The sequence below is a fragment of the Schistocerca serialis genome, chromosome 3 (genome assembly GCF_023864345.2).
Source record: "Schistocerca serialis cubense isolate TAMUIC-IGC-003099 chromosome 3, iqSchSeri2.2, whole genome shotgun sequence".
Taxonomy (NCBI): domain Eukaryota; kingdom Metazoa; phylum Arthropoda; class Insecta; order Orthoptera; family Acrididae; genus Schistocerca; species Schistocerca serialis.
In genome coordinates, this window is record NC_064640.1 from 748,893,648 (window position 1) to 749,037,826 (window position 144,179).

The following is a 144,179-nucleotide window of genomic DNA, read 5'->3' on the forward strand; positions in this document are numbered from 1 at the left end:
CTGCTGCGCAACTCTACTGTAGACCTTGACCAAAACGCAGAAACTGTGTCTAATAATACGCAGATATTCAAAAACCTAACTACTGAAGAACTCAGGTGAAACTAAATAATTCCCCCTTGATTAGGAACTTGTAATATGTCACAAAATCGGTTTACTTTCCGACGCAAACGAAAACGCGAGAACAGTGGCTATTAGAGATTAAATTTACATGCATAAACTCAAGAAACTAAACTATTAAAGCACACAGATGGTATAAAATTCGCTCCTGGTTAGGAACTCGCAAATGTCACAAAATTGGTTACTGTCCTGTTGCTGCGTCTGTCTCGGTCAGTTACTACTGCCTGACTCCATTCTCAGCATCCACAGAACAGGCTCTGCTAACGGTATAACTTTGCAGAACAGTAACAGGTGCACACATGTAACGCTTTTGAATCGGTTGTGAATAAATAGTTTCCATTATTTATGTTCCAACCCTTGTATAATAGGTGTTGAATGTAATTAATTCCACAGACAAAACTTTGGTGTGCTTGTATCGTGTTGTGTAGTTTGAAATTGTGTGTGTACACTGAAATTGGTGGTTTTGTCTAGTGCTCACATGTTAATAAATTTATTTGTGTGATTTACATGTACTTTGTTGTTGCAGAGCACAAGGAGGCTACTTTTTTCCATCCATAATTTGAAACCTCCCATGCTTTGATTAATCAGATTTAGAGGTATCAATATGAAATAATCTATAAAGTGTGGTTAAATTTAAATCTAAAAATTAATGAATCAATCATGCTTCTAATACAAAGTCCATATCAGACATCCTACTTCACCCTGTCTCAGAAAGATGTGTAGAAGAATTTGGATTGTATTAGATTAGATTAGATTAGTTTTTCGTTCCATATATCCATGCTGATGAGATTTTCGTGGATGTGGAACATGTAAACTTCTTTTTTTTCTTTTACTGTTATGGAGTAAATATGCCTAACCAAAAAGTTTATCGCAAACGTTTGGAATCCTCGTGACCAACCGAGAATAAAATGTGTAGCAGCAACACAAAGTCTTCATATTACTGTGAGAAACTAGATTTTCGAAGTTGCTGTGTAATTTGTTGGAATCATATCTACAAAAAAAAAAAAATTTATTACAAACTTAGGATAGATGTTATTCCAGCTGCAATTGGTGAGATCTGAAATGTGATCTTGGCCTAGCTGGCTGACTGATATCACAAGCTATGACACTGTCAGCTTTACAACTCTGGCCTCTAAAAGAAGCAGCTGTGGGCGAGGTCGAATCAGAACAATAAAGATCTGAACAGAAAGTCGTTGTCCTTGTCAACACATCGAAAATATGTAGGCCATGCATATATGACTACACAATGAAAGCAGAGAGTGTCAGCAGATACCTACCTACAAAGGGAAGCCCCTGGAAGATCTATATAGGCCATGACAGAGAACTGAGTTAGTGTATGACAGACACCTAATGAAGTATTCTTCTTCTATACAGACCTAGAGAATAAGCAAGAAAGAGTGAAGGGTATCCTATCAGTGACGAACTCGTTAGACATTGAATGTAAGTTCACATTAGATAGAATGGGGAAAGAAATTGGCTAATACTTTTCTTTTAAAAAATCCTGGAATTTGGCTGAATCAAAGTAAGGGAAAAAGGAAGCTCTAAATCATGAAGGTGGAAAGGAGATTAGGACTACCATTTTCCTGAATGTGCCAGTTGTCTTTTTCATGAATGTGCATCTACTATCTTATCACTGTGCACTCTACTAACAACACTGTTTGTATAGGGAGAGGGGGAATAAGGGACGAGTTTCGTCATGAATGTACCATGGGCAATGGCAAGTGATACAGTTTCTGCCTGAGAACCACACTGCTCAAACATTTGGTGCCGTAAGATGAGGTGTGAATGCTTACAGTGCTAAGACATTATGGTACACATGTTGTACATCTTCACAGCATTCTACTCTACGAAAGAGATTCCCCAGCCTATTCGAAGACCATTCTTGCTCTCAATTCCTTAGCCAACCTTTCAACAAGATAATATTCAATGTCATCAACCCATAACTTGTGATCAAGTAAAGTTACACAGTGGTAAGACAATAAACTTGCATTTAGGCAGGTGACACTTTCAATCCCCATCTGGTCATCCAGGTTTAGGTTTTCCATGATTTCATTAAATCATTTGTGGTAAATGCCAGGATGATTCCTATAAAAGTTACATAGTTAATTTCTTTTCCCATAGCTCTCCAATGCAAGGTTCTGCTCCACCTTTAACTACCATGTAATCAGTGGGATATTAAACTCTAATCTTGATTTCTTCCTGTTTTTCAGAACTAGTGTAACAGTAGCAACTTTATGAGATGGGACAAACTGCACTGTACATAGACACTTCTACCACATAATAGTTGAGAGAAGCATGTAGCAATTGAAGCGGTCCCATATTTTTTTAAATTGTGTTTTCCTGGAGGAAAATAATGAACCTGCATTTCAGCTGCATACATTTTTCAATTAAAAGAGTAAACAGTTTTAAAAGGTGGCATGAAGTGATGAGATAGTTGAAAAAACAAGTTATCTTAATGTAATGACGCTGTTTTCTGAGAGGAACATAGTGGCATTCATGCAGGGTTACATATGAAATTGGACCGAGCGAGGTGGCGCAGTGGCTAGCGCATTGGACTCGCGTTCGGGAGGACGGCGGTTCAATCCCGCGTCCAGCCGTCCTGATTTAGCCACTACTATAGCTTTGGAACTACAGGAACAGGCCACACAATGGATGGGGAAAATTGCCACAGTATTGAGTGGGTCAATGGGTATTTGTCTCACATCTAAGGGAAAAACAAACACAAAAATCTTAAATAAGTATGTGTCCTCATCAAGTCATTGAGTTGACTTCTCCCGTGAATGTTAAAGTGAGATTCTGGGTAAAACGTCTATTGTCTGTGTACATTAGGTTGCAGAATAGCTTGGTAGGTGATACTGAGCGAGGTGACGCAGTTGTTAGCACACTTGACTCGCATTCGGGAGGACGACGGTTCAATCCCGTCTCCGGCCATCCTGATTTAGGTTTTCCCTGATTTCCCTAAATCCCTACAGGCAAATGCCAAGATGGTTCCTTTGAAAGGGCATGACTGACTTCCTTCCCCATCCTTCTCTAATCCGATGAGACCGATGACCTTGCTGTCTGGTCTCCTTCCCCAAATAACCCAATCCATCCCATATGAAATTTGTGTAACTATAGTTCAGTTGTTGACAAATTTCTAAATGCTTGATGATCAGCAATGTGTAACATGCATAGGCCGAGTAGGATTATTAGGAAGAAAGAGAGATGACAGTAAGAAGCTGATTTTAGAGGCATAGGTTGCAGGAGAGAACTTTTTGGTGACAATTGAGGGGTTTGAGTATTGGGACATGAACTTATTGTGATTTTGAAAGGAACTAGATCCAGTTGCATGGTACCTGACGTGCGAGATCCAGTATAAGTGAAATGAGAAACGTATTGGCACTCAAATTGGTGAATATATCTATGAAAACTGAGTAGAAAATATCTTCAATTGTGCTATGAGGAGTAATGCATAAATGGGCCAACTGGAGACAGCTAACTTAGGTTTGGTGGGAGGAAGTATTTTTGTTCAAACAAGAGAATGGCACTGAGAGTAGCCCAGATTAATCCCTTCAAGAATTAATGAGGGATTTCAACACTTTGGAGCCGATACGTATAGTTTATTAGACATATACGCAGAGATGACAAAATATCATTTCTCATCTCCTTTTGCCAGGTGTGATGCTGCAAATCGACATGGCGTGGGCACAACAAGTCCTCCAAAGTCCGCTGCAGAAATATTGAGTCATGCTGCCTCTACAGCCGTCCATAACTACGAAAGTGTTGCTGATGCAGTATTTTGTTTGCAAATTGACCTTTCCATTATACCCCATAGATGTTCGATAGGATTCGTGTCAGAAGATTTGGGTGACCAAAACATTGACTCAAATTGTTCAGAATTTTCTTCAAACCAATCATGAACAGTTGTGGCGCGTTGTTATCCATAAAAATTTCATCATTGTTTGGGAACATGAAGTCCGTGAATGGCTGCATATGGTCTACAGATAGCTGAACGTAACCATTTCCAGTCAATGATCAGTTCATTCTGACCCGAGAATTCAGTCCCTTCCATGTAAACACAGCCCACGCTGTCATGGCGCCACCACCAGTTTACACAGTGCCTTGTTAACAACATAGGTCCGTGGCTTCATTGGTCTGCACCACACTCGAACACTACCATTAGTTCTCACCAACTGAAATCGAAACTCGTCTCTCCAGGCCACTGTTTTCCAGTCGTGTGGCGTCTAACGGATATAGCCACGAGTCCAGGGGAGGTGCTGCAGGATATGTCGTGCAGTTAGCAAAGGAACTCACGACCTTCTTTTGCTGTCACAGCCCATTAACGCCAGATTTCGCCGCACTGGCCTAACGGATACGTTCGTCGTATGTCCCACATTGATTTATGCGATTATGTCATGCAGTGTTGCTTGTCTATTAGCACTGATAACTGTATGCAAACGCCACTGCCATCGGCCACTGTGTTGTCTGTGGTGAGAGACAATAACTGAAATTTTGTATTCTTGGCAAACTCTTGATACTGTGGATCTCAGAATACTGAATTTCCTTGCTATTTGCGAAAGTGAATGCCCGAAGCGTGTAGTTCCAACTTCCATCCACTTTCTAAGTATCTTAATTCCCATGGTGCGTCCATAACCACACCAGAAACCTTTTTATGTGAATCACCTGTCTGAAAATGACAGCTCTGTCAATGAACTGCTCTTTTACACCTTCTGTGGGCGATGCTACCATCGTCTGTATATGTATATATAGTCAGTCATCTTATGAATTTTGTCACATCTATGTACATGAGTTTTTACTTGTCTATGAAGCGACGTCTGTTAAGCTGCGCACGATAAAAGGAAGGAAGACTAATTGAATTTTAAGACACAGGTGATGACGAGGTCATTAGAGTTGGAGCAATCTACAAAACACCTTGTAAGACAGTATGCTCAGAACAGATATCCGTTTGAATCCCTGCTGTGACATGAGGCGAGCTGTCTTCTAAATACTGATGTAAGACTAAATACTGAGAACAACAGGTTGCTTCTATATAATGCGTTAAGTGTTGTGGGTTACTCAATGAATTTGTAATGATTTCATATATTTGATACTACACACAAGATGGAAGTTAGCACGACGTCACTCTTCTTAGCCCAATACTGAGTGGTAAAAGTGAGGTATATTACTATATTTAAAGAAATGGTAATGATAGTAATGTTTATTAATTGTGAAAGCTAAATTAATAACTGTTGTTCATGCTAAAGTGTGTATGGCAAATTTTCTACTCTGCTGATAAATTGAAAGAAACTGTTTTTTTCTCTGCTGTAGAGCTGTGTTTTTTACTTGTTAAAACAGGTTAGCAATGAAAAATTTTTAATTTAATTGTCTTATTATTTATGCACAGTGTAAGGTTTTTCATGGTCCAGGTATGTTAAAACCTAAGTAATTTTTTGCTTTCAGGTATTTGACCTCCTTTGTGGAAGAACACTCATAGAAATATGCCCAAGTCTTAAAGTATCCTTCGCAATGTGTCACAAAATCAAGGAAATCAATAAAATAAGGATTAAAATTCCGCAAAATCACAAAATCCGCTACTATAACGGGATTGAGTGAGGCGAGAATAGATTTCCTGACGCCACTTAAGCTTCCACTAAACGTCAACATGAAAATTTTCTTTCCGAGAATCCATGCAGTACCCCTCCCGTTCTCTTCCATCGATGGTCTGTGTGAATGTCGCAATTTGAACAGCTTTGTTAATTGTCTTTTCGTTTCTTTCTATTCAGTGATGAGAACCAACTTTAAAATCTGGTAGATTATCGGCCCTTTACTTCGTGATATCGATATTGAAATTATCTGTATTTGGGATTCCCTTTACAATGAGTTTCATTTGTTTATTTTGTTCTTGCTGAATTTGTTCATTACATTGTTTTTATGTTGTTTTGCTCGTTTGTGTTATGAAATTACATGCCACAGTTTCGTATGCCCTGTTATGTTAAAAGTGTGCTGTGATGTTAATCAGAAAAGTTGCGCTTGCAGTTTCTGGTGGTGTAGATAGTGCCGTTGCCGGTATTTATTTAAAATCGAAAGGTATGTAACAGGTAATTATTTAAGTATCAACTTCTTGATCAGGATATCAGAATTTTGAGCACGATAAGAATAGCGAAATTAATAGGCAGCGTCATTAACTTGAAATCGTTACCCACAATAGCGCAGTATAGTTTTGCAGAAAATCCTATCGCAAGAACACCATATCGTGTTAATGTACCAATGAAAAATAATACACTGCGTAGAAATATATAAGTTTGCTGGCGTATATATTGATGAACACTTAAAGTGGGGAAACCGTACAGTAGATTTCCTACAGACATCAAGAAACAAAGCTCCAGGATCGATTCTCAATCAGTTTATGGGTAGGCGTTCTTGACTAGAGATTATTAGGGCCATATGTGCTACCGCAGGGATTAATAAGTACTCGTTATATCCGCTTTCTGAAGAACGCACCACCTTGCTGGAGAATGTGCCATGTCAGGACAACCTGCAGATGTGGTTCATACATGAACCACCTGCACATTTTCTTTGCATTGTGCGTCAGCACCTGACGAATACATTTGAAAACCCGTGGATTCGCCGGGGAGGCCCCATAACTTGACCTGCTTGTTTCCCAGACCCAAATCCACTAGACTTTGGTTATGGGGTCACATGAAGCAATTGATCTCTGCCACTCCAGTTTATGATGTGCAGACACTACACAATCGTGTCTTCCGTGCGCGTTAGCATATTAAGAACCAGCGAGGGTGATTTCAATGAGTGCGTTAGGCCTGACGGGTCGACGGAAGCGTCCGATTCCAGCCGTTGCTTTGAACCGTGACGTAAGGCTGTTGTGGTGTGTGACGTCACGACGACGCGAAGCTTAGTGCGTGAGTTTCGCGTGTTTGTAGGTGTCACGTTGATGCGGTCGGTGGTGCTCTCTGTTGGTGTGTTTGGGGGTTTCGTGTTGTGTGTAGTATTGGGTTCATTTGAATGGTAGACGTTGACTGGTTTTGTTGTGGTGCTGGCTGTGTGTGTCTAGTGGAATATTCTGCAGTGAGTGAATGGTGTTTTTTTTTTTGTGTGTGACTGAGTTACTGTAGTGTCGTTTTCGGTTCGCCGTGTGTGAATTTTCATATTACTGTTGTATGGATATGACCCAGAAGATTAATAGTTTTCGGTTAAGGGGGCTTATGGGCGACTCTCCCTTGTCGCTTATAAAGTTCCTGCAACGTTTTGGTCTTTTGGCTGAATTCACGCGGTGTTCGTTGTGTGGAGAACCTATGAGGCTTACCAAAGTTCCGGCGTCTTGGGCCAGGGACGGCTACATGTGGAGATGTCGGAGGGATAATGTATGGCGCTCCATACGTCAAGGTTCCTGGTTCGAGAAATCTAGATTGGGCATGCGTGAGATTGTGTTGATGAGTTATTATTTTTGTTATCAGTCCTCTCACAGTTTCTGTGCACATGAGGTGGGTGTGAGTGAGCGAACGGTGCTTGACTGGTATTCTTTTTGTCGTGAGGTTTGTTCTGAATATATTAAATACAGGGGTAAGTTGGGTGGGCCTGGGGTAGTTGTAGAGATTGGCGAGTGACAGTTTGGGAGGAGAAAGTATGGGAGGGGCAAGCCTGTGGTTGATATATGGGTGTGGGGGGCTGTGGTATCAGGGGCTGTGTCTTCAGAATGTGTTTTTAGGGTGGTTGAGCATAACACAAAAAGGGAGTTAGTGGGTTTGATTCAGGAATATGTAGAAGAGGGTAGTACTGTAGTTTCAGATGGGTTTTCTTCTTATAGCGAGTTGGGTCGGGAGGGGTACCAGCATGTAGTATTTAACCACATTGTCGAGTTTAAGACTTATGAGAGTGGGGTCTGTACTAATACTATAGAGGGGTTTTGGGGGGCTGTTAAATCTGTTATTGGGTGGGGGAAGAGGTGCTCTTTTAACCTTCAGGCTCATTTAGATGAGTACTGTTGGCGGAAGAGCGTCCCTGAGGGCTATTGTATTTTTAGGATTTTTTTAAGAGCGGTGAGTAAGATGTATAGGCTGAAGGTTGTAGGTTAGTTAGGTGAGGGGGTGGGGGTGTTGGCTGTGGCTTGGGGGGGGTTGGTAAGTTTTTGGAAGGTAGGTGGGGGGGGGGGTGGTCATGGATTTTTGATTTTGTTGTGGAGGATTTGTTTTGTTGTAATTTGTTTTAGTTGTAGTGTGTGATTCTTATTTTTTTGCTTTTGGTTATTATTTGTTTCAAAGTCTTTGATTTTTTTTTTTTTTTGGGGGGGGGAGGAAGTTGGGAATTTTATTTGGTTGTGGTTTATTCTGTTAGTGTGTATAGTGGTGTTTGTGTGTGTGACTGGGTGTGATTGTGGTGTCTGACCTAGAGGGCAGTGCCAGAGCTTTTTTGTGGTGAGTTGTTTAGTTTTTGTTTATTTTTTTGTCTGTTTAGATGGTTGGGTGGTTATGTGTGTGTGTGTGTGGGGGGGGGGTTGTTGTTGATATTTGTGATTTGGTATTGTGAGTTGCTGTCGATCTTTATAAGTGAAGGGAAGTATTCAGTTTCAATGCTTGGTTGTGGCTGTGGGTGGTTTTGTTTCAGTAGTTTCTGTTGATCTATATAGGTCAAGGGGAAGTGTTAGATTCCAATTTTGTTGGTTTGTTGTGTTATTTGAGGGAGTGATGATTGTGGATGTGGTTGTAGTTTTGGGTTTCATGATTTGGTATAGGTATTTTCTGTTGACCTATTTAGGTCAAGAGAAGTGTTCGATTCCAGTGGATATTGTTTTTAGTTGATTTTGGGAAGGTTGTGGTCATTTTGTTTTATCATTTTTGTCGTTTGGTTTAGTGGCGTGTGTTTATTTTTAGTTTGTCCCCACCCACAAACCTCCATTTTCCCCACTTGTCCCGTTAGTTTCATTATATTTTTGGAGGAATATGTGTTTGATGGTTTTTCGATCTATTTTTGTGTTGTCGTGTTTACGTAATGACATCGTAGTCACGATATGGGAGTTGTTGTGAATGGTTGTTTCCGCCATATTGGTGACGTCATTGGTCAAAGCAGACGGGTGGAATCGGACATTTCCGTTAACCTTCATTCACCATAGTAATTACTCCCTTCCTATACTATCTAGGAAGAAAGATTTCATGACTCCTCTGTATGTGCCTGAATTTCTCAAATTTTACCTCCTTAGTAATTACAGTAGATACATTTTAAGTTTGAGTAAATAATGTTTCCTAACTGCAGTTGGAGTGTGAGTTCTTGGTACTTTGAAAGTACCAGGCATTTTAATGTTGCATTCAGCAGCAGGTCAGTTGTGAAGGTAGATTAGATGTCGTGGAACTTCAGTAACAATTTGAAAAAAAAAGTATTGTCTTATACATTAAAATATGCGATAAAGAACAATACTTTCCCACTTACGACAAAGAGAATCAAAAGGCAAGCAAAACATTGGGTAAGAACAGACATAGTACAGAACAGTCTGTGTGGATATTGATCGATGCAAGGCAGTTCAGAATTTTGGATCTGAGAATGCACTCTACAAAAATTATTTGCTAGTTAGAAAAATCTTCTAAAATATTAGAAAGAAAAATAACCTTCTAAAATATTAGAAAGAAAAATAACATATTAATTTATTGAAAAAATCTAAAATTTTTGTAAGGCTGCATGGGGCATGTCACTAAATATAAAAGGTGGCTTGTCTTTCATAACTCCTTGGTGTAACAGAAAATTCATTTGAGAAAATTATGAAATTAGCAGACAGAAATTCTAGCCAGTGCTTACTGTCTGGAGCAATGTCAGTAATGCACTGCTGATAGACATGTACAAAAGTATATGCACTAGCCTAGATTTCAGAACTAATAGTTTCTTCATTGAGGAAGAGAGAGGGGTAGACTGGTAAAGGTTAAAAAGAAGGAGCAGGTCAATCAGACTCCATGATGAGAGAGAACCTCCTGTTGTGAGGATGTAGGGAGACAAAAATTATTATTTAGATTTTCCTGAGTTGTACTGAGGAAAATATTTTATGAAATTTCCTGAGTCACTGATGGAAGTGATTAATAATTTTCTCTCTTCTTGTGATTTTTCAAGCTTCTGAAATCTGTGTAGGCCTCCTACAGAAAACCTTAACTCTTTAAGTTCGTTTTCCATTCTTAAATTACTGGTACCTCCAATGTAATAAAGCCAATGCCTTGCAACACATCAACAAAATTGAATCAAACATTATGACAACTGTATAAAGTGGGCCAGTATGGGATTTTGTTTTTGTATTTTGGTTTTTTACAAAGGGAAAGTCTACATCAAATGCAATGTGAAAATCAGAAAGAGAGATGACTCAAACTCATGGAAAAAAAGAAGAGTGCCCAAGGTAGTGATCATAGTGGGGCACCTGATTGCATTTTCCGCGAGGTCCTGTTTAGCAAGACAATCTGCTATGGACTTTGTTAGGTTGCCGTGACCACTTAAATCATAGCTTGAAAACAGAAAATGTGTTGTACCAGTGCAGTGTACACTTAAGGGCATTAAAATTACAGTACGATGAAGAAAACATGCAGAAAGTATTAAATTGGCCGGAAATGCTTGGATGTGCAAACGATTAGCATTTCAGGGGACAGGAGTAATGCCGTCTACATTCTGTATATAAGGAAAGACTACTCATTGAGAAATCATATCTCAATGTAGGTTGATTGTGAGAAGATTGTATTATCCCTTGTGTAAGAAGGACTATTAACCAGTGTGTTAGAACCTGTTGGACAGTGACAGTATCGTGACCCTTTCAGGCTATGGTTTATTGCTCTGCAATATTGCTGCTTTGATTTTGAGCATACTAAATGCTATGCTGCAAGTCAAGTATCTACACAGACAGTGAGACGATTTCTGGAGCACTGTAAGCTGTTGGCACAGTGACCATTATTGGGGGGGGGGGGGGCTTCCTTTGATGTAGCAGCAGAGTGTCCCAATGACGACACTGGTCACAGGATGCAACTTGTCATCTTTTCAGACTACTTGTGGTTTTGCGTGCAGCATTACCATAGTTGAAAACAAATAAGTTGCCAGATCTGGGTGGAAACCCAGTTAGGTTTCACAGAGTACTCTGCGGCATTGGACCTTTACTTAGTTTGCATTTGTCAGGAATTTCTTGCCCAGCACAAAGTCACAAGCAACTGGAAGAAAGTGCAGGTGACTCCTGTATATAAGAAGGCTAAAAGAACAGACCTGCAAAATTACAGACCCATCTCTTTAACATTGTTTTACTGTAGAGTTCTTGAACATATTCTCAGTTCAAGTATGATAAATTTCCTTGAGACAGGTGAGTGACTGGAAGACTTGATAGGATCCAGTATGTTGCCCTCAACAGTGACTGTTCAACAGAGAAAAGGGTGCCATCAGGAGTGCCCCAGAGAAGTGTGATAGGACAGTTGTTATTCTCATGGTATACACACATGATTTGACGAACAGGGTGAGTAACAAGCTGCAGCTGTTTGCCAATTATGCTGTGATGTACAGGAAGATGTCATTGTTGCGTGACGGTAAATGGGTATAAGATGACATATACAAGATTTCTTGTTGGTGTGGTGAATGGCAGCAAGCTCTAAATGTAGAAAAATGTAAGATAATGCAGATGAGTAGGAAAAACAATAGAATAATGTTCGAATGCAGCATTAGTAGTGTGCTACTTGACACAGGTGGATTAAATATCTGGGTGTAACATTGCAAAGCTATATGAGACGGAACAAGCGTGTAAGGTTTGTAGTGTGGAAGGCAAATGGTCAACTTCGGTTTATTGGGAGAATTTTAGAAAAGTGTGGTTAATCTGTAAAAGGAGACTATGTAGAAGACCATTGTGATGCATTCTTGAGTACTGCTTGAGTGTGTGGGATCCTCGCCAGGTTGGTTTAAAGGATGACATCGAAGCAATTCAGAGGTGAGCTGCTAGGTTTGATCTATACACAGATATTGTGGAAATGCTTTGGGAACTCAAATGAGAGCCCCTGGAGATAAGATGACATTTTTGATTAACACTATTGAGAAAATTTAGAGAACCAGCATTTGAAACTGACTGCACAATGAGCCTACTGGCATCAACGTACATCTTGTGTAAGGACCACGAACATAAGAGAAATTAGGGCTCATACAGAGGCATATACGCAGTAGTTTTTCCCTTGCTCTATTTGTGAATGGAACAGGAAGGTGAATGACTAGCAGTGGTACAATGTACCCTTTCCCATGCACCGTGTGGTGGCTTTCAGAGTATGTACGTAGATGTAAATGTCATATCGATGTGTGAAGACTCAAAAGAGAATGAACATCACCAGATTGCATTTGTCATGTTTATGGGAGCGAAGGTTTGTGGTGCCATTGGAAGAAGGAAGATTAGGGTTTAATGTCCCGTTGACAGCAAGGTCATTGGAGATGGGGCACTAGCTTGGATTGTTCCAAGGCTGGGGGTGGTATCTGGCTGTACCCATTCATAGGAACCATCCCAACATTTACGTGGAGTGGTTTGAGGTAATCACTAGTGACACTGGGTACACAACACAGCACAATTGTCTGTGATTCACATAGCTGGTAATTTGAACAGCAGCCACAACATTTTTGCTTGTGGCTGTTCCCTATCTTTGAGGTCTCTGTGACATTACGTTTCAACCACATGTTTCCCATACTGTCTTTACCTTTCTCAATACTGAAAGCGCTAGACTGTTGCCCAGGCTAGTGTGTTCTTCAGATCTCACACCCATTGAAAACATCCGGTCATGGATTGCAGAGAGACTGGCATGCCACCACTTGCCAGCCACTAAAGTTGATAAACTCTGGCATAGGTGAAGCACTGTGGAATGACATACCTGTATCTATCATGCAGCTCAGTTTCGCTCAATACCCAGCCAAATGATAGCCATTATTGCTGCTAGATATGACAGATTTGTGTAAAAAAATCATATACTATTACTATGTTGCAGTATGCGCACAGTAAGTAAAATCTCTTTGTTCACTATCCTTCCTAATTTTGCAATATGAATAGCCAGCTGTGTACGTGAACGGGAGAGCATAACGTTTCATATGTAATGGCTCTTCAGTAGTTTCCCTGTTACTGCTAAGTTTTGTTCAACAGTGTGATTTCAAATTTTGCAATTTGCAGATGATCTAATTTTGTTTTGCAAAGTGAACAATGCTGTTGCCACAACACAAGTTCCTGTCCTTTTCTACAAGGACAATAACTTATTTGACTGGAATAAATTGAAAATGCAGTGCATTGCATGACATGGAAGTGGTGGTTAATGCAGAAATTGCTAAACTATTTTATCACATGCAAGAAACGAACTAGTTAAGGATGCTCAATAAACGGGTGTTATTGCTTTTCATGTCAGAAGCTTCAATATAAAGAAAAATAAAAAAATAAGTTAAAGAACACACAAAATGAGTTACTTAAACATTTCTGACTGTTAGTGCATGGAAAACTACACCATAGTTTACCAGAAGTGTGAAACCTCAGTAGACTTAAGAGCTGCCTGAAATAGATCTTACTCGGTGGCGGACTGGCACCAGAGTAAGTGGTTCATGCTTTGAGCATCTCTGCAGTTGCAGTAGGTTGTAACAATTGGAAATCTCCTTTTTTTTTTCATTGCACATGGATCCACTAGCTCCAGTATTCCACTTCTCTTGGTGGTAAGGAGGGATATTTTCCGGTGGTTGGGGCCATCTAGGATTATTTATTGTTTGTTATTTCTGCATTTTCATTCTTGCTTTTGATGAAGTCATTTGCAAGATGCTGATGGTTTTCATTTACTGTTTCCTGAATATTAGTCTCAGGACAGTTGCTACATGATCATATAATGGATGAATGGACTTGATGCCCAGCTTTGTTCTTTCCACACTGTCAGCAATTTAGTGGTGGATGTTTGGGGGAGCACTACCTGTCAGCTGATACATTTTGGCAAGTGGTGTAGACCACAAACATAGTTTGTGGCTTGGAGACCCATGTACTTCTGATCAGCTTCCTAAGGATGTTTTTTCTGGTTTCCACTTTCAGTCTTGTGGTATAGCTATGCTGCTCATATGACAAGGTGCAGTCAAGTGTTTCGGATGTCGTATAGTATCCAATTGCACTCCTCGGCAAGAGCTCCCAAGGCAATGGTGTTCATGTCTGTGTTTAGCACGAGAAACATGAATTTGAGTTTTAACTGGTTATGGATGAAATTGATTCTTACTCATTGTGTTCAAAGCACCTTTCAGGCGCACTTCCACTTCTGCAAAGGACTTAACTTGAGTTTCCAAAGCCATATCACCTGCATAGAGAAACTTCCTGGTGTGCTCTGGAGGTGGTTAATTACAAGTATAGATGTTAAAAGAACTAGGGACCAATACACTTCCATGTAGTAACACAATTTTTTATGCATTGCTGTCAACTTTATTATCCATGAAAGCATACATATACCCTTCTGTTTTTCTGAGTAATTGTTCAATGAGTGTGGTGAAACCATAATCCTTAGTAAATCCATAGGTTTTTTTTTTTTATATCAATATACAATGACTGACTGAGCACTGGCAGCTATTAGATCAATGAAGGCTGCATTTGTATCATTGTTTTGAACCAATCCTATATATACTGGGTGAGATTAAGACTCTGATATGTTCAAGTCTTTCCCGGTCTGAAACCTGCTTGTCGATAAGCGCTGTAAGTGATTCAGCAACAGTCTGTCAAGGATTTTGTATAAATGACATGGTAGTGATGTTGGTATCAAGCTTTTAGAATCTGTTGGTGGTTTATATGGCTTCAGAATGGATGTCACATGTGATTTTTGAGAGAGATGTTTCAAAGTAGTAATTGTAGAATTCCATGATCCATTCTCTTACTTTCTTTGTGAATTGTTTTATGTGCTCCACACTGCTGTCATCTGTGCTTGATGATTCTATACTGAATGGCTGTTTATGTTATTTAGTACAAGTTTTATGTTCTTTAGGCTGCCTTGTTTTATGGCATTGAACTCTTACCTGTTTTTCAGGCTTGATGATGTTTGGTTTGCGGGGCAATCATCAACGCCTGTACAAAGTGCCAATCTTTACACAGTCCAGCCTAGCCACTTTCACGAATAATGATGAAATGAAATGAGGAGGACAAAACAAACACTCAGTCCCCAGGCAGAGAGAATTTCAGGCATGGGCTAACTGATTGTTAGTGACCTTTGGATGCCATATAATAGTTGTTCAAACCTCTACAGAAGCTCTTAAGAACTCTCCATGCATTCTGACTATTCTAGCTCCAATCCTTTGCCTTCATCATTTTTACCCACATGTATTGTTTGTCTTTAGATATTGCTGTTAGGAATCATTCTCCAGCTTTGAGTTTTCTTCCTGAAAGGTTATTTATTGCAATGATTGAAAACCTTCAGTAGCTTTTCAGTGTCGGATGATAAACATTTCATATGCTGTGGTCTCCAACCTCTGAGTATTACAATACCATGAACAGTATTTCTCAGTATCCACAAACTCATCATATGAAACTGGGCCAGGCTACGTATGGGTAAATATTCATCCAAGCATGAAGTAAATTTTTTACCGTCAGCTTTCTTAAAATTATATTTTTTAAGAAAGGGAATAATCTGTCTGAATTTCTGCATTTATTTGGCATACAATTATGCAATGTTAGGTACTGCAGCCCAACTTACTGTTTTGAGTTTTGCCTGATTTGCTCACTTTCAAAGAAAAGATGAGGATTGTAACCTCTTTTCAAGTAAGCAGAGTCAGATTGATACTGCCCAAACCACAATAGTATTTCCATTTGAACCAGTTCCCGTATATATCCATGCCATAAATGGCTGTTGACCATCACAGACATGATGATTTGGTTCTGAAAGTGGTTTTATAAACTGTGGTCACGATGCCATTAATTACCTCCACTGTAAGAGAGTAATTTATTTTTTACTGCTGTTACTCACATAAAGAGAACCTGTGCTATGCACGGAAAAGATGATGCTGCCTTATTGTCTATGTGGATGATTAGCTGCAAGGAGCATACATATATCTTTGGACAAGCAGTGTCATATTTCTGTGAATCTCTTGAACGCAAAGCATGTCACACGTGGTTGAGTATCTCTTTTTGATTTGTAGATGTTGTGTGATCTTTGATGCTAAGAATGGCTGTTGTAAGGTCTTTGTGGCTACGAGGATGTTTCTGGAGTGAAATGACCAGCTGGTAGTTAATACTGTTGCCCAGGATATGCCCAAATGAATTACAAACTCGTTCTTTCGGGAATCTTCTTTTGTGTTCTCCAATAGGTGCCAAGCTCATAATTGCTTCTGGGGAAAACCTAAGACATCATCTTATCACAATATTATCTGGCAAAAATAGACTATATTCTATTCTACAGCTAATGTCAGCTATGGCCTGCTTTTCTGGAGCCTGGTACACTAGAAGAAAAGACTTAAAATCACTGCAGCATACAAAAGGGTGACTTACTGCACACCCTTGGAGTAATGATAGTTTTCAACATTAACATATTCAGTTGAAGCGATGAAGAATATGGAACAACCCGTAAGCTTTGACTGGTGACATTATCAATCAGTATAGCATCTATGATGTAGCATAATAAAAGTATAGTAAAGTCATACAGCATGATTGACTGGGAGATCTCTAAGGAGAGGTTCGGCCATCTGAACTGGAAAGGTGTTTTCCATCCTTCGCGTTTGTAGGCACCTTCCCTTCATGAAGCATGAGCGTTGTGCATTGTTGAAGTATAAGTGTTGAGTTTCTGTGACTGTAATGGATGTGTATGGAGTGTGGTGTCACGTATGTTTTGGATGATGATGATGATGATGATGATGATGATGATGATAGAAGAGAGACGGTGAAACCTGGTGCTGGCATATAGCCTATTCTTCTTGAATAGCACTGAGGGGACTGCTGAACTTAACTTCCCCATCTTACGGATGGATCACCATCAACAGTATTGAATACCCTCATTTCACGAGACGCTGCAGAGAGGTTTGGCATTTGATCTAGAACATTCGCACTCAGACTAGTGATCAAGAACTTTATGCCACCACCCGTCTTGCTTCCTCTGCTGCAAAGGCAAAGGGAAAATTGAATTAACAATTAAATCAGTACAATGAAATGAATACTCTCAGCTGCATACAGGTGTTGATATGCGTCAATGGGGACAGTTGAAAATGTGTACCCGACCGGGACTTGAACCCGGGATCTCCTGCTTACATGGCAGACGATATCCATCTGAGCTACTGAGGACACAGAGGATAGTGTGACTGCAGGGACTTATCACTGGCATGCCCTCTGTGAGACCCACATTTCCAATTTATTGTCCCGCACTATATTCGTAGTGCCCCTACCCACTACAGTCATTACTCGCAGCTTTACTGATTCCCATAAGAGTTCGGTCAATGTGTGTGCATCCGCACAGAAGATAGTCAAATGGCTGGTGAGCCTTAACTATATAGATGAAGACGGTATCTATTCTTTCGTACATGTCTGAATTGTGTGTTTGTATTGGTCATGTCCAGAAGAAGGTGGGCACCAGGTTGAGGAAGTTGAAACAAAGTTTGAGAGGCAAGAAACTTTCTGATGGTAAAACCATAAGAGGCAGGATGACAGACAAAACGATTGATGAACTGTGGCAGTATTATGGGATGGCCATTGGAAATAATACTGAGGATTTGTTGAAAATGAAGCAGGCGGTATGGGCTACCTTCTTCCACAGACTGTCAACTGATGAAAAACCAGTACACCACCTTTGCCCTCCTGGACCCAATTTATGCCTAGTACTCAAACAGTTCATACAGTCATAAACATTCCATCCCAGCAGCAGTCATGGATATCATAAAATTTATGTACAGGGACCTGGCAAATCCTGAATTACTGAAGAAGTGTCTGTATAGTCAGACTGAAAATCCCAATGAGTCGCTCAGTAATCTTATATGGCCGGCCGGAGTGGCCATGCGGTTCTGGGCGCTACAGTCTGGAACCGAGCGACCGCTATGGTCGCAGCTTCGAATCCTGCCTCGGGCATGGATGTGTGTGATGTCCTTAGGTTAGTTAGGTTTAATTAGTTCTAAGTTCTAGGCGACTGATGACCTCAGACGTTAAGTCGCATAGTGCTCAGAGCCATTTGAACCATTTGAACCATTTGAATCTTATATGGACTCGCATACCAAAAAATGTTTTTCTTGGAATGAAGACACTAAAGTGGGGGATCATCATGCTGTAATTTCTTTTAATGATGGCAACATTGGTAGGGTGAAAGTGCTACACCATATGGGAATTAATCCTGGGGCAAACTGCATCAGAGAACTTGAACAGATGGACAAGGTTCGCATTGATAAAGCCGAGTATGCAGCACAGTTGGCCACTAAGGGGTCCAGAAAGAAGAAAAATCTTAGAAAAAGATCAAGAGGATGATATACAGTATGGTGCACGGTGTTTCTGAGTGACTAAAAATAAAAAAAAAATTAAGCATATATTGAGTGAGTTACAGTCTTTTGAAACTTTAGAAGCCATTCCTGAAAATTTACATTTTCTGTTGCATATTTTGCTAAATCTCAGAAATCACTTTGAGTATAGTATTAAAATTTTCAGGGAGTAGTAACATACATATCCTGAGTCTTCTGAACTAAAAGAAGAACATAATGTTATTTATAATTAAAATTATTTAGAATGATGTACAAAAAAGTACACAAAATTTTAACTGGTAATTAAAAAAATTGTATTTCTGAAAGCAGTGGCTGAAATGTAATTATTGTAGTTCAGTAGACTCAGAACATATAGTTTAATGTCCTGTAAAATTTTCTTGTCAGTGGCTACAGTGGTTCCTGAATACAGGGAAGCCAAGTCACTAAATTTAAAATTGTTGGGATAGGGCTTTCCAACTCCCCTTAAGAGAAGCACATACTTAAGACATGTTATTATTTAAGCGGTAAAGTTACAAAGAACAATACAAAGAAAAATTAATATGTGTCACTTTCTAATTTCCGGAAAATGTCCAGACATATTGTAAAATGCTTATATCACATTTCACTAGCCTGGTGGGAACTTATAATTGGTCTTACACAATTCCCAAGACAGTACAAATTGTAACAAAATGAAATTATTAATGGGTTTCTACAAGTGGACACACACATAAATCTGAAATCACAATACTTTGTGTTTTGATGAAAACAATAATTCTAAGATCATCCATACCTGACACCCACTGCTTCAGACTTTCACGAAACTTTTTCTACTTACTACTTTCTGCATGGCAATAGCCAGTGCGAAATTTCTGCACATACTTCTTGTAGCTTGAGGGGAAAAAATTGGAATTTTTTACAAACGTAAATGCTGGTGAAATTTGTAATTTAGTTTGCATTATGTCAGACAAAAATAATAACAGTAATAATAACAGAAAGTATCTTACTTTCAACACATCACCGTCATATTTCCCCAGATGTTACAGAAGGGATGTATCTTTATTGGAAAAAAATTAATAACGATTCTTGACTTACGGAAATGTAGAATATCATCTTAAGGTGGTGTGGTCCAAACAATGATTTTTAAATAAGTAAAACACTTTCTGATAGCTGATACAATATTTATTTTTATCAAAACTATGATATTATTAACAAAAATAGAAAAATCACCCTGAGTTTTGATAGATATTGGATGTTCATTTGACATATATATCACATCATTGTTCAGAAGATCGTTCAGATCAGATTATGTAAACTGACACCTACAGTAAGGCTGCATCATGAAAGTACGGAGCCAAAAGTTATAAATTTAATTGAAACATTTTCATTACATGGGTGAAATTTATTCAGGGTGTCAAATTAGCATCTTTGAACTACAGTTATTCTAGCAACACTTGTGTTAATTTAAAATGTACATATTCAGCAGTGAAACTGTCAATGAAACTTCATAAGAGAATATGTGTTTTTAATCCACTGTGACAAATTATATTCTGGTAACTTCATATCTTTAACCATTAAAGTAATACATTCTGCCTAATGATGTTGATTTAGGTACACCAACAGCACATAAAATGTGACTTTTCATGCTTTCCCGGTGGATCTGTTGCAAATACGCTTCTTGGGTTTGCCACCGGATCATATTGTGTAACTCACAATATTTCATCTATGCAACTGCTCGACATTATAAGCTGCTGCTGCTGCTGTTGCTGCTGTCACTGCTGCAAGGCGCGACTGATGATAATCGCTCGGCGGCATCGGAATTTATCATGCCGGGAGCAGGCAGTGCGTGTGTGCAGGAAGACTCTGGTAGTTGAGGAAAGCGGCACTCCTGGTGCCCCCCGCTGGGAGCCACAGAAAGGCCATCAGCGTGTGTGCTATGGGCAATGGCTGTGCTGCCGGACGCTCCTGCAGTTAAAGTCTGAACTAAATCTCCGTTGTGCATTGTGTCACTTGATGAATCGGAAGTTCTTTTTTTCGCTGTTTTGATTTAGGGGCAGCCAGTGCTGGATTCCGGGCAGCACTTAGTTGAAAACCTGCATCCCTGTTGATAAGATCGTCCACTGTATGGATATGTATGGCCTCCTTAACAACAGTCCCAGAAAGATGATACTGGGGATAAAATTTCCATCTGTTCGTAAAGCGAACTATGTCCCGTGTCTAGGCAATGCTCCGCTACCGCTGATTTATCAGGTTGCCTCAGGCGTTGGCTAGTAGCAAAAAAGGAATGCTCAGCATCAATAGAAAAATTTTTAAAGCTTTTTCTGTTCTTATATTGAGAAGCACATCCACCAGTGAAATAATACATTTTCTTCACTTGTGGGAAGTGCTCTGCCAGCCACATAACCATTTCTTTCTGGACAGAATTCCCACATCATTACTTATAAAGCAGTGGTTCGCTATTACCAATGTACTTTTTTCGTTTACCACATAAACACACACAGGATGGATTGTACAGCTGCTTCTTGTCCAGTGATAACTCTGCATTTCATTCTGAATTACAAAACAGTAGTTTTCAGCAAAGTACATTAACAGAATTGCTTTTTCTGGGGTTAGATTTTCTTTCAATATTTTCAATGACACTTAGATTAAATGAGTGTGGTTTAAGTGCCTGTAATTTTGTTACCAACAATATATATTCACCAACAGTTGCAAACTGCTTTACCAATTCTGCCCGATGATCCATGTTTATCTAGTGGCAGAACTGAATTTCATCATCAGCCACAAGCAAGTGTGTTCCGCATCCAAAAGGACACACACACACACACACACACACACACACACACACACACACACACACAGAATGAGTACTGGCAGCACCAGCTAAAATACACCACTTTGGTCTTAGTGAAGAAAATTTAGAAAGGAGTACAGTTCTCTTTAAGTTGCAAAGGATGAGTCTTTTTTTGCATATACTCATTCTCCTGAATTCTAACTTTGTCTTTTGCTCCTGGTAACATTCAAGTATATTTGTCATTTTGGTAGAAATCGGTGACAATCTTTACCACTTCATCAGAAATAACTTCCCCGTTTTTGGTTTAGAGATTGATAAAATACCTATTTCTGTTTTCACACAACACATAGTTTGAAAGTTTTATGATCTAACATAAAACTTGTTGTTGTTGTCATTGTTGTTGCCATCATCATCATCATCATCTATATATTTATTTACTTGTTGATGTAAATATAGTAGGAACATTGTGGCAGAATGTGAATAATTTAGGACTAAAGGAGACCACTCACAGAATTCTATGAGCATTGAGACATCAACAGGCACACACAAAAAGGGCCGGCGCTAGGATTTTTGGGCCCCAGGTAAGAGTTCTTCGTCCCCTCCCCCAATATTTATTCTCAATTTAATTTCAGTTTTTTTTTTGATAAGGTCAGAAAGTTTTAATACGAAAGGTGAAACAATGACATTTTTTAGAAACATTTTCAATGCTTGCCGTTTACATTCATTTGATGCTGTACAAAATTATATACTCTTTCCAGCTTTTTCAGATGTGAACTCTTTTATAATCCTACTGTAATCTAATGAGGAGGCTTAACTCTGACTATTGTAATCATAGCTAATGTGACAAGGTACTCTTGCCCCATTACAGTTCTCAAACAGTTCTTAACTTTTGCAAGAGCACTGGATGACTGCTCTGCTTGGGCAACAGTAACAGGCAAAGTGCAGAAAATAATAAGGCTACCATTATATATGGAAACATGCTATTAAAATTGTACTTATGAAGTGTGTTGAGAAGGCCAGAGGGGGAAGTGGCTCATACCCAAAATTAGCTGCATGAATCTTCTTTGATTGCAAAATTTCTTGTTTCAAATCCTGCTTATTAACATCTATACTGTACATAGATCCCATGTTTTCTATGCTTGCTGATAGTGTAAAATTGTCTAGGTTTATTTAGTTCCATAAGAAATCAAATGTGTCCATAATGTTGTCTGTGGCAGCATATCTTATAGTTAAGTTTTTCTACAACTATATCTAGAATAACATTGAAAACATTTAGTTTAAAACTGTCCTCTGGGCTCCGGTTGAAATCTTCGCCTGGTGTTTCATCTACAGAGTGGTTTCTATTGCCTTACCATTTCTCTGTACTGTGAGTCTTTATGTTTAAGTCTAGAGATATTCCAAAATTTTCTGCTCCCTTGCAAGATTTTGTGTAAATAGTATCCCAGCTATTTTTCAGTTTACTTCATTCTTCCACTAGACTCGTAATATGGTCATTTTCAGCATCTGTTGTCACTTCCCTGGCTTGAAGCACATTATTATGTGTATTGCAGCTAATACTTTGTACCACATTGAAGACATCAAGACACACTGATATGATTCCAAATATTTCTGAATCTCACGTAGTTCTGCACATGCCCCTGCAGTCAAATTAAAATTAAAAGAAAGTTCAACTGCCCTTTGTAATTCTGGCAAATGCATAGCAGGTGGACACATGGCATCAATCCACTCAGACCATCTTATTTCCAGCAGTTTATGAAGGGTTGATCCAATATTTTCTTTTAAAGGGGCCCTCACATGTTCAATAATATTGTCAAACTGTCAATATACTGACCACCTGAGAATCATGTTGCCAGAGGACAGTTTTTTTGTCAATATTATTGAAGGTGTGTGGTCGCTTCAATATGTTCATAGTTTGACAAACTAGTATTATCAATACATATTGAACGTGTGCAGGTCCCTTAAAACTTTTTGTCCTTGGGGACTAGAATGAAAAAAATAATGTTTTCGAAAGAAGTGACTGGATCTACGCAGATATCTGGAGCATGGACACCACAAAGACTTAATGAATGAGCACAGCAAGGAGAAAAAAAAAAATAACAAATTGATTTTCTTGTGGTATTTGTGCTTGAGCTCCCTGATAGTTGCCACTCATATGAGTGTAGTTCATGTTCTCTTAACTGTGCTGTAAGCCATAACATTTCAGCTAATTGCAAATGATTTTATTGATTTAGACCATCTTTGGGTCACAGTCAACAAAGTAAAGAAAACGCTCTCTAATTCAGAATTGACTTTCTTGTTATTCAGTACTTAGGCCTCTTAACTAAATAGGTTGTTTAACAGTTTCCGTTTTTTTCCTACTATTGTTTATTTTCTCCCTGCAGGTTATGATGTACACGGAGTTTTTATGAAGAATTGGGATGTAATAGATGAGACTGGTGCCTGTACATCCCAGAAAGATGAAGAGGATGCAGAATGGGTTTGTAACAAGCTACAAATTCCATTTCATCGTGTAAATTTTGTCAAAGAGTACTGGATTGATGTGTTCAGGTAATTTTTCTTGGAATCATTACTTTGTATGGATAGTTTGGTTGAAATAAGGCCAATGTAGAAGTAAATCACATAAGAGTGGGGGGGGGGGGGCAGAGTTGAGTCCCATTTGAGCATGCACTTTTAAATTATCACAAATGATCAAAAATAAGTGAACAATGCCCTTTATTCCTTGAGAAGAGAAAGGTGCAGAAGGTAATGTTAGAGGTATCTAGAGGATTAAATGAGATGAATAGCGTATACTAAAGCAAAGACGACCTGCAAGGCCTTGAAAATTCCTGCAGTCAAATGTCAACGCCAGATTTTAAATCACTTGTAGTGTAGGTCGATGCCCCAGTTACAAACTAGAGTTAGGGCTAATTAATTTTGGAAAGAAACCTTTGTCACACAAATGTGTCTAATTACACTTGTGTAATTGAAAAAAGTTGTACCCATGAGGAAATAGGCTGGTTCCTCAAAATGAGTGACAGAAACTTTCAGTTAACTGTCACAAAGATAACATTATTTTTTTGGTACTCTAATAATTATTTAAATAAACATAAATTTTTAATAAGACACATTTCCACGTTGGATCAAAAAGTATAAAATCATTTCTCTTAGCCCCATAGAGGTTCCTAACTGCCTACAGATAGACTTGAAAATTTGTGGTTGTGGATTGTTAATAGCTGTGAAAATACTTCTAAGATAAAAAAATGTGGTGCCCAAGCGATACACAATTGATGTACAAGTAGTTCAACCCTATACTATTATGTACTGCATATGCCCATTGCTTCCTCCTCACTTTCTTTCCATCTCCTCCCCCCTCTCTCTGACCAACACCATCTTCCTCCCTATATCTGCCTATCTCCTTCTCCTCCTGCCTGTCTCTGTGTTCATCTCCTCCTCCACCATCTTTGTGTCCATCTCCTCCTTGTCGGTCCATCTCCTCCTTATCACACTTCCTGTCCATCTCCTCCTTATCACACTTCCTGTCCATCTCCTCCTCCCCGTCTCTCTCTGTCCATCTCTCTGCCTGTCTCTTTCTCTTCCCTCTCTCCTTCTCTTCCCTCTCTCTGTACATTTCCTCCTGCCCCCCTTTCTTTTCATCTCCTCCTCCAACATTCCTCTGCCCATCTCCTCTTCCCTCTCTCTGTCCATCTCTTCCTACTCCCTCTCTCTGCCCATTTCCTCCTCCCCTTTGTACCTGTCTGTCACCTCCTCCCCCTTTTCTCTCTGTCCATCTCCTCTTGCCCCCTCTCTCTGTCCATCTCATGCTCCCCCTCTCACTACCTTTCTCCTTTTCCCCCCTTCTCTCTGTTCATCAGGTATACCTCCTGCATTGCAGCATGCCATGCTTTGCCAATCTTTTTCACCTGCACCCAAACTCCTACTGAAGAGACCGACAAGAAAGTAAGTTAAACATGAGTGAATATTTTGGAGTGGGAAGGAACATAGGAGAGGCTACACTTCGGCTTTAGATAGAGCAGGTGTGCGCACAAGTTTCGAGGCCAGATGCAGCTGTAGCTGCACAAGAGTGGAGTGACACAATCTGACCAAGATGAGAGACACACATTTTGTTAACACTGTTGGAGCTCCAGCCCAAGGGCTGGCTGGGGGATGAATGGTAGTGTGCATCATGATGGAGGCATATCCCATTAGGGCAGTCTGCGTCTCAACATGAGGAGTGACATTGGTGTCAATAGTAGCAGTTTGTGAACACAACACCTCAGTAAGGAGGAAAGGGGAGGCGGGCACATGCTAAAGAGCATAAGGACTTTTACAGAGACAGTGAGCATGTTGCAAACTAGGGGTTACTTAGGCCAGACTGCTGCAGCCATCACCCTATGAAAAACAAAACTGCCTAGAAAACAGTACTGAACAGACAGACACAGACAGACAGACAGACAGACAGACAGATAAGAAAGTGAGTTATTAAAAACATGCTAAAAAAGCTAACTATATGTCTTCCCTTCTATAAGTTGTAGATATCTTCTCTGAAGAAAGGAAAAGGTGCCAATAACATTAAAAGTTAAGCAAATAGAGAAATTGATATGTGTAGATTTCATAGTGGCAGAGTTCTCTGGAAGAAAATACTGTTACTTGGTTTGAAATTTTTGTGAAGGAGCCAACACATCCAAAAGCCATTGCTGTTATCTTTGTGCCCTCTCCACCATACCAGAAAGCAAAGCATAGGAATAAAAAGAAATTTTATTGGTAATTTGGCTCTTTTGTTGTACTGGAATATCATTGGATTTAGGAAAAACATCGACAAAGATTGATTTTTGTGTGTGTGTGTGTGTGTGTGTGTGTGTGTGTGTGTGTGTGTGTGTGTGTGTGTGTGTGTGTGTGTGTGTGTGTGTGTCCAACAAACTCTAAGCCCAGTGACACATGTGTTGAAATCTTTGAACGGATAAAGATAACTCCTTTGTATGTATCACCCCATCATCCAGTGGATGATGAAGCTTGTTGGGGAAATATTCTGATCTTTTTCAAATTGGACGTTGACTCCATGTGTGTACTGACAAGAGCATTCCATTGAAGATTCTTGTCGTGGTCTTCCAAGAGGTCATTAGGATGGTAATTAGTGCATACTGAATTGTCCCTGAATCTGCTGTGTGTGCTGCAGCAGCAGAATCACCTCTTGCAGTATGACACCACCTGCAAAACATGCTACAGTTTGTTGTCAGTCAGTGTTCTTGTCCATCCATGTTTTGTGTGGTTATTTAAAAATTGACTCCATGCTGCATGACAGAGTGCCTCCTAGCTTCGATAACCATCTTGGCACTGGCCAGCAGGTGAATGGTGATGCCTGGTGAATGCTTTGTCACAATGCTGGGTCAGTATATTGCCGCAAGTGATCCATTTGATGACATAGTGTCCGTATGCATAGGCTCATGTCTTTACACTTGTCTCCCCTCAAAGAATTTGGCCCACGGAATTCATTCTGTTGCTTCATCTAGAACAAGTTGATTCCTTAGTTCATTGTAAAAACTTCTGGTTAGTGTTCAGCTCATTACATATGTAATAGGCTACCTGTAACACTTCAACAGCTAAGTGTCATCCTCTCGGATGCAGGGCATTTCTAGCATTGATTGAACTGTAGTTGGGCTGCTGTGGTGTGTGTGTGTGTGTGTGTGTGTGTGTGTGTGTGTGTGTGTGTGTGTGTGTGTGTGTGTGTTGTCCATAGCAGCGGGATAACAAATCACAGATGGTTGAGAATCCTATCTCAGAAGGTTCTTGCTGTAACTACCAGTTTTGTGTGTGCACTGCTACATAGTTTGTGCATGAAGTTTGTGCTTGATTCAGCCACTAGAAGCCACCCAGCGTACTAATACGACAGCAGTTGCGTGTGCAGCCTGCTGGCTACGCGCCATTTGGGAATTAATGTCTATATAGGCCGGAGTGCAAGGCTGTGCCAGCCACTTGTGTATTGCTAATTGTATTGTACTTTGTCTTCCATGTGTGTGTACTGTTTGAGCAATAAATTAGTGTTCCTGAGTTAGAATAGTTCTACTAATGAATGAAGTTTTTTCACAGCTAGTTGCATTGTATGCTTCGACTTGGTGATACTTATTCCAGTCTGTCATAGAACAAAACAAATGAAATACATGGATACCTTTTTTCTGTGCCCTGCTCTGTGTAAACAATTTTTGGGTTCACTTATGTTTTGAGTTTTAAGTGATGTCAGACCTGTTCATTTTTATCAGACTTTTAATTTGTGTTTTTAGTCTGTTACGTGGACATGGTTGCTTGTAATTTTGTCCTAATGAGTAACCAAGCATAAAAAGTATGAACATTAAAACTCATATATTTTACTGTGATTCCATTTTTAAATATACGTGTAGGATGCTAATTTTCAATTATTTTTATTCATGAACCAGTCTCCCACAAGGGTGTGTCAGTTTTTCACTCTGTTTTAATTCTGACATTTTAACGGTGTTTGTGGACAACTGGCTGTGTATGTGGTTTCCATATATGCCTTGTTACTTTATGGTTGCCCATTTTGAAATGTCTTAAAATGCAAACCAGAAAAGTAAGAGGTAATGTTCTACAATCCACAGAATTAGTTATATTTGCAGAAGCTGTTATGGATAACCATGATCGATAATTTGCTTGCTATTTCAAAATACAACAAAAGAAACCAGCTCCTCATCCATGCCCTGAAGACCCAGGAGATGTTGATTGGCCTCTGTGTCATCCTCTGCCATTTGGCATTATGCAGAAGCAGTGTAGAGGGCATTTGGTCAGCCCACTGCTCTCCTGACTGTGTTGCTGACTTCCCAGATCCTGGAGCTGCTACTTCTCATTTAAGTATAGGTCCTCAGTAAGCATCATGAGGTTGAGTTCATCCTGTACCAATCTCCCACGATGGAAAAATCGTTGGCAGTACTGGTACCGAAGCTTCAAAATAAAATGCCTGGAAAAAAAAGTGACGCATCAAAAAGGAGAGGAGAAAACAAAACTTCATGGATTGAGAGAATGTATGATGTTATTCTGATGATTAAGATATCAAGTCCAATTTACGAAAAAATTGGCAATTGGAGCCCACTTTCTGGTATGATGTTGCACCCCCTCTAGCTTGGATATACACACTGATTTGATTGGGAAATGCATTGTATAACAGTTGTATCCTCACTAGAGGCAAGCTGAACCTCACCTGTTGTAACGGGTCCTCGATATCCTGGATGCTGGCAGTGGAACAGAGTATGTTTCCAAGTATGTCCTACATATTTTCTATCAGCGATAGATCTGGATATCTCAACATCATGCTGAGAGATCACAGCGATATGTGTCATATGTGGACCAACACTGACCTATTGAAGAATGGCACTATGATACTGTTGCATGAAAGGTAACACATGAGGATGCAGGATACCCATGACCTAGTGTAGTGCATAAGAGTTTCCTCAAGCACTACCAGCCATGACCTGAAATTATACCATTATATATATGGTGTCTGTTCTTTTGGACGGACCTAACAATCAAATTACACAGCCTTACATTCAAACAAAAGTGAAATTTGCGTGACATAGCTACTTTGGGCATTGAAATAATTTGGCAGCTGCACTTGATAATTTGTGACTGGATGGGGACTTGAACCCAGATTCTCTGCTTCTCACAAATGGTCACTTTGACGGCCTTGGCCATCCAGACATGCTTCTCATCCAGGTTAAATTCCCAAGTGATTGATGTTGTGACCCCGTTCACTTTTGCCATTGCCTGTAGTGTCATCATTTTCCCACAAGGGGACAAATGATGATTTGCATGAAAATGAATGGGTTCACAAGAGCAGTGGTTAGCAGCACTTGGAATTTGATTTGGACGGGAAGCGAGCCTGGATGACTGAGGTGGTCAAGGCGATTGTTCGCTAGAAGTGGATTATCCGTGTTTGAATCCCAACCCAGTCTCAAATTTTCAAGTGGAGCTGTTGAATTATTTCAGTGCCCAAAGCAGCTACATCATACAAATATCACTTTAGTTATGAAATCATACCTGGTGGCTCCTCACACAGTGATGCACAGGAGTAACACTGCTGTACCTCTTCAAAACTGGAATAGTGGACCTCTCCCCAGGTCACCACTACACTTGCCGATGATGGTCATTTGGGTGCAGAACTGCAATTCATCACTGAACGTGATGGAATGCCTTTCATCAGCAGTCCATGCTTCCTGGGCATGGAACCACTCTAAGCGCAGCCGTTTATGTTGTGTTAATAACAGACTATGGATAGGATGGTAATTCCCTTGTCTGGCTGCTGCTAGTGTCCAACCATAGTGTGGGATGACACAGAATTTTGCAAGGAGGCCATTCCTTGTTCTCAGAAGGTAGACACAGATGTGAAAGAGTTGCAATGGGCTTGGTGCACAATATGGTGATCCTCACTTGTTGTGGTCAGATGTGGTTGCCAGAACTGTGATGACAAGTATACCTGCCCTGACATTCCCAAGTAGTTCAACATCGAGACATTGTCACCTACAAATGCTCCAAAAATATGGATATTGCATGATTTGACCAGCCAATCAAATGAGACCCACAGTGAGGCCCCTTTCAAATTCTGTCAGGAGATGATAACACTGTTCCATATGAGTATGCAGTATCTCCTTGTCCTTCACAGTGATCACTCAACTTCTGGCACCTATTGCTTCCCTTGTATCACCTGCCAGGCCTAAACATGAATAAAACTGATACATTCTGGTAGCTCTTCTACTTGCCACAGAAAGTTGCAACTCTAATGATTTAAATACCTGCTGATGGTGTGTACAGATATGAAGTTATATTGACATCTAAGCATGTCTTCTTGGTGCTTCACTCTCTTTGTGAGGCAGTGTATAATGGAGGTTAGTTAACATTATCCAGAAATAAGATTGCAGTGAAAACAGATCTACAGCAAACTGGCTGTGGCAATCCAACAAAACAACTATTATTTAAAACAAATGTTGATGGTGTTGAGACAGCAACCAGCCACAAATTTATTTTAGGTTCCTTTATTCAGAAGGTACCATTATACCAGTTTCGAATCATTACAATTCATCGTCAGACGGATTTCATACTTTCATTAGAACATGTGGTGCATTTTTTGTTGATTAGTTGTCCTAAAATATAAATACATAATTATACGCACGCCACACAGATGGTTGCATTACAGATTTGCATTGGGATGTGACTGACGTGAAATGTCGGTTTGGAGCATTTGTTTTCATAGTTGGATGAAAACAACTACGCTATGAGCGCTTTTCGCTTGTTGTGTTAAGAGATAAGTAATGTAGCTATAATTAATTGTTTTTGCTGTATATTCTATAGTATTTACATGCATTAGTTTCATATAGACTTGATAAATTGAAGGTTTCAGTTTTTATTTGCATCTGAATAGGAAAAGCGAAGTTTCTGTTTAGGACAGTTTCACGTGTACGCAAACGTTTGTTTACATTCTTAACTGACGTTAAATACACTAGATTATCAATTAATTCAGTGTACAATACTCAGTATTTATGTTTATTAGTGTCATTTAGACTCGATACGTTGAAGGTAGCAGATTTTATACGTTTTATTAGGAAAAGTGATACTGACAGTGAATTCTAACCTCACTTGTATACGTTTGACTAGCACAACCTGCGAGTGTAAACAGTTAAGCTAACATAAAATACACGGTAAATTAGTGTTACACTACAATATCTGAGCAAATCTGTGTTATAATACAACTGCTGAGCCCTTCTTACATACGATTTAGTTAGCAGAAAGCTAAAACTCACCTCACCATCTGCTTAAATTCCTTAGCTTGTTGTGGGCTTTAGTGATCATGTACTGTAAGCCCATCGGTTCCTGTAGAGCAGAATTCATATTTATGCTTTACTTTCTGAACTCTTATTGTTAGCTAAAGGTTTTATTTTGTACCTGCATCTGTCAGTGTACAATGCTCAGTATTTACCTTTATTAGTGTCATTTAGACTCAATACATTGAAGGTAGCAGTTTTTATAGTTTTATTAGGTCTTTTTTGCATGTTTGTTTACATTATAAATATGAGGGCTAGTCAGTAGGTGTAGCTTATCGTAGGTTACTCTTTAATTCTTTAATAATATTCACTAGATAGCCCCTAGCAGGAAAATAAGCTCCAGATCTAGCTTCTACCATACTACTTTATTGTTTTTCATTGTTGAGTGTCCTTTCTGCCAACTAGAGTGTAGTTGTTAACCTTGTGTGGTAGTAGGTTTCCTTAAGTTTCTTATAGTAAATCACATATTAGCTAGATGGATAGGGACTGTGTCTGTTGTGTGCAGATGCAGGAGGAGTTGGCCACAGTCCAAACGCAGCTGGAAGCTTTGTTGGTCACAGTCAGCAGGATCAAGAGTGCCACCTTGAGATGCGGTGGGGATGGGGTGCCTGGGGCAGCCTCTGCTGTACTAGATGTGCAGGGGGGGGGGGGGGGGGAGGGGAGGGAGACTGAGCTGGATCAGGATAGTGGCCGCTCCTTCAGCAAGGTCTGAACAGGCACGTGGGGATAGGGGTTTGTTAGTTACTGGGAGCTCCAATGTTAGGCGGGTCATGGAGCCCCTCGGGAACATAGTGGCTAGGGCAGGGAAGAAGTCCAACGTTTACTCAGTGTGCTTGCTGGGGGTCCTTGTACGTGATGTGGAAAAGGCTCTTCCGGCGGCTATCGAGCATGCAGGGTGCAGCCAGCTGCAGATTGTTGCACATGTCGGCACCAATGATGACAGTCATTGGGGTTCCGAGGAAATCCTTGGGTCCTTTCAACATCTGGCTAAATTGATTAAGGTGGCCTCCATCTCTCGAGGAGTGGAAGCCAAGCTGACAATTTGCAGCATTGTACCCAGGGTGGACCGGGGTCCTGTGGTCTGGAGTCGTGTTGAGAATCTAAACCAGAGGCTCCGTCAACTCTGTGATGAAAATGGTTGAAGGTTCCTGGACCTACGCTATGGGGTGGAACGTTGTAGGACACCCCTTGATAGATCAGGAGTGCACTACACACAGGAAGCAGCTTAACTTCATGGGTAACACGGTACTTGTGGCGTGCACATAGTTTTTTTTTTTTTAGATTCCTCCCCAAAGGAAACAAACTGTTGGCCTGAAAAATTACCAGTTCATGACACTGATGTGGGTGCGCCAACTGTAAAAGTTGTTAGTTCATCTAAACAGGTCATTTCAAAGGATTTAAACAGGCTAAATTTCATTTTAGTAAATTATCAAAGTGTCTGTAGCAAAATCCCCGAGTTACTCTCCGAAATAAACAGTAGTAATGCCAATATTGTATTAGGTACCAAAAGCCGGTTGAAACCAGACATAAATAGCAGTGAAATTTTGAACTCGGATTGGACAATGTTTAGGATGGATAGGACTGATTCTATGGAAGGTGGTGTGTTCATTGCAATTAAAAGCTTTTTAAATGCAATTGAGATTGATACTGAGGCGGACTGTGAAATAGTCTGGATAAAGCTGTCAATCAGACAAGGAGTGACCATAGTATTAGGATGTTTTTATAGACCACCAGCATCCGCAAAAAACATCGAAGAACGTTTCAGGGAAACTCTTGAGTACATAGGAAATAAATATCCAAATTATCCATTAGTTATAGGTGGAGACTTTAATCTGGTATACATTGACTGGGAAAATTACATGTTTATCACAGGGGGAAGAAGCAAAGATCCATATGAAGTTACTCTAGGAGTGCTCTCAACATACAACCATGAGCAATTAGTTAGAAAACCAATTCCAGATGGGAACATATTAGATATCTTGGTGACAAACAGATCTGATCTTTTTGAAAAAGTTAATCTAGAACAAGGTATTAGTGACCATAATGTTGTTGTGGCTTCTATGTCAGAAGTTGTTGCAAAAAAAAGAAACAGCGTACAGTTTTCTTGTGTGGGAAAGCAAATAAAAGTGTCATTAATGAATATATTCATAGTCAGCTCCAAGCATTCACCACGGAGCACAAAGATATTGAGCATCTTTGGTCGGAATTTAAAGGTATTGTCCACCACATGCTAGAGAAATATGTGCCTAGCAAAAATATAGGGGCGGGAAAGGATCCACCTTGGTACAACAAACATATTAGGAAGTTGCCGAGAAAGCGGAGAATTTTGCACCGTCATTTTAAACATAGTCACTGCTCCGCTGACAAACAGAACTCATGTGAAATGAAAGCAGCTGTCAAAAGGTCAACAATAGATTCTTTTAATGAATATTAAACCAATATTTTATCTGCAGATTCTAAAAATAACCCCAAAAAATTTTGGTCATACATAAAGTCTATGAACACTTAAAATAATTCGATAGCTTCTCTTGCTGACAGTATGGGTAATGTAACGGATGACGATAAACAGAATAGCGAAATTCTAAACCAAGCTTTCAAAAACTCATTTACGGTAGAGAACTGCAGCACCATTGCCCCTTTCTATTATCGAACAAACGCAAGGATGGCCGACGTAGTGCTTAGTGTATCTGGGATTGTAAAATAGTTAAGATCCTTAGATGCCAGGAAGGCATCTGGCCCAGACGGTATCCCGGTAAGTTTTTATGTTGACTACGCTACAAATATAGCACCATTTTTATCCATCATCTATGAGTTCATTGGAACAGTAGAAAGTTCCATGAGACTGGAAGAAGGCCCAGGTCATAGCAGTCTATAAAAAGGGAAGAAAATCGGATGCACATAATTACTGGCCAATTTCACTGACATCGATTTGTTGTAGAATCATGGAAAATATTTTGTGTTCAGACATAATGAACTTTCTAGACTCTGAGAAGCTCATCTGAAGAAACCAGCATGGTTTTAGGAAACAGCTGTCATGCGAGGGACAGCTGGCCCTCTTTGTGCATGATATACAACAGGCTGTAGATACCGGCTCCCAGGTGGATGCCATATTCCTCGACTTTCGAAAGGTGTTCAGCTCAGTTCTGCACTGTCGCTTGCTCCAAAAAGTGCGCACTTACGGTCTATCTGATGACATACGTGGTTGGATAGGAAGTTTTGTAACAGACAGAGAGCAGTATGTCGTCCTGAATGGGGAGACTTTAACAGAAACAAGCATAACATCAGGTGTGTCCCAGGGCAGCATAATAGGTCCGCTGCTGTTTACGATTTATGTAAATGATCTGCTGTTTGCTGATGATGCTGTAGTCTACAGGAAAGTAGTATCACATGAAAGTTGTGAACAAATCGATGAGGATTTGCAGAAAATAAGTGCTTGGTGTAATGACTAGCAGTTATCTCTCAATACTAGAAGTGTAACCTACTGTGTATAACAAAGCAAAAAATCTCCATTAATGTAAGAGTACAAATTAAATGCCCTGTCTTTGGAAGCGGTAACATCCATCAAGTATCTGGCTGCGACTGTTTGAAATGATCTCAAATGGAACGATCAGATTACACAAGTAACGGGTAAGGCGAACACTAGATTGTGGTTTATTGGTAGAATCTGAAGCAATGCAGTTCTTCAACAAAGGAAATTGCTTACAATACTTTAGTTTGTCCAGTCTTATTGTTCATCTGTATGGGACCCTTATCAGCTGGATCTGATTCAAGAGATCAAAAAGGTCCAAAGAAGAGCGGTAAGATTTGTGACTAGTACTTTTAGCCATCGCGAAAGAATTACAGATCTCATAGAAAATTTGAAGTGGGACACACTTGCAGATGGACGACACACTAAACGGAAGGGGCTGCTCACTAAATTCCAAAAGTCCGATCTTCTCCGATGATGTAGAACATATATTATTACCGCCTACTTTCAAATTGCGCAATGATCACCATTCAAAGATAAGGGAAATTAGAGCTCGTACTGAGGCGTTCAGATAGTTGTTTTTCCCTCGCTCGATGCAGATTTGGAACACTATCAGCAACTGCAAGTCTCCAACCATGTCATCATATGACAAAATTGCACTATTCTTTTAATCAGCGTTCCACATCAACAGGCTCCACAGAAGTGGGTGATGTTGAAGTATAACTGTTACTTGGTCACACTGGTGTGAGTGCCACATAGAGGCCAAAGCCCACATATAGAATTATTGCCCTTCAAGAAAGATATAACACAAGTTAGTAACTTCTAAGTTGTAATTAAATCTCGTACAATAGGGAAAGAAGGGGCTGAAGGGAGTGGGCAAAGGTGGGGGTGAAGGTGGTGGGGGGGGGGGGGGGGGGAGTGGGAAGGAAAGCAGACAAAGAGGCATAAGAAAGAGAGTTATTTTAAAATATGTCGAATATGATACAAACATTCGTTTTGTAAATCCAGCTATAGTTAGTGAATGTCATTATCTGATTTCCAAGCATGGTTTTTTCCTGGACATCCCAATAGAGGAAGTTAACAGAAAGGGGGGAGGGGTGTTGAAGGGGATAGGGGACAGATAATTATCTTACATAAAAAATAAACAAGTGAATGTATGTACGAGGCGGAATCAAAAATTTTCGGTACTGGTGCTGCCATCTGGAAAGTAGGAGTAGTAGATCTTTGCACTGTTAGGTGGCGACAGCTGCATATCTGATGAGTCAGTGTGCGGAGTGGCATTCAGCTGGGAGGATGTGTTGCATGTCCACAGTGATTTCCGTAATAATCTGTTTTTGGTGTTTGGCGATTTTACAACGGATCTGCAAACATAACAGCATGTGTGTATCAAATTCTGTGCGAATCTCGGGAAAAGTACTACGGCGACCCTCGCAATGATTCAACAAGTGTTTGGGGGACAGAGCATGACACAGAGACAAAGCAACAATTGTCCCAGTGGAAGAACCTGGGCTCTCAAAGACCCAAAAAAGCGAGACAGGTGAAGAGCAAAGTGAAGAGCATGATCATCTTTTTCTTTGATAGCAAGGGATTTGTGCTCAAAGAATTCGTCCCACCCAACCAAACAGTGAATTCCACACACTACTGTTATGCTTTGCGACGACTCCATGAAAACATGCAGCGACGCCGGCCCAAACTTTGGTGTCCAAGGAACTGGCTGCTGCATCATGATAACACTCCCTGTCACATGTCCTTGCTCACCTTTTTGCAAAAAACATGGCAGTTGTACCCCACCCACCATACTTGCCAGATTTGGCACCTTGCGACTTCAGGCTGTTCCCAAAACTGAAACTCAAGTTGAAAGGCCGTTGGTTCTACACTCTAGAGAGGATTCAAGGAACATCGCTGGCAGTGATAAACACGCTCAAAGAACATGACTTCCAGAAAACGTTTGACTAGTGGCAGAAGTGCTGGGACCGGTGTGTACGTGTGGATGGGAACTACTTCGAGGGTGATGGTGACCATTAGTCCAAAGGTAAAGTTTTCAACCAGTCCCGAAAATTTTGGATAGCACTTTGTAGAAGTCAATATATAGGATGCCACCCTACCTTTCCTTACTCTGCAGAGTCCACTCACATGAGTAGAAGCAGGCAGCAGGGAGTTTGTCTGCATGAGCAATGACAGTTCGGTGGCTGCATGATTTTGGGTGTGAACTGTAGACCATCAGGGTGGGAAGATAGCAGTGGCTGAGGTAGGCCCTGCAGGTGTCCAGCCAGTTGGAGGAAGCTAAGTCCACAGCGTCAGACTCAGAATGAACAGCAGGGTTGCAGCTGGTGGCGTCAGAGTGTGAAGGTGGTATCTTGTTGCTCTGTGTAGATTTGTAGACCGTCGTGGGACCCCCCTCAGAGCTGATGGCTGACTGATTGCAGTATTTCAGTTCATTGCTTGATTTGTGATGATATGCACAGGTGTGCCATACCAGCTGTAACGCAAAAAGTCAGAACCACTGATTTTGAGATGTTGTATGATAGAACTTTTGCTGCAGTTGAAGTGATGTGAAACAAATTTTGTATTCTCACTTTTAAAATGCTCAGAAAAGCATTAAAATAATTTTTTAATAAATGTAAATTCCAAAAACATCCCCAGGAAGGTCACAGTGTTGGAACCTCTTTCTTTACAAATAATGTACTGTCCCTATTTAGAAATTAAGATTATTTATACAGGCTTGGCCCATCCTTGATTTTCTAAAGCAGCAGTTCCTACACTGTAAGCCAGAATAGAGCCATGGTTCAGACATGAAACAGTCACATGTGGTAACTGCCTCAGTGCCTCGGAGACAGTACTTGCCATATTAACATGTAGCCCTGATGTAACGTCACTTGAACTGGTCTGCTTCCATGACATCTTACATTAGCTGTAGGCATTGTCTAAATTTTCCTCAACCATGGTAAGTAAATTACCTTTTTACTCAGAAGTTTATTTGTAATTACTAAAACTCTAGTTTTGATGGTTGTACCTTCATATTTTGCTATAGAAAAAGGGAGTTTTTGCTGTTGGATTTTGTATACAGTGAACCTATTTTGCTTTTATTACTGCACAACGTTTCTGAATACTGCCCTAATGCAAGATAATGAATATAAACCCGTGACACTTTGTGTGTCATGCTATCTTGGCAATATTAAAAACTGGTTATTGATGCTGCTTAAATTAATATTCTGCTTGTGTGATACAAAACAAATTATTTCTGTTTGTGTTTATAAGTCTATACAATGAGTATTGCCTGTATATATATTGACATAAAGGACTTCATATAAAACATTTTATTTGGTGCTGTTTTAGCATATGTAGGAATGATTTATGAGGAAAACATGGCTCTTACGCTGTTACGAAATGGCACTTGTTTTGTTGCATATCTGTTAGATTAATGAAATGATTTTTGTACTGAGCTGACCCAGACAGGGGAATGATGCCCAGATCTGCGAGAAGGATGTAATATAAAAAAAAAAAAGAAAGGGAAGAGGATGTATTTGAGTGTTGAATTTTCTTCTCTCTGACATTGAACTTACTTTACACATTGGCTTTGTGGTAACAGCTTCTGTGTGTAATTAAATATTTGAGCAGATATGACAAATAAAAGAAAACTAGAGTACTTTCTACATCTTCATATATACTCTGCATGCCATAATACAGTGGGTGGTGGAGAGTATTTTGTACCACTACTAAAACCATTTCCTTTACTTTTCCACTCACAAATTGAATGAGAGAAAAATGACTGTCTATATATTGCCATGTGATCCCTGATTTCTCTTATTTTGTCTTGGTGGTCCTTAAGTGAGTTGTGTGTTGGTGGCAGTAAGATCATTCCGAAATCTGTCATAAATACCAGTTCTCTGAACTTTCTCAATAATGTTTTGTGAAAAGAATCTGTTGTTTCCTCTAGGGATTCTCATTCAAATTCGTGGAGCATTTCTGAAATACTTGTGTTGATCAAAACTTGTCTGAATTAAATCTAGTTGGATGCCTCAAATGTCTTCCTTTAATCTGACCTGATGGAGATCCCAGACATTCAAGCAGTACTCAAGAATGGGTCACACAAATTTTCTGTATGCAGTCTCCTTTATAGATGAATCACACTTTCCTAGAATTCTCCCAATAAACCTAAATCAGCAATTTATCTTCCCTACTACCGACCTTGCATGCCCATTCTATTTCATATTGCTTTTCAGTGTTATGCCCAGATACTTAATCTATGTGTCTGTATCAAGCAGCTCATCACTAATACTGTATTCAAATATTACAGGATTGTTTTTTCTGCTCTTTTACACTAACTTACATTTTCTCACATGTAGAGCACACTGCCATTCATCACACAATGTAGCAATTCTATCTAAGTCTTCAAAGGTGACTTCCCTGTGCACTACAGCATCATCAGCAAACCGTCACAGCTTGCTGCTCACCTTATCCAACAGCTTGTTTGTTTATGTAGAGAACAATTGTGGTCTGTCTTACTTTCCTGAGCTCTCCTGATGATACCTTTGTCTCTGATAAACACTCACTGTCAGCGACAATGTATGGGATTCTGTTATGAAATGGTTTTATGGAAAAGTTAGTGTTGTATCAGTCATATGAAAGTTGCAGTGGCTTTTACATTGAGAAATAAGGTATATACAGATATACGATTTTACACTTTTCAGACTCATCAGAATGAGCGAGTTATTTGCAGCTAGTCAGGCATAATTCAGATTTTAAAAAATAGAATTCAGTTATGTTATTATGGGGCTTAAGGTAATGTGGATGGATTTCTGAGGAGAGTTTTATTGATTTATATTTGTAGTAAAATCTCATTTTTACTTTGTTAGTAACCAGTCAATGGTATCTCATCTTAATATAGGGGATGCTCTGTTACCTTCCAGTTTTATTTATCTGCAGATCTGGTTTCCTGCTGCATCAGTACCGTAGAAAAAAATCTTGAAGAATGTATTTGTAGAAGTCAGTGTTCCCATTTCGGACAATAATTCCATCAGCTGTACTTCGTGGTAAGTGATATTAACAAAAACTGAGTGCTGTTGCTAATATTTAAATCTACTTATTATAGAATTCAAAATTCATTTTATATGTATTTCATCCAGTATGTAATGTTTTATTCTTCAGTTAGTGCTCCATGTTTTATCTTTTGTTAGGAAGATTGTCTTTGGAGTTACTCCATGCTCTTTGCACAGATCCTACACATTTGTAAGGAATTTGTGTTAGGAATGTAATTCTTGTATAGAAGTCAACAGTCTCTTTTGACAGTACAAAAAAATGCCATTCATCAGGTAGTTTGAAAAACCATCTTTCGTAAAGAATTATGAGAGCCTACTTATCAACACAAAGAACTGAAGATAACTGTGATGAAATGAGAAATCATGGCACATACAAAGATCTTCAGAAAATTATTTTCCATCTTCAGCAGCTATTAGCATTATGAAAAGTGAGATAAATAATACTAGCACCAAATGGACCCTAGGATCGTACACTACACAGTGATTTATTACATAAAAATGGAGATGTAGAGGTTTACATCTACATCTGTGCTCTGCAAGCACAGATGTAGTAATGTTGAATTTGCTTCCTATGCCATTATCTTGTATGTGCTGTCCTTTCCTATTTGTGAATGGGTGTGTGGGAAGAGTCACTGTCAGTAAGCCTCCAGGCATGATTAGAATGCTCTGATTGTACTGTCTGTTGCTATCAAAAAGCCAGGGAAGTAAGGGCAGCTGCAGAGAACTTTTGTCCAATATCTCTACTTAGCTGTGCTTAGAAACTGTAGGAAAAAATGATCTTAAGCTGAATACAATACCAAACTAATTCAGTGGTACCATCTCAACAAGGTGGATTACCTTGTAGAACCTGCTGTGATCAAATTCTCTTCTTGACTACTCACATAGAAACTGGCTATCAGAAGAAACTCAAGGCTGGGGTAGTTTCCTGTGTCCCATCGGCAGCTTGTGACATGGTGTGGCAGAAGTCTAATATTGAAATTTCTGAAAACAATACTTTGTAAATCTTGAAAGTCTTGTCGGGTTTGCTGCCGGATCCTAAAATCAACTCCATTCGATATTTCAGTGATCCAACTGGACGCCTTCTTCAGGAGAATGCTGCTTCCACTGATGAGTTCCACTGAGAACTGACACCAAGCTGCCAATCGACGTCCTGTATAGGCCACCATACCATACGTGATGCATGTGCCACCCATCACAGTTGCTGCCGTCCAAGACTGGGCAGGTGGCGCTGCCCTTAGTAGAACACTGGCGGCAACTATATGTCGCACTAAGGGACGATATTTGAATACTCGGACTGGCCGCACTGAAGAATATTCTGTTTTGATGCGGGATAGCACAGGATTCCACATCGTGCTAAGAGGAAACCCATTGTCTCTGTTAATTAAATTATCTGCCAACCTAATTTCAATTGCTTCTTTGTAGACACTGTTCCAAAAACTGGAAGTGTTGGCAACTATTACAGTTTCTTTAAATTTCATATTGTGTCCCTCATTTAAGAAGTGTTCTGCTACTGCCAATTTTTCCAGCTGCCGTAGCCTCGTATGACAGCACTGTTCCACACACCTGTCATGAACTGTGTGAATCAAACGGCCGATGTAAGCCTTCCCACATTGACACGGAATTTTGTTTACCCTGGGTTTCCTAAGCCTATCTTTCACAGAGTCGAGTAGTGCCCTATTCTTAGAAGGTGGACAGAACACACTCTTAATGTTAAAATTCCTTAAAATTCTTCCTGTCTTAAACGATATGCCCCTAGCATAAGGGATAAAAGCCATCAATCTATTTTCCTCTTCGTGCACCTCCCGTGATGGCCCAAACTCCGTAGCCCAATGAATCTGCTTCTCAGTATCCATTTTCCTTAAAAACAGCCTTCAAATGCGCAAGTTCTTGTGTTAAGCTGTTCACATCGGAAATGGCATATGCTCTGCGTACCAAAGTCCTAAGGAAGCCACTGCATTGGTGTGGTGGATGTCAACTCCTAGAATGCAGATCTCGATCCGTTCACTGAACACTATGTCCCAAAGTACCATTTGGTTTTTTAGAAACCATAACATCTCCTAAGGATGGCAACCAGTTGGATCGCCGAAATATCAAATCAAGTTGATTTTAGGGTCTGGCAGCAAACTCGAAGAGATTTTCAAGATTTATTACACCGGGAAAGCCTTCGATGTCACAATACTTTGTAAAACTCTAGGTAACCTCCTAAGCAGCATGTTGAGCAGTCAACAGTTCAAAGTACACCAAAGTGAAAAGGACTGATGGTATGTACTCAGTGATGGCTTGCCCCAAGGCTCTGTTCTTGTTTCAGTGTTCTTCAGTGTCTGCACAGCAGACCTGCCGAAATTGACCTGTTGGAAATTCTGATATGCATATGACTGTGCAATTTTGTATCACGAGTGAAGATCTTTCAAAATGTGAAGAACACAAAAAAAGGCCTCACTAGGCTCTGAGTATTTCAAGACGTGGCAGCTGCTTTCACAGTGGCACCGACAGAGGTCACCAGACATGATCACCAGAGTTTGCCTGGTAATATCGGCCAACAGCTTGGTCACAGTTCATATGCTCTCCTTTGTCAAGTTTTTGGCAGGATGAAGGTGATTACGTTAGAATCTTTTCTATTAAGGCAGTTAGAATCTATTTTAACCTCCTTGGGTTGAATGGGTGCCATGATGCCTCTATGCTTGGAGACAAATGCTGCATTGTTGCGTTTGATATTAAAAAGACTCTGAATGCATGTGAATGAGCTAGATCTGTCTCAGAATGAGTGTGGTGAGCACTGTACACTGTGTCCTCAGTTACTGGAATAGCCAGACAAGTTTACAAATATATGAAATGAACAGAGAAACATTCTGTTACATACTCTATACGATTATGGTGACATTGAAAAGCAAGATTACAAATACTCTGCACACCTTCAAATAAATTCAGAAAAACACACACATGTCAATTAAACTTCAGTGACTGTCATTCGGCATACATGTGATAGACAAACATAGATTTTAGAACAAGATACTCTGACCACCTAAAACAATGAAAAGTTGGAACACACATGCCACATTTGCAGACCACCTAAACTAACAAAATCACTACTGTTTTGGCACAGAAATGGAAGTAAACAATCGTAATAATTCATTGACAGCTGATGCCCACCTACCACACCCAAGAAAAGATTCACTACAGTAACTTTAAGCATAAGATACACCACCTGTCGTGCGTGAACAAATTACTTTTTAAGGTTGTAATGTATGACAAAAATTTCTAATAAAGCTTTTGTCTACTTGTGATTTCCAATAAAGCTGTGATTTTGGTCTATTGATTCTGAGCTATCCTGATTATGATGTTTTTCCTCCTAAGTATGCCACAAACTCCTTCTTCTGTAGACTAAACTTATCTATTTCTCACAGTTCATATTTCATGTGTGAGAATGTCAGCCAATTGTAACAGAATAAAAGAAACTGATTTGAAATTTACCGATTGTCATCTTCCAACAATGTTGGTTGTTAGTGGAATCCATCGATGTCAGTACCACTGTGACCTCAGCCTAGTGTTTCTAAGCCAGAAGTATGTCTTTTCCATCTCTCTAATCACCTAGCATCAGCAAAGATCAGTCTATGGTTTGGTCCACGTGGCATAGTCAAATACAGTGATAAACCAAAATACCTCACCTTAGTGTCATATTAGATGGAACACTGACATATCATAAACATCTTTCCAACACAGTGAAGAAGTAACAAACACAAGGAAATCTTGTGAGGAAACTGGCAGGCAGTACGTGGGAAGCAAATACATCTTTTCTCTGTGGATCATCACTTGTGTTGGTGTACTCTGCAGCAGAATATTGCACATCAGTTTGTCTGTGCTGCACACGTATGAAGAAAGTTGACCCTCATTTGAATGCACCTATGAGAACCATTAGATCTACACCTATGTGCTGGCTGCCAAGACTATTGAACATCTGTCCAGCTCATCTTTGCTGAGAGGCTCACTGCAGCTCTTGCCAGCAACTTTCTAAAAATCAATCAATCCCTTTTTTCCGAGATGTACTCTCACTTCGTAGGAAATGTGTCAAATCCAGAAGGCCAGCATACGAAGAAGGGAGTCTAAATGCACTCCACTGGGTTCAACCATGACACTGAATAGAAACGTGAGTGACAGTCCATGAAAACCCGAAAGCTTAAATTTATTGATAGCCCAACTGTTAAAGTTCCAGGCTTCCATCACCATAGGAAGATGTGTTACAGCTTTCCAGATACCAGACCAGGGAAGACATGTGCAAATACAACATGTACAAGTGGGGCTTTTGCACTGGTGGTAAGTGTGACTGTGGTGAATCCAGACAGTGAGTGACATTGTAAATGAGTGTCCCAACACACATTTCTGTGGTAGTATAAATGGTCTGCATGAAACATCCGATGAGGTGTTCCACTGGATTGAATCTTCTGACATTTGTATGTAGCCTGCGCCTTTCATAATTTATATAAAGTAAGTAGATGCACATGGGCATTTTTGTGCTTAATGTGTGCCAAGTTTGTCATTGTAATTGACATACAGGGTGGAGAAAAATTGTGTCACAACGTTGTAACCCTGGATAGCTGATGTCAGTAGGAACCAAAATTACTAATGTTGTGTAGATCGACAATGCACAATTTTTAAACTACGGAAACTTGTTGCCATGCCCTCCAATTAGCTGTGGGATTGCCCTGTTGCTGGCTGCTCTGGACAACACATGACTGTGAATACTTTGCCTGCTGGAGATGGCAATGTATCCAAGGCAGGCCACACAATCGGTGGTAGCACGCCAGCCTTCCACTCTGGGGCCTGGGGGCAAATCCGCCAGGGTCCTCACACATCCATTGTAGTTTCAGGATAAGACGTACTGGGAACAATCCTGTCAACAGCTGTTAGGTCGTGTACAGAAAGTCTTTTACAAATTGTGTCGGCCCTGCAAAGGGTCTTTTTTGTAGCTAGTACATTGTTTACTTAAAACAGGTGCTCGAACTGGTGACCCTCTGACGTGACACAAGCATGATGACATCGAATGGTGTTTTGCCGAACTCTTTCAAAGATTCATGGCATTGCCCTGATGTGATTGACGGCTTGTTTAATGTGATCCATTAATTCCTCTTCATTTCTAGATGGTTTGCATCTGGGTGGGTGAACTAGAACCTTGAAGAATTCCCACAGAAAAAAGTCCAGTGGCATGAGGTCTGGTGATCGTGGGGGCCATGTCCTATGAGTGCCTCTGCCAATTACCCGGCCATCGAAGAGTTCATTTAAATATTCGTGTGCGGCACAACTGTTACTTGCGGGCGCCCAATCATGCTGCAACCACATGCGTAGCTGTATGTCCAGGGGAATATCTTCCAGCAGACTGGGTAGAGTTTCTTGCAAAAGTGTAGGTAATTTGCCCCAGTAAGTCGAGGAGGTAGACGGACCAGCCCAATCAGATGGTCACCCACAATGCCTGCCCAAAGTCGAGCGAAAATCGTTCGTGCTGTCTGTGGACATACGTGATGTGAGGATTTCCCCTTGCCCAGTAATGAACGTTTCGAGTGTTGTAAAGGCCATCCTGATGGAAGGTGCACTTGTCTGTAAACAACACAATGGCAGGGAAGTTGGGATCTCGTGCAACATGTTACAGAAACCACCGGAAAAACCCTAGCCTGTGATCATAGTCCGCCATAGGATTTAGGTCTTGGACAGAGTGGAAACTAAATGGATGCTGGCCATCATCCCTCAAAACCTCCCAGAGTAACCGATGGGTGACCCCCATGTCGTGTCAAAGAGCTCAAGTACTTGTCATAGGTGCTTCCTCGAAGTGCTTGAGAACAGTTACTTCAAATGCAGCATCCTGTCGTGGTAGAGGTCTTCCAGCATCACCATCATATCCCGCTAACAAACCTGTTTTGCCAAGTCACCGGTGAATTTCTGTAAACATTTTTGCATGTGGGTCGCATCGTGCTGGGTACTATTCCTCATACATACTGTTCCAGCTTCATGTGCATTACCATCAGCTAGTCCATAAACAAAATACTGTGCTGCCATGCTTACTGTATGACTAAATCGCAGGTGATGTGTGTGTGCTCCTAAGCGAAGCTTACATGTGAATACCTTTGACGTGAGATGGAGACAAACAGCAAGACCTATTCGACATGTATGCGTATCACGCTGGGGCAGTGACGGGGCGAGGGATGTTTGTTTGTGGGAACTGACAACCATAGTGCTGTCTGTCAACTGACGAATGGCAACAGGCCAATCCCACGGCCAATCGGAGTGAATGGCACCAAGTTTCCGTAGTTTAAAAATGGTGCATTGTCAACCTACACGACATAAGTAATTTTTGTTTCTACTGGCATTAGCTATCCAGGGTTAAAATTTCGTGACACAATTTTTCTCCACCCTGTATGTGGTGGTGGTGGTGGTGGTGGTGGTGGTGGTGGTGGTGATGATGATAATGATAATAATAAATTTCATGATATGTGCACTGGTGCACAAAACTTAAGGATTAAATAACTTTTGCATGGGGTGCATTCGGCCATGACATCATTTTTATGGATTGTAATGCATGGCCACATCAAACAGTGCAGGTGGAGAAGCTCTTGGAACAAGAGGATGTTCGGCGAATGGACTGCCCAGCCCGTTCTCCTGACTAAAATCTCATCGAACACGGATATGTTGGGGAGACACATAGCAGCATGTTTACATGCACTAATGACCATACAGCAGTTGTCAATTGTGCTAATGAAGGAATGGAACATACTACCACACTAATTCCTCCTTGGAATGTGGGTTCTTGAAAATTAAACAGCAAACTTCTCAATGATGCAAAATTAAATTAAACAGCAAACTTCTCAATGATGCAAAATTCTTCTCTTGAAGTGCCTGTTACAGGATATGGATAAATATTTTCATGGAAAAATGTACTGATCTTCTCTGGATTTCTCTCTCTTCTATTAATCATACCTGGCAGCGATTCTGAGTCTAGCATCTGCCTTTCCTATAATTAATTTTACATGATTATTTCACTTTGAATCACATTAAACACACACCTAGTTATTTTACGGTTGTGACTGGTCCCAGTGAATAAGCACCTTTCATGCAATTGAGCAGTACTGTGTCTTCCTCCTATTTCAGCACAATACATTAGCTCTGTTTAAGCTGACAAGTGATCTTAAAATATCTGGTTTCTATGTGGTTCACATTTGTATACAAATCACAAATAACTTCAGTGGTTCCAATTATTACATTCTTGACATCAGACGTGTGGCATCCTCTTTTCTATCTTTTTACATGGTACTGTGCTTGATAATTGCCTGTTGTAGACGTGGTTTGATGCCAACCACTTGAAAAATAATATTGTTTAAGTTATCAATTTTAGGGATTTCACCACATAGTGGGTGTAACATGGTATGCTCATTGACAAATACCAGTTGTCATCTGCAGCTACAGCAAAATGACTACTCTGCAACTTGCACTTAAGTGCTTGGCAGAAGGTTCATAGAGCTACTTTCAGACTATTTCTTGCCGTTGCACTGTAGAACAGCATGTGGAAAAAATGAACATCTAAATTTTTCCATGTGATCTCTGATTTCTCTTTTTTCCTCACAATGGTCATTTCTCTGTGTGTAGGTTGGGGTCAACAGAATATTTTTTCATTTGGAGGGTAAAGTTGGTGATTGAAATTTCATGAAAAGATTTCGCTGCAATGAAGAATGCTCGTTTTAATGATTATCACCCCAAATTACTTATCATATGTGTGACATGCTCTCCCTTATTTTGCCATAATACAAAACAAACTGCCCTCCTTATGATACCCTTCTCTCTGTTGAATGCTTGCCATCCAGGACAACATCTATTTTATTAATTAAGAAGTCTTTGGGCAACTCACATATCTGAGAACCTGTTCTGTATACTAGACCTTTTATCAGTCTGCAGTAGAGCACTGTGTCAAGCACTTTCCAGAAGTGTAGGAATATGGAATCTCTGTGTTGTTCTTCATGTCTATTTTGTAGGATATCGTAAGAGAAAAGGGTAAGCAGTATTTTGCATGAGCGATGCTTTATAAATCTGTGCTGATTTATGGAGAGAAGATTTTTTTGTCTCTTATTTGTGAACATGAGAGATGCTCAAGAATTCTGCAGCAAACCGACATGAAGGATATTGGCCTGTAATTTCCCAGGTCCATTCTTCTACCGTTCTTGCATACAAGAGGCACTTGCACTTTTTACTGGTCACTTGGGACTTCGCATGGCAAAAGATTTACTATAAATGCAGGATAAGTAAGAGGCAAATGCCAGAGAGTACTCTCTGTAAAAATAAACTGGGATTATTCCACCCAGACCTGAGGACTTATTTATTTTTATTTTCAGCTCTTTAAGTTGCTTTTTGTATGCTAGTGATGCCTGTCTATGTCCTCCATATAGGAGTCTGTACAGAGGGAAGAAAACACAGTCTTTGATTTGCCTTCCCACATCTTTTTCATGTGTTGGCTCCAATTTTAATTGTTGGTAATTGTAATCCCCATACATTTAGGTGAATTGAGAATCTTTATATTTGTGTGATACATCATGTAACTGAAATGTAACAGAATTGTTTTAGTACTCATGCGGAGAACCTCATACTTTTTGTTGTTCAGGGTAAATTCCCACTTTTTGCACCATATAGATACAATATGTAAATCATTTTGGAATTTATATTAATTTTCTGACAAGTTTCCTGACAGTAAACGACAGCATCATCTGTAAACAATCTAATAGGGCTGTGCAGATTATTTCCTAAATGGTTTATATAGATTGAGGATGGTATAGGTCATATAACACTTGCTTGAGGAACTCCAGATATCACTTCTGTTTCACTCAGTGACTTCCCATCACGTATCACAAACTGTGATCATTCTAACAAGAAATCACAAACCTAAGTGCTTGTGAGGAACAGTGTCAGTAGCCTTCTCCATATCTAGAAAGATGGAATCAACTTGAGATCCCCTGTTGACAGCATGGATTACTTTGTATGAATGAAGAGTCAGTTGTGTTTCACAAGAACAATACTTTCTGAATCTGTACTGTTTGTCAATATATGGTTTTCTCTGAGGTATTCAGTATCACTTCCATCTAAGAAATCCTCCTGGCTTTCAACAGAGCAGATATCTAGGCATTTTACACCCATGCAAGCTTGTTTGTGGTTTAGTTATTAGTTATGTATTTGATACACAATTTTTATCATTGTAATATGGAATGTGTCAGTTTGCTGGCTGTATATACATGGTTTTCGTTGGTAAGCACTTGAGCCACCCATTTTGCACATGGAAGACTATCTGCATGTGGCTAAGAGATAGATAGATAGATAGATAGATAGAGATAGAGAGAGAGAGAGAGAGAGAGAGAGAGAACAAATCCATAGGTCTGGGGTTCAGTCCTGTGTAGTCTTAACACTGCTACTTATCATTTCTTTCTTTTCTAACAATAGTGTGTATGTGTTGAAAATGACAAGTTGTAGCATGGTTAGAAATCCATGTTAAACTATAGATCCCCCTGTAGCTGGTTGGAAAAGTCAATTCAAATTTGAGAAGCAGCCCAGGATATGCCACCTGGTGTAGAGTTATGCCTGGTCAAGTACTGCGGTATTCATACCAGCCATCAGGTTGAAGACAATTTTACCTTAGCTTACAGCTACCTGATTGAGGATGTTGGCTTGATGGATGGCCTCTGCTGATGAGTGTGGGCTCATTGAAACTCGTAATTATGTGTCAGCATTTGCATATTGTACTGTTGGTTTGCAGTGAAGTTCGTAGTTATAAATACTTGCATGCTGGACTCGTGTGAAATTTTTAGTCTTTTTGGAAGTTGAAAATGTCGGAGCAAAAAAAAAAAAAAAAAAAAAGTATATAACCATTTGGAATTAATTTCTGTATAGAAATAAAGAGAATTTATGTATAGCATAGACTACAGCAAAGGCCGCCTTTTTCTCTTTAGAAACAGAAAATTCATGATGGTGTTAAAGCTCTGGAGACAAAGACAATTAGATTCTTGGACCAGATCGATTTTCTGTGCACTTGGACAATTCTTACTCATTATCGTAATGTGTCTGTTGTTAGAAAATGCATATTCCGGGAATGAAAGTTGTGAGATATCAGATTAGCTCGAATTGCTTGTTTAGATTTAGAAATAGGTGTCCATTCAAAATAAATGCCCTTCTTCCACAAGTTACCTATTACTTGTGCTGCTAGAGAAATATATTTAGCATAGTAATTGACTTTTCCCAAAATACATTGTAGTATTTTTTAATTCCACAGATTTTGTTGGTTCTCAGTGTAAGCTGGATGTTTCTTCATAGGTTTGGCACCATTTTGAGGAAGATCATCACGTAGTTGAAAAAAAATTGTTTTTTTGTAAGTTACATTTTAGGCCTGCTTCCTTCAACTTAGTGGACCAGACTTATAGATTAGAACAGGATTTTTCTGATTATCACTGCAAAATTAAGGGTGCACTCACTATGGTGGAAGGTAGAATCTAGTAGCAGTGTAGGCTGAATGGTATGTTTTATTGCTGATATAGTCTGTGTAACTGTAAATATGCATTGAGCAACTCATTTTAGTGATAACCCTGGTAGTTTAGCTATTAATTCAGTAAAGTGAGAAATTGGTGTAGAATTGGTAATTGACTGGGCATTCAGTGTGGGCTTTTGAGCTCTATCTACATGTAGAGCTCCCATTGGTTCTCAGTTGGTGAGCTGATGCATTGGTCACTGGTGCCTTATGCCTGCAATCTGTGTAACTCTTTCTTGGCCACTAGTTTTTGTGAGAATGGCACTGAGTGAATGTGACTAAATTCAGGAAGGGCAGCCTTATTTCACTGTGTGTGGGCTTTGTAATTTGCTGCACAACCTGATATTGTAGAGAATACATCTCTAAATTTGTGGCAGAGACTGTGCACTTATTGGAATAGAATTGTATTGTAAACAATGTTAACAGCCGCCTAAACTACGAGACCAAAGCCCTCAGGGGGCTCAGCATTCGTTTGCTGGGTACGGGCTTGTCGAACCCGGGGTCCTCGAGCTGTGGACTGGTGAGCGCCGCCAGTCTGCAGATACCGTTAGCTCTGGGCATGCTTCAGCGACCGCCGTGTGGCGCAACGGTGGAACGTTGTGTGTCGTAGGGACCGGGGATCTTGGCTTGATTGCCTGGATCGCGAGGACGGTACATACCTCTATAAAAAACCCTTCAATCTTGAGGTGTGCTGCGCGCCGACAAGATGCATGGTTGTTGAGGTGGAACAGTCGCTAGTGGGCAACCTCTGGGGAACCTGCCGCACCTCAGTTGTACAAGGCTTATCCAGGCATGCGGGGCTCTGTCTGGATGGACGTAGTTTCCCTAGCTGCTCGTGGGACGATCATGGATACCACAAATTCTTCCTCTTTTCCTCCTCCTAATTTTTCGCTGGCCAGTGGGATGGGTGGACCGCTGGTAGGCACTACCGCCCAATCCAACAAGAGGGCTCGGTTAGCCAGTCCTCCTGACTCAGGCGTCAGCAAACGTCCAGCAGTTCAGAGTAACAGAGCACATACTGACAACCAGAATGTGTTTTTAATAATAAAAAGGAAAGAGGGTTCCTTTGAAAAGGTTTCGCCATTCTATATCCAAAAGGGTCTAGAAGGAATAGCTGGAACTTTAAAATCAGTGAAGCGTTTACGGAATCGGACACTGCTTGTTGAAACATCAACTGCTCAGCAAGCAGTTAACCTTCAAACAGCTAAAAGCTTGGGGGAATACACAATCGATACAGAGCTTCACAGCACCCTGAACTTCAGTAAGGGTGTTGTTACCTGTAGGGATCTGGTTGACATTCCTGTTGAAGAATTAAAGAGTGAGTGGGCTCAGGAGGGAATTGTTGACGTTCAGAGCATCATGAGAAGGGTGGATGGGAACCTGGTGAAATCTGACTCCTTCATTCTTACTTTCAATACCCCCAAACTCCCAGAACACGTCAAGGCAGGATTTCTTCGACTAAACGTCCGGTCGTATGTCCCAAACCCAATGCGTTGTTTTAAGTGCCAGCGTTTTGGGCATACAACCCTAGGGTGTAAAGGCGAAGCGATGTGTGGCAACTGCAGTAAGGCTGCCCATGTCGGAATTGACTGTTCGTCGCCTGTCAGATGTATAAACTGTTCTGAAAGCCACCCTGTTTGGAGTAGGGACTGTCGAATCTTCCTAGAGGAACGTAAAATACAAGAAATAAAAACAACCAAGCGTATCCCCTACAGTGAAGCCAAAAAGATCTTTAAGGCCATGCAGCCACCCACATTCGTTACGTCTTTTGCTTCCATTGTTCAGAAGCCGCCTACCAAAGTCGATGCATCTACACAGACGGAGGTTGTTAGTGTTGGCACGAACACCTGCACGTGTCCGTGCACTTGCAAGGCAGGAAGTGTATCAGAGCCTGTAGCCCCTCCTCGAACAGCAGAGAAAGGTACAGTAGCTAACATTGAAGAGCCCCAGGCATCTCCGATTGCTGAGGCTGTTCCAAAGCCCAGCATGGTCATAAACACCCCTGCTCCAGTTATAGCAAAGCCGCCTAAACAAAGGAAAGCACACATCAAGCAGCACCAACAGATTAAATCGGCTGGTAAACCCTCGGATCATGTTAATGTGGTCCCACTAGACGCTTCATCAGACTCTTCCCCAGAGCTGATGGAGTCTGAGAATATGGGGCAATCATCTCGCCCCAAGACTGAGCCTCCACCCGCTGCAGTCTCCCCACCTCGGCGGAAAGAGAGGCAGAAAATACAACCACCGTGATGGCTCCCATATTGCAATGGAACCTGCAAGGGTTCAGGACACATGTGGAGGAACTACGTCTATTGATTCAGGATAGACCTATGTGTGTATGTCTGCAAGAGACCAATTTCAGTGAAACATACACCCCTGAGCTACGTGGTTATCTCCTCCACAAAAAGGACGACCTGAGTGGACAGAGAGCTCGAGGAGGAGTAGGTATCTTCGTCAACACCGACTACCACTCCTCGCCTCTCTCCCTCACGACGAATTTACAGGCAGTTGCAATATTGGTACATGTGCGTCATGTGCTAACAGTATGTTCACTTTACCTGCCCCCACATGATGTGCTCGACGAAGAGGCTCTCAGTGATCTTCTTACACAGCTCCCCCACCCGTTCATCCTCTGTGGTGATTTTAATGCACACAATATGCTTTGGGGCTCTGTGAGTACTTGCCCCAGGGGTAGAGCAATCGAGCGGCTTCTTCTGTCTTCCAGTGCCTATTTGCTAAATACGGGTCAAAGCACGCATTTTTGCATTGCAACTGGGTCGTTCTCTGCCATTGATCTATCGCTTTGCTCTCCAGCCATTGCCCACACTGCTGCATGGGAAGTGGTTGATGACTTGCACGGTAGTGATCACTTCCCCATCTGGATTCACCTGCCACATGCAGTGGAACCGGAGAGGAAACCGCCTCGATGGGTGCTCCGTAGAGCCAACTGGGCACTGTATAGTCAACTAGCCCAGTTTGAACATCGGGTCAGTGTCCAGGAATGGGTGGATCATATTACTGAAGTGATCCACCGCGCCAGTGAAGCATCTATTCCACAGTCCATGGGACAACCGAAGCGGCAGCCTGTCCCTTGGTGGAGCGACAAATGCCGCTCTGCAGTCAAGGCTAGGCGGGCAGCTCTGCGTAGGTTCAAATGCCGGCCAACTGTAGAGAACCTTGCAGCCTTTCGGGTGGCGAGGGCAAAGTGTCGTCGGATTATACGAGAGAGCAAGAAGAGGTTATGGCAGCAGTTCCTGAACACCATTAATCGTTCTACACGAAGTTCCATTGTATGGGAGACCATAAGGAGGATTTCTGGGAGAGGTGGGAGGTGCCCTATGGCTGCTATAATGTGGAATGGTACTCTCCAAACGACCCCAAAAGATATTGCCCAGTCTATGGAGGCTCATTTTGCAGCTATTACTGCATCTGCCAGTCAGAATCCAGCTTTCCAGCCCCACAGAGTGGCTGCTGAGAGGAGCAGTTTTGACTTCCGCTCACCCAATGCAGAAGAGTACAACTGCCCATTTTCCATGTGGGAACTGGATTCTGCATTGTGTGGGGCTCGTGATACATCCCCTGGTCAGGATAGAATCCACTATAGCATGCTGCGGCACCTCACAGGGAGAAATAAAGAAATCCTCCTCCGACTTTTTAATCTAGTTTGGATGTCTGGTCACTTCCCCGACTTGTGGCGTGAAGCAATTTTAATTCCTCTTTTAAAACCTGGGAAAGACCGCATGTGCCCAGGTAGTTACCGCGGTGTTGCCCTCACTAGCTGCGTGGGAAAGACCTTGGAGCGGATGGTCAACCGCCGCCTTGTCTGGATGTTAGAATCCAGACAACTCCTTAGTCGCTTTCAGTGTGGGTTCAGGAGGTATCGCTCCACCTTTGATAACCTGGCCCTCCTGGAGGCGGCTATACAACAGGCTTTCCTGCGCCAGCATCATCTGTTGGGAATATTTTTTGACATTGAGAAGGCATACGACACTACTTGGAGGCATCTCATCATCAGGCAGCTCCACGAATGGGGTTTTCGTGGATGTCTTCCCAATTTTATTCGGTCCTTCCTGTCGCCACGTTATTTTCGGTACCGAGTCGGAGATGTACTGTCTAGTCGCTTTGAACAAGAGAACGGTGTCCCTCAAGGTAGCGTTTTAAGTGTGACGGTCTTTGCTATTGCTATTAATAGTATTGTGTCTGTTGTGAAAAGTCCTGTGCAGTGTTCCTTGTTTGTGGATGATTTCTCTGTATTTTGCTCTTCTTCAAGCCTTGCAACGACGACTCGTCAGTTGCAACTCACTCTGCGACGTTTGGATGAATGGGCACGGAGGAGTGGTTTTAAGTTTTCAACTGATAAGTCGGTGTGTGTTCTTTTTAACCGTTCTCGTTCCATTTTTGACTTGCCTGAGTTGAGGATGAGGGACACCGTTCTGAATTTTAAAGACACGGTGAAGTTTCTGGGCCTCACTTTTGATTTTAAGCTAACGTGGCTGCCACACATTAAGGAACTGAAAAAACGGTCTATTAAGGCGCTGTCTATTTTAAAATGTCTTAGTCACCACACATGGGGAGCAGACAGGACTTGTCTGCTCCGGTTTTACAGAGCCTTCGTGCGGTCCCGTCTTGATTATGGATGCATGGTGTATGGGTCTGCAAGACCCACTTACTTGAAGCTGTTGGATGTGGTGCACCATGAGGGGATTCGGTTGGCCACTGGGGCCTTCAGAACGAGCCCCATACCGAGCCTCTGTGCAGAGGCTGGTGAACCGCCACTTCAGCTCCGGCGGCGTCTACTAATGGTGCGCCAGGCCTATCAAACATTATCCACACCATACACACCTGCATACCACACTGTTGCTCGGCCTCCACTGGAAAGGCTTTTTCGCAACCGGCAACGAGCAACAAGGCCCTATGGGATTTGTGCAAAGGATTGCATTTTAGAGATGGGTGTGGCCGGTTTTAATGTTTCCCGTCGAGGTTGGAGCAGATATCCACCTTGGCTCCTCCAGAGGCCCACACTGATTTTAGATTTGGCAAATTTTAAGAAAGACAGTACATCAGATTTTACTTTCAAATCTTTGTTTTTTAACGTTTTAGACAGGTGTCATGATTTTAAAGTAGTCTACACTGATGGATCCCAACAGGGGGATTTTCTTGGCTGCTCAGTCGTGTTCTCCGACCGTGTCATCAGGATTCGCCTTCCCCAGGCATACACTGTTTTTTCCGCAGAACTTCACGCGATCCTGAAGGCATTGGAGCAGATACGGTGTATTCAGGGCAAACACTTCTTAATTTGCTGTGACTCACTGAGCGCATTACAGTCACTGCAGAACCTGTACCCAGCGGAGGAGTTGGAACAGCTGATTTACGACCAACTGTACATCCTCCAACGACAGGGCAAGCAAGTGTCCTTTTGCTGGGTGCCAGGGCATGTGGGCATACGGGGAAATGAACAAGCTGACAGAGCTGCCAAGGACGCCTGCAGGTTACCGGAGGTGACACAATGTTCTATTCCTTTGCAAGGTGTCGTTTCTGTGCTGCGGCGGAAGTTTATGCAATTGTGGGAGGAGGAATGGCTGGCGGTGAGGGAAAATAAGCTGCGGTTGGTGAAACCCACTATCCAGCCATGGCGTTCCTCCTGCCGATCACCTAGACGTGATGAAGTGACCCTTACACGTCTTCGCATAGGGCACTGTCCTCTTACGCATGCTTTCTTACTACGGCGAGAGGAACCCCCGCTGTGTGATGCCTGTGGCGTACGAATCACTGTACGCCACATTTTAGTTGAGTGTGCTTTGTATCGTTCTGTCAGGGCGGAAGTTAATATTAGTGGGGATCTGCCCTCGATTTTAGCCGATGACGAGGCGAGTGTCAAAAAAGTTTTAAAGTACTGTGATGTTTCTGGGCTTCAGCCTAAAATTTTAGGTTGGACTTTTTAGTGTGTTGCCGAGTGGCTGACCACTCCTTTTTTATTCTTGTAATAGGCCAGTTCCAAACATGTGCTATGTGTTTAATTTTAACCCCTTCCCCTACATTCTCTTGCAGTTCTCCTCTTTAAGTGCTGCTTTCCACTTTGCAACTGTTGACGTGCACACTGCCTATGTAGACTGCAACCTTTAATTTTCGTCATATTTTTGCACTTCCTGCATTTTAGTGACACTCGTCAGTTGTTGTTTCCGTTCGGGCGCTAAAGACTACACTGTTGAGCGCCCATAACACCATATCCATCCACATACGAGACCAAAAGCACCAAAGTTTTTAAATGTGTAAACAATATTGGTGGATTTTGTAAAGACAAGTTACGCTGGGGCTAGGGAGGCCTCGCCTTGGTTTATTTACAAGAGAGAGTGATACCTGATGCCTGTTGTAAGCAGTAAAAGTTAACAAGTCTTTATTTCAAAGCATAAAATCCAATTCTCACTGTATCAAGACAGAGTCCACAGATAGTAGCACTGAGCCAACCTGAATATACCCTTGCCTCTTGCTTCAGAGATTGCATCACAACTGACTCAGGCTAGCTCTGGGCTGACTTAATATACCATTTTCGTTTGTGATCTTGGCAGAGAGCACTCTTCATGACAAGCACCATCTCATTACAGGTGCAGCTATAGTACCGACACTACTTTTGTGCCAGCTACTCTGTTTCTATAGTAACTTTGGATGGTGCCACTACATCCACCCCCTATCCCTGCCCCGCCTGTAGTGACTACTGGAGCAGAAGAACATAATTGGTGTGTTGTCCAGTGGTAGATCAATGTCCGTGGATGTCACTGTGATAGCCCAGGTAGATTGAATCTTGATGAAAGTTGTATGAATTGCCACAGGACAGGAGGGTCCTCTGGGGGTGCAGTAAAAGGTGACTGACCGAGATGAAAGAGGCGATATTGTTTTCGGTGTGGCCACTAAAGTCTGTGGGTGGAGGCCACAGGATGTAGGGGGTGAAGATCATCCCATGGATTGAGGCTGGGTGGTGTCGGAGATTGTAGGCCCATGCCAGGGTGCCCATCCAGAAGGGAGAAGTCACAGTGATGACTTGTGCCTGTGGCGGATGCAACATATCTGAGGGGGTCCAGTGGTGAGTGGCCACAAAGCTGCTCCAATAAGCTGCGTCCTTCATTCAGGATGGCCCTGCAATTTGCTAGAAAACCACAGAAGGGGTTAGGTGCGGTGTTAGACATTTTCTTACAGGTGGCATGAACTTAAACATCAGTTGTGTTCCCTAATCTGTGTGTGAAGATTTGAGCATATCTATCACAGAGAGTGTTTAAGCAAGCTGGGTTGCATGGCATTGCACTCTTTCATGAACTATATACCAGAAGGTGTGAAAGGAGCCTGTCTCCAAAAACATTGTCCACTGTGGGGTCAGCTACCACAAGAAAATTTACAAAAATGTTCAAGGTTTCATTGGCACACTTCACAGGTCCTGATTCGTTGCCACTTTTGTAAATGTGAGTTACTCACGAGCTGTCTATTGCTACCAGCGTGTGTTTCACATAAGGAGCGTGGAAACAAATAAGAGAAATTAGCACATGCTCCCTTTGTGAGTGGAACATGAAAGGAAATGACTAGTAGTGGTACAAGATACCCTCCACCATGCACCATATGGTGTCTTGTGGAGTAAAATGGGAGAGTGAAGCTTATCACACTTTATTAACCATGGTAAAAAAACTCACATATATAAATTAAAATACTACATAGTAATGAAGGTACATACAGTATCATGGCAAAGATACAAAAGTTCCCGTATATTGCAGGTTAGCGGATAGTGTATAAAATGTCATGTATTGCGTAACTGGAGGGAGGGAATGTATAGCATATGGCTCATGAAGACGACATGCCCCATCATCATCTTGTGTATTGAATATAAAAATACAATCATATTTTAACTATGGTGGAAACACCATCCTTATATTTGTGTAATAAGTAAAACACTTCACTCTTGCACGAAGATGTAGTGGCATGGTATATCTCCATAAGTTCTCATGTCATAAGTAATAGAAAAACATAGAAATAAATGAAGTGTTCCACTAAAGGAATGGGATACAAGATGAGGTGGTGATTCTGATAAGTTACATGTACTGTTCAACTACCATTCAGTTTTTTTGAAGCACTGAGTTGAAGTTGTTCAGATATCTTCTATAAATCAATTCTGATACTTTGTTTAATGTATCTTCTGGGAGAGTTTCTAGATGGCTATAAATTTCCATCTTTCAAAATATTCATGGTTCTGTCCTTCTGTATGGTGTGAAAGATTTGCATTATGTTTATTCTCTTGTAGGTGCATGTTGAATGTGTTGTAAGAAGTTGAAAAGCCTGATCAATAAATTTTACATTTACTAGGACAAACATACAATCCACAATTCTTATGAAGCCTCACAGAAAATTAAGGATTTTTAGTACTGCTGCAACCGGGAAAGTTTGTATCTTTTGGGATCTCCTATATGTAATGTGAAATCTGTATGTTTTGTCAGTAAAATGTCTAACTTTAATGTGTATGCATTGATAACAACTTACACTTGACAATTATGTAAGGTCAGAATTGCAGTCTTGTATCTTGATTGCAGCCAATGGTGAAACAATGTCCTTTAAAAAATTCTACAAAACTGTGATCACAAACCAAATACAGTTATTTGAAATGTCGTCATCATAAGTCGATTTACTCATTGCCGAGTGTTGTGACATTGTTTCTTCATTCATTTTTTAGACAACAGAATCTTCAACTAGCTGTCTCTATCCACAGCGATCTTCAACTCTTCTTAGTAGAATGTGAAGAGATAGGCCGGTAATGTTCTTTGTTTGATCCAGTTATTTACTTGGTGGTCTTCCTCGTAGTCTTCTGCCCTGGATTTTTCCTTGCAATATGATCTTTTTTAAGTTCATCCCTTCTCTTCTCAAAATGTGCTCAAGTATCTGAAATTAACGTTGACTGACATTGGAAGATTAACTTCTTGTGATACTAAGTTCTACAGTAATGAAAACATTGGTTCTTCTTTCTGTCCGTGATGCACATAACATTTTCCTCAAACACTACATATTGAAGGTATCAGTTAGGCTTTTGTCACTAGCTTTCGTGGTCCAGGTCTTGCAGCCATACAAGAACACAGAAAATACTAATGATTCCCTCAGGCACAACTTTGTTGTTTTGGATTCATATGTAAGTGTAAATAGTACTGTGTTATTTTGTATTTTTGTCATGTTTAAAATTGAATTACCTCTTTCAGTAACCTGGTGAAGGACTATGAATCTGGATACACACCAAATCCTGACATACTGTGTAACAAGCATATAAAATTTGACAAATTTTTTAAATATGCAGTGGAAACACTTGGTTGTGATGCAGTTGCTACTGGTCATTATGCTCGAACATCATTTGGAGAGTATTTAGAGGATTATAAACCATCTAAAGGTAGTAACAACAACACCAATAATAATAATAATGGTTATTACTAACAATGATAAATTACTGTTGTAACATCTAACATCTGTAGCCTGTTAGTTTGTTTCTAGGAAAGTTCCTCACATCTGGTTTTAGTAAATTTTATTTCAAATGTACATGTTATTGAATGCTTCATAATACTCATATTGCATTTTCCAGGTGTCCACTTACTGATTCCAGTTGATAGATTCAAAGATCAAACATTTTTCCTTAGCCAAGTCAAGCAAGAATCTCTCCAGAGAACACTGTTTCCACTTAGCAATTTAACAAAGGACAGAACAAAACTGATAGCCTGTGAGGCAGGTTTTGACATCATTGCCAATAAGAGAGAAAGCACTGGTATTTGTTTCATCGGAACAAGAAATTTTCAGAGATTTATTTCAGAGGTACGAATGTAAATTGAAAATATGTTACTTTTCTTACTTATACCCTGTTTTAATCCTGGATCTCTATATTTCATGTGCCCTTCTCTACCTACTGATCTACTTGTCTGTACTACATAGACTCACTTAAAGCTTCAGTATACTCCTAAATTTTTCCTTCGGTTCCATACTCCTCAGAAGAGTATGCTCAACAGCATGAGAAATGGCAGGGTGGAAATTGACTTAGCTATGGTGTAAGTTTGTTTGTTGAATGATATTTTGAACTGTCACCGAAGTAACTGTGTGCTGGACCGGGATTCAAATCTTGATATTTACATTGCACACACAGTTCCATAACAATCGAGCCATTTGAGTATGCCTACAGTCTGATAGTCTGCAACTAAATCACAACTGTTGTGTGGAACATAGATCTACATCTACATCACTGCTCTGCAATACACAATTAAGTGCTTGGCATAGTGTTCATGGAACCACTTTCAGCATATTTCTTGACTGTTGAATAGTATGGGACTTTAAGAACACCTAAATATTTCTGTATGAGCTCTGGTTTCTCATATTTTATTGCAACGTCATTCCTGTCTATGTAGGTGAGTCAGCAAAATATTTTCGCATTTGGAGGAGAAAATTGGTGACTGAAATTTTGTGATAAGCTCTCACGCCAATGGAAAATGCCTTTGTTTTAATGATTGCTGCACCAATGTGCGTATTGTATTCCTGACACTCTCTCCTCGTTTTTGTAAAAATACCAAACAACCTGTCCTCTTTTTTTAAATTTTTCCATGTCTTCCATTGGTCCTATCTGATAAGGATCCACCACCAAGCAGGAGCACTTCCAAAGAGGATTGGTAAACATAGTGTAAGCAGTCTCTTATAAACTTGATGCATCTGCTAAGTGTTCAGCCAATAAAATGTAATCTTTGCTTTGCCTTCCCCAATATATTTTCTGTGTGATGGTTCCAATTTAAGTTTTGTTTTAGGGCAGAAAGAAAATCGGGGTCAGGCACTCCAATTTAAGTTGTACGTAATTGTAATTCGTAGGCATTTAGTTGCATTGATAACGTTTAAATTTGTGTAATTTATTGTGTAACCAAAACTTTTTAGTACTCATGTGGAGGACTTCTCACGTTTCAGTGTTCAGGATCAGTTGATACTCCGTATGCATGCAATTTGATTAGAAGCCAATTGTGAGGAATGGGGTCAAAAATCTCCTGCATATCTGAAAACATGGAGTCATCTTAAGACACTGTGTTGATAGCACTCAGGGGCCAGTTGTGTTTCACGAGAATATTATTTTCCGAATTCGTGTTGACTGTGTGTCAATATATCATTTTCTTCAAGGTATTTCATAGTGTTCAAATGTGATATACGAGGTGGAATCCAAAATTTTCAGGACTGGCGCTGCCATCTGGAAAGTACAAGTAGTAGATCTTTGAACTGCTAGGTGGCGAGAATTGCATATCTGATGAGTAAGTGTGCGGAGTGGCATTCAGCTGGGAGGACGTGTTGCGTGTCCACAGTGATTTCCGTAATACTCTGTGTTTGGTGTGTGGCGATTTTATGATGGATCCGCGAACAGAACAGTGCGTGTGCATGGACCTTCGTCAGACCGCATCTGATGATCCAACCTTCTTGTCATGGGTTGTCACTGGTGACAAGAGCTGGATTTACAGTTATGACCGAGAGACAATGCAACAATCGTCCCAGTGGAAGAGCCCAGGCTCTCAAAGACCCAAAAAAACCGAGACAGGTGAAGAGCATGATCATTGTTTTCTTTGATACCAAGGGAATTGTGCACAAAGAATTCGTCCCACCCAACCAAACAGTGAATTCCGCGTACTACTGTGATGTTTTGCGACGGCTCCATGAAAACGTGCGGTGACATTGGCCCGAACTGTGGCATCAAGGGAACTGGCTGCTGCATCACGACAAGCCCTGTCACATGGCCTTGCTCATCAGGGCCTCTTTGGCAAAAAACAACATGGCAGTTGTACCCCACGCAAAGTACTTGCCAAATTTGAGACCTTGCGACTTCAGGCTATTCCCAAAACTGAAACTCAAGTTGAAAGGCTGTCAGTTCGACACTCCAGAGAGAATTTAAGAAGCATTGCTGGCGGTGATAAACACTCTCAAAGAACAGGACTTCCAGAAAACGTTTGACCAGTGGCAGAAGCGCTGGGACTGGTGTGTATGTGCGGGTGGGAACTACTTCGAGGGTGATGGTGACCATTAGTCCAAAGGTAAGGTTTTCAACAGATGGCAACACCAGTCTCGAAAATTTTGGATAGCACCTCATGTGTTCCAAAATCTTACTGCAAATTGATTTCAGTGATATGGGTTTATAATTTGGTGGATTACCTCTATTTCCATTCTTGTACATTGGTGTGATCTTTGCAACTTTCCAGTCCTAAGGTTGGGATCTTTTGTCAAGTGAGCAGTTTTGTATGATTGTTAAAATGGAGCTATTTCATCAGCATGCTCTGAAATGAACCTAAGAGGTTTACCTTCTGGACCAGAAGACTTGCTTTTATTTAGTGACTTCAGTTGCTTCACTACAGGAAGAGTATATAATTCTAAGTTACTTGTGTTGGCAGCAGTTATTGATTTGCATTCTGGAATTTCAGAAATCCATGTTTAGTAACTCTGCTTTAATGGTGTTGTCATAGATAACATTACCATTGAATATTTTGTTCATATGTGGGTCCATGGCTTCCAAGAATTTTGTGAAAAAAACATTATCCGTAGTGAGATGTAAAGTTACCCTTTATTTGTTATACGATTGACCAATTTTGACACTTAAGTCATTTTCAAACACTTATATATAAACATTATGCAATATGTTGTGGCATACAGTCAAAAACACATTCCATATGTGAAATATATCATCTACACTAGTCTAAGAACTAAAACATCATCCTAGAAGCATATAACCACTTCATCTCCTGTGTGAACCACATGAACCACAAGAATTCCATGTACAGATTAAGCAAGTCTTGTATGGACATCTGCCTGTGCTGACAGGTACAGCTGTAGTGCCAGAAACTGGTGAATCTTCCTGTAATACGGAGAAATAGTTAATGTGGTGACGGGGGTTTTCTAACTACATCATAGAAATCTGTAAGTTACTGCTTATAAATAATCATATTGTCTTCAGAAAATTTTTGGCATGAAGTTAAGACAAGCTGTTACAGAAGTTCCTTAGCAGTTTTCTATTAAATTTTGAACAGTTCAGCATCTAATGTCCTTTCAAATTAGAAAAACTAGAAAGCTTCTAAGGCAAACCATGAGCAATCACAGTTATTGCAGCTTAAACTTCAGTGAATACACTATCTGATCAAAAGTATCCAGACATCTATTAATGGACATTAATATGGGATGTGTCCACTCTTTTTCTTTGTAATGGATTGAACTCTGCTGGAGTACTTTCAAGTAAGGTATCTGAATGTCTGTGGAGGAATGGCAACCCATTCTCCCTCGAGAACTAAAACCAGAGAAGGTAGAGATGTTGTGTTGAACACTGGGTCAAGAATAAAGTTGACTTTATAATTCATCCCAAAGATGTTCCTTTGGGTTCAGGTCAGAACTCAGGACAAGCCAGTCAGTTTCAGGAATATTATTGTCTATAAACCATTGCCTCACAAATGCTGCTTTATGGAGAGTGCATTGTCATGCTGATACAATCAACATCTCCGAAATGTTCCTCTCCTGTACACAGCACGCAGTGGTATAAAATGTTTTCATATCCTTCCATATTTAGCATTTTCTTAAGTGCAATAACCATTGGAAGCATCCTTATATCATAACACCATCTCCCCTATACTTTCCCATTCTGCTGTTATAGCTTCCCTATTGATAACAAAATACTCCCTGCCTTCTTTTGTACTGGAGGGTCTACCTCTTGGTCAATTCCGCATTACATGCGGGTGTCTACTTACCTTTGGTGTCTGGATACTTGTGATCAGAGCCTTTTGAAATGTACACAGATCACACACGTGTTTCTCATCCTTGGAAATTTCAGCATGTGAACTGGCACAATGGTTAGCACATTGCTAACTCTATTGTTGTGCTGTCTTCGTGATTTGTGTCCTTATGAACATGATGTTCTTATTTATTTTCAGATTTTGGATTTATTTGGTTCATTATCGATTGGTGTTTTGCTATTCTCATTTTTCATCAAATTACTGCATGCATTTCAGGCGCAGGTCATTTAAGGTTTCTTGTATAAAAGGCAGTTAATGAAAACAAGATAGACTGGAAAAAAAGTAAGCAAACTGTTCATTATTTCAAAAGTAATCGCCATAATTGTTAATGCATCTATCCCACTGTAAGACAAGATGGTCAATGACTTCATGAGGCAGCCCACATGTTGCCAAGGTGGGTTCGACTATGCTGCAGAACAAACAATCCTGCTGGAGGAACGTCCCCAACTGAGCATTATGGCAGAGGTTGAAAATACCGCTTCAGTTGTAAGGTTCTTACAACTAAAGTGATATTTTCAACCTTTGCTATGCTGCATAAGATTTTCTGGGAAGCCCTTACGTATCCTCCATACAGACCCAATCTCTGCCCATGTGATTTTTTATGTTTTTGGAGCCCTGAGGAAAGACATCTGTTACTGTCAATTTGCTTTGGACAAAGAAATGCATGCCTGGGTACAATCATAGTTCCTTAGATAATTGTAAACATCTTCCTATGAAGACATTGACCTTGTCTCACAGTGGGGTAGGTGTATTACTGATCACTTGTTAAATAATAAACAGTTTGTTTACTTTTTCTATGTGTGTCATTTTCATTTGACTGTGCCATATATTGACATCTGTTATGGACTTAAGGCAAACAATTGTAATTAATTTATTTTGATTTCTATTTCAGTATGTCAGAGATAAACAAGGTGCATTCGTGGATATAGACACTGGGCATATTGTTGGTGAACATAAAGGAATACACCACTGGACACTTGGACAAAGGTGTCGTTTTGGTGGTTTGAAGAAACCGTATTTTATAGCCCAAAAAGATGTTGAAAGAAACATCATCTATGTGGTAAGTGTAATAATTGTAAAAATGTGTAACATTCTCTACAGGAATAATACTTTTGGATTAGAGATTTAATACTACAGCATGCTAAAGTAATATACCAAGTGATGAAGTGCAGTGTTTTCATAGACAGTGACAACAAAATCTGAAGGACGATGATTTATATCCCTGTCTGGTCACCCATGTTAAGGTTTTCCATAGTTTTCCTAAATTGCTTGAAGCAAATGCTGGGTTGGTCCCTTTGTAAAGGACATGGCTGAATTGTTGCCATGTCCTTCCTCAATTCAAACTTGTGCTCCATTTAATGGTCTTGTCTTTGATGGGACTTTAAACCATTATCTTTCTTCCTTGCTTCCAGGGAAAACACCACACTGTAGGATGGACACACACACACACACACACACACACACACACACACACACACACACACAATGAAAGGAAAAGAAAAGGAAAAAAACACCTATGATGTGTTTGGCAATAAAAATGCATCTTAATATGGACAATTAAAAGAGAATATTAAAATTATTTGTCAGCTATCTGTGGCTGATCGATCACTCTGAAAAGGGGTTGAGGGGGGTGGGGGGACAATCAAGCAGCCAATCTGATGTTATTAAAACAGCACCGAAATAATTTGAAGAGGATATCTGACACCACACAAAATTTCAAAATGTACAAAGCCATTATGAGGTTGACACCTCTTCACAAGATAGTTGTGGCACATCTTCCAAAACCAAAAACTGTCCTATTGTCAGTAATAAAATCTAGTCAGTTATGATGATGCGCTTTGAAATCAGTGTGACCCAACAATCTGTCTCCAATCCCTGGAGGCAAGAGCTGTTGGTCCTGGGGCTATGACCTGGGAATGAAGTCATGGAGGCAAAATGTTTTATTTCCTGGGAAGATACTGTAGTGCTCAAAAGTATTCTGTAGTTCTGATGTTATGGTATCAGTACAGTTTGCATGCAATCACAGCAGACTATCGTATGTAGCTGTGTCACTCCATCAAGAGCTTCACATTGCTGCAGTTACATATCTAGTAAAAAAGCAAAGTCATAGAATAACACTGTAAGTATATATTTCTGTAGTTGAAAAGTATTTTGTAATTTGATTTGGTGGTAGAGTATTCATTAACTATCATTACTAAGGTATTCAAAAAGTATTTATTCATTTGTACAGGCAATTAGATGCATGCCAAAACACAAAGAATACTCAGCTGATGTGAGAAAACCTGTTTTGTGTGCTTTGAAGAAGGAAAGAGACTATGGCATATCACATCAACTAATAAGTATCTGGAATCAACGACAGAAAGAGGAAGGAACAACAGCCAATTAGCCAAAGTCAGGTCATCCTCGAAAAACAAGGAGGAAGGACAGAATGATTTGTAAGCCGTCGGCTCCTGATCCAAGAAAATCGGCTTGACAAATATGACCATTGCATAAACAACTCATAAATGCAAAAAATGGAAAGAAATATCAATTTTTGAGTGCTACAGATTGGTCTATTGTTTTATGGAGTGATGAAATTAAATTTAATGTACGTTATTCTGATGGTGTGCAGTATATAGGTCACCCAGCAATCCAAAAGGGATGACAAAAAGTACCAGATGCCGATCATTAAGCATGTTGATAGCTGTGTCAAACTGGAGGATGTTTTTCTGGATTCCGTTTGATCCTCTAGTCCAAATAGAAGGCAGAATGGATTGTTTCCTGCACAGTGACATTTTAGAAAACAGTATGGTTTTGCATGGGAGAAAGAAGATGCCACATAATTGGATATTTCAGCAAGACAAAGATTCAAAACACCACTGGCCATTTTTCACATGAAAAATTCAGACTTTTGGAGTGACCAAGCCAGAGTCTGGATCTAAATCCAACTGAACACCTCTGGGATGCATTGGATCAATATTTTAATCATAGAAGTTACTCAAACAAGGATCATTTTGCTGCTGCCTTATTGGACGACTAGTCAGAACTCTCACTTGACCTGTTACAAGAACTTGTGAATTCAATGCCTAACAGATGTGCAGCTGTGATCAAAGCCCCTGGGTATGCAACAAAATACTGACTTGGTCTTCAGATTCGAAAATATTTTTTTTATCCTTTCGTACTTAGACCTACAAATAACTTTTGATCCAGAAGAGTTATTTCTGTTTTGATGTAAGGTAAATTTGTTTGACTAAATGTAGTTTTGTACTAAATGGATTATAATTACATACTTTTCAAGCATCCATTGGCAGTTTTTTCCTATTACATACTTACTTTATGAAATTGTAATTAAGGTTTTCAACAAAATACTTTTGAGCACCACTGCATTTTTTGTGTTAAAAGTCTTTTGGAAGTCAATTCAAGGAGACATAACATTTAGTGAACTGGGAGGAGATATGCCTCAGCTTTATTGTGTCTTTTATGGACTGAAGGTTTTGTCTCTCACAGACACCTGTCTCTACACTCAGTCAGCAATATTACCCCATGTGGTCGAGAGCACTTTGTGTTCCATTATCAGTTTCCCCTCTCTTGTTTCATTGGCGAATGGGGTACAGGAATTAAACTGTCAGTAAGTATCTAAATGAGCTTGCATTTATCTGAATTTACCATTATGGCCATTTTGCAAGATATTTGTAGAAAGTAGTAATATGTTGCTTGGCTCTTAATGATATGTATGAGCCAGAATTTGAATAGTAAATCTCTCAGTAATGCCAACAACTTCTTTTAGTGCCTGCCATTCAAATTATATGAAATTCTCTGTGATGCTATCTACATACTTCTCCAGCCACTCACTCTTTCACTCTGTTACAACATACTGAAGGACAAATGGTATGTTATATAGTCCATGAGGGCAAGCTGAAAAATGATGCCTCTGCATTTTTTATTCTGTTATCAATATTGTTTGAGGTATTATGTGTCATGCTTATTACGTGGTCGACTATCCTGCTTTACTGACCCACATTGCAACCCTCTGCCGCTAGAGGGCTCCAAATTGTATTGTATAACATAGTGCTGTGTAATGTAACTATGTTGCTGCATGAGAAACAATGTTCTGTCATTTAATTTATAACCATAGAAGAGTTCATGAACACATGGAGCATGCTCTCCTTCAGCATGACAATGCCAGACCTTACACGAGCACTGCGACATTATCAACAATCCATTGCCATGTGTTCACTGTCATGTGCTCATCCTCCATACAGTCCCAACATGGCCCCATCCAATTTTCGTCTGTTTCCAAAACTGAAGGAACTCCTTTGAGGACTGCACTTTGATCGTGATGAAGTGGTGCAAGCAGAGGTAAGACTGTGGCTCTGTCAACAAAATCAAACATTCTACAGTGACACTGTCAGCAAACTGGTCTCTTGTTAGGAGAAATGTGATTGTTGCCAGGGTGACTGTTGAGAAATAAATGTGTAGACATGAAGAATAAAGATTTAGGGTGTTAATACAGTTTTATTGAAAAATATTTCCCATAAAGAATTTGGAGGCATTACTTTTCAGCACACTCTCGTACATGCCTCTCTGTGGTGTAAGATGCTAATTGTTTCCTCAGACTTGTCATGGACCTTACTACCTGGCAGAATGATTTCTTCTTTGCTATACACATAGTTTGAAATGTAGGAATTTTGGTAATATAAACACAACCTGCACATGATTAATAATCATTGTAGAGGCTTATCCAACATTGTTGTAAACATTTTTACCTGCCAGCCTAAGATTTATCAGCTGCTGCTGTCCAAAAATTTTAAACAGTCACACTGCTTATACCCCGTTATTATACAGATGCATTATGCACACACGAGAAATGGTAGGAAATGTTGATGACAGAGGAACTAACTGTAATCTATAAAAAGTCGATACTGTGTATTGGGTGTTATGAATAAAGTGCAGCTGCTCACCGTGATGCAGCATGGGCTGTAATTAGCATATGACAGTGAAACTTTAGATATTCTGATACATTAATGTGAAACTGATTTATGCAGGGAAAAATATAGTTCCAAGTTTGGCCAGCAGTTGCAGATACGGTGCTTTGAATGCAAGAAATATGTATAGAAATGTTTCCATCTGTAATAGATTAGTAACAGGACATGGGCAGAAATAGTAAAACAAGTGAGAAAGATATAATGTTGATTTCATTATTTATCACTGCGCTTACACAATTTGTGCAATATGAGCACTAGAGATGTTAACAAGTGCATCCATAAAACCCATGTTATCAACAGTTTCTGGCAGCAGTTCTAGTGGAATCTGAGCAGCGTGCTCCTGTATACTGGTCATCAGATAAGATAGAGACTGAATGTGTCCCTGCTAAATGTGTTCTTTTAGATATCCCCAGAGCCAAAAGTCACATGGATTCAGTTCCGCCGGCCGCGGTGGCCGAGCAGTTGTGGGCACTCAGTCCGGAACTGCGCGACTGCTACGGTCGCAGGTACGAATCCTGCCTCGGGCATGGATGTGTGTGATGTCCTTAGGTTGGTTAGGTTTAAGTAGTTCTAAGTTCTACGGGACTGATGACCACAGATGTTAAGTCCCGTAGTGCTCAGAGCCATTTGAACCATTTTGATTCAGTTCCGGTGATGTTGCAGGCCAAATATCCGGGAAACCTCCAAAGTGAACATATTCGTAGAATGTTGCATTAAGCAGATCTTTCATGGGGTGAGTGACATGAGGTGCTGCCCCATCTTGCGTGAAAGCTGCGGTTTCCACACACCTGTGCACTTGCAAAGCAGGAATCACATGCTGTACAAGGTGATCTCGATAAAGTGCAGATGTCATGGTACACCTCACATGCCCTCTGAGTGTACTCTCTTCAAGAAGAATGGACTAAGAATAAAGGAGTTTGTGAATGCACACCAAAGTCACATACGGTGAGTGAAATGGCCTTTCGTGTACACCACGCTGCTTAACAGTACCCAAAATTTGGCAGTTTTGTGTATTCACTGCATGCTGTATTGTAAAATGTGCCTAGTGACTCCATAGAATATTGCCCGGCCACGTCATCAACTTTGTTCTGTGCCAGAAGCTGAAGAACAAATTCAGAATGTTGCTGCGGATCATTAGATTTCAATTGCTGCTCCACATGGATCTTGTACATGTACTAGTGTAAAATAAACTGCAAAACTTTCCATACTGTTGATGATGGGATGGACTATTGTCAACACTGCACTAGCAGTAGTACTACCCAGGCACATGCTGCATGGTCATTACAGCAACAGCAACCTTGTGAAAAACTTTCACCGGGATAGAACGCCTTGCTCTTCCAGGTACCACACTAAGCTCACCACTTGTTTTCGAATTTCATTATCTTGTTTAGACTATTTAATGACATGGATCTTTCAGGTGATGATACTCTCTCAATGCGCTGTAATTACTGCCATTCACATAAAACAGTTCCACTAACAGTGTACGGTCTATCTTCTCGATAGCCATACTGTTCACTCTGCTTGTGGCTTGTCAAATTAAAGTGTGGATGTCATACTGTCATACAAACAGTGTACAGTGACAGATTTGCTCACGATGGCTAATGGCTACAATTGGCAATAATTTTGTTTCCCAGCATAAATAAGCTCTGCATTAACACATTAGCTGCCATATGATAATTACAGCCCACACTGGACCTTTGGGAGTAGTCGTACTTTACTCATAAACACCCAGTGGAAATGCTGGCTGGTGGAAGCCCTCCAACCTCTGCACTGAGTAATTAGTTCTATATGCTGTGATAGCTTGATGTCAATGAATTTTTGATATTTGTAATGAGATGTTGCTGTTTAGTTGTAAACATCTGTTCAAAGTTGCATGTCTGGACAGTGATGTCATAGTATAACTGAGATTACTTTCATTTGTCAGACAGATTTGGCTGTATTGCTAATTCTGTAAAAGCAACCTGGTTATAAGCCAGGGTATATCTATCTATCTTGAGTAACCAAAATGTTCTGAGTTTGAACTTTGCCACTAATTAAATTTTGTATAAAGATTGTCAGCAATCGTGGTCGAAGACTCTTGGTACAAGAGTCATTCTCATTCTGCCAACAACCTTTTCATAGAGGGCAGAGGAGCAGACGGAGTTTCAGGGCAACATTTTGCCTTTGAGATGGGATACTGCTCTTAAAAGACAGAAGAATCAGCAATAATCAATGGCATGAGGGTGCAGAAGGCAATAGAAACCACTACATTAAAGACACTCAGAGTGTGTACACAGGACACATGACCTGTAATTGAAAATTGTTGTCATCATCTCTCTATTGGAAAAAAATAAATAAAATAAAATAAATTCAGATTAGTTTCATATTCGGATCTTCAAGAAGGGACTGTTAATGGGGAAGTAACCATGAGAAAAAGATTGAACAGCCAATGAAAAGGTAAAATACTATGATCAGGAGCATGGAATATAAGAGGTTTGAACATGGTAGAGAAGTTAGAAATTTGGAAAGGCGAATACAGAGGCTGAGTGTAGATACAGTGCAGAACGGGGGTGGGGTGTCAGTGAAATGGAATGGAAAGAACATAAGGATTTCTGGTTAGACAAATAAAGGATGATAGCAGCAGCAGCAGCAGCAGCAGAAAATGGTATAATGGAAGTAGGATTCATTGTCAGTAGAGTAGGAATGTAGGTTAGAGACAATATTATGAAAAGGATTATTGCGGTTAATCATATAGAGAAGACATTGAGTTGCAGACAGGCACAACAAAAAGACGGGAGTTACTGCGAACAGTTCAGTGATAGGGTTGTTCTCATCAGAATTGACAGCAAACCAAAGATGACAACTATGCTTCAGGTGTATATGTCGATACAAGCAGAATGTGAATAGACACAGAAAGTACACTGGTGTCGAAAATTAAAGCACAAATGGAAATTTTGCAAGATTGAGTTTATTTTGCCACAAATCAGTATAAACAGTTGATAGCAAAGTAGAAACAATGTAAAGAATACAGAATGTAAATAGCTGCGACATGCATAATAGTAGATGAAAATGTTTTTAGATTTTTTCAACTCAACAGATTTGTACACACATTCTGACAACTGGTTGATGTGCTTACTATGGGGTGTGACCATCCCTGGCAACAATGCAGGCCTGACAGTGATGAAGCACACTGTGAATAATGTCATCAGTGTCATGTTGAGGCAATAACGCCCATTCTTCCAGTGGAGCAGCTTGAGTCGTGGAGAGTGATTAGTGGATGCTGACATATTGCAACTCGTCTCCCTGGTGCATCCCTGACATGCTCTATGGGATTCAAATCAGGAGAACAAGCAGGCCACACAATGCATGTAGCACCTTCTGTTTTGAGAAAACATCAACTACTCGTGCTATATGAGGTCAAGCATTAGCATCCATCAGTACAAAGTCTGGGAACACAGCACCTTGTAACAACCATACATAAGGCCCCAAGTCCTCATCATGATGCCTTTCAGCAGTTAAACCTTTCCGAGTCACCTGTACAATTTCATGAAGAGATGTTTGGGTGATCAACATCATCCCTGCCCACACCATTCACAATCCTCCTCAATATCAGTCTTTCCACAATGTTTGGATCTCGAAATCATTCTCCACATTCCCCTCAGATCCGAGTCCATTGAGAACAACTCTCCAGACCAAATTGGGACTCATGTGTGAAAGGAACTTTCGTCCACTGTTTGACTGTCCAGGTGGCATGTTGAACAACTCCGTTCTAGACGTTCCCTTTTGCGAAAACACATCAGAGGCACACATACAGCAGCTCTCCGACAATAAAGTTGTTGAAGCATTCTCTACATCATTTGCTTTGATACAACACAACCAGTGGATGCTGTGAGTACAGATGCCAGTTGCTGTGCAGTACTAAGGCAGTACCATCATGCCCGCCACATAACGGCCCTCTCTTTCTGATGTCACATGTGGTCGGTGTTGTCCTGGTCTTCGTGATACAGTTTCAGTCTCTGTAAACTGTCACCACATCTGAGAAACAACAGAACAATTCCTGTTAAGCCATTGGGCCACATGAGTTTGCTACTGTCCTGCTTCTGATATTCCTATGGCCTTCCACTGCAGAGACTCTGGTAGGCATCTTCTCTGTGCAGTGTTCACAGCAACTGTGGATGTAGGACTACCCACCAAACACTCTGCATTTGATGGGTGCCCTGACATCATCATTGGTGTGGTTTTCCATTGACTGAAATGCCATCTTCCATGCAGAACATGATCATACTGACATCTGTTGACAGTTTGTATAATTATATCATGAATTAGACACAGCATGGGAAAATAGCTGTTTGTTGATTTAATTTTGGACATCAGTGTATATGAGGGCACTGAATTAGTAATTCAGTAAGTAAAAGGAGATGACAATCTAATAATCATGACAAATTGGACAGCGATAGTAGGGGAAGGAATAGAAGAAAGAGATACTGGAGAATATGGTCTTGGTAGTAGGATAGAGAAGAGAAAGACTAATTGAGTTCTGCAATAAATTTCAGCTAGTAATAGTGAATACACTGTTCAAAAATCATAAGAGGAGGAGTTATACTTGGAAAAGACCTTTTTGTTAGGTTGGCTGTGACCATGTGTATGTCTCAGCCCAGGTAACTAGAAAAACTTTACAGGGTATATACATGCGATGTATCTCGAAGTTGGACATGTGCATTTTGATCGTCTCAACTTGCATCATATTTGCTTATCACCAACAGCAATGGCAAAGAAGGAACAATGTTTGAAACACTGTGTGTGTCTTCTTTTTGGAATTTAAAAAAATCTCAAAAAGTACCCTGTTTAACCTTTACCAGAAAAAAATAACGTATTAGTATTTATACTGTTCCGATTTTTAACATAGCTGGTGCCCGTTCCTCACGCTGGGGTAAATTAGAATATGCAGGTATTTTTTGCAACATTCCTTTTTAATTTTCAATAAAATTAAAAAGGAAAATCTCTACCAGAAAGTATACAGGTCAGTATTCTAAATGCTATGACTTCTAGCGTGGTCGTTGTTCCCAGTTGATATTCACAGGTCTTTGAGATACATCACATACAGAGGGGCACACACTGACACTCAAGAACTCCACAATTACACATTTTTATTTACATTTCCTTAGTTGTCTTTCAGTTTAAGGCGCCGGCCGCGGTGGTCTCGCGGTTCTAGGCGCGCAGTCCGGAACCGCGCGACTGCTACGGTCGCAGGTTCGAATCCTGCCTCGGGCATGGATGTGTGTGATGTCCTTAGGTTAGTTAGGTTTAAGTAGTTCTTAGTTCTAGGGGACTGATGACCACAGCTGTTAAGTCCCATAGTGCTCAGAGCCATTTTCTTTCAGTTTAAGGTCAACAATATTTATATCGTAGTATTGGCCCTGACACTAAAGAAACAACAATTTATGCTGCATTTTGGAACCATAATTTTTGATTTATTGCAACATATGTTTGGCACTGTTCTGCAGGCATCAGTAGGCACTATATTCTAATTAATTTCTGAAAATAAATGCATTTTTATGCATGGGCTGCTCAAAATATTCTTCTTGTCTCCCTTTACATTTATGTATTGTAAGGTTAGGATCTTATGTCCTTGTTCACGTAGGAATGAAGAGTTTTAAGTTGTAATATGACAATTCATCTGTAAACTGACAAAAAAAGATTGTTAATTTTAAACCAAAGAGCATTTATTTGGTTAGAAGAGGGCTTTTGTCTGACAGATATGTGTCGTATTGCGTATTCTACTGTTCTATATACTCGAAGCACCAAAATATGAAGTTCCGATTTTCTGTTTCTTTATCTTTATATACTTATATATTAATGACAGTAGATACTCAGATGTTACACTGTTTTATTTGTTCAGATCGTTTTAGCAGTATGTGAAAAAAAAATACTAATAATAAATTAACTTTTCAATTCCCAAGAAATTTGTAATTTTAGAGAAGTTGAAACAGCACACAAAATTTTCTGTTTTTTGTTCTAGTAGGAATAAATTCACCATTGCGAATTGCCTTGCCTTTATTAATCTGTATTTTAGTGTAAAACTTGCTAAAAAAAGTTGGAATATACATTTCGTAGACCACACTCACTGATTCAAAGCAAACATGGAAACCCATGTAATCGACCAATACAGTTGGAAGCTCTGTGACAACACAATCAGCCAATGATATCAGTTGACGTCTGTCGAAAATAATCTGATGACCGACATCAGTTGCACTGTGACCGAACCCTTATTAGTGCATGGATTATATTTTTAATTAATCAAAAATTCATATTCGCAGTGTCCTGGGTCTAGTGGTTTGTGCTCCGAACTATCAAGCCAAGGGGTTGCTGGTTCGAATATCATGGATAAATATGGGTGTGATAAGTATGAGCATTTAGATCAGTAGCATGGATTTTTCTGTGTATTTAAGTATGTGTATTATGCTGTCTAGTTGGCATAGTACAAGCTTCGGCTTAGTTTGGGGCTAGAGGTGGTTGGTGTGATTGTTGAAAGATTTATTTGTTTATTATCTTTTCTGAAATGTACATAATGGCTCCTGTGTGACTAAACCCCATCTGGGAATATTTTTGGAGAAACAGTGAGAAAGCAACTGGTAAAGTATGTAGTAAATCACTGTCTCTTGGTAGTGCCTTAACAAAAACACAGACCATTACAAATATTAAAAATAATTTGTCAAAAAGTCATAAAAGTGAATGGGCAGATTATTGTAAGACAAATGAAAAACACCAGAGTTTGATCAAAAAAGATCTAGAGACAATTAACTCTTCGTAAGCAAAAAGGTAGTCAAACAGTCTACTTTACAAGACACAATTAAGAAAAGAAGAAAAGAAGTAGCTCTGCCATGGCCTGATAATCATCTGATATTGTTGTGAATCGATAAAAGTGTTACGGATCTCATTATTGTCGACATGCTACCATACAATGTTGTTGAAGGGGATGTATTTCATAGGCTCAATTTGACTGACCCTGGCACACCATCCAGGTACAGGAAAAAAGTCTGAGAAATACTTTAGAATGACTTTAATGCCAGCAAAATATGAAAAAGTAAAAGGGAAAGTTGTACTTTTTTTAGAAAAGGCTGGATGGGCAGTTTTACCACTGACATATGGAGTAATCCAACAAAGACATGCTCATTGCTGAGTTGCACAGCACACTTCATTAAAGGCCGCAAAAGGGAAAAAGTTATGCTGACAACAAGTGTCTTGAAACAGGATCACACAGGGCAGCATATTTCACAGAAACTTAACCAAATTATTCCCGAATTTAACTTAACAAATAAAATCCACATGGGTATCTGTGACAATGCTTTTAATATGCAAGCAGCCATGTGTTGTGGAAAATTTGCTTATATTGGATGCATAGCTCATATGCTGCAGCTAGTTATTCATGATGTTGTATTCAAAGACACTGCTGTAATGGATATAATAAAAAAATATTCAAACAAGTTTCAAGAAACATGCGAGTTACCCAAACAGGTTTTGATTCTTGATGAAGAAACCCACTGGAATAGTACTTTTTTAATGTTGGAAAGACTCATTGAGCAAAAAACTGCTGTCAATTTATGCATGTCAGAACACAGTGGGATAATAATCCCAACTGCAGAAAAAGGATACAAATGAGCTACTGTATGATAGATAGTACTTAAGTGCTTTCATCAAGCAACACTTGGTATTTCAAGTAACTCTTCATCAGTATCTTTAATAATACCATCGATCGTCATGCTTAATTCAAAATTGACTACAAAAGATGAAGATACTTAAAACATAAAACTGTTCGACACAGTTGTGTGAGACTAACAGCAGTGTTTCGTATGCAAGAAATACTCCACATTTATTGATTGCAACACTAATAGATATGTTTTAAAATGAAGTATTGGACTAGCAATGAAACGGAGAACATGAAGACTGAAATATTATCATTTCTACAACAGAATGGGTCTAGGTCAAGTCAAATAGCTCGTATGGACTTAGATATTGATGAGCTAACCCCTTCCTGTTCAGCGTCAGGTGCAGATATCGAATATGCATCCTCATAAAATGATGATGATTTATGGAATTCAGGTGATAAACTTGCATTACCAGTCACAAATGGTGAAGAACATCTTAACATGTTATTTAAAAGAACCGTTGCTTCTCAGGAATGTCGACATCTATGAATATTGGGGTTCTAGTCCATGTACTTATCTAGGCCCAATTACACTTATATATTTATCTTCTCTGCCCACTAGTGTTCCTAGTGAACAATTGTTCAGTGCAGTGGGACAGATATATGCAGACAGACAATTGAACATGATGGGTGTAAATGTGGGCAAATTCATATTTTTAGCTTACTACATAAGATTGTTCAACTTCATTTATTAATTTTGTTTTTCATTGATAGATATTAAAATGCTAATGGAAAGTTAATATTCATTTGGCTTTTATTATGTATTTTTCCAATTTTAATTGTTAAAGTACTTTTTTTAAGTAAATAAATAATATAATGGACCTTATTCCAAAGTGTTGTTATTTCTGACAGTTTGCAAGATAATTTTAATCATCTCATTAAATTGTTTATATTATATTTAAAAAAATCATTATTTTATTCACATTTTGCCAATCTTGAATGGAATTTCTTGGGGCATAACCTTTGGCTTTGTCTTCAGCTGAAGGTTAGGGTGATAGCTGATTAATCAGCTTTGGCTTCGGCCAGAAATCGACCTTCAGACAGACACTGTTTATCAGGTTGAACTACAGAAACCAGTTGTTGAATGACCAGCTTTCACAATTGTTAAAGTGATGATACATCTGGTTTCTGTATGTTGAAGGGATTTTGTGTTATGCTGATTTATGTTAGTATTATTTCACATCAAATTAATTGCTCACTTACTCAGTCATCCATGGAAATACTTAGTAGACGCCCAGGCAACATCAGTGCAACTCCACCATCTTTGTGATAATCCGATAATGGACCATGGAACAATTCAGATCTGCCATACTATTGGTCATAGTGTTAATGATTTGGGACCTTGCATTGACATATTGCATCAACAAGCCTTGTGACCCTATTTATTTTTGGCATGTTTGATGATAATGTTGTAGTTGTATATCAAAATGCCATGATTCCCTGTTGTTGATGGTAGCTGCCTGTGGAAGCCACTATAGTATTTTAATGACCACATGGCTACTTGTATCTGATGCAGCATGGGATTTCTAGGTCCAAGGATTATCTGGATGTGTACCTACTTTGGGATACATTCTCAAGTATGTGATAATGGTGTCATGATTCATTACCATTCACCAGATTCAAGTCTACAGCATTTTTTCTAATTTACGTAGTTGTTCTGCAGGACAGACACCGCTGACGATAGACAACTGCTCTTCCTGGCCTTGGTAATTATACTTCTTTTTTCTGTGGCCAGGTGTCCTTCCTTTGTGAGGAAAGTCCTGTGCATAGCGTTTCCCATGGATACTGTGAGCTTTGTTCTATTTGTATTTGTTGTATAACTTTTTGAGGTAGAGATTGGAGATTAGCTCTGCACTTGGGTCAGCAAGAAAATAGTTAAAAATCATACGCAAGCTGACCTGTGTGCCAGTCCAACAGTTATTAGTGTGGTACACAAATCTATCTGAGTTTAGCGCACCTCCCTCTTTCACAGGCTGCCATACTGAACATTAATCTATACAATGATGTCAGGATCTGCAACATTTGTTGGTAGTAAATACCAATCACCTCTGATGCATTATTCATGCTTTGCCACAGAGAAATCACCTCACCCAACATTCATACAACTATTTCAGGTTGAGATTGTTCTGATAATTTTTGTAGAGGTTTGTGCACCTGAGCACACTTAAGTCATCAAATTTTAAGTGTTTTCTGTTATTAACAATGTTTGTAGTCAATCATTATTGACATTTTTTTGTATGCAGTTTCCATGAAGTCCCCTTAGATCCAACTCTAAGCTTCTTCTGTGACGGAGCTTGTTTAACAGACAGGAACTTAATTTATGTGGATTATGGATCTCAACAAGTTTCATTTCCTCCCTTTTTAGACTTTTGATGGAACCATATGTAAAAGGAACTTCCCATCAGAATACAAAATATGTAAAGATCATGTGATAACATACCAATGTTTAATGTTTTCCAAAGTGCTTATTGTACCAATGATTTTTTCAGGCTGCAGGTACAGACCATCCCTGTCTCTATTCCAAATTCATGCTGGCATCTGGAATGAACTGGATTCATTCAGTCCCAAAATCTCTAAGGAAAAATGGAGTGTTGAAGTGTATGTTCCGTTTCCAACATACAAAACCACTGACTCCATGCAAGGTCTCATTTATCAACAAAAATGATATTCTGATAGAACTTGCGGAAAGTCTGAGAGCACTTACACCAGGACAGGTAAGGCACTTACCTATTTCTCAGGGCATTGGGTAGTGTTTTGCAGTAGAAATGCTATCTTATGTGTAATAACTTACTCTATATACGATGTGTCCCAAGTCTGTATGATTAAAATTGCACTGATGATAAGATTATCCTATCCTAATCTGGAAACTTTGAGGTAAGGACTCAAATGTCCGGAAAGAATATCTGTTTCTTGGCCAGCTCTCTATGGCCTGAGCAAACAAGTTCCTTGTACATTTGTAGCCATGATCATAAATTTCTTCCAATGATGATAATACTGCGGAACATTCCTTTTTTTTATTCATTCAACTTTCTGGGCACTACATCCTGTTGCACCATGCATTAAATGTGTGTCTAAAAGTTCTTGTAATGAGTAATACTCCTTTGACAATCGATTGTGAACTGTAAACTACGTGGACATATCACGGACAGTTCTGTGTTGTTTTACATGGTAAGACAGCTAATGTTGATGTGGCAGATAGTTGTTTGTTATGAAAGATAAACAGTTTACAAAAACATACCTCACACACATTGCTCATGCAACACCTTATAGCTGGTAACACCATTAAGAATAGATGAAGGTAAAACATGTAAGCAGATGAAGATAATTTAGTCTGTGAAACAGACCAAGTTGTAAAACAATATAATCAAAAGTTGTAAAACAATATGATCAAGAAATTGCCAGGCAGAGTACAAAAACTTCTTATTTCTGGAACTGGTATATAGAGAAGAACCTTCCTTTAATGAAGAATCTAATTGGAGTCTTTGATGAGAAGAATAGTGCAGTCATGACTGAGGCAGACTTCCTCAAGATAAACTGAAGTTGATGAAAATTACTTACTGTAACAAATCATTTCAGTGTGTGTATGATACACCGCTTCCCCACAATTTATTAACCATGCTGAAAATACGATGGGGCCTTGCTGATTTACTGTAACTTATTTGGAAATGTCTCACAAGGGAATGTTATGATATGTCTTGTTGAAAACTGTCTTAATTTTTTTGCCACTGTTAGCTATCAATACCTATCATAATTGTTTTCCCTGCAGCTACTTATCACCTCCTGAAATACACATGAATTTCACCTGCCAATATGCACTGGAAGTTACTGAAAAAAAATGAGAAAACTGCTATTTTCTGACTTGGCACCTGCAACTAAGAGATGGAGACACATGGCTATAATGAACAACTGTTATTGTGTACGCGCTGCTCATGCTCGGTGAATTGCAGCCAGCCAGCATGATGCTCTTTGAAGAGTGAACTTGATCCAAGGCATGTGTAAAATAGATGCTAGTATTCATTTTTTGCTCTACTTTCTTTTAATTTTTGGTAAATGTTTGAAGCTTCATTCTAACCATACCGATGACTCCAAAAAATATTATGCAATGCAGGTGATGTGATCACTGTGAATGTTTTGCTATTTGCTGTGGATATATGTAACAGACACCAACTGAAGCTATCAACAGAAAATGGGTGAAAATTATGTCGTGTGTGAAATGGTAGTTAAACTTTTAGATGAATCTTTATATACTGTAGATATACAATTAGGAATGACTGAAGCACCCAGTGTTACATATTGCAAACTCACTAATGGTGAAGAAACTAAAGATAGTTGTACTCCTGAAGAACTTGTGAGTGGTATTGCCACATTTGATTAATTCATCTCCAAAAGAAGAATCTGAAATTAAAATTACCATGTCAAACAAAGATAGAGCATTGGGTGAACTAATTTTAAAGTCAAGTCATATGGCATGATTGGTTGGGGGACCCTGAAGGGCAGGTTCAGCCGCCTAATTTGAAGAGTTTTTCCTATCCCTTGTGCACATTGGCACCTTTCCTTTGTGAAAGTCAAGAGTTGTGTGTTTCACTGTATCTGGTGAGTGTAGGTGACTGTAACAGGTGTGTATGGAGTATGGTGTCATGTTTGTGCTAGATTTGTGGGGACTGATGACATTGCTGTTTGGTCCTCTCCTCCAAACCAACCAACAAACCCAATGCCGGCACATAGCCTACTACTCTCAAATAGCACTGGTGGTGCCTCTGAGCTTAATGTCCCCATGAGACAGACAGATCAACAACAACATTTTTACATGCCCTCACGGTATGAGAAATCTGGAATTTCGTCCAGGACAGTGGCGCAAAGACTTCTGATCAGGGACTTTACGCCACCACCCCTCTTCTCCTTTGCTATAAAGGTAAAGGGGAAGCAGCCAATAGCACATGATGTATCCAGGTAGTTATCCATCCAAGTACTGGCCACAACAGACGTTGCGTAACTGCAATGATCTCACGAGAACCATTGTGTTAGCTGAGGTGAGGCTGCTGGCTCAATTGTAAGGTGACTGTTACAGATGCAAAGAATAATATCATTGGTTTTAGTGAATCTTTTGTGTACATTGCAGAATAGTCTAATTTTAAAAATGAAATGCAGGGTAAAAGAAGGCTTTAATTCAAAGATGAAAAACATATAAAGATAACTGTGTTCATGTCTGCACCCACACATTCATACACAATAATACCCGTGATTGGTCTGGATGGTTCATTGTTAACTATGTTATTTGTTTCCCTTTAAGAATTGACCAGAAACGTTCCACTATGTGTGAAAAGAGCATTGTTCTGCACAGAAAGTTTTGCGGCAGACAGAAAAATGCAAAATAACTATGTTATATTTTTTCATGTACCATGCTTTTTCCCATTTTCTGAAAACAAACACCTTATTCTAGATTCTTGGTTAGGTAATAAAAATTCTGCATCATTATCAGTTGCATTTTGAACTCACAGTGACAAATATGTACAGATACTGCAGGTTTCATCTAGTACGACGAAAGTACTTCTAGCAGCAGACTGATAATTTTTGTGTCTGTGAAATGTATTTTACGGAACATTAGAATGGAAAATTGCTATTGACAGATTTATGCAGTGTTCAGACTATCACTGTGATATTCTGAAGTTGAAAGCATTATCACACTATTTTTTTCCTCTCTCCAAGTTCAAAATATGATTAAATATGAAGAACACTCTTCAAAATATGCTGATATTATACAAGACTCAGTCCTAACTATGGCCCAGTTTTCTGTAAAAACATGGAAATATGTCTGCTACCTGCAGAGCTGTCAATTGTCATCCTTTATGTTCGTGCTGTAAATGTGCCACGAATTTCATTTTTGTGTGCATGTAGTTTATACCAATTTGGAAAGAAAGTTATAGATGAAAATTTGTATTTCGCTCCAGATATTTTGTTATCTTTTGACTGCATTCAATTGATGCATCAGTGCTTGCATGACTGACTTCCATTTCGTGTTAACAGCACCTATTTTGTGTATGCATTTTTTTCTAAGTTGACTAACAGTGGGTATATAAAAAAAATCCACAATGCAGGTTTCAACATGGCAAGTTTGTCAGCTTCCTAGACCAACATGCAGAGACAAAACATTACTTGACAGAAATAAAGAACCAAGGACAAAGAAAGATAATAAGGGGTAAAAGAAGCTACATTGACTCCTATAGCCTAGTAACATTAGCCATTGCATAACATTCAGATATTAGAAACATTTTCTACTGATCTATAGTGACAGGTGGAGCAGTGTGGAGGTGGCGTTAGGAGTGGCATATGAATCAAAGCATCAAACTAGGCCCTCCTGCAGGTCTGAGGGTTTGAATAGGCCTGAGGTATTCCTGCCTGTTGTAAGAGGTGACTAAAAGGAGTCTCTCACTTTTTGGCCCTATGAGTTCAGGTCCCATTCTATGGTTTGACCTGCCACTTCCAAATCTCTTGTCACAGCATTGCATCTCCACCTCCGATTCAACTTTTTGGGTGAGGACACTTTCCGGGGTATGTCATCTTCTTCCGTTGTCTCCTGTCCTCTTTTGCCCCCATGACAATATTGTATTTCTCTGTGACCAATATCCAGCACGGTAGCCAGTCCGTTATGTGGGGCTGTCATGTACCCATTTGGTGGTAGCCACCTGACAACACAGGAATCGCACTGCTGATGCCTGAGCTGTCAAGTCCCCACGTATGCCAAGGAGTAGATTCCTGTCTTTCTGGGGCATCAGGACTCCCGGCAACGGCCATCATGCCAGTTGGCCTTTGCTTTGGTGGGATGACCCGCAATGAAGCGCACTAAGTCATCTCTTGCTGGTGATCGTACAGCGCCAGCAGTCTCTAAGAAGGGCAAGATTGAATACAATGCCAACTGGTATGACCCTAAATCGTTTCCCTCCCTTGCTACACCATGGTGGGAGGAACGTAGGGATACAGAAGGGAGAGAGCCATATTCACCTCGGTTTTTAGTCTGTAGCAGAACTGATGGGGACTCTCTTCTACCTACTAAGCTTCAATTTTTCATTGAACACCTTAGAGGATAAGTTTGGAGAAGTGGCAGCCCTGTCCAAGATGCAAAACAGCGCAGTCTTGATTCAGACAGCATCCCAAGCCCAATCCTGAGTGTTACTCGTCTGTGACAAGCTGGGTGATATCCGTGTTTCAGTCACTCCCCATAAAAGCCTCAACATGGTCCAGGGGATCATTTTCCATCATGATCTCCTCTTGCAGTCTGACGACGAGCTCCGCGCCAATTTAGAATGACGGGGTGTTCATGTCATCCAGTGCGCAATCACAGGTGACCCAAAGACAACAGGGTTGCTACCAGTGCCTTCATCTTGGCCTTTGAGGGTGCTTCATTGCCTGAAAACGTCAAGGTGATAGTTTACCATTGTGACATTAAACCATACGTCCCTCCCCCTACGTGGTACTTCAAGTGCTGGAAGTTCGGGCACATGTCTGCCCACTGCACTTCCAGCGCCACATGTCGAGACTGCGGCATCCACTGCACCCAGATACTCCATGTGTGCCTCCTCTCACTTGCGTCAACTGTGGAGAGCACCACTCCCCCTGCTTGCCAGACTGCCAACTGCTCCAAAAGGAACGGAAAATCATGGAGTACAAGACCCTGGACCAGTTGACTTACACAGAGGCTAAATGTAAATTGGAAAGACTAAACCTCATTCTATTGACATCGACCTGCTGCAGCTACATCACCATTGCCGTCCCAAGTGCCAGTGGTTCCTCACTCTGTGCCACAAACAGTTGACCCTCTGGGCCACCAGAATACATCCGCTCCCTTGGTGGTAGGGGGCAAATCTTCCTCCATTGCTCCCAAAGCACCTACTTCAGGAGCAAGGCCCCTCCAAATGCAGGGGACATCCGTCCCCACCCCCCTGCCAGAGAAACAACAGCCTCCTCCAGCTCCTCTCATGTTGAAGGGGTCTATTGGGGCCCTCTCTCCCAAGGTCTCCACTAATGCCATGGCAGACATTTGCCAGTGGCTCAAGGAGCCAACAGCTGCTGGACGAAAAGCTTCATGGTCTTCCTCCATGCCTGAAGCTGCTTCAGAGGAATCTTCCCAGCAAGCCCCTAAAGAGAAGTGAGAGAGCAAGCAAACTAGGAAGAATGACCCCAACACCACTACTCCCTACCAATTCAGCATCTGAAGATGAGGTGGAGATCTTAGTGTCCCTTGTGGACCTGCATGTCACTGATGCCTCATCCACCATAGAAATGGTTAAAAATACTCAATCAGTGGCAGCAGGTGACCTTGAAGCATAACCTGCCTCCTTGTGTGCGTCATGCCTTCCCAGCCTCACGGTAACGCCATCCTCCAGTGGAAGTGAGGCGGTTTTTTCCACCACCTGGCTGAGGTGCAGCAGCTATTAAGTTTTACACCTGCTTTCTGCATTGCCCTCCAGGAAACCTGGTTCCAGGCAACGCGGACCTCTGCCCCCTGCGGCTATAGGGGATATTACAAGAACCGTAGTGACTATAACAGAGTGTCAGGTGGAGTTTGTCTATGTCCTGAACTCGATATGCAGTGAACCTGTGCCCCTTCAAACCCCTCTTGAAGCTGTGGCTGTCAGGATAAGGATGGCACAGGAAATAACTGTCTGCAACATGTATCTTCCTCCAGATGGTGCAGTACCCCTTAATGCATTGGCTGCACTGATTGATCAACTCCCTAAACCTTTCCTACTTTTGGGAGATTTTAATACTCATAACCCCTTGTGGGATGGCACCATGCTTACTGGCCAAGGCAGATTTGTCGAAAATTTACTGTCACATCTTGAACTCTGCCTCTTAAATACAGGTGCCCCCACACATTTCAATGTGGCACATGGCACATATTCGGCCCTTGATCTCTCGGTTTGCAGTCCTGGCCTTCTCCCATCTATCCACTGGAGAGCACATGACGACCTCTGTGGTAGTGACCACTTCCCCATCTTCCTGTCACTCCTCTGGTCTCATGCCCACGGATGCCTGCCCAGATGGGCTTTAAACAAGGCTTTCACCTTTGCTGTCACTGTTGAATCTCCCCCACATGGTAACATTGATGTGGTGGTTGAGCAGGTAACTACAATGATCATTTCTGCAACAGAAAATGCGATCCCTCATTCTTTAGGGTGCCCCCGGTGAAAGACAGTCCCATGGTGGTCGCCGGAGGTCGCTGAGGCAATTAAGGAGCGTCGGCGAGCTCTGTAGCGGCATAATTGGCACCCTTCCCTGCAGCGCCTCTAGCCTTTAAACGGCTCAATGCCCGCATTCACCAGCTTACCAAAGGACGGGAACAGGAGTGCTGGGAGAGATACATCTCGACCATTGGGTGCCGTATGTCACCTTCCCAAGTCTGGGCAAAGATCAAATGAGTTTTTGGATACCATACCCCAACAGGTGTTCCCGGTGTTAACATAAATGGCGTGTTATCTACTGGCACAAACGTGATTGCTGAGCACTATGCTTGTGCCTCTGCATTGGAGAATTACCCTCCAGCCTTTCGCACTCTCAAATGGCGGATGGAAGGGAAAGTCCTCTCGTTCACTACATGCCGCAGTGAACCCTTTAATACCCCATTTACAGAGTGGGAGCTCTTCAGTGCCCTTGCACATTGCCCCGACACAGCTCCTGGACCAGACTGGATCCACAGTCAGATGATTAAACATCTCTTGTTTGACTAAAAGCGACACCTCCTCATGATATTCAACCGGATCTGGTGCGATGGCGTCTTTTGATCACAACGGTGAGAGAGCACCATCATTCCACTGCTCAAACCTGGCAAATACCCCCTTGATGTGGATAGCTATTGGCCCATCAGCCTCACCAACATTCTTTGTAAGCTGCTGGAATGTATGGTGTGTTGGTGATTGGGTTGGGTCCTGGAGTCATGTGGCCTACTGGCTCCGTGCCAGGGTGGTTTTCGCCTGGTTAGCTCTATCACTGATGATCTTGTGTCCCTTGAGTCTGCCATCCGAACAGACTTTTCCAGATGCCAACACCTTGTTGCCGTCTTTTTTGATTTACGAAAAGTGTATGACACCACCTGGCGACATCGTACCCTTGCCGTATTATACGAGTGGGGTCTCCAAGGCTCGCTCCTGATTTTGATCCAGAATTTCCTGTTGGTTCGTAATTTCCATGTTAAAGTTGGTGCCTCCCATAGCCCCCCCCCCCCCCTCCCCCCCAATAATCCGGGAGAATGGGTCCCGCAGGGCTCTGTATTGAGTGTATTTCTATTTTTAGTGGCCATTAATGGTCTAGCAGCAGCTCTAGGGCCGTCTGTCTCACCATCTCTGTATGCAGATGACTTCTGCATTTCGTACTTCTCCACCGGTACTGGTGTTGCTGAGTGGCACCTACAGTGAGCCATCCACAAGGCGCTGTCATGGGCTCTAGCCCACGGCTTCCAGTTTTTGGCCCAAAGACGTGTGCCGTCCTGGCAGAGGCTGGAGTCCCTCCATTGCAAGTCAGGTGTGCGCAACTTCTCGCCAGTTACATTGCACACGTTGGTAGTTTTCCTGTGCATCCAAATTACCGTGTCCTTTTCCCACCCACGGTGTTTCATCTCCCGCATCGGTAGCCCAGGTCAGGGCTTACAATTGCAGTTCATGCCCGATCCCTTCTATCTGAACTGGAGTCTTTACCTTTCCCATCTATACTCAAGGTCCATTCGCGTACACCTCCATGGCGTACACCTAGGCCGCTGCTTTGCCTGGACCTTTCACATGGCCCAAAGGGCTCAGCTTACCTCGCTGCTCTCTGCTGCCACTTCCTCTCGATTCTTGATATGTTAAGAGACCATGAAGTGGTTTACACCAATGGCTCGATGGTTGATGGTCATGTCGGCTTCGTGTATGTCCATGGAGGACATATTGAACAGCATTCCTTGCCCAGTGGCTGCAGTGTTTTCACTTCATAGCTGGAGGCTATATCTCGTGCTCTTGAGTACATCCGTTCATGCCCTAGGGAGTCGTTTCTTCTGTGTACTGACTCCTTGAGCGGCCTACAAGCTATTGGCCACTGCTACCCTCGTCATCCTTTGGTATCGACCATCCAGGAGCCCATCTATGCCCTGGAACGGTCCAGTTGTTCAGTGGTGGTTGTGTTGACTCCAGGACACGTTGGAATCCCAGGCAACAAACTTGCTGACAGGCTGGCCAAACAAGCTACACGGAAACTGCTTATGGAGATCAGCATTCCAATAACTGACCTGCGTTCGTTTTTACACCACCAGTTTTTTCGCCTTTGGGAGATGGAATGGCATAGTCTCAGTACGCAAAACAAACTGTGTGCCATTAAGGAGACTGCAAATACGTGCCAGTCCTTCATGCGGGCCTCTTGTAGGGACTCTGTGGTTCTCTGCTGGCTCCACATTGGCCACGTTTGAGCGACCCACGGCTACCTCCTGCACTGTGAAGACAACCCCCCCCTCCCCCCCCCCCCCTCTCTCCTCAGTGCACTGTTCCGCTTTGACTGCCCTGCAACAAAATCTTGGGTTACCAGACTCGTTGCCGCTAATTTTATCTGGCAACGCCTCATAGGCTGATTTAGTTTTATGTTTTATTCGTGAGGGTGGGTTTTATCATTTGATCTAAGTTTTATCGCATGTCCTTTGTCTCTCTGTGTCCTGCCCCCACAGTGCTTTTAGGGTGGAGGTTTTAATGTGTTGCAAAGTGGCTGGCTTCACCTTTTTATTCTGATGATCAGCCAGCCATGGTAATCTGTTTTGTCGTTTTAATCTCTTCTACCTGTTTCTTGTGTTTCTGTGGTTTTCTTGTCCCCTTTTGTCCATTTAAGTGTTTGTTGGACTTCCGTCGTTCTTGTGGTTTTTCCTTTCTCCAATGACCTTGCAGTTTGGTCCCTTCCCCCCTCTTTTAAACAAACCAAGCATCAAACTAGGATGAATCCAGTATTGAAAGGTGAGGTGGCAATGTCAGCTGGCAGTGTGCCCAAGAATGGAAAACATTAGAAAGAAAGCATACTGAGGAGGCATGACAGAAAAGAAACAAGTAAGAGTGTCAGGAGGAAAGACAGGAGATCTGAGAAAGAAAATGTTGAAAAAAATATTGTTGAGGAACAAGAAAAGTAAACAGAGGAAATAAGAGATAAAAGGAGAGAAGTTTAGTCAGGTGGCATTGCTGGCTGCAAGACACCATCGACAGTGTTCACTTGCTCTCATTGAAAAATGAACAATGACCTGATAGCGTGAAAATAAATAAGTGGAAAAGTGTGTTGGTGCAAAAAAAAAATTGTCAAGACCATCACATTGCAGAAACAGTACTGCCAATGCCTGTAAAATCATCATGACATATGTTTAAGACAATGTATTGCAAGTGAATCCTAGTTTCAGCCAGTTTATTATAAATTATAGTATTTTTTCTGTTCTTTGTGTTTGATTGTAACTTAGCTGGTTGATTTTAGGGAAAACCTGCTCCAGAACTTGGCTGTTAATTTTAATCATAGTATTTAAACCTATAACACATTTAATCAGAGCAAAATTTTTTTATCCAGTATTACATACTTCTGACTTTTGTGTTATTCATGAGGACTCTACCATTAAATTAAATAAGTTTCAGTTAAATCACTGAATTATCTTTCTCTGTAATTTCCTAGTATCTACTTTTGTGTAGTGGTACCATAAATTCAGATACCAAATGATCAGAAATGACACTTCCAATTGAAAACATTACTGTAATGCAGATATTCAAAATATTTTATCATGACATCCTTTTAAATAACACACTCAGATATCTTGCCACATCAAGTTTTACATGCCAAGAGAATCAAGTGTGTTTTATTACTGTAATTCCCCTACTGCAATTGTCTTCATTGTAATTTCTGATTTCTAACAGAGTTGTAGTTTTACTGTAGTTGCATTTGTAATTCCTAATCACAAACAGATTGTGATTCAATCACATGAAAAGTGCTGCTGTATTACTACATTGAAGTTAGCTTATTGCCAATGTGTGTAGCGATAAGAAATGTGCATAGCAGGAAACCATTGACTGCAGCACTAAAGAGCCTCCAACTGAAATGCAACAGTAATTTTGGTAAATTAGTCAAACAACAGTATACTTAATGAAAGAATTTGTTGTTTCACACGGAACGGCTGTAAGATCATACAGCAAAACAAAAATCCATCTCTAATGACATCATTGTCAGAAATACTTCAAACCCTAATCTTCCCATTTGAAACAACACCAAAAATGCAGATACTGAAAACACAGAAACTGGTACTGACTTGCTTTTGAGCACAGGACACTGACATTTACTTAGCTTCCATTCCCCCCTCCCCCCCCCTCTGCCCCCTCCCCTCTCCTTTAGTGCTGCAGTCAACTTGGAAGACTACTGTCTGACTCATTTGCGGCTCATATGTTGCCTGAACATAATATGAACTTTTTTTACTGGCTGAGTTGCTGTCATTCATAACACTGATATCTCAGTCCTCGAGAACTGCTTCAACAATATCAATGGGCAGTTTGTAACATCAATCATACGGTCTCAATCTAAAGTCAAGTATCTGTTAAATCTTCCCCAAATGGAAAAATTCTATGTGTGGTGCTTAATTTGAAAGTTATTAAATCAAGAGTGTGTCACCAACTGACTATAGTTTGAGAGCAGGCAAGTTCCAGACTGTACAAAAACTTGTGCAGTATTATGATTATTAATTTTTATGGAAATTTTTTAGGACTGTAATTTCAGTTATGCTATGAGCATCATGTACATTTTCTACATCTACATCTACATCCATACTCCGCAAGCCACCTGACGGTTCAATTTTATTGAAATTACTCAATTTTTGTGTATGTATAACAAAATGTTCTTTCTGGTCAGGTTAGCATTGTGCTGCAACAGTGACAAAGGACACAATATAGTCTATAGTTATCATTTAATGGGATACAATGACACAAAATAGTGCAAGTAGAAAACCTATTAGTAGTAAAGGGGGACCCCTCATACAATACTAATTGTTTCATTCTCTTCTTAATTTATATCATGAAAATACTGTGTCTATAACTTCAGTAGGACCATAGTTCATTCAGTTTATCTATCTTTGCCAAAAATTTTACTGTATTGTGCCTCTAGTTGCATTACTGCTGATTATTGTTGCTTACCATTATTAAAAAAAGAAACAATTATGAGAGATGTGAAACCAAGAAATTCATTAAGTATTGCATTGCAAAGAATCCAGTTTACAAAAACATTCTTGTATTTTTTGAAATACACCAATCTTATTGTGTTAAACTTCAGTGATGCATATGTACATTAGAAGCAGCTACAATTGCAATATTATTGTTTAAATAAACCTCTTAATAACTCAGTATATTGTACTTAAGTACAGGGTTATTACAAATGATTGAAGCGATTTCACAGCTCTACAATAACTTTATTATTTGAGATATTTTCACAATGCTTTGCACACACATACAAAAACTCAAAAAGTTTTTTTAGGCATTCACAAATGTTCGATATGTGCCCCTTTAGTGATTCGGCAGACATCAAGCCGATAATCAAGTTCCTCCCACAATCGGCGCAGCATGTCCCCATCAATGAGTTCGAAAGCATCGTTGATGTGAGCTCGCAGTTCTGGCACGTTTCTTGGTAGAGGAGGTTTAAACACTGAATCTTTCACATAACCCCACAGAAAGAAATCACATGGGGTTAAGTCGGGAGAGTGTGGAGGCCATGACATGAATTGCTGATCATGATCTCCACCATGACGGATCCATCGGTTTTCCAATATCCTGTTTAAGAAATGCCGAACATCATGATGGAAGTGCGGTGGAGCACCATCCTGTTGAAAGATGAAGTCGGCGCTGTCGGTCTCCAGTTGTAGCATGAGCCAATTTTCCAGCATGTCCAGATACACGTGTCCTGTAACGTTTTTTTCGCAGAAGAAAAAGGGGCTGTAAACTTTAAACCGTGAGATTGCACAAAACACGTTAACTTTTGGTGAATTGCGAATTTGCTGCACGAATGTGTGAGGATTCTCTACCGCCCAGATTCGCACATTGTGTCTGTTCACTTCACCATTAAGAAAAAATGTTGCTTCATCACTGAAAACAAGTTTCGCACTGAACGCATCCTCTTCCATGAGCTGTTGCAACCGCGCCGAAAATTCAAAGTGTTTGACTTTGTCATCGGGTGTCAGGGCTTGTAGCAATTGTAAACGGTAAGGCTTCTGCTTTAGCCTTTTCCGTAAGATTTTCCAAACCGTCGGCTGTGGTACGTTTAGCTCCCTGCTTGCTTTATTCGTTGACTTCCGCGGGCTACACGTGAAACTTGCCCGCACGCTTTCAACTGTTTCTTCGCTCACTGCAGGCCGACCCGTTGATTTCCCCTTACAGAGGCATCCAGAAGCTTTAAACTGCGCATACCATCACCGAATGGAGTTAGCAGTTGGTGGATCTTTGTTGAACTTCGTCATGAAGTGTCGTTGCACTGTTATGACTGACTGATGTGAGTGCATTTCAAGCACGACATATGCTTTCTCGGCTCCTGTCGCCATTTTGTCTCACTGCGCTCTCGAGCGCTCTGGCGGCAGAAACCTGAAGTGCGGCTTCAGCCGAACAAAACTTTATGAGTTTTTCTACGTATCTGTAGTGTGTCGTGACCATATGTCAATGAATGGAGCTACAGTGAATTTATGAAATCGCTTCAATCATTTGTAATAGCCCTGTACATTTTGATTTTGTATCATTTTTACAAAGTTGAAGGTTCTCCAGACATGTATGATGTACACTAGACAGCACAAAAAGTGGGCCAACCCTGACTTCCAAAGTGTTGGCCGCATCTGACGGTAAGCAACCAACACAGCATAGCTGTGTTGCGGGTCCTCTATACCGTGTGCACTACAGATGTTTCACTGTACACAATGGGTAGCACACAAGACTATTAGAGACCACTGCTCTTTATGGCAGTCAGTCCAGATGTAAACCAATACCATCACGCAACAAATAACAGAAAATGCATTATAACAGCTGAGAAAGTACTGAATGCTTGTAAATTAAACTTCTATACAATAAGTGACACTGTTGTTGTTGTTGTGGTCTTCAGTCCTGAGACTGGTTTGATGCAGCTCTCCATGCTACTCTATCCTGTGCAAGCTTTTTCATCTCCCAGTGACACTACAGATATCTTATCCCACTCATTAAATAACATGATGAGATTTTGTTTGTGATACAAATTTGAACCCAATGTTTACCAAACAAAGCTTACGTGTCTGATTGAGACTCGACTAGGCATAAAGAGACACAAAATATTAAGTGTTCACTAGTATCAGTTTGCAAGGCCGAGTGTCCAAACCTGGAAACAAATGATGACATGTTTAGCACTGTAACGGAAACCTCATGAAGCTTATATTGCTCCTGAGATGTAACCATGAAACATATGTAATAAAGTGCAACACACGAGTGTGAAACACAATGAAGTAAAGTTTTGGTGATGGGCAGGGAGTAGAACCCAGTATCCATACAAATTTACGAAGCACAGTCAGATGTCAGATATTAAATATCTTCACTAATATCATGATATTGGAACGTGAAATGACAATACAAATGATTTTTGCCTAGCAGGGATTTGAACCTGGCACCTTTCGCTAGTGCTTATAGGCGCAAATAGACATGAAATATTTGTTTCTTCACCAGTAGCAAAATGTACAAATGTTTGCTAAAGGTAACATGACGAATAATTCTGCGCTGCCTGGGTCTCAAACGCCATGCACATCATCATCATTGACCTCACACAAAGAGGTGTCAACTATGAAATTCCCTTTCACTAATAATTAGGATCACGCTGTTCGTAAAGACCTGGAGGAGTTTGGCATCATGATAAAACAACAAAATGATGGACAGTATAATTTCTAAAGGTTTAAATCCAGAGAAAAATTGGAATTGGTCCTCAAACCCCAGTCCAGTGCCAATATTTTCAAAATCTCAAGGTCACTTAAAATTAAAAATGAGGGTCATATGACCTTACATTATTATTTGTTTGTGAACTAAAATAATATCACTAGTGTAAGAAAGCTTACTAGTGACCAAGTTTCTGCAAGCAGCGACTTTCGCCTCTGTCAGAACGGTCATACTGGAAACAATACAACTTGCCTTTCCGACTAGCAATCACTCCATACCGGGCACATGTGTTTCAACCTGCCTCCACTGCTTTCACCCATTTATTAAACACAAACAGAACACAATATCTCAAATGTTAGACTTAATTCAATTTTACACTCCATTTTCTAGTGCATAAGTGATGCTCCTTATAACATCAAAATGAGAAATATTCAAGTTGTCATGGCATGAGATATACTACAAACTTGAACAAAATAAGACCACAGTTAAATATGCTTATAGCTACATGCCATACAAAGCCGTCACAGAGCATGCTGAAGCTTAGTATTATATCATATGCAACATTATATGTTGTTATACTTCCTAATTTGAGTGCAGAAAAGTCCGCTGGAGTCATAGGCTATGTGCCCAATGCGTCACAATTACATGGGCGGACATCGATCTGTATAAGCAGCTGCTGGCTAAGGTGCTGAAATTGGTCTTATCATGAAAGACACCTATGATCCCTATCACAAACATGTTTCTGCAATATTTTTCTATTACTGGATGGTTAGGAAATGAACAAAATTGTGTCTAATCTTTTGTAAGACTGATGCTCTTAGCAGACAGATGGAATACGGCCTAAAAAAGAAAGGAAAATGATGGGTTTGATATCGCAGCTTTGTGGTCGCACTGCATGACGTTGACTTTTAGACCATGAATAGGTTATTCACAATAGCTCAAGTGGAAGTCAACACCTCTCGAACCATGTACTGCATACCCCATTATGACAAAAAATATGATGCTAACACACACGAAATTTGGTGGTTGGTTGAACTGAGAATTCCTTGTAATAGCTAAGGTGTGGGTTCAGTTCCCGCTGGAGGTAACAGTTTTTAACAGCCACAAACATACCCTCTTCACCTCCAGTAATGCCAAATAAGAAACACAGGACTGTGTCGTGGTTCCAATTTAACATTAAACATGTCCATTTGATACGGTCTGGAACAGAGTTGGATTAGTTTTGGCTATCAGAGGCGGAAGTCGCTGCTTGCAAAAACTCTGTCTCTAGTAAGCTTTCATACACTAGTGGTATTATTTTAGTTCACAAACCAATCATCATGCCAGGTCATAGGACCTTCATTTTTTAAATTTTAAGTGACCTTGAGATTTTGAAAATATTATCACTGGACAGGGATTAGAGGTCCAATTCCAATTTTTTCTCTGGATTTAAACCTTTAGAGATGATACTGTCTTATCGTTTAGTTGTTTTGTCATGATGCCAAACTCCTCCAGGTCTCTATGAACAACGTGATCCTAATTATTAGTGAAAGAGAATTTCATAGTTGACACCTTTTTGTGTGGGGTCACCGATGATGATATGAGTGGCATGGGAGTCCCAGACAGCACAGTATTATTCATAGTATTACCTCGAGCCAAACATTTGCACGTTTTGCTACTGGTGAAGAAACAATAAATATTTCATATCTATTTGCACCTACAAGCACTCGCGGAATGTGCCAGGTTCAAATGCCTGCTAGTCAGAAATAATTTGTATTGTCATTTCAGGTTCCAATTTCATGCTGTTGGTGAAGATATTTAATATCTGACATCTGATTTTGCTTCGTTAACAATTTGTATGGGTACTGGGTTCTACTCCCTGCCCATCACCAAAGCTTTTCTTCATTATGTTTCACACTCATGTGTTGCACTTTATTACATACTTTTCATGGTTACTTCTCAGGAGCAATATAAACTTCATAGGGTTTCTGGTACAATGCTAAATATGTCATCATTTATTTCCAGGTTTCGACACTCGGCCTTGCAAACTGATGCTGGTGAACCTTCAATATTTTGTGTCTCTTTATGCCTAGTCAAGTCTCAATCAGACACGTAAGCGTTGTTTGGTAAACATTGGGTTCAAATTTGTATCACAAACAAAAACTCATCATGTTATTTAATGAGTGGGATAAGATTTCTGTAGTGTCACTTATTGTATAGAAGTTTAATTTACAAGCATTCAGGACTGTCTCTTCTCTAATAACATGTTTTCTAGCATTTGTTTACATCTGGACTGACTGCCATAATGAGCAGTATTCTCTGGTAGTCTTGTGTGTATAGTCTCGTGTGTATAGTCTAGTGTGTATAGTCAGACTGCACCCCACAGGGTTTCGGCATTTGGAGAACCTGTGACACAGCTATGTTACATTGGTTGCATTCAGCAGTGGCCCACTTTTTTTGCTGTTAAGTGTAGCAAGTGTTATTGCTGCTCCCTTTTACCTTTGATAGTTTTTAAATATGTTTTGCCACCCACATACAGGGTTATTACAAATGATTGAAGCGATTCGACAGCTCTACAATAACTTTATTATTTGAGATATTTTCACAATGCTTTGCACACACATACAAAAACTCAAAAAGTTTTTTTAGGCATTCACAAATGTTCGATATGTGCCCCTTTAGTGATTCGGCAGACATCAAGCCGTTAATCAAGTTCCTCCCACACTCGGCACAGCATGTCCCCATCAATGAGTTCGAAAGCATTGTTGATGCGAGCTCGTAGTTCTGGCACGTTTCTTGGTAGAGGAGGTTTAAACACTGAATCTTTCACATCACTATGCGTGAAACTTGCTGCACGCGTTCAACCGTTTCTTCACTCACTGCAGGCCGACCCGTTGATTACCCCTTACAGAGGCATCCAGAAGCTTTAAACTGCGCATACCATCGCCGAATGGAGTTAGCAGTTGGTGGATCTTTGTTGAACTTCGTCCTGAAGCGTTGTTGCACTGTTATGACTGATTGATGTGAGTGCATTTCAAGCACGACATACGCTTTCTCGGCTCCTGTCGCCAATTTGTCTCACTGCGCTCTCGAGCGCTCTGGCGGCAGAAACCTGAAGTGTGGCTTCAGCCGAACAAAACTTTACGAGTTTTTCTACTTATCTGTAGTGTGTCGTGACCATATGTCAATGAATGGAGCTACAGTGAATTTATGAAATCGCTTCAATCATTTGTAATAGCCCTGTACTTTTGTTTTGTTTTAACTGTTACAGCATTTGCAATTTCTGTGTTATGTAGCACCTAATATCAAATCTTAATTTTGTTTCAGTATGCTGTGTTTTACACCAATCAGGAATGCTTGGGCAGTGCAAGAATCCATAATGTAGCCTGTTCGCTGCAGGCTTTGAAGAAACTGAAATGTTAATACTTGGGTGTTTGTGTGTTAATAATGTTGAAACTTGGAGACAATTAAATTTTTGTTGCAAATAAATATTTTTATTATATTAATGACCTAAAATATGTTACTTCCACATGCAGGCCAATTTAAAATTGTGGGGTGAAGGACAATCTGGTTTATTGTTAGGTAATTAGGAGTTGGGGAAGATGTGCAGAGCATTCCCATAGGCACAAGCAGCATAAACCAAATAAATTGTATGAAGCATTTTATTTTGAAGTAAGTTACGAATAAGTGTAGAAGTTTTGCGTGTCAACTTTCCAGATCTTGCACTCAGTCAGTGACTGTCAGCATTTTACAGACAATTATTTAATCTCCATCACACCATCAGTGAAGACTACTCTGCTGATTTTTCATGCTGTCATCAGACTTATGTACCAAATTCATCTATTTGGGTGCCAGTCAAAGCCAGTACTTGACACTGAAAGCAGGTTTTTTTACACACGCTCAATAAAAGTACAAAAGATACTGAATTGCATCCTGAATGTAAAGCACATCTATTTGTAGAGTACAGCAAAGTTACCACAATAATACAGTATTGATTGACAATAAAAGTCATAGAATTTTTCAGAACTCTTAAGTACACAATAACAAATATTGGCAGGAGATGGAGATCAAAATTCATATCTCCAAGTCACCAGCCACCAACTAAATGCAACAACATGTTGTATAGGACAGACAAGCAGTGACAGTGTTGAGGAAGTGGGCATATTATGCAATTAACAGTGAGTTACATGTGTTTGAAAGTGGTTAACAGGAAATATATGAGTATTATGAAAGCTACTGCTTACATGTACTAGAAATGAATTCAGGTGAAGCAGTCAATATACCAATCTTTATACCTTGTCTAATGATTTTTTTCAGACAGATTACAGTGAATGGTCTGCAAAAATGAGGAACAGTATTAAAGTCATATTTATAAGGAGTTTCCAGACTTGCTGCTGTGTAATATTAATGTTTATTTCTCTCCCTTTCAGTACAGATCTATTTCAGCTATTATTGAATGACCTGTGGTACAATGTGGGTTACATTATTTTCATTATGCATTTTTATTTTACAGTAGAACATTGAGTATGGATTGCTACTTCTGTGTATATTGTCTAAGATTGACTGAGGTACATATAACATCGTTGGTAAGTGTATTTTGACTCTCATTCTACATGGTCCGAATTGGTAGAGCAGTTTCCCGCAAAAGGCAAGTCTTGGTCCGGCACACAGTTTTAATCTGTCAGGAAGTTTGAGATTGATAATGGCAGGAGACCTGCAAGTTGTGGTTTACTAAGTTGTGGAAGACTTGGGTTCAGTAACTGAGATTTTCTTTTGCACAGTGCGAAGTTTACCATGAACAGGCACTGCATCAGAGTAGCTCAAGTGAGAGACAACACTTCCTGATAAACTTACACATCATACAGTGTTGGCAGCTTGTATAGATGGCTGTTATGTGATTTTATTCCAGTGATTACAAAAGAATGTTGAACGTATGCAGTGGGTAGCTGTGGCAGTTGGTTAATGATGATTCGAATGAGTAAGAAATGAATCTGTTGAACAGACTAATCCATTTCAGGGAACCAGGAAGTCAGTATTCTCATCATGTGGCACAACTCTGCTACTACAAAATCATGTTGCAGCCATATGTGAAGTTTAGTGGTCTGGGTGCTTGATGCTGGGGTGTTATACATAGGTCCAGGGTTTGATTCCCATTTTGGACCAAAGTTCTTAATAGGCACTAGTAGAGCCTGTTTACCCCTGGTTATGCCAAATGAACAACATACAATTCCACCATGGCTCCAGACACACATTATACATTATGTCCCTTCACTAGCAACTAGGGGTTAGGTTGGGTCATGATAGAGGAATAAGTGGCAAAGCCTGAGGTGTTGAATACATTTGTTCTGATTCAGGACTTGAAGCTGGATCTTCTCTCTAATGGATTTGATCCCTTCCTTACAACACAGTGCCATCGATTAGTTATTTGCTCAAGATTCCAAACTCGTCAATTTCTCCATGTAATGTGCATGTCACTATTAAAATCCTGGCTTGACACAAAAATTTTCATAATGTTCTTTCAGGCTTTAGAATGAGCACAGCTAAGTGTTGCTGGAAATTTATTTCGATTGTTAATATCTCTTCATAACTGTCAGTAACAATATATATTACAGTTTCGACTCCCAGAAATACACAGAGCTTTTCGTCATTTCATTTCAAGTTCAAACTTATCACTCCTAGCTAATGGTGACAAAAAATTTGATACTTAAAATATCTTCATGCATAGTCAGTGACAATATGTGTGGCATTTGATTTCCAGTCATCATTGTGCTCTTTGTCATGTCACATCTAGTTCAGACTTGGCCACCTCTTGCTATTGGTGAAAGAAACCTATATTTAATGTTTGTTTGTGCTAGAAAACAATGACGCTAAGTGGTGGGTTCGAATCCTGAGAAGGCAGAAATTATTTGTTTTTCTCGTAATTGCAGTTTCAGACATCTTGTTATTGTTCAGAAAATTCTATATCTGGCACTTAATAGCCCTTACATAACAATGGGATGAGGTGCTGGGTTCATATCCCTGTCCAACACACAAATTAAGTAATTTCAGGTTTTTTACTTTGGAATGAAACCATATTTAACATATTTCATAGTTAGTTAACAGGAACAACAGTTTCTGGATAGGAGTCCCAGTCCAGTTAAAAATTTTTTTTGTCATGTAATTTCAAGTTCAGATTTGCTAGTGGATACTGGCTAAAATGTGTTAAATCACATCTCTTTATTATAGTCAGCAATAACAATCAGTGCTGTGGTCAAGTCTCAATCAGGCACTAACATTTTGATTAGTCAGTATTGGATTGCAAACCATGTCCAGATTAAAGCAATGTATCACGTCACTTAAAATTCAAACACATGCACAGCTAGCAGCTCATCAATTCATTTTTAATCTCACTGTGTGTTAGGCAACATGTGTAATAGGTGGTCTTTGAGCAGCTTTTAGATCAACATGCTATCATAAATATAATGAAATTACTAGTGATACGTTGTTGATGGTAATGTTTCGACAGACCACTTGATGCTGTTAGTCACGATTTTTGTAACCAGTTAGTTACTTAACAGTTTATGCAAAAGCACTTGCTTAGTGAATGAAGGTTAATAGGTGATTGGAACACCTTTTGAGAGCAAGAATACTTTGGATTGTCATAGAGATTTGGAAGTCCAGATAAAATTTAGTTTTACGTAAGGATTATGAACTATTTATGTAGGAATATCAGCAATGTAGTGAAAAACAGATTGCTACTTACCTTAAAGAAGACACATCAAGTTGCAGACAGGCACAACACACAAAGCTTTCAGCCACAGCCTTCATCAGTATAAAACACACACACACACACACACACACACACACACACACACACACAACGCGCGCTCGCTCGCTCGCGGCTACTGAAGGCAGTTTTTGGATAATGTGCTCAAAAGTACATTGCAAGACTGTCTCTCTACACCCCCTGCAATGAAGCCATAGATGTCTCAGTCTACAATGAGTAGGCTAAAGTCGCCTCTGACTAGTATTGCATGATCTGGGCATTTACACGCTACTGACCAGACTTTTTTTGAATGGCTCTAGAATCATCACAGCGAAGTCGAGTGGCTGGTAAAAACATCCAGTAATTATCTTGGTTTTACCTAGAACTTTTATACGTGACCAGATAACCTCATTGTCACACTCAATTTCGACCTCAATCTACATCTACATCTACATCTATACTCCGCGAGCCACCTTACGGTGTGTGGCGGAGGGTACTTATTGTACCACTATCTGATCCCCCCTTCCCTGTTCCATTCACGAATTGTGCGTGGAAAGAACGACTGCTTGTAAGTCTCCGTATTTGCTCTAATTTCTCGGATCTTTTCGTTGTGATCATTACGCGAGATATATGTGGGCGGTAGTAATATGTTGCCCATCTCTTCCCGGAATGTGCTCTCTCGTAATTTCGATAATAAACCTCTCCGTATTGCGTAACGCCTTTCTTGAAGTGTCCGCCACTGGAGCTTGTTCAGCATCTCCGTAACGCTCTCGCGCTGACTAAATGTCCCCGTGACGAATCGCGCTGCTTTTCGCTGGATCATGTCTATCTCTTCTATTAATCCAACCTGGTAAGGGTCCCATACTGATGAGCAATACTCAAGAATCGGACGAACAAGCGTTTTGTAAGCTACTTCTTTCGTCGATGAGTCACATTTTCTTAGAATTCTTCCTATGAATCTCAACCTGGCGCCTGCTTTTCCCACTATTTGTTTTATGTGATCATTCCACTTCAGATCGCTCCGGATAGTAACTCCTAAGTATTTTACGGTCGTTACCGCTTCCAATGATTTACCACCTATGGCATAATCGTACTGGAATGGATTTCTGCCCCTATGTATGCGCATTATATTACATTTATCTACGTTTAGGGAAAGCTGCCAGCTGTCGCACCATGCATTAATCCTCTGCAGGTCCTCCTGGAGTACGTACGAGTCTTCTGATGTTGCTACTTTCTTGTAGACAACCGTGTCATCTGCAAATAGCCTCACGGAGCTACCGATGTTGTCAACTAAGTCATTTATGTATATTGTAAACAATAAAGGTCCTATCACGCTTCCCTGCGGTACTCCCGAAATTACCTCTACATCTGCAGATTTTGAACCGTTAAGAATGACATGTTGTGTTCTTTCTTCTAGGAAATCCTGAATCCAATCACAAACCTGGTCCGATATTCCGTAAGCTCGTATTTTTTTCACTAAACGTAAGTGCGGAACCGTATCAAATGCCTTCCTGAAGTCCAGGAATACGGCATCAATCTGCTCGCCAGTGTCTACGGCACTGTGAATTTCTTGGGCAAATAGGGCGAGCTGAGTTTCACATGATCTCTGTTTGCGAAATCCATGTTGGTTATGATGAAGGAGATTTGTATTATCTAAGAACGTCATAATACGAGAACACAAAACATGTTCCATTATTCTACAACAGATTGACGTAAGCGAAATAGGCCTATAATTATTCGCATCTGATTTATGACCCTTCTTGAAAATGGGAACGACCTGCGCTTTCTTCCAGTCGCTAGGTACTTTACGTTCTTCCAGCGATCTACGATAAATTGCTGATAGAAAGGGGGCAAGTTCTTTAGCATAATCACTGTAGAATCTTAAGGGTATCTCGTCTGGTCCGGATGCTTTTCCGCTACTAAGTGATAGCAGTTGTTTTTCAATTCCGATATCGTTTATTTCAATATTTTCCATTTTGGCGTCCGTGCGACGGCTGAAGTCAGGGACCGTGTTACGATTTTCCGCAGTGAAACAGTTTCGGAACACTGAATTCAGTATTTCTGCCTTTCTTCGGTCGTCCTCTGTTTCGGTGCCATCGTGGTCAACGAGTGACTGAATAGGGGATTTAGATCCGCTTACCGATTTTACATATGACCAAAACTTTTTAGGGTTCTTGTTTAGATTGTTTGCCAATGTTTTATGTTCGAATTCGTTGAATGCTTCTCTCATTGCTCTCTTTACGCTCTTTTTCGCTTCGTTCAGCTTTTCCTTATCAGCTATGATTCGACTACTCTTAAACCTATGATGAAGCTTTCTTTGTTTCCGTAGTACCTTTCGTACATGATTGTTATACCACGGTGGATCTTTCCCCTCGCTTTGGACCTTAGTCGGTACGAACTTATCTAAGGCGTACTGGACGATGTTTCTGAATTTTTTCCATTTTTGTTCCACATCCTCTTCCTCAGAAATGAACGTTTGATGGTGGTCACTCAGATATTCTGCGATTTGTGCCCTATCACTCTTGTTAAGCAAATATATTTTCCTTCCTTTCTTGGCATTTCTTATTACACTTGTAGTCATTGATGCAACCATTGACTTATGATCACTGATACCCTCTTCTACATTCACGGAGTCGAAAAGTTCCGGTCTATTTGTTGCTATGAGGTCTAAAACGTTAGCTTCACGAGTTGGTTCTCTAACTATCTGCTCGAAGTAATTCTCGGACAAAGCAGTCAGGATAATGTCACAAGAGTCTCTGTCCCTGGCTCCAGTTCTGATTGTGTGACTATCCCATTCTATACCTGGTAGATTGAAGTCTCCCCCTATTACAATAGTATGATCACGAAACTTCTTCACGACGTTCTGCAGGTTCTCTCTGAGGCGCTCAACTACTACGGTTGCTGATGCAGGTGGTCTATAGAAGCATCCGACTATCATATCTGACCCACCTTTGATACTTAACTTAACCCAGATTATTTCACATTCGCATTCGCTAATAACTTCACTGGATATTATTGAATTCTTTACTGCTATAAATACTCCTCCACCATTGGCGTTTATCCTATCCTTGCGGTATATATTCCATTCTGTGTCTAGGATTTCGTTACTGTTCACTTCCGGTTTTAACCAACTTTCCGTTCCTGATACTATATGCGCACTATTTCCTTCAATAAGAGATACTAATTCAGGAACCTTGCCCTGGATACTCCTGCAGTTTACCAATATTACGTTAACTTTTCCTGTTTTTGGTCTCTGAGGACGGACATTCTTTATCAACGATGATAATGTCCTCTCTGGTAAGCCGTCAGGTATTTTATCATTTTGCCCAAGGGGGGGGTCCCTCTAACCTAAAAAACCCCCGTGTGCACGCCACACGTACTCTGCTACCCTAGTAGCTGCTTCCGGTGTGTAGTGCACGCCTGACCTGTCTAGGGGGGCCCTACAGTTCTCCACCCAATAACGGAGGTCGATGAATTTGCAACCATTATAGTCGCAGAGTCGTCTGAGCCTCTGGTTTAGACTCTCCACACGGCTCCAAACCAGAGGACCGCGATCGACTCTGGGCACTATGCTGCAGATATTAAGCTCAGCTTGCACTCCACGTGCGATGCTGGTTGTCTTCACCAAATCAGCCAGCCGCCGGAAGGAACCAAGGATGGCCTCAGAACCCAAGCGGCAGGCGTCATTCGTTCCGACATGTGCTACTATCTGCAGCCGGTCACACCCAGTGCGTTCAATAGCTGCCGGAAGGGCCTCCTCCACATTACGGACGAGACCCCCCGGCAAGCACACCGAGTGCACACTGGCATTCTTCCCCGACCTACCCGCTATTTTCCTGAGGGGCTCCATAACCCGCCTAACGTTGGAGCTCCCTATAACTAATAGGCCCGCCCTCTGTGACTGTCGGGACCTTGCCGGAGAATCGGCCACTGGCCCAACAGGCGAGGCACCCTGTGGTGGCTCGGAAACGATGTCATCACCACTAGGAAGCACCCCGTACCTGTTGGAAAGGGGTAAGGCAGCTGCCACGCGGCCAGATCCCACCTTCGCCTTTCGGCCAGGCACGCGCGAGCCCACCACTGTCCGCCATTCACCCTGGAGTGATGGCTGACCGGTAAGATGCTCACTGCCGGAAGACGCAGCGACATCAGGGGTTCCATGTGATTCCAAGGCCACCGAAGTAGGCATAGGTCTCACCACAGTTGCCCCAACGCCACTACGAGCCGACGCCTGCGCCTCGAGCTCGATGAGCCTAACAGACAAAGCCTCCACCTGCCCCCGAAGAGTGGCCAATTCTCCTTGCGTCCGCTCACAACAACCACAGCCCCTACACATGACTATGTTTACCCTACTCTATACGGTGACAAATTCCCAAGATAATCTTCTGATGAGCTACTCTGATAATCAAGAAACACTCACTGAAATACGAGACGCGAAAACTACGCTAGGTTTTCCCAGAAAAACTATTTAAAAGCTAAGCGCAGCAAATAAGTACAAAAACGCTTTATACAAACAGTACTCGCTGCTGCTGGTGCTGTCGCTCTGGCTGTCACAAGACAACTGCTGATTCAGGTGACTAGTGGCTAACGGCCGCGAAACAAACAAAAGACGGTTTTAGGGCGCTTTCTGTTCTAAACGATCAAGAAAACACTAAGAAATCTAACACGAAAACTACATAAAGTTTTATCAAGAACTGTTAGTTACTATGCAGAGCAGATAAACACAAATAGAACCCCTTCCTTAGTGGAAGGTCGTAAACAAAATGCAAAATAAACGCTTTATACAAACAGTACTCGCTGCTGCTGGTGCTGTCGCTCTGGCTGTCACAATATTTTTGTCAGCTCAGTGAACACTCCCTTTCCTATGATGTCTAATCTGTCTTTCCGACATACGTTGCATGATTTGCTAAATATCTCAGAGCTTTCCACTTCGGGTTTCAGCCTGCTCTTACTCCCAAGAATAATTTGAGCACCAGAACTCTCCTGGAGGGCAGTATATTTGGGCACTTTGTTATGAATACTTCGATAATTTACTGATAAATTTTGACAGTCGAAGCATTTTTACGCTGAACACGGTCTGATTTCGCTATCTGCTTATCAGAGTACCTCAAATTACCGACTAGCCTAAAAAAAAAAACCATATGCTTTCCACAGGTACTCTGCTACCAAAGTAGTTGCTTCCTTTGTGTAGTGCACCCCAGACCTATCAAGGAGAGCCGTACAATTCCTCACCTGATAACAAGGGTCCATAAATCTGCAGCCAAGACTGTCACAGAATTGACAAAGCCTCCAATTGGTTCCAAGCCAAAGGACCCCAATCAACTCTGAGAACGTGGTTGCAAATTCTCTTCTTGCACTCCGCATGCGAGGTCAGCTGCCTTCACCATCTATACCAGCTGCCTGAATGAACTGAGGATGGTCTCAGAACCCATGTGACAGGCATTGTTGGTGCTGATGCTAGCCACAACTTGCAGACGACTGCATCCTGCATGCTTGATAGCGGCAGGTGAGGTCTCCTCCACATCTCGGATAAGGCCCTCTGGCAGCCTTCAGTGCTATCTTCCTAAGGGGCTCCATAACACTCCATAACGTTTGAGTTCCCAATATCTAGCAAACCCCTGCCCGTGTGTGCCTGCTTAGACCCTGCTGAAGGAACAGCCACCTGTTCACTCACAGGGCGAACAGATGAGGCCAGATGGCCAGCCTCCACATTGGCTCTCTGCCTCAGGTGATGCGAATGCATTACTATCTGCCATTCACCCTACTGTGAGAGCGAATCCACCATGTGAGGTACACTAGGAGGTTCCTCGGCAGCAGAGCATGTGGGCGAAACAAGTGACACCTGAAGTGTCCCATACGACATGTCAGACTCTCCGTCACTGTCAAGCCCTTAGGCAGCAGCCTGAAGGTGGCTGATCGCAACCATAAGTGCATTCAGTTGTTCGTAAACTTTGGTCAGCTTCTCCTGCCTCTGCACATATCCTACCTGTGATAGCAAGATTAACTGAAGAACTAAACTACACTCCTGGAAATTGAAATAAGAACACCGTGAATTCATTGTCCCAGGAAGGGGAAACTTTATTGACACATTCCTGGGGTCAGATACATCACATGATCACACTGACAGAACCACAGGCACATAGACACAGGCAACAGAGCATGCGCAATGTCGGCACTAGTACAGTGTATATCCACCTTTCGCAGCAATGCAGGCTGCTATTCTCCCATGGAGACGATCGTAGAGATGCTGGATGTAGTCCTGTGGAACGGCTTGCCATGCCATTTCCACCTGGCGCCTCAGTTGGACCAGCGTTCGTGCTGGACGTGCAGACCGCGTGAGACGACGCTTCATCCAGTCCCAAACATGCTCAATGGGGGACAGATCCGGAGATCTTGCTGGCCAGGGTAGTTGACTTACACCTTCTAGAGCACGTTGGGTGGCACGGGATACATGCGGACGTGCATTGTCCTGTTGGAACAGCAAGTTCCCTTGCCGGTCTAGGAATGGTAGAACGATGGGTTCGATGACGGTTTGGATGTACCGTGCACTATTCAGTGTCCCCTCGACGATCACCAGTGGTGTACGGCCAGTGTAGGAGATCGCTCCCCACACCATGATGCCGGGTGTTGGCCCTGGGTGCCTCGGTCGTATGCAGTCCTGATTGTGGCGCTCACCTGCACGGCGCCAAACACGCATACGACCATCATTGGCACCAAGGCAGAAGCGACTCTCATCGCTGAAGACGACACGTCTCCACTCGTCCCTCCATTCACGCCTGTCGCGACACCACTGGAGGCGGGCTGCACGATGTTGGGGCGTGAGCGGAAGACGGCCTAACGGTGTGCGGGACCGTAGCCCAGCTTCATGGAGACGGTTGCGAATGGTCCTCGCCGATACCCCAGGAGCAACAGTGTCCCTAATTTGCTGCGAAGTGGCGGTGCGGTCCCCTACGGCACTGCGTAGGATCCTACGGTCTTGGCGTGCATCCGTGCGTCACTGCGGTCCGGTCCCAGGTCGACGGGCACGTGCACCTTCCGCCGACCACTGGCGACAACATCGATGTACTGTGGAGACCTCACGCCCCACGTGTTGAGCAATTCGGCGGTACGTCCACCCGGCCTCCCGCATGCCCACTATATGCCCTCGCTCAAAGTCCGTCAACTGCACATACGGTTCACGTCCACGCTGTCGCGGCATGCTACCAGTGTTAAAGACTGCGATGGAGCTCCGTATGCCACGGCAAACTGGCTGACACTGACGGCGGCGGTGCGCAAATGCTGCGCAGCTAGCGACATTTGACGGCCAACACCGCGGTTCCTGGTGTGTCCGCTGTGCCGTGCGTGTGATCATTGCTTGTACAGCCCTCTCGCAGTGTCCGGAGCAAGTATGGTGGGTCTGACACACTGGTGTCAATGTGTTCTTTTTTCCATTTCCAGGAGTGTATAAAAGCAGACAGGTACCTAGATATGTAACTTTCTACCCGCCTGACGTGTCACCAATAGACGCTGATGCCTTAATGAGCTGTGTAGCTGGCTGTACAGAAGAAATGAAAACTTTGCTATGGACTGCTTGAATTTCCACTCACAGTTTAAAACGCAAGATTAGACCTCTTAAACAGAAAAACGCAAGAAATTTGAGAAATATACCACAAGGAAAACACAGCAAAAGGTAAATTTGTAACTTGCCATTGCGGGGATGTGAACAGGTGACAGCTGATGGCCTGAATGGCTCACTATTCGAACGGACGCTTGTCTTCAAAACAAAGCAAATGAGCAGCTGCTGCGCTAAAGACTGAATGAATTTACACTTGCAAAACAAGGGCACATTCCACGTGCCTGCGGACATTTTCGGACGTTCCTACAAAATCACTGAATGTGGCCCAATGAACCATGTCTGTAACATATAACCTCCATATTAAAAAATACTCGCTTCTCCGTTGGTCTAGTCACCAGGTCAGTTCCAGACAAAGCTGCTGCAGTTACTACTGCTTCATCCAAGGTTTTTTGGAATTGTATGTACACTTTTCATGATATCTCAGCCGACAGACTCCATAGAAACACATCAAGAGCCCATTGTTCTGCTTCTTGCAGAACGGCCCTGTTGGCACGATCATCAGCCATCAATTTGTATGTATTAATACTTATTTTCCTTGTTTTTACACTATACCATTAAATTGTTCCTGACAATACATAGATGTATTATTTAGTCTGTAACGACCTACTAACCCTTCCTGAAGGTCTGTGAAGGACTGCGCATCCTGCAACTTTTCCTCCCCCCTCCCCGCCCCACCCCCCCCAAGTGTTCAAAAAAACTCAAGTAAAATAGAATGGAAAGGAAAAACACAACCTACAGGCCCAAAAACAACTTTAAGTCTGCACTTACTTGAAAACTTGTGCTGATTGTCACTTCTGCTGCAACCTCGTCATTTCTGGCGTTTATTGGTCCACTATTACAGCCAGCCTCCAACACTTGTCCTGACATGAAGAGTAATGGGGTCTTACTTTGCGAAGGTGTGCGCGAGTGCTTCTCTGCTGGAGGGGGTGGAGCTGCAGACGATGTAAGCAATCATTCTGTAACAAAAACTCTTTAACTGTCATAAATGAATGTAGGATAGTGCATCTGCAGCACGCAGACAAAGGTGGCTGGCAGTGATGTTTCAGGCAGTAGCCAGCACAAGGTAGGAGGACCTAACGGGACTAACTGGATGATGAACACGGAACTGCAACTCGCAGAGCGGTGGCGGGAGGTGGCTGGCGTGGAGGTGACTAGAACTTGTTTGCGGCCACCCATGGAGGAGGCGTTAGGTGGCTGATGGCCCATGCTCAGGCAGACTGCAGTTGGTAGTACATGGACCTGGAGATGGAACATGAAGCTGCATCATAGTATGGTGATGACTGGCATGGGCTGTACACCATAGCAGGGCCCAGCTGTGCCCAATGATAATGACTGGGACCTGTGGACTTAAATAAAACCACTAACAATGGCTAAGTCTGACAAAGAGCCATGTTTCTGTGTCGATTGGAAGCCTATGGAACAGAGACCAATGGCTTGGTTCTGGCTGTTGTCATTGGATAGTTGTTAAGGAAGGAAGAAGGAAGATTGGGTTTAATGTCCCTTCAGCATCGAGGTCATTAGGGATGGAGCACAAGCTCAGATTGTGTCAAGGATGGGGAAGGAAATTGACCATGCCCTTTCAAAGCAACCATCCTGGTATATCCCTCGAGCGATTTAGGGAAATCATGGAAAACCTAAATCTGTATGGCCGGACATGTGTTTGAACTGTCGTCGTCTTGAATGCGAGCCCAGTGTGGTAACCAATGCGCCACCTTGTTCTGTAGGCAGTTGGTCCTCTCCCAGCTTATCGGCACACAAGTGCAGCAGTATGGAAGTGGCAGCGTCTGCTGAATTGTGGTATCAGCGGGGGCGATGTCCAGTTAGCAGACTGGGCTTCTCTCTGTGCCACTACAGTTCTACACCACTACATAGCAGTATGTCCATAGACCCAGTAATCAAAAAGAAGGGATCACAGTAGTGGTTAAGTAGAAGTAACACAGAAAAAGTAACAGGGATACTAGGCTATAGAGTAAACACCAAACAAGATATCAGCCTATGGGCAATGCGAGAATATCCAGAGGACTAGGATGCAGGAACAACAGGACGACATATCAATTAGTTCTTTCCTAATGTGCAGGAGAAACTTCAAATGAAGTACGTTCTACCACTGAAATGTATGATCCAGTTTCTTAACATGACACAAGTATTACCCCAAGTATCTAAACAGAATAGGATGTCGACTTATTGGTGGCTGTGACTACAGATATTTGGAAAGTCAGATCATGTTATTGAGCACTGTGTTAATCTTAGCGATGTCACCCAATATGAAAGAGTTGAAACAGGTCTTGGAATAGTACACATCATGTGAGACTAAACAAAATGGTGTAAGATAAACAAAATAGTCGAGAAGGTATGCAGAAGAGAGTTGGAGATTTATCTTCAATGACAGGAGAGGAATAACACATTTTTGCCATTGACAAAAAATTATTGGTGAAGATCACGACCTAGACATGTAAGATGAATATGGTGGGGTGTTGAGCTCTGGTGTATGGCAGGAGTTATTTCTGTGTACCCAGGACGACCTGCCTGTCTGCTTGACCAGAGAAAACGAGAAGATTCGACAGTATTCCATAATGTCATATGGGATTATTTTCTGGGGTAATTCATCAAGCCAAGCTAAAGTTTTCCGGGCACAAAAACGTGCAGTAAGAATTATATGTGGTGTGAACTCAAGAACATCCTGCAGAAGCCTGTTTAGGGAACTAGGGATTCTAACTACAGCTTCCCAATATATTTATTCCTTAATGAAATTTGTCATTAAAAATATATCACTTTTTCAAACCAACAGCTCAATTCATGGAATCAATACTAGAAATAAGAATAATCTTCACAAGGATTTAAAGTCACTTAGTCTTGTACAAAAAGGTGTGCATTATTCAGGAACACACATTTTCAATAACTTGCCAGCAGCCATAAAAAGCTTAACAACCAATGAAATTCAGTTTAAGAGAAGCCTAAAGGATTTATTGGTGGCCAACTCCTTCTACTCCATTGATGAATTTCTGAGGAAAACCAACTGATTTGTATATAAGTACAACATAACTTCTGCACAATTTCAGTGCAGTAATGTGTTCACTGAAAATTTGTGTGTGTGTGTGTGTGTGTGTGTGTGTGTGTGTAAGTATAATCTAACTTCTGCACCATTTCAGTGCAGTAATGTGTTCATTGTAAATAAGTATTACAGTAGTTGTATTACATGTTTCTTACCTTATAAATAAATATAAAACTTTTTTATTTTAAATTCAGTGCAATAGTATTTGTAAAATGACTCTTAGTGTTCATTAAAAAATGACGATCATTCCACTTGGGACCTGTGGAATGGTACATTAGCTTATTTGTTTTAGTTTAAATATTTGTCATGTATTGTTGTTTTTCTGACATGTTCCACATCCTGGAGGACCTCCTCACTACGGATCAATTGGAATGAAAGTAAATCTAATCTAATCTAATCTATGGCCATACTGGAGTCATGGAGGCAACCTTAGAGCTTGGGGACACACACTGATGAGCCAAAACATTATGACCACTGCCAACTATGGGGATGAATGCCTCCTGGTTGTGGTACATGAGGCAGTAAAGAAAGAATGTAAGAGGAACAGCGACGAAAAGGCAGTCATTATAGTGAAGGTATGGGCTGCAAATGCGGAAATCCATTGATATAAGGGGTTTTGACAAAGGGCACGTTGTTGTGGCGCTGCGGTTGGAAACGAGAACCTCTGAAACGACGAAGCTGGTCGCCTGTTGGTATACTACTGTCGTGAGCACCTATGGAAAGTGGTTGAAGGATGGTAAAATAACGAGTTGGTCGTATAGTATTGGACGACCACGTCTCATTATAAAATTTGTAGGTTACTGGATCCCCTGCTGCGTAATCCAGGATAGGCAGCAATCTGTGGCAGTTCTCGTAATCTGTGGCAGTTCTCACGACAGAGTACAATGCTGGTGCAGGCACAAGTGTTTTGGAGCACACTGTTCAAAGGCCATTGTTGAACATGGAGCTACATCATATGACTCTTACGTTTTCCTGTGTTGTCCCAACGACATTGTCAGTTTTGATTGCAGTGGGCACAGCATCACAGAGTTGTCGCCGTGGATCAATAGAAACGTGTCGCTTGACGAATGAATCGTATTTCTTGTTACATCAGATCGATGGTTGGGTCCTTACACGCCATCATCCAGGCGAATGGCTGCACAAAACGTGCACTGCACCACAAATGCAGGCCGGTGAGGACAGTGATAAGCTGTAGGGTACATTGAGTTGAGTTTCCATGAGATCTGTGGTGGTAACCAAAGGCATCATGAGAGCAGTGAACTATGTGAAAATTATTGTGGACCATGTGCATCGCTTCATGCTTGAAGTCTCCCCCTATGGCGATGACATCTTCCAGCAGGATAACTGTCCATGTTGCAAGGTCATAATCATGGTACAGTGGTTTGAGGGAATTTATAGTGAACTCACATTGATGTCTTGGCCAGTAAATGTGCTTGATCTATGCCTATTGGAATGTATATCGAATGCCAGTTGCGTGCCTGTAAACCACCATCCTGTAATTTGTGGAAGTTGCTTGACCTGTGTGTAGACCAAATGGTGCCACATACTTTTGGAATCCTGTCAAGGGCTTGTAGAATCTATGTCAAGCAGAATCTCTGTTGTACTATGTTTGAAAAGTGGAACAACACGCTATTAAATGGGTGGTCACAGTGTTTTGGCCCATTTGCTTATGGTGCTGATAGCAGTACAAAGTGGTACACAAATCAGTGGTAACTTTTATAGAACTTCAGACGTTACCAGACTTTAAATAGTCAGGCTGGTCGTGACCTTCCCGATGCCAATATAAAACAGATTAATGTCAAAATTTCTATCTCTTTTCACTTTGTATTAAAATCAGATGTTTTATGTCGAAAAGCAGTACAGTATTATGTGTCTCAAGTTTGCAAAATTGTGTGATATTGATTCTGCACAAATCGTAGTTCTCTTGAATCCTCTATACAAGAGGGCAGTACCAATCTGAGCACAGCCTGCACTGTTGCCAGATTTCCCCCCTGTGCATGATGTTATCAATGATGCCACCATCCGGTGTTGACAGATTTCCCCTACCCCACTGCTATGAAGTCACAGGCTTATTTCCTTATGTATAAAACGGAAAGAAATTCGAAACGAGGCAGGAGATTCAAAATAGCCCGATTGTGCTAAGCCCAAATTTATGGGACATTCAGGAATCCAAGATGGTGGACCTATCTCAATTGTCCGAAGCATAAAATCCAAGATGACTGATCTTAAAGGAGCCTCTGTGATGTCAGAATCCAAGACTGGCCATTGTTCTGTTGGTGTGAAATTAAAAAGATCCAAGCTGGTGGACCAAGGAATCAGGAAATAGTTCTGTGATGTCAAAATTCAAGATGGTGATCCAAGATGATGGACCTAAGGATATGGGTGCAGCCTGCATCATTGTCAGATTTTTTGGGGTTTTCCCCAGCCCAGTGACATGAGAATCCAATATAACTGGTCTGAGAGATATGGGTGCAAGCTGTATGGTTGTCACATTTCACGTATTATGAAATTGGAATCCTATTCTAAGTTTAAATTGTAGGAAATTGAAAAACTCATTTGTCTTAAGTTTTAAGTCCACATTCGCTATGCTCATATTTAATGTTTCTACATGTGCATTGCTATTGTAGGTGACCATTTCATGCCAAATTTGAACACTGTTAATGAAATGTAAACACATCCATTCTTGTAGAAAAAACATGTGCAATGCAAATACAAATGCACGTTCTATGATCTAGCAGTCTTATATCATAATAAATTATTAAGATAGAAAGAAAACGAGTGAACAGAGTTTCAAAAAGTAGATTTATCTTGTGAATGCTGCAGTTCTTGTTATTTGTAATTTATTTTTTCAAAATAAAACAACACATTCATCCACTGTATCCCTCAGGTGAATAGTCTGAGTATGATAGGGTTCCGATCCCATCTTCACAAATGACCTACTTATCACCATGATGTAACAGGCTAATTTTCACCTGTGATTCAATATGTACCTCATGCCTTGCGATTTAATATTGACTTGGTACACCATACATGAAGGTGGAAGTGGAGCACTGCCAACACCACTGCCCAGGAACTTCAAGTAATTGTCAACCCTGAGGATTATTAAGGCTGCAACCTCACACCCTTAGCCTGTTCATCTACATCTACATCTACATACATACTCCGCAATCCCCCTTAGGAAACCTGGTGTGTATAAAATTCCGTGTCAATGTGGGAATGCTAACATTGGCCGTTCGATTCGCACAGTGCATGACAGGTATGTGGAACATCGCCGTCATACGAGGCTACATACAACAGCCGGAAAAATCGGCGGTAGCAGAACACTGCCTAAATGAGGGACACAGTATGAAATTTGATAAAACTGTGGTAGTTGCCAACATTTCCGGTTTTTGGAACAGTGTCTATAAACAAGCGATTGAAATTAGGTTGGCTGATAATTTAATCAACAGAGACAATGGGTTTCCTCTCAGGAAGACGTGGAATCCTGTATTATCTTGCATCAAAACTGAACGTTCTTCGGTGCGCCCTTGATCGCAATATATCGTTGCCAGCAGTGTTTCACTAAGGGCGGCGCCACCTCCCTGTCTTGGAAGGCAGAAACCGTGATGGGCGGCGCATGCGCCGTGTACTGAACGGTGGCCTATATAGGACGTCGATTTGCAACCCGGCGTCAGTTCTCAGTGAGACTCATCAGCAGAAGCAGCATTTTCCTGAAGATGGCGACATGTTGGATCGCCGAAATATCGAGTCAAGTTGATTTTAGGATCCGGTAGCAAACCCGAAGAGACTTTCAAGACTTATTACGCCGGGAAAGCCTCCAGTGCGACGAATTCTTTATTGAAGATTGTAGTCCATTTAAAATTTTATCTGCCGATATATTCTCTCACAGCATAAGATCCATCCCATTTAGTGGCTAACTAAATTTCATGGTGATTTCTAACGTTTTCCGTAGTTTCACTAGACATTGCATTATTTGGAAGTTAGTAAAAATCTTTCTCAAAATGATGTATGGTACAAATCCGTTTATCAGCATTTGCATCAATGTATTCCTTTAACCAAGGGTACTACTTCGAGGAAGTAGCGTGAGTGACTATACCCAGTTGTAGCCCCAACTTAAGACGTTACTGGAGGTTCTTATAACGTAGTATGTAACTTGTTCTTCCCTCCAGCATTGTCAGTAGCCTGATGTTGGGACCATTTTCCAGAACTTGGTGCTGTGGAAAAATGACAAACTTCTGTGCACATCATATAAACTATTAGGATATGTTAAGTCTATCTCCAAAGCATTTCCTACATGAGAACCTGCCGCCATAGATGAGAAATTACCCAATCCGAAAATTTCTCCTCCATACAGACATCAAAACTTTCCAATAGGTAGAGTGTGTTGCATGGCATATCCATACAAGTCGTTTACATCGAAGTAAATGATGTAATTTAAATCAGTAGATGCTTTATCGAGACTTTCACTCATTTGCAGGTTATTTTTCTTGCTATGAATATGGGCACATCTACAAAGTTTCCCACACATCCTCCGCTCACAAAACAGCATGTCGACACTGATTGAGTTCAATAATGACACATGTGAGTTTGACCACGGTGTACCACGAAAATCCTGGTATGGTGTAGTAGGTTGCACGACCCAGAGAGTAAGTTTCCTTGCATACACTCTGGAATCATTCGAAAATATCTGCAAGTAAGCATAGATCTGTGTCCATACAGTGACTTGCGTACTCCCCTAAATTAGAGATGCTTAACTCCTGTCAAACACTCACTGTGTTCTATGGCATTATCAGTAAGTTTGTAGGAGAATGCGGTTGTCGGGCAATGTTGTTTCATAGAGTTTCTCCATCGAATCCAGATATTGGTATTCCCATACCCCTTTCCTTGTTACAAGCTGAAACTAAGAATCATCAGGATGTGCATCTTGAGTGAGGTACATATCCTCCTGACACATGATTTCAGCAAGTTTCTGAAGTGGTGCTGGTGTACATCTTAGTGAACCCATGAAGTATGTGTAGTATGCTTGATGATATTCTTTTCTCTGCTTGGAGACTGGGTGTTGTGTTGTCCTCATCATTATTTCATCATCATCGACATACAAGTCCCCAATATGGCGTCAAGAGAAAAGACTTGCAACTCAGTGGCTAGACTTCCTCCAGTGGGGAACCCCAGTCATCACTGCCATACCATCATCTCATTTCATTTTTTCATTATACAGTCTGAAATCAGATAAGGTTTCATAAAGGAAATGAGCATTACAATGGCTTTACTTGTGGAAGAAACTGGGTCTGTGTCATGGTACTCTATATTCCAGGTTACAGCACCACAGATTGGCTGGTTGGGTGGTAATGATCCTTGCATGGTGTTTCAGCTTTGGTAGCTAATCTCTCTTGATCCATCGTGGATACGGGAAAGCGGCTGGTCGGATATTTACCAAAGAAAATCACCAAACAGCTGTATGTTTTCAAAAACTGTTATTTTATTTACACGACCAGTTCCAGCATCTCATTAATACCACCTCCAGGCCCCTTTGATTTTCACGTATAGAGAATCAGATACATCGATGCTTGGATAACCAGAGCCATCAATACCTGGATTCCATGAATTTTTTGTGGAGTGTGTACTTCGAAGATTCAACAATAAAGAAATCACAAAATGCAGGGTTTGATGGCTCACATTATGCATACATCGATGTATCTGATTCTCTATCCATTGAGTGCATAGGGGCCTGAAGATGGCATTAATTAGATGCTGAAACTGGTTGTTTACATAAAATAATAACTTTTTAAAACGTATGGCTGTATGGTGAATTTCTTTGGCAATTATTAGCTAATGGCTGCCCAGAAATACTGCAGTCAGCTGAATTCTCATGCAGTTATTGCTGTTATTTGACCTCAGAGAGGAACCATCTTGCAGGGTCTTCCCAAATGTATGAACAATATAATTACAACTTCAGTCATATGCATATACAACCTTGTAGCTACTGCGAATGGTATGTGTCATTCTGTGAGAGTAGTATGTGAGGCAGTAGGGGTCACCCTCACAGTGTGCCATGGGAGCAAGAAGGTGCTCAGAGTCTGTGTATGCAATAAAGAGTATATAGAAAATTCTTAAAACATTAAGAATATATCTGCCGCAGTAGGCATCTCTACACATACTACTTCCTGTATAGAGTAATCCACAGTTTATGTGTTATTTGCTCACTTGTAAATGGGTACAGCCACCTAGGACAAAAATGCCATTTGTCATCAGTTTTACTTAACTGAGAAAAATAAGACTGGCATTTTTTTGAGCCAGCAGTAGTGTTGTTTCCCACCCTGAGAGATTAACCACAATGCTAGGTGTTGCTGCCGGCCGGGGTGGCCGAGCGGTTCTAGGCGCTACAGTCTGGGACCGCGCGACCGCTACGGTCGCAGTTTCGAATCCTGCCTCGGGCATGGATATGTGTGATGTCCTTAGGTTAGTTAGGTTTAAGTAGTTCTAAGTTCTAGGGGACTGATGACCTTAGAAGTTAACTCCCATAGTGCTCAGAGCCATTTTTTCTAGGTGTTGCTGATGCTGACCAATGACTTTGAAGAAGTGAAGGGATCTGTCAGCTTTATGGTTAATATTATTCTGCACATTGTGCTCATCTGACTTGCATTCAGCCAGTCCATATACACAAATAGATATATGAGGATTCTGCCTCTTAAATTTATTGATGTCCTGGAGTCTCATGAGGAATTCAATACTGTAATGTTTATAATACCCACAAATAGCCCTCTGGTACTTATTTGTGCACTTTACATGTTTCTTATAATTTCTCCCTTGTATTCCACTATCATTTTTTCTGACATCATGGCTGTGCCCATATTCCCAGGTTCATCATTTTAGAGCTTCTTAATTTCACACAACTAGGATAACTGCTGTCTTGGACGCAGCCCCCTTACTCTCCTGTAGTTGGCAGACCTTTCATTCAACCTATCTGACAACCACCCAATCAGATTAGTTGTGTAGAGTTGTTCAGGTTAAAAATGATGTGAATTTTTAAAATTTTGCATTTTTAATGTAGAACTATGCTGGCAGTGAAGTAAAAGCACTACTGGGATAAAAATCTTAGCATTATTTAGCGATTGAACCCCAAATTTTTGATCAATAAATTGCCAATGAACCACATCACCAACAAATTTGAAAGAAGGCAAAATGTAGTGAATTGTTGGTGCTGTGGAATATTTAAAGGAAGTCGTGAATAGAGCTGCACATTTTAATCACATTAACTTCACGACCTCCTGTTGCAGTTGGACAAATAACAATCTGACATCATGTATAATGCTAATTCAAAATTCTGCATGAGATACAACCATCACCTACACTGATTAAAGGCATTACAGCCTGGACTGTTGAACTGAATTAAGTGATTTAAACTGGTCAGGTAGTGCAGCGGTAAAGCACTGGACCCATATTTGGGAGAATAATAATTCTACTCTCCTTGTGAACATCTTGATTTAGGTTTTCAAAGATTTCCCTGAATTTCTTAAGGCAAATTCTGAGATAATAATTTATATTTTTCTGATACTAGTCACATTTATTTATTTTATGTTTAATTTAATACACTGAAATGCATTTCAAGCATTTTTTTGCTCATCATTAGGTATTTATTCATATATATGTTCTTAAAGATGAAAGTCTTAATCGAAATTAACCTAGAACTGTTTTATTCATTTGTTCTGCTGCCGGAGTGGCTATTTGGATATTTGAGGGCAGGGGGTGGCTAGAAATCAATTTCATGTGTTGTCTCATGATGGTGTGGAGCTGCGCTTTTGTTTTGACTGATTCCACAAACTACATAGGGTGCAGATAGTTTTGCATCACTTGTTACGGCATGATAGTCTTGTGATATATTTTTTATAAGTCGATTGTTCACTTACGACTTTGATGACCCATGGCTACATCTGCATCGTTGGTGCAGTGAAGGAGTTGTTCAACATTACACTATTGTACTACTTATTTTTGACAGAGTTTCACTGTACAAACATTACTCACAGATGAGAATAATATATCTTAAATACAATATGGCGGCTTTTCTGTGTGCGTATGAGTATAGATTATCGCTTCTTTCAGCGAGATTCACGATACTCACCACAGTCTAACATAATAGTCACGACACTCACTGCTGTAAAAGTTGTTACTGTTTGACAGATGGAGCGACACTAGCGCCCCAAGCGGCGAGTAAGTTGAACGTCAGATGCATCGTAAGCATAATGTTTGTTTTGCATCCATTTCCTACTTAATTCACAAAATATTTGAGTTATTTTCTTACCTCAGAGGGTTTGTGTAGTATCAGAAGGCATGCATGTTTCTAAAATTATTCTAAAATAAGCGCAAGTATGGACAAAAACCACTATCGAGTGGCAAGCTACAGCACATTCGTGAAGAAACACTTGTGACATTGGATAGAATTGCAGCTTACCACGTTGATATCAAAAGAATATGAAAACACAGATTCACACGTAAGAACCACAGGCATGTTCCTCCACATTCAAAAGCGATCGACAGCTCATTTATCGTTCTGTAGGCCTACTGTGTTTGTCATTGTTGCCTGTTGCCACAAGTACATCCTTCATCTTTATATTATTATAAGTGGGATAAGCAACTACCAAATAGTGGGAGAAATATGTTGAAAACCTTATAATGAGCTGATTACATTACATTTCACGCAAAACCAAATATTTGAATAATTTTCAAACAATCTGTCAGTGAACAAAGTGCTAACAAAATAATGTCATCACACGAAGGAAGCAAGGAAAATTAAGTGACTAACAACAGAAGTGAATGAAATACATACCTAACATTACACTTTTGTAAGACACGAATAACCGCACTTAATCTAACCCCTTTAACGTCAAAGCAGATCTGTGTTGACGATTCACACGAATCAGGCACTGATACATGGAGAGTTGAACTGTCTGCTTGTGCGTCATAGGACTGTTTTACAGCTTTAGATGGATTGCCGAATCTTTGTGGCAGTTTCCTCTTCATCGTCAGTTGAGGTGGCTTCTTTGGGATGTCAAATAGTGTGGGCACTGCAATCCACACGAGTTTATTATTGTCTGCGCTCATGAACTGGTTTTGTTCGAAATGTAGCGAACAAAAGCTAATATTATTATACACGTAAACTGCACCTTTTTTCAAAAGGTCTTCTCGTCTGCTATTAACTAGCCATTTTCTGCTCCTAAAACGTTAACATTAATCATTACACACATGTGGTTTGCAAGGGAATCCCGACGATACAGTTTAGTAACATGATGGTATATAGCTCTCAGGATCCTTAGGAAACGTAAAAAAAGACAGCTGTGGTGTCTTCTAACTGTTGTTGCTGCAATTTATTGCGTTACAAACGCTCCCGCTTGTAAAAACCATTGTAGAAATCAAAATAAACAACCACTATTCGCTTTCATGATCACGCCGAACTCACAGTTTAAGTTACTGGCCGCTTGGGGCGCTGCTGGCGCGGTAGGCAACAAAGTCGAGGCGAAGTGTCGCGACTGTTATGTTAGACTCAAGACTGTGATACTCACAGTCTGGTAGTAGTTTGTTTCACACTGGCACATTTTAAATCTTTGCATTAATACTGGTTAAGGCTACTGAAGAATTTTGAGCTTTTGAATTCAGTTATCTAGTTAAGAAAATTCTCACTATTTTTTATATTACGAATGATAATTATCATTTCTTGCCTTTTGCCCATTCTTCTATTTTCTTTCGATTCTGTACAAAGTTTCCAACTTGCCTTCAATTTTCAAAGAGTGGCCTATGTCATCAATGTTTATTTTTACTGCTGAATTGTTACAATTATCTCGTCTATAGCAGTGTATATGTTCTTTAAAGAGACTTCTTAAGGTTCTCTCTGTCTGGCCCATACAATATTCGTTGCATTGGCTATAGGTTATTTTGTAAATGCCAGATGTGTCAAGATCTGTATCTGGCGGTTCTATATTGTGAATAAGCCTCCTATTTGTTGTTGGTTGCTAAAACTGATTTTTATATCCGTGTTTTTGAATAACCTAGCTGATTTATCAGACATTATACCAAGGTATGGTATTTTTACATATTTCACCGCTGGGGTGCTGTTAATTGTGAGTGTAGTTTTTTTAATTATTGTGGCACTGTATCAATGAGTGATGGATCACATCCATTGTTTATTGCAAGACATTTTATGATGCATATTTCTTACTAGAGTTCTGTATACTGAAGCGGAAATTTGTGGGATGAGTGTAGCATTGGTCTACATGAAGCCTTTTTTGTAGTAGGTGGGGTATATAGAGGAGCTTGTTATAGTGGTGTCTTTACCAGTAGAAAGTATAGCACACAATTATCACGCCATAGCAACTGAAGAAAAACTGTATGAATTCTGCACAAGCTGTAGTATCGATAATAACAACGAGGCAGAGCTTCACATCAGCAGAAGCCAACATTAGACGTCGATTTCTGGTCACCCACTGCCCTCCCCTTGTCACCAAACACCCAAACAGCCACTCCAGCAGCAGAACAAGTGGACAAAACAGTTCTAGGTTAATTGAGACTAATACACTTTATTTTTGGAAATTTGTGGTAAGGACTATGGGACCAACCTGCTGAGGCCATCGGTCCCTAGGCTTACACACTAATTAAACTAACTTAAACTAACTCAGTCTAAGGACAATACACACAGCGATGCCCGAGGGAGGGCTCTAACCTCCGACGGGGGGAGCCGCACGAACCGTGACAAGACGCCCAAGACCGCACGGCTACCCCACGCGGCAATACATTTTATCTTTAAGTAACATCAGTATACATAAACGCCTGATGGAGAGCGAAACGTGCTCGAAACGGGTTGCAGTGTGTTTTATTAAACATAAAATAAATAAATGTGACTGGTAACAGAAAAATACAAATAATTATTCCACACAGTCACTGTTCCTGAACTTAGCCAACGTGGCTACAGTTAATACTAATAATAAAAATGCCAGGATTGTCGCCTTGAAATGTGCACTTGATCTATAGATAAATTTGTTAAAAGGATTTTTTAAGTGACCCATTCAATAGCAAGCACTGAAAACAAATCTTGCTGAGGTTTGTTGCCATCTCTTCATTGCTGATTGCTTTTTTAGATTTTGGGACAGGCTTTGACGGTGTTCCACGCCAACCCTTTGCTACTTCTTTCTGACCACAGTGTGCTTGACTGGGTTAAAATGCTGGCTGGGACGCGATGAACTGCCAGCGGGCCTATCCAATAGCTGCACTGTGACACTGTTTCTCATTTTGATTATGTACACTACTGCACGTGACCTGTAGCAAATCGCATTTTGGGCTTTTATCGAACATATGTCCCTGTATGGCTGCTTCAGTCAGTTAGGATCTACACTGAATAGTGTAAAAACTGAGTACTGGGATACAGTTCCTAGTCTAGGAGTGCTCCAAATTAACGAACAAAATCTAAAGAAGGTGAATACATTCCAGTACCTCAGTCCTGTGTGAATAGTGACGATAATATAGTGATGAAAGAGACCTGATTGTGACAGAAGGATCTCACGGAGGTCCTGTGTAACAAAGAAATGCCAATATATATGAAGGCCAAGGTATAAAACACGTTTGTCCATCTAACAGAACTGTATGGCACCGACTGCTAAGAAGAACAAGTGACCACTAAAAAACATCTCCACTTTATGAAATATGTATGGGGTGTTGAAAACGAGCCTTTTTTCCACTTCATCGTCCCTGCCGTAATACAATCCATCAAGTTCTGATATATTTCCCATGCAAAGAAAATGAGGGAAGGCAAGCATTGCTGCTTAGGTTACGTACTAAAATCAACATCTCTTTCTGTTGCCAACAGTTCAGACAGCCTGGAAAACGATTATAGATGATCATGTGGACGACCTAAGCAGAGATGGTAGGACGTCCTTAACAAAGATATTAGGATCGTTTGTATCCCCCACGAAGCGCAGGAGATCAAGAACACTGCCGTTCCGAGGTCCAAAGAAGTGGACTCCCTGACGTTGTAAAACGGTAGGATGAAGAAAATTAATTAAGGGTTCACATGCAAGATTCCTTGCGAAACTGGTAATTTAATTTTAAATCGGAACATAAGCAGATGAAAGAGCTGCATGCAAAATACCTGCAGGAGATTTTTTTTTGGTAATGTTCTAAGTAAAAATAGTAGCATAGGTAAGAGACCCACTATGCTATTGAAAGAAATACATTTCTTAAAGCATGTGCTGTGGTTGTTCCGTCCATATTGCTCAACGCGCAGCGATAAAGTGAAGCACACCTGGATCGAATCCGGCATATTAACGGCCGGTTTGGTGATCAGGTCAGCTCCAGAGTGGTTTTAGGTTGCTACGCACGCCCATTTAGGTAAATACCTGACTATACCCAAAATTCCGCATCAGAAAATGCAATGCACAAATAGCTAAAATCGCTGAAGAGCATACGGCCACAAAGTTCAAACCAAATAAGTTGACAAATCATGAAATAACGGACTCCATTACAACTGAACTCCATGTCTCTGGGATAATCGCTAGGAAGAAGAAGAAGAATATTTTATATGATCATTCGTGCATAATTAAGTATTTTGTAGTTTCAAAATTTGAACTGTAAATCTTCACTTTTCAGGATCACCAGTGAAATATAACTTAATTTCATATCTTTGTGTAAGTTTTTTAGATAAACAATTCTTTACTCGGAGGCAAATAATATAGGCGTTTGTATGACAATAAGAAAGCTGTCGTGTGATGTTTTGTAAATCGTAAAATATTTTTGTCTCGTTGGCAAATTGACGTTCCCCAGCATTCGAATAAGAGGACATTTGCAAATCCGGATCTCAAAATTACTTCAGAGGACTAAATATTACCCCAATAAACGTAACAACGAATTAGCGGAGTGGGGCAACTGCCACATTCCGGTTGCCGTGACATTTATTCGCTCCTAAAAGGGGGAAAGTTACTGCGAAACCAATATAAAAATAAGTTGACGGAATAAACAAAGTTACGAGATGTGTCGAGCAGCGTCATGCGTGAAAAAGTTCCAGTGATTTCGCCTCGTAATACGAAAAGCTGAGCCTCGGATGACCTTGTATTTAATTTGATCACCGAGGAAATACTTTCCACTTTTATCGCCTGTCCCTTGCAGCCTCGCATGATTTTCTCGTGTATGGCTGTAGAACCACCAGAACGCTATAAATTATTTCGTCGTCGTAGCTGCATTTCGGTGAAAGTGTTCGATTCGTGATTAATTAGCTCTGAGCGCTATGGGACTTAACATCCAAGGTCATCAGCCCCCTAGAACTTAGAACTACTTAACCCTAACTAACCTAAGGACGTCGCAGACATCCATGCCCGAGGCAGGATTCGAACCTGCGACCGTAGCGGTCACGCGGTTCCTGACTGAAGCGCCTAGAACCGCTGGACCACAACGGCCGGTTTCCTGATTAATTAAGGTCATTTCAGCTCATAGTTAACACGAGATGTATGTCACAGGGGATGAGACAGCGAGGGTACTATCAAATCTGTTAGGCCCCAAAAGGCAAAGATCGGTCTCTTCCTAAAGTCTTTATTGGGTTTACTACACATCCTTTCCCTCTGTGTCTGATAATCTCAGATTCGCGTCCATGTAGACTCCGATATCTCTTGACTTTTGCGTCTGACATTTTCGTGTATTTCTTTTTCGTAAAGTGCCTTCTTTATTCACATTAATAGCTCGGCATAGAGGTGCGCACTGAAGTGGAGCACTGAAGCAGATAAAACTCCGTCCAGGACTAGCAGCTAGTCTGTTACCATTGAGTTTTCAGCTGTACTACGTGAGTTTAAGAAAACGCTTCTCGCACAATTTTTCTTTACCTCATAGCTCTCTAGCTCTAGATCAGAGGAAATCTGAAATCAAACAGGGTGTTTAACTGCCACCGCGATCAACAATGTAGGGCGATAGTAACCATTGCAATATTTTTGAAATTGTCTTCTATATACTGTGTTGCATTTGGAGCATTTCAGGCGAAATTGCGAAAATTAATGAACAATCATTGTGGGCCCCATCACGGGCATCACCAATGGCTTAGATTTGGATACGCAGTCGAGTTTCAGCTACGCAGTTATCTAGTAACAAATAAGAGTATGTTGCCTGATCAGGCTATGTGAAGGATTGCAGAATAGTGTAAAGCTTGAAAAAAAAAATCATTTGGTGTACAACAGTGTCCAAATAAGCAATTCGGTGCGTCCTGATACCGAAGTGCACATATTTAATGATATAACCGGAAAATCACTTCCACATGGCTGGGAATGGTTCTTTTGGTAGCACCGAGCAAGTTGGGACAATGTTAAGATGCTGACCTCGCATTTGGGAGGGCAGTGGTTCAAATCCCCGTCTGGTCATCCTGCGCAACAAAATTAAACGATCACTTTTTCGAAACACCTTAATTATCTACCATTAAAATTTGGCTCAACGGTGCCTACAACCTTCCTCTGTAAAGGTGCTAGAGCGTGGCGTCCTCCGATGTCAGCCTTGGGCTCGGCGATGTTTAAAAAAAAAAAAAAAGTTCAAATGTGTGTGAAATCTTATGGGATTTAACTGCTGAGGTCATCAATCCCTAAGCTTTCACACTACTTAACCTAAATTACCTTAAGGACAAACACACACACGCATGCCCGAGGGAGGACTCGGACCTCCGCCGGGACCAGCCGTACAGTCTATGACTGCAGCCCCCTATATTTTTTTTCATTTTGTTCGTTATTGATCGTTGTGTTTGGTCGTTGCGGACGCCGCAAACATCCTGTTCAAGTTCGATGGTTGATCCTTCCACTCAGTTTTTTATTACAGAGGCCAACCGGCTCTCTGACCGAACACGCTGAGTTACCATGCCGGCTATCCCTAGACCGCTCGGCTAATCCCTCGCGGCGATGCTTTAAACCGTAAAGGCGGGTCCACACTGAACGCGCCGTGCCGCGCCGTGTTGCGCAAAACGGCTCTGCGCGCTCAGTGTGGACGGCGAACCGCGCTGCGCCGCGCCGTGCCGCGCAGTTTTCCGGCTGTTGTCGGTACATCAAAGGAAGTGGCGCTCAGTTTAGACGGGGCTTCGGCTCGCTCCATCTTCAGACCACGCGCGCGCTCCAACTGGAACACAGTGCTCGCCTCGGAGCGGCGCGGCGGGGCGCGGACGGCGCACTCCTCTCTGTTGCAGCTGTGCGCGGGGTGCAGCAGCGCGGCGCAGTACGGCGCGCTCATTGTGGACCCGCCTTAAGGTGTCGACATGTGCGAAAAATGCCCAGAGCTACGCAGTTCATGTGAACTGTAAGGTGGGTTAATGATCTTACATGGCACCAGATTTCACCAAAATTCTGCCCAACGGCACCGTGGACATGTCACACGATGAGATGGTCGTCACAGTCTCATGTGCGTGAAGAAAATGGCAAAGGTTCCCTCTAAGATCCACAGTTCGGGAACACCCTCGGTGACACTTAAGACACCTTTGCTGAGCATGTTAGAAGTGTACCTTCAGAAATTTCAACACCAAATCAGCCTTGCGGCTGCTATAGTCTGAGGGTTAAGCAACACCTTCGACAGCATTCAGATGGAGTTTTCTACCTTCAGATGCTACAGCAGCTGCCAGGCTGAACTGATGTTCGAGTTTCTGATAAGAACATTCGTGCTGTGCTCAGCAAAGCTGCATGGGTGGCACCGTGCGTGTTGCCGAACTGTGAGAGAGTGGAAGGGGGGCGGGGCATCGACATGGAGGGACCCTTTGCTGTTTTATTCACGTTAATCTTGCACTCCTACGTGATCACGGCATAGGAGGGAGGAAAATACGATGGCTGAAGAAGCTTTAGTACCCATTGCTGCTTCGGATCTTGATCAAATTTCGTCAAATAGTTTTGAGCGATTCCTAGTGATTTTCCAACTTGTACACGAGAGGAAAAATTGCGGTCGCGCCGCACTCCATAGTGGTACGATCACGTTCAGTGGGGATATAGCCCCACAATGTCCTTAGAGACCACTACCACCGTCATACCTTAGCAAAAGATCTTGCTTAAAACCAAAAGAAATTCTGGTCTTACGTAAAATCGATAAGCGGGTTGAAGGCTTCCATCCAGTCACTCACTGATCAGTCTGGCCTGGCAACGGAAGACAGCAAAACGAAAGCTGAACTTTTAAATTTAGCATTTGAGAAATCTTTCACGCAGGAGGATCGTACAAACATACCGCCGTCTGAGTCTCGTACAGATTCCCGTATGGAGTACATAATGATAGGCATCCCTGGGGTTTTGAAGCAGCTGAATGGGTTGAAAATAAGTAAATCGCCAGGTCCTGATGGCATTCCAATTCGGTTTTACAGAGAGTACTCTACTGCATTGGTTCCTTACTTATCTTGCATTTATCGCGAATCTCTTGGCCAACGTAAAGCCCCGAGCGACTGGAAAAAAGCGCAGGTGATGCCTGTGTATAAGAAGGGTAGAAGGACGGATCCTCAAAACTACAGACCAGTATCCTTAACATCGGTTTGTTGCAGGATTCTCGAACATATTCTCAGTTCGAATATAAAGAATTTCCCTGAGACAGAGAAGTTGCTGTCCATGCATCAGCACGGCTTTAGAAAGCATCGCTCCTGCGAAACGCAACTCGCCCTTTTTTCACATATCTTGAGAACCATGGATGAAGGGTATCAGACGGATGCTATATTCCTTGACTTCCGGAAAGCGTTTGAATCGGTACCCCACTGCAGACTCCTAACTAAGGTACGAACATATAGGATTGGTTCCCAAGTATGTGAGTGGCTCGAAGACTTCTTAAGTAATAGAACCCAGTACGTTGTCCTCGATGGTGAGTGTTCATCGGAGGTGAGAGTATCATTTGGAGTGCCCCAGGGAAGTGTGGTAGGTCCGCTGTTGTTTTCTATCTACATAAATGATCTTTTGGATAGGGTGGATAGCAATGTGCGGCTGTTTGCTGATGATGCTGTGGTGTACGGGAAGGTGTCGTCGTTGAGTGACTGTAGGAGGATACAAGATGACTTGGACAAGATTTGTGATTGGTGTAAAGAATGGCAGCTAACTCTAAATATAGATGACTGTAAATTAATGTAGACGAATAGGAAAAAGAATCCTGTAATGTTTGAATACTCCATTAGTAGTGTAGCGACACAGTCACGTCGATTAAATATTTGAGCGTAACATTGTAGAGCGATATGAAGTGGGACAAGCATGTAATGGCAGTTGTGGCGAAGGCGGATAGTCGTCTTCGGTTCATTGGTAGAATTTTGGGAAGATGTGGTTCATCTGTAAAGGAGACCGCTTATAAAACACTAATACGACCTATTCTTGAGTACTGCTCGAGCGTTTGGGATCCCTATCAGGTCGGATTGAGGGAGGATATAGAAGCAATTCGGAGGCGGGCTGCTAGATTTGTTACTGGTAGGTTTGATCATCACGCGAGTGTTACGGAAATGCTTCAGGAACTCGGGTGGGGGTCTCTAGAGGAAAGGAGGCGTTCTTTTCGTGAATCGCTACTGAGGATATTTAGAGAACCAGCATTTGAGGCTGACTGCAGTACAATTTTACTGCCGCCAAGCCGAGCGGTTCTAGGCGCTACAGTCTGGAGCCGCGCGACCGCTACGGTCGCAGGTTCGAATCCTGCCTCGGGCATGGATGTGTGTGATGTCCTTAGGTTAGTTAGGTTTAAGTAGTTCTAAGTTCTAGGGGACTGATGACCTCAGAAGTTAAGTCCCATAGTGCTCAGAGCCATTTGAACCATTTTGAACTGCCGCCAACATACATTTCGCGGAAAGACCACAAAGATAAGAGAGATTAGGGCTCGTACAGAGGCATATAGGCAGTCATTTTTCCCTCGTTCTGTTTGGGAGTGGATCAGGGAGAGAAGGTGCTAGTTGTGGCACGAGGTACCCTCCGCCACGCACTGTATGGTGGATTGCAGAGTATGTATGTAGATGTAGATGTAGATGAAACGTCCGAGGGTGTCAGCAGTTTCAAAGGTCGTCAAGAACATCTTCCTGTTGATCTTCGCACTGCGAACTGTCGTTTTGAACCGCGAAATGTGTGGGATTCAACGCCCCAGGGAAAGGGTTGATTTCATTGACGCTCTTCATGCTATCCCCTGAGGCCTTTTCGTGTCGATTCTGAGCGGCAGAGTGTCTGAAATGTTTTCCTTGTCCACCCATGGGAAAACCGCGTGATTTCAATGCTGGACGCCGTGGTTCTGGCCTCCATCGCAGAGACGTCAAACTAATCGGTGATACAAGGGTAAGAAAGGATGTGATGACATCCTCATCGTGTGACACGTCCACGGTGGCGTTGGGCAGAGTTGTGTTGAAATCTGGTGCCAATGTAAGATCGCTAACCCACGTTACAATCCACATGAACTTCTGAGGTGCGGGCTTGTTTTCGCATCTACATCTACATCTACATGGATACTCTGCAAATCACATTTAAGTGCCTGGCAGAGGGTTCATCGAACCACCTTCACAATTCTCTATTATTCCAATCTCGTATAGCGCGCGGAAAGAATGAACACCTATATCTTTTCGTACGAGCTCTGATTTCCCTTATTTTATCATGGTGATCGTTCCTCCCTATGTAGGTCGGTGTCAACAAAATATTTTCGCATTCGGAGGAGAAAGTTGGTGACTGGAATTTCGTGAGCAGATTCCGTCGCAACGAAAAACGCCTTTCTTTTAATGATTTCCAGCCCAAATCCTGTATCATTTCTGTGACACTCTCTCCCATATTTCGCGATAATACAAAACGTGCTGCCTTTCTTTGAGCTTTTTCGATGTACTCCGTCAGTACTATCTGGTAAGGATCCCACACCGCGCAGCAGTATTCTAAAAGAGGGCGGACAAGCGTAGTGTAAGGAGTCTCCTTAGTAGGTCTGTTACATTTTCTAAGTGTCCTGCCAATAAAACGCAGTCTTTAGTTAACCTTCCCCACATTTTCTATGTGTTCCTTCCAATTTAAGTTGTTCGTAATTGTAATACGTAGGTATTTAGTTGAATTTACGGCTTTTAGATGAGACTGATTTATCGTGTTCCTTTTAGCAGTCATGTGGATGACCTCACACTTTTCGTTATTTAGGTCCAACTGCCACTTTTCTCACCACTCAGATATTTTTTCTAAATTGTTTTGCAGTTTGTTTTGATCATTTGATGACTTTATTAGTCGATAAACGACAGCGTCATCTGCAAACAGCCTAAGACGGCTGCTCAGGTTGTCTCCCAAATCGTTTATATAGATAAGGAACAGCAAAGGGTCTCTAACACTACCTTGGGGAACGTCAGAAATCACTTCTGTTTTACTCAATGACTTTCCGTCAATTGCTTCGAACTGTGACCTCTCTGACAGGAAATCACAAATCCAGTCACATAACTGAGACGATATTCCATAAGCACGCAATTTCACTACGAGCCGTTTGTGTGACACAGTGTCAAAAGCCTTCCGGAAATCCAGAAATACGGAATCGATCTGAAATCCCTTGTCAATAGCACTCAACACTTCATGTGAATAAAGAGCTAATTGTGTTTCACAGGAACGATGTTTTTCTAAACCCATGTTGACTGTGTGTCAATAGACTGTTTTCTTCGAGGTAATTCATAATGTTCGAACACAATATATGTTCTAAAATCCTGCTGCATATCGACGTTAACGATATGGGCCTGTAATTTAGTGGTTTATTCCTACTACCTTTCTTGAATATTGGGGTATCGATACCTTACTGTTTGAAGCATCGCCGAGCCCAAGGGTGATGTCGGAGGGCGCCACGCCCTTGCACGATTACAAATGAAGGTTATAGGGGCACCTTTGAGCCAAATTTCAAACTTATGCTTTGGAATACGAGGCAATTACAGTGTACAGAAAAGCGAAACGCTTGTTCATCATATATTTCTTGGTTGTCTGTGGAGGTTTGCGTGTGAAATCAAACGAGTTTGACCAGCAGACATATATTAAACGTTGTCTGCAGACAGTACCATTAACTTGCAGACAAATATTTCTTGTCTGGCCAACGATTTAGTCGATAATAGATTTCAAAGTTATTTTTTTTATGGGAATGTCCTTCGGAAAATGGCCTTTAGCTGGAACAGGCAACCGTACGAATGTCATAACAAGTAACTGCTTTGGAGACTTCCTGAGTTGTGTAGACAATACGTGGCGAATACATATAAGGAAAAGTGTGCCACATTCGTCCAGCGGCAGCCACCATGCAGCTCTGCCAACCAAACCCGGAAGTAGTAAATTGTTTCATAAGCTACGACTCTCCTTCAGACCGTTTGCTACTGAAACTTTGCGTACATTTTGTGACCAATTTGCTTCGTTTAGACGAAACAGTTCCATGAAATAGTTGTAAGGTAAATAGTAACCCCCCCCCCCCCCCTGCTTCGCATGGACAGCACCAGGTACAGTGGTGTGAGTTCAAATAATTGCAGCGGCCTTTGAAATAGACCATTTCGTGAAGTTTATCTATCCGGAAACGTTTGATCCAGAAATTGAAGGACCTTCAGGGATCCGTGAGGTGGTGCTGTGTCCTGCTACGTATAATATGGCGTCAGGTAGTGGGTGTTCCAGCTGTGCAATAGCAAACGATTGTGACATGTCCAGGCAGACACCGCTGTTGACGCTAGACTCGCTGAAAAAGGATGGAAGATAATGCAATCGTATGTAAGTCCGCACCACACATAGACTTTGGCACTGTCTGTTTCCATTTCGCGTGTAATATGAGAACTCTTTAACCCCCATATATGAACGTTATGACGGTTCAGTATGCAGGATACCCGAAAAGTTGACTCATCGTAGAAAAATCGTAGAAAAAATCGTAGAAAAAAATGATGTCAGTCATCGACATCAGTATGAGGTGTGAGAACCACAGGCATGAATACACTCTTGTATTCTTTACAACATGGAAGCAAACAGCCTCCGAATGTCACCTTGAGCAGTTTATTGCCATTCCTGGAACTCGTGCTGTGTCAGTCAGTTCATGAAGATTGCTGGCTGGAGACTAGAATGAAAGTATACGTCTTCACATCATATACTGTGGTGTCACCGCCAGACACCACAATTACTAGGTGGTAGCCTTTAAATCGGCCGCGTTCCGTTAGTATACGTCGGACCCGCGTGTCGCCACTATCAGTGATTGCAGTCCGAGCGCCGCCACACGGCAACTCTAGAGAGACTCCCTAGCAAAATGGTTCAAATGGCTCTGAGCACTATGGGACTTAACAGCTGTGGTCATCAGTCCCCTAGAACTTAGAACTACTTAAACCTAACTAACCTAAGGACATCACACACATCCATGCCCGAGGCAGGATTCGAACCTGCGACCGTAGCGGTCGCGCGGTTCCGGACTGCGCGCCTAGAACCGCGAGACCACCGCGGCCGGCACTCCCTATCACTCGCCCCAGTTGTACAGCCTACTTTGCTAGCGATGGCTCACTGACTACATACGTTCTCAATTGCAGAGACGACAGTTTAGCATAGCCTTCAGCTGCGTCATTTGCTACGACCTAGCAAGGCGCCATGTTCTTCAAGAATGTATTCTGAACTGATAATATTGAGAATCATGTACCGTCAAGAGCGACGTTCATCATTAATGGATTAAAGTTAAGTATCAAACTAATTACGTCCGCTTTCTGAATTCTAATTCCTTGTCATGTTCCAGACCTCACGTCAATATAGTCCTTCCCTCCTCACGCCAGCCTGCGTGAGCTAAAACGCGTGCATTTCGGCCTCCTCTAGTAACACGGTGTTGGCTCTTCTGCCAACACAACATATACCAGACATGCTTTATGGGAGACAATTTTGGGGCAAGATAAGCCAATCAAGGGTCAGTACAGTCCTCAAGGCAGTTTTGGTATGAACTGCAGTGTTCATACGTTGCACATGTACGTCCTCTGTGGCGTGACACCCGCTCGAAAAGTTCCAGCGATGTTAGACACACCAAAGAGCCATAATGTATTCTCACCACTTTTCATCCGTAGCATAGGCTTTTTTCTCAAGCGAAAATATAGAAAATAAGAACGAAATTATAATCAACATATCCCACAGGCATGGAAATAACGGAGTGTAAGTTTCGTAACGTCCAGTCAAGGTGTCCATCGTGTAACATTTCCCATTGTCACACTGACAATTGGAGCAAGGAGTAGTAGTGTTCCAGAGCGTAAATAAAAGTAACATATTGCGCATAAACAGGCAAGGAGGTCGATTAGGATTCGATTACACTATTGCTGATGTCGCTGTTTTATTGCTGTTGTGATTTTCAGTCCGAAGACTAGTTTGATGCTGCTCTCCACGCAACTTTATTCTATACAAGCCTCTTCATCTACATCTACAGGAATACTCCGCAAATCACATGTAAGTGCCTGACACAGGAGTCATCGAACCACCTTCACAATAATTCTCTATTATTCCGAAGTAGAACAGCGCGCAGAAGAAACGAACACCTATATCTTTCCGCGCGAGCTCTGATTTCCCTTAGTTTATTATGATGATCGTTTCTACGTATGTAGGTCGGCGTCAACAAAATATTTTCCCATTCGGAAAGTTGGTGATTGAAATTTCTGCTGCATCGAAAAAGTCTTTGTTTTAATGTCGTCCACCCCAAAACCTGTATGATGTCCGTGACACTCTTTTCCCTGTTTCGAGATAATACAAAAAGTGCTGCTCTTCTTTGAACTTTTTCGATGTATTCCATTAATCCTATCTGGTAGGGATCCCAGACCGCGCAGCAGTACCCCAAAAGAGGACGGACAAGCGTAGTGTAAGCAGTCTCTTTCAATAGATCTGTTACATTTTCTAAGTGTTCTGCCAATAAAATGCAGCCTTTGGTTTGCCTTCCCCGCAACATTTTATATGTGTTCTTTCCAATTTAAGTTGTTCGTAATTGTAATTCGTAGGTATTTAGTTGAATTTACGAACTTTAGATTTGATTGATTTATTGTGTTACCGAAATTTAATTGATTCCTTTTAGCACTCATTTGGAAGACCGAGCACTTCTCATTATTTAGGGTCAATTTCCAGTTTACGCACCACTCAGATATCTTTTCTAAATCGTTTTGCAATTTGTTTTGATCCTCTGACGAGTTTACTAGACGATAAACAGAGCATCATCTGCAAACAACCTGAGAAAGCCGCTCAGATTGTCCCCTGAATCGTTTATATAGGTATATAAGGAACAGCAGAGGGCCTATAACGCTACCTTGGGGAAAGCCAGAAATCCCTTCTGTTTTACTCGATGACTTTCGGTCAGTCACTACGAACTGTGACCTTTCTGATAGGAAATCACGAATCCAGTAACATGACTGAGATGATATTCCATAAGCACGCAATTTGGTTACAAACCGCTTGTGTGGTACAATGTCAAAAGTCTTTCGAAAATCTAGAAATACGGAATACATTTGAAATCCATTGTCAATAGCACTCATCACTTCGTGCGTGTAAAGAGCTAGTTGTGTTTTACAAGAATGATGTTTTATAAATCCATGTTGACAGTGTGTCAATAGACCATTCTCTTCAAGGTAATTCATAATGTTCGAACACAATATCTCCGAATAACTACTGGAACCTACACCTTTTGAACCTGCTTACTGTATTCATCTCTTTGTCTGCCTCTGCAATTTTAACCCCCCCGTCTCCCCCCCCCCCCCCCCCCCCACACACACACACTTCCCTCCAACACTATAATGGAAATCCCTTAGGGTCTCAGAATGTGTTCTATCAACCGATCCATTCTTTTAGTCGAGGAATGTCACAAATTTCTTTTCTCCCCTATTCTGTTCAGTGCCTTTTGATTAATCATATTACCTATCCATCTAATTTTCAGCATAATTCTGTAAACTACATTTCAAAATCTTTTATTCTCTTCTTGTCTGAACTGTTTATCATCCACTTTTCACTTTAATGGAAGGCTGTGCTCCAGACAAATACCTTCAGAAAAGACTTCCTAACATTCAAGTTTATGTCCGATATTAACAAAGTTCTCTTTTTCAGAAACAGTTTTTTGCCATTGCCATTCTTAAGTTTATATCCTTCTTATGTCCACCAAAACCAGTTATATGCTACTCCAATAGCAAAATTTATCTACTACTTTTAGTGTCTCGTTTCCTAATCTAATTATCTCAGCATCGCCTGATTCAATTCGACTACATTCCATTACCCTCGCTTTGCTTTTGTTCTTGTCCATCTTGGTGATAAAACACAGGAAACAAAACCAACTTCAACATACCCGGAAGCAACCGTTCGGAGCGCTCAAATGTGAAATTATCACTTAAACTTACCGTAGTAAATGCAAATGGTAGGCTGTGATTCGTTGCAAAAATCGTCAGGAATGCAGCTCATCCACGAAATATGCGGCTTACAAAATATTCGTTCTAGTGATTCTTCAGTAATGTTCGTTAATCTGGGACCCATATGAACTTCTGTAACCACGAGAGCTTTACGGAGATGTTCTACGAACTCCAGTGGCAGGTGCTACAAGAGATGAGTTCTGCATCATAGAGATGTTTGTTGTTAAAATTCCGAGAGCGTACGCTCCAAGGAGGATGGGGAAACGTATTACTTCCTCCCTCACACGTCTCGCAAAATGACCACGACAGAAAAATCAGCGAAATTAGAACTTACGCTCAGACTTACCGATAGTCGTTCTTCCCTTACATCATTAGCGAATGGAACAGGAATAGGGGGAAATGATGGTACCAGAAGTACCCTCGGTCACATACCGTAAGGTAGCGTGTGGAGTATAGATGTGGATCTAGACAAAGAGGCCTCAGGTTTTCAGCGGTCAACTCGTCGGGCAAATAACTGGATCAAGCTCCTGAATCACGTATACGTGTCACAGAAGTAATCGAACATGATGGCCCGATCGTTGAGGTCACTGGATTTCAGTAATGGACGAAAGAAGGAGTCACAAATATATGAACAAAATATTAGTGACTTACTTAAAAGAGCACACTGCTCGCTTTGGGACGCTAAAGATAATACAGAACTGATAAGCGGTCATGTTGCCCATGCATAATGTGCATACCTACGAACATTTCTGCCAGTATTCCTGCTAGTAGTGAAGAGAGTAACGCCATATCTAAATCCCGCATCCCTGACCACTACCTTTCCCACGTGCAAGATGGAACTCGAATCCACCGCCTCCATTTTACGTGACTGCAGCAGCACTCTCAGTGTGCTCACTGTTTATGCTGTTCTCTAGAGCAACGTATCGTCGCTGGGTAAGCGAGCGTCTTTCTCTCAGGCAATCGAGTGTTTATATGATTCTCATGTCCCAGCCTTTAACCTTGTGTAAGATATCTAGATGTCTGAAGTCGCGACATTGGTACAACTCTGTGGGGATTTGGTACGAAGACTGTTAGCAATATAACCTGATGGTGTTCTATTGAACGAAACCGGTTGTGAAATAGTAAATGTGTATGAATACAGCTGTGGTGGTATTTCATCAGCACGACGGGCGTTCAATAAGTAATGCAACACTTTTTTTCTCGACCAATTTCGACCGAAAAAAGTGCGGAATTTCTTGTGGGACGTCGTGGGATATTCTAGCTTCAGTCCCTTTAATTTCATGAAGTTCCGATAGGCGGCGACGGTCTACGTAGCCTTCAAAAAGGCGACTGTAACGGATGCGAGTTCCAAGTAGAGAGCTGTCATTGAGTTTCTTCTGGCGAAAACCAGAGCACAGCAGGTATTTATAGGCGCTAACAGAGTGTCTACAGAGACCTGGCAGCGGACAAATGCACGGTGAGTCGTTGGGCGAGGCGTCTATGATCATCACAACAAAGTCGTGCAAATCTGTCCGATCTCTTGCGTGCCGACCAGCTGCACACAACTGCAATGTTGCAACTTACGGTCACTCTCATGACGGATCACAATGAAACAACTTCAGCGTGTTAGTCGTTACAAAAATGCAAACAAACTTCTCCGTCTCCATGACAACGCAAGGCCTCACACAAGTCTGAGGACCCGAGAGGAGCTGACAAAACTTCACTGGGCCGTTTTTCCTCAGCCACACTATAGCCCAGGTCTCGCACCTTCCGACTTCCATCTGTTTGTCCCAGTGAAGGACGCACACTGCGGGAAGCAGTACGTTTATGATGGGAAGGTTATCGATGCAGGAAGGCGTTGGCTCCGACGTCGACCAGTGGAATGGTACCATGAGGCAGAAAGGCTCTTGCTGTAAGGCGGCGTAAGGCCGTCGCATTGAACAGAGATTATGTTGAAAAAACGATGTTGTAGCCAAAAGAGTGGACAATACTATGGTGCATTGGAATCCTGAATAAAACGAACCTGATTTCAGAAAAAATGTGTTGCATCACTTTTGTCTTATTAACAAGAATCAGTTTGGAGTTAAAGAAGATTAAGATTATTTACTTCTTCATTGATTTCATCGCCGTCGCTCCATTCATTTAATTTTAGTGAATCTGTTTCACTTGATTTACACAAATGAGCCAAAATATTATGATCACTGCCACCCTCGCCTCGTAATTGCGTTACGGACACGTCACGCGGCGAGAAAAGAATATAATCGGAGCAGAGACGAATGGGGAATCATTCTAGCGATCATACGAGCCGCTAATGGGGAACTCTACTGAAATAAGCCATTTTGGCAAAGGCAGAGTGTTATGACCGAACACCCGGGAACGAGCACCTCGGAAAGACGAGGCTGGTCGGTTGTTGCCGTACTGCTGTCGTGAGAATCCATGGAAAATTATTGAACGACGGTGAAACCACGAATAGTCGAAAGGTCGTTGAACGTTTGCGCCTTATGGCAGAAAGTGGAAGTCGGAGACTTGCCCACTTTTTATATCAGGCGGTGATCTATGACAGATGTGAAGACAGAGTAGGATGCGGTGTAGGTACAAGCGTTTCGGAGAACACAGCTGAGTGCACATTGTTAAACATGGGACCCTGCAGCACACGACCCCTCCGTGCTCCCATGTTGACCTAAGACATCGTCAATTACGATTGCATTTGGTGCGGAATAATCGAGATTGAACCATGGATAAGTTGAAACGTGTCCCTAGTGGGATGGATTACGTTGCTTGTAACACCAGGTCCATGGTCGTGTCCAGACCCAGGCGAACAACTGCTCGAAACATGCACCACGCCACGAACGCAGTAATACGCTATGGGGCACAGTCATCTGGCCATCCATGGGACTTTTGGCCGTAACTGAAGGCACCATGACAGCCGCGCACTACGTGAACATTATCTGTGCCAGTTGCATCCAGCCAAACTAGATGTCTTTCTTGATGGCGATGGCATCTTCCCAGGAAGATACCTGTCCGCATCACAATGCCAGCATCAAACTTCATTGGTTTGGGGAGTATGACAGTGTACTCAGTTTGATGGCTTGGTCACTAAATTCTCCCGATCTGAACGCGATGGACCACATATACGACGCTATTCGACGACAGATCCGCGCCAACGAAACACCGGCCCGTAATTTACGGGAACTGTATGACCTGTGCGTAGACTTCTAGTGCCACATACGTCTGGAAACCTGCCAAGGGCTTGTCGAATTCGTGGCACCCAGAATCCAGGCACCCAGAATACGTTCCAAAGGGGGACCAACTCGCAATTAGACAGGTGGTCATAATGTTTTGGCTGCTCAGAATACAATCCTTGTGGGTGAGTAAGCCACGGTCCTCGGCCGACTACGTTCCTCCCAGTGATGCTACTCCCACATACCCCGTCCGATAACCTCTGGTGGCTGTGTTCTGAAATTATATGTGGAAACATGAGTGGCAAAGAATGTTTGAGACAAGCATAGAAGAGAGTTCAGATAACCTGATGGATAAGACGACTTCAAGCGAAAAGCAGGAAATCCGGGTTCAAGTCCCAGTTGCACAGATTTTCATTTCCACTAAATCGTTTTATTACATCATACGAATACTGATTCGAAGGTTCTTGTGCTCCGTTTTCTGAGTTATCCCACAACACGTTTGACTTCGTAACTTTCGACTCTGTCTTTTATGGACCGGGGTTCTTCATCTCAAATATTTTCTCTTCTTTATCATTCCTGTAATTTTATATCTTTGAAGCTGTATTCTTATGTTTAAGACTGATTTGAAACTGCTCTCCATGTTAGTGTATCCCATGGAAACCTCGTAATATTTCCGTAACTACTACATCTTACATCTATTGCAACCTACTTACTACAGCCAATCCTTGGTCTCCTTCTACAGTTTTTAGCACACCAAACTTCCTTCCATTACCAAACTGACGAATCTTTGATGCCTCAGGATGTGTCCTTTCAATCGATTCCTTCTTTTAATCAAGTTCAGTTTATTTTCTCCCTTGTTCTATTCAGCGCTTCCACATTAGATATCCAATCTGCCCGTCTAATCATCTGTGTTCTTCTGTAGCACCATGTTTCAAAAGCTCTTCTTCTCTTCTTGTCTGAATTGTTCATCGTCCGCATTTCACTGGCGTGCAAGGCTACACTCCAGACAAATATCTTCAGAAAATATTTCTGAACACTTCGATTTATTTCAGGTACTATAAATCGTTTATATGATCATCGCAGAAACATTCTGTTTATGTAGGTGTAGTTAGCGGCGGTGCCCTAAGATAATGGATGCCTGCTCTTATTAAAACTTTTCCTCAGCTGTACAGCAGCGAGCAGGCCAACCTTTGCAGGTTTCCATCCTTCGTGACTTCCATTTCGGCATGACGTTTATTTTTTTCTCATCTTTCTCCTCAGACAACAAATTTCTTTGACGTGTGAATTCCTTTTTCTGTAGTGCTTTTTACTTTCGGGCGTATCGCGTGAGTACTCACCTGCGAATCTTCTCCGGAGCTACGTTCACTTTATCCGACACGCTGTCCGTACGGGAAGCCTCACTGCCCCCCTCCCCCCTCCTTGCCCCTTCCGGGCTCTCAAAAATAAACGTTGCCACTTCAGTTAGGTCCTAGCGCGGAGACTCATTAGCCCATCGTGATAGGAATCCGTCTCGTCCCTAACAGCTACTCTGCATAGACCTTACCTTTTCTTGTTGGCTTAGGCTACGGTGCGCAATTGCACGAGCTTCCCAGGATATTCATTATCTCGCTAATGGGTCTCTTAATTAAAATGTTTCGTGACGAGACGGGTGGTTGGCGGCGGATCGGCCATCACGGGGAGGCTTATTTACAATGCAAATGGGGGGGGAGAAATGGACGCGTATGGGCCGGTACGTTGTTGGTGGCACGATCATGTGACGCTCGACGTGACCGCCACTGTCTTTAATTGCACGTATCTGCCAGCCATCGGCGCACACGATCGCCTGCGTGGTTTGCGATGCCGACGACACGCGCCTCGTTACATCTCACCACGCATTTGCGCCGGCCATCAGTTAAGTGCGTTACGCAACGCGCGGTTCCGCACTCCCCAGCGCTTAAGCTCGATTCAGACGGACGTCAACGGAAAGGAGCGGAAGACGTTACCGGAAATGCCACACCAGACGGAACGGCAGCACAGCGTCGCTTAGTTCTGTACCTAACTATGAAAGTGACGTTACGAGATCTGTGATACGAAAGTTGGACTGTAGGACAAGAATTAAGGAGCCAGCAATAAAAAATTTATTAATGGCCATAGCAAAATTCATAACCGATGTTCTCGACAAAGTTTGTATGGTGATCTAGTGAGAAGTGAAACCGCGTGAAAAATTTACTCACTAAAAAACTCTGTAGCTGAAGAATTAACAATATCCACCAAATAGGTTTAATATGTTACATAGCACTTAAATGTGTAGAACTCGTAATATTTACAATCACTGCACAAAACAGAACCTCATGTCTCACAACAACAGATACACCTGGAAACGTCGGAAACGACGCATTCCGTCATGTGATTCTAAAATTAGTCACTAGATTGAAACACCGATCAGGAAACATCATGTTTCCCTATGTACACTACCCTCCAGGTACAACACTCTCCCTTACCAAATAGCTTCAAAATCAAGTGTATATTTCTCCTTCACTAAAGCAGACTTTTTCACCGTTAAAAGTAGGTTGTCGTATGGAAGTCGTGTGTCCTTATTTACGCACAGTGTAGTTTTTTCCTTTGCCCAGCTACTGTAAGTGTTAAATAATTTTTGTCTTTCAGGTCTCTGATCTTTTTTTTATGATGAACAGGCATGAGAAACGTATACAAGTTCTCCTGGAGCCTTTGCAGTATGTCACGAAAACAAACCAAACAATATAACATCAACCAATGAGACAAAAAGCAGAAAACAGTATTATAACATGAGTGAGCTTGGCAAGAATACATTAGCAGACGACACCTACCCACGTCCTCCCCCTCCGCCCCCCCCCCCACCCCCCCCCCCCCCCCGTACCTCTTGCCAACGTCAAGTTCAATACATTCTTCCCGAGAAACACTGACGTTGACGCCCCGTTACGTTGACGACCTGTGCGAATGTCACAATTTGAAATGCGTTGTAGAATGTTCGACATTCTGTTCCGTCACGTGTGAGTCGACCTTAAGCCGACTAAACACGTCTGTGCGCCACTTGCGTAACAAATTTCCTGAAACAACGACGAATGCTCTGCTCTCCTTGGTGGTGAAGTTCCTTAGCGCGTCTTGATCCAGGTCAGAAGGTCAGGCGGGAAGCGTTGTAGCCGATCCCCGATGTATTCAATCTGTACATAGTGCATGTACAAAAGAAAGCCTAGGAGAAACTTGGAAAAAGAATTACAATTTTGGGACAAGAAATAAAAAAAAGCTTCGGGGTTTAGCGGTGACATTATAACGCTGTTAGAAACAGAAAAGAACTTGGAATAGCAGATGATCGGAATGGATAGTGTCATGAAAAGATGTTACTATGTTTACCAGGAAGGTCTCTGAGGAGAGATGTAACTAACAGACGAGAGCATTTGAAACATGTTATAAGCTTAAAAAAATTAAATTGGTAATATATGTACATGCTTTTAGAATTATTAATTACGTAGGACAAATTTCATGGAAAGACACAAAAAACACGAACTGACAACGTTTTGTGATTAAAATTTTGTATATTCTGATTCGCATGTTGAAAAATAACATGGTTTGTGGAGAAACCCTTTTCAGTTCCAAATTGTGTGTAACTACCTTATTTTGTGAGAGATGTGTGATGGTTCTTGTATACACGATGTTTTCCAGTACGTTCGAAAATGGGTAGTTAGTGAGACTGATGGGTTAATTAGAAATTATGTCTCACTACTTTTCTTGTAAAGGGACCCGACAATACCAGTTTCAGTCTGTCTGGAAATATCCCTTTTGATTGCGCTGTATTGGATATGCGCTTGAATACATTGCATATCTGCAAAGAAGAATAGGATTTTAGTACTTTACTTGATATACTATCAACGCCTTGAGAGCTTTTCTTATTGAGGGAGTTAATTGCATTTTTAATTTCTTTGGCAAAAAGTGAAGTGATTGTAATTTGTCTGTATGTACGTGGAATTACCTCTTAAAGCTCTTTCTACTGCTTTATCACATGAATTGCACCTGTCAATCTTCTGAGCGACTTCCAGAAAGTGATTATTAAATGTGTTGACTACGTGGCTGCTGTCATTTACAATTTGGTTGGTTTCTTTGATACCAAAGTCCTCTAATACTTTAAATGATTTCCAGGTTTTTCTTTAACTATTAGGAGATAATCTGAGCAGCCCTCTTAAATTGTCTGCAGATAATGCTGTTATTTACAGTCTTGTAAAGTCATCAGATGATCAGAACCAAATTGAAAAATGATTTAGACAAGATATCTGTATGCTGCGAAAAGCAGCAAATAATGAAAAGCTTGAAGTCATCCACATGAGTACTAAAACAAATCCACCAAATTTCGGTTACACGGTAAATTACACAAATCTAAAGAATGTAAATTCAATTAAATGCTTAGGGACTACAATTGCGAAGAAATTAAATTGGAATGATTAGATAGATAACATTGTGGTGAAAGAAAACCAAAGACTGAAGCGGGTCTACCAAAGAGATTGCTTACACCACGCCTATTCACCCTCTTTTGGATTATTGCTGTGTGGTGTAGGATCCGCATCAGGTGGAAGTGATGGAGGACATCAAAAGGTTTAAAGAAGGGCAGTTCGTTTTGTATTATCGTGAAATAGGGGAGAGAGTGCCACGGACATGATGCGTGAATTTGGGTGGCAATCATTAAAACAAAGGCGGTATTCTTGTGGTAGGATCTTCTCGTGAATTTTGAATCACCAGCTTTCCCCTCTGATTGCGAAAATATTTTGTCGTGTCCGCCTACATAGGGAGAAACGATCATGATGACAAAATAAGAGAAATCAGAGCTAGCACAGAAATATTTAAGTGTTCGTTTTTCCCGCACACTGTTCGAGAGTTCAAAAAATGTTCAAATGTGTGTGAAATCTTATGGGACTTAACTGCTAAGGTCATCAGTCCCTAAGCTTACACACTACTTAACCTAAAGTATCCTAAGGACAAACACACACACCAATGCCCGAGGGAGGACTCGAACCTCCGCCGGGACCAGCCGCTCACGTTCGAGAGTGGAACGGTACAGAAATAACTTGAAGGTGCCGAGTACTTGATTTTGAATTGCGGAGTAATCATGTATATGCAGATGTAGACATTGTTCATAGATATTTAAATTTATTATTTGAATTACTGGTTTCAGATATTATAACTTTTTAGTTTTAATAACTTTCCTTAAAAAGAAGAGCGGTAATATAGCACTTTCAGTCCACCATCGTTCAGATGGGCGAGGCAATGAAATAATGGTAAAGTGAAGCAAACTGTTTACAAAGAGTTTATGACAATTTTTGACACACATCTAGTTTAAGGATTTTCCAACCCTTGTAAACAACTACGCATGGTACTTCACTGTTTTTATTAACTGACAATATAGCCAGCATAGTTGTACAGACTTTGTATAAATTCGTTGTTATCTTGCTTGCGCACGTACAAATATTTTAAATGCCGAAACCGCTCTGTAGTCCACAATTAAATGTAGCCTTTTAACTGAACAATCTTTCAGAAATTTGTATTATCTTTCTTAGAATATATTCAACTAACTGGGCATGAAACAAACAGCGGTTAATAATTATAGGTACACTTGCAAACATATCACGTTAATGACAGTTTATGAAAAGAAATGTGAGGGTGATGTGGTGACTTCCCATCGAGTGAACAAAAGGTGTATTTCCAAAACTTTTGAAAAACTCTAGTCAGCGGGAGTGTTTCATTCTTTTTGTTGTTGTGGTCTTCAATAAGAAGACCGTTTGATGCAACATTCAGTTACTTGAACCTGTTTACTGCAGTGAAACCTTAAGTCTATAAATACTGTAGAGG

At 41.3% G+C, this 144,179-nt stretch overlaps 1 protein-coding gene across 3 annotated transcripts; it reads left to right on the forward strand.

The window, feature by feature from the left end:
* The first annotated feature begins 5,956 nt into the window (after nt 1-5,956).
* LOC126470600 (mitochondrial tRNA-specific 2-thiouridylase 1) lies at nt 5,957-96,966 on the forward strand. Of its 3 annotated transcripts, none has more exons than XR_007586264.1 (7): nt 5,957-6,183; nt 23,680-23,845; nt 59,368-59,552; nt 59,742-59,968; nt 64,835-65,002; nt 69,570-69,851; nt 79,080-79,215. XR_007586264.1 is itself a non-coding variant. In XM_050098554.1 (7 exons), the coding sequence occupies exons 1-7, from the start codon at nt 6,105-6,107 to the stop codon at nt 80,372-80,374; spliced, it is 1,068 nt and encodes a 355-aa protein (XP_049954511.1). In that variant the 5' UTR covers nt 5,960-6,104; the 3' UTR covers nt 80,375-80,571. The 3 variants fall into 3 exon arrangements, 2 of the variants coding, with proteins under 2 accessions (XP_049954511.1, XP_049954510.1); XM_050098554.1 differs by lacking the exon at nt 69,570-69,851 and adding an exon at nt 80,357-80,571 and having other exon boundaries at nt 5,960-6,183; nt 79,080-79,304; XM_050098553.1 differs by lacking the exon at nt 69,570-69,851 and adding an exon at nt 96,792-96,966 and having other exon boundaries at nt 5,961-6,183; nt 79,080-79,304.
* The last annotated feature ends 47,213 nt before the right edge of the window (nt 96,967-144,179 follow it).

Bases quoted from the DNA above. Each gene is read 5' to 3' on its own strand.
- LOC126470600 (XM_050098553.1), top strand. From the start codon at position 6,105: ATGTTAATCAGAAAAGTTGCGCTTGCAGTTTCTGGTGGTGTAGATAGT. The intron at 59,553-59,741 runs GTAGTAACAACA...TGCATTTTCCAG, and splicing joins GGATTATAAACCATCTAAAG to GTGTCCACTTACTGATTCCA. The intron at 79,305-96,791 runs GTAAGGCACTTA...ATTTTGTTTCAG, and splicing joins GAGCACTTACACCAGGACAG to TATGCTGTGTTTTACACCAA.